Here is a 142326-nt window from a genome sequence, read left to right on the forward strand (position 1 = left end):
TTTGCATAGACTATTGTTGTGATGATCTATATGGACTATGGATGTGAATTTCTATTTTTATGGATATGAACTTCTATTCTATGTATGTGTAAATGTTATATAATTGTTTGATATATACCATCAGTAATGATATTTACAAAATTACGGTGAAATGCTGCCAAAATTTTTAATTTTCCAAAGTCATACGGTGTTTACCGGTTAAAAACGACGGTTACCGGTCGGTAAACATCGATTACCGGTCGGTAAACAACGGTTACCGGTTTTTTGAATTTGAATTGTCATTTCGAGCGGTTTCTAGCGGTTTTCGGCGATTTACCGCCGGTTTACCGATACCGCTAATTGGCGAAAATCGCTTTACCGTCGGTAAGGTGAACCCTGACCAGTGCGCGCCGGCCGGACCAGAGGAGCGCGAGTGCGCGACCCGACCAAAGATCGTGCGCTCGTGCAGCATGTGCTTCCTGGTAAATCTGCGGCGACGACGACGCACGCAGCAGAGCAGCGAGCCGGGCTCGCTCTGCTGCTGCAGCGTTCGTTGCACCGGACGGGCCCCTGTGTCAGCGGCAGGCGACTTGGAACGCGAGCTGTGCGGTGGAATTTGGTTCTCTGCCTGGACCATCGGGATACGCGAGGGAGCTATCCTCCGCAGCAGCAATAGGATTAGGTAGGACGGTTTCTACTCTACCATGAGTAGGGCCGAGGTAGCCGCTGACTTGGATACAGGAAACGGCCGGGAAGAAATTGGAAGGGTTCGAGCAACCCGCGGACGACATAGCTAGCCTTTTGTTTTCGGTGGTGTCCTCGAGCGAGCGAGAGAGAGAGAGAGCGCGCATGGGCAGTGTGCAGTGCACTGTACGACGTTGAACGGCCGGCCGGACGGCCAGCAGCTGATGAGCGCTGAACATGCATGGCAGGTTCGTTCGGTTCACGTGAGTAGATCAGTAGTACTAGTATGTAGCTAGGCGGGATGGCGCGCGCGTTTTTTCTTCAGCCGTTTCTTCCAGTGTTCACCAACATACATGTGCCAAAAAAAACACTAAAACTTTCGATTGAGAACGTAACGGGGCTGCATCGTTACGTACCTGGTACCTCTTCTCCAGATACTTTCCGGAGCTCGTACGTGGTGCTATGCTGCTGCACAACTGCATCTTCTTCCTGCTCGCCCGCACCGGCCGCGTGCGTCACCGTGCTGCTCGCTCGCCGCATCTCCGTAACTGAGAGCAGCAGCCACGCCCGCGGCGACGGCGACGGCGACGGCGAAGCCAGCTCACGCGACGCGGCTGCAGGGACGCCGTTGCAACAGCTAGATGGCCGCCCACGGCCAACCGTTCCGCCCGCCATCGGCAGCGGTAGGGACTGGGAGATCTACTGCTTAGCGTCGCCAAGCCCAATGCGAGGCGGACGCACAGACTGCTGCTGGCCGGCACAGGCGCTGCCGCGGACCAGGAGGAGTGAATGCGTGCGTGCCTCTGCGTTCGGCTTCGGACGGCAATGCCTTTCGCCAGGAGGAGGAGCAGCAGCAGCAGCAGCAGATTGGTTGGCCTTGGCCGATGCCTGCCTTCCTGCGCGCGGGCCATAAATCCCGGCCTCATCGGCTCCTCGGCCCATCACGTGCAGGTAGGTACAGGTACAGCCCCTCCTTGACGCGCACGATCTCTGGTCGGCGGCGGCCCGGCGACCCTCGTCGCTGGCGCCGACCGGCCGGCCGGCCGGCGCGGCGCGGGGGAGGTCCCGCTGCTGGTGCCAGCCAACAGGCAACAACGGCCGTGCTCTTCTTGCACGCAGCCGCTGCGCGGCATGCCGAGGCCTGGCGCCGGCGCATGCATGCAGCCGTTGTACGAAATACTGTGTTCGCTTGGCTGTGGCGGGTGCTGATTTGTTATGAGAGAACAGTACTGCTGACTGACTGATAGCTGGTGGCTGGTGCTGATTTAGTATGAGAGAACGATATTGTTGGATAGTTGGCCGATATTGTTGGATAGTTGGCCGACAAGCCAAACTAAGGCCCTGTTTGGTTGCGCGATGTAAAATTTTTGAAAAGACATCTTTTTATATTTGAAGTACTAAACATAGATTAATCACAAAAATAATTACAGAAATCGTCTGTAAATCGCGAGATGAATCTAATGAGCCTAATTAATCCGTCATTAGAGGTTGTTACTGTAGCATTACTGTAGCAATTTAGTGCCTGATTACAGCCTAATTAGGTTCATTAGATTCGTCTCGCCATTTACAGACAGCAGTCGCAATGCGTTTTTTATTTCGTCTAGATTTAAGTCTCCATGCAGGTGCCGGAAAAAAAAATTGGAATTTGGAATTTTGCAACTGAACACGGGCTAATACAGCGAATGCCTCGGCTCGCCACAGATTGCTCCCACAGAAAAAAGGCTGCACGTTCGATCTGCCATTCCGGAGCATCAAATGCTCTCTATTATGAAGAATGCGAACGTTCTGACCTCGTGAGGGTAGTACGTACAACAATGAATGGGCTGATGTTACAGACTTGGACGGTATTCGAGTAACCTCCTTTGATAACGATCAACGAGAAGGTGGTGCCTGATTTGGTCATCAGTGCTTTAGGCACTTTGTTACACACAAAGGGAGAATTTGTCTCATCTCTAAAGCTTATAAAGTTCATATAGATGATCCCTAAACATATAGGGAGATCTAAATGCAAGCCGAAAAGGACGTCTTCCGACCAATCGAAACCTTCGGAGCAGATAGTATGTGGACCACACCGGGCCACTCCAAGCCGTTTTCTGAAACCTGACACGCTAGCTTTCGCACATGAGCACACATCAGAATGTAGGGCCCCGTCCAAATGAACAGTGATGGAAGGGCCTAGTCCTCCTTCCATTCCATTGTCCACGCCTTGGATTCCAGTGAAAGAGAAGAAAAATAATAAAGCTCATACCTTTTCTGCATATTTATTTACTTATTATTACGTCCGTGCATGAAGCTGCTGTAACCTTTTAACCAGATTAGTGGCTTCACTGCAGCTTTGGGTAGATCACAAGAAGGTCGCCAATCATTAGCTGTGTAATGTAACCTTTTGTTTTCTCTGTTTTTGCAAAGAGTGTTGGACCCTACTCTACCTTTATATTCTTAATGATAATGAAAAACGTGCTCGATCGTGAAAAAAGAAACATTTGGAAGAAACCATGAAAGAACTTCTTTAGGGTCTATTTGTTTGAGCTGCATTGGAACTTTTCTGGAAAACTATTAGTGGCTTTTTATTCTAAAAAAAATCAATAATAGCTTTTAGGTGATGCTTTTAACTCTCAGAGCTCAAAAAGTTAGAAAAGTTCATAGAACTAAGTCAGTTTTTCTAAATTTTTTGCTTTCCCAAAACTGTATGTAGCTTTTCTAAGTTTTTCTAAATTTTTTGCTTTCCCAAAACTGTATGTAGCTTTTAGGTGATGTTTTTTCTAAGTTTGCTATTTGTTTTAGCTTGTAGCTTTTCACGCTGAAAAGCTGACTAGAAGCGGGAACAAATACAACCGTAGCCATCCTCACGGTAGCAGCCAAAGGACCTCTAGCTGACTTGGTTAGGGGAACCCAGCGGCACTCCTCAGGTTCTGGGTTCGACTCTTCATGGGAGCGAATTTCAGGTTGAGGTTAAAAAAATCCCCTCGCTTGCCTCATGTCCAAAGCACTGTGGAGCCCGGCCTAACTCACAAGGCGACGGGCCCCCGTGTACGGGTGGGGCAGGGGTTCGGGAATTTTCTTGGCCTGCTATGAGAAGATCATTCTACCTCTCAAAAAAATGTCGTGGGAGCGGTCTTACCCCCGCAGGTCAAGTTTTTTTTATCCTCACGGTAGCAACGGTAGCAGCCCAATCCTCTACTTGACTACTGCTGTAGCAGCAACCAAACCGGCACGTGAGCACAGGCTTTGCCATGCTTCCTAAGGGCATGTACAATGGTTTAAATAACTATTGTCTATTTGATACATACAGACAGCTTGTATAGTGAATCGTTTATTTAGCTGTCTGCAAGATATTTAATATATCCTTTGACACATAAATCATGATGATCTTTTACATAATTGGATCTTTGTAGCCATTGTGTAGGCATGAATCAGTTCACATAGTATACATGTTACCACAGTACACTTCGGTTCACACAATTAAAACATTAAATTTGAAATGGCCAGCACTTCGATTGACATTGGACATGAAATCAGTCCACACTTGACAGGAAATCAGTTCACATACAAGCACCTTTCATTATTTATACACACATACAAGCAGGAACAACAACATCTTGCAGTAGCCAGCTCTGGCACCTCTCATTAGGAACAGAAACAGCTTGCACCCGCCATCTCTGGCTCCTCTCAGTCTGCAATTATGTGGCAAAAAATCAAATATGGAATGGTATTGAAGTTCAAAGTTGCCATGCTACAAAGGTTCAGTGGTGACAGAATGATAGGCTCAGTGCTTTGAAGTATACCAAGTTAATAGCAAGTCAATTACTTTCTGAAAGAAACCTTTCGAAGTATACCAAGTTAATAGCAGGTCAATTACTTTCTGAAAGAAACCTTTAGAACTGATAATGATAGGTTTGCACATTACCCTACTGATCAACTTATAATTACATTAGCTGACTGAAAACTATGGCAACAGGTTCATAAACAACGGCTACAGGTTATATATATGCAGACTGAAAACTTTCAGGTTCCAGTAGACGGAAAACTTTAAGGTTCCAAAATGCTAGTGCAACAGGTCATATATATATATATATATATATATATATATATATATATATATATATATATATGCAGTTTCAATAATATAGATTGTCGGTACCCTGTAGCAGGGATACTCACTTCTACTGCAGCAAGACAGGACTCGTGTAGTCATCCATAACTACGCACTAAGAGGCGGAGCAGCCGGGCCCCAGGGGGTCAGGCTCTTACCTCACCGGGCCACCGGCCCTGGACCCGTTCCCCGCTCTGGGACGGGTCCGGTGACGCCACATGTCCCTGAGGAGGGGAAGCTCCGCGCCAACAACCGAGGGCTCGGACCCCGAGACCTCCCCGCGTCCGTCCGGATCTCCCACGCGCGTAGAACCAATATACCGCGGGGTCCGGGGGCGCCACATGTCCCGCAGGCGCAGGCGTGGGCGCGAGTCTTCCGCTGGAAGACTCGCCCACCCACCGCATTCAATGCGGGTGGTTGAGGCGTGCTCTGCCGCCGCAGCACGCGGGGCAGCTTTTGTCAGGCCTCACTGTAGACCGCATATTACCGAGGTACACAGTGCAGCCGCATGCGCCGCATCCACGCAGAGCCCGTCTGCCGCATTAAATGGATACGACGGTACGGCACCTTTTCATCATACCGCCTACGCCGCAAACTACACGGCCCGTTCAGCTACGCGGCAGGCGACGCCGCAAGCTACGCCCTGGCGCCGTTTCGACAAGACAGGGCATGGCTATGCCGGACGGAAGATTCCCACGAGCAGAGCAAGGAAATCCAGGAATGAGATCTCCATCGCCTGTAATGCCATAATGTCTGTACAGTATGTTATTTTATACTACATCGTTGGGCCCACCTGTAGGGGACTCAATGGCCATGTACGCGCCTCTCTTGAGATATAAAAGGGAGGCGCTCGCTGCACACTCTAGACTCTCGAAGGCCAAGGGAAGGCAGACCCGAGGCTCTCTGGTCTCTCTGGACTCCGAATAATCCAGTTCTCAACCTCTTGAGAGCACAAGCAATACAACACACAGTGGACGTAGGGTATTACGCTCCGGCGGCCCGAACCACTCTAAACTCTCTGTGTTCATCGTGTTCTTCCACCGAGATTGAGCTAATCCTAGCTAACCCCCGAGTACTCACCCTCTGGGTTTAGGCGGGTGCACTATGCCACCTGGCTGTAGGTTTGCACACCACGACATTTGGCGTATGAGGCAGAAACCCGGAGAGACGCTCCGGGCATTCATCTCGCTCTTCACCAAGGTACGGGGTACCATTTCTCGTATCTCTGACACATCTATCATTACTGCTTTCTGTCAGGGGGTACGTGTTGAGAAGATGCTAGAGAAACTGGCGACGCACGAGGTGGAAAGCGTTACCACGCTTTTCTCCCTGGCTGACAAGTGTGCCACGGCCGCTGAGGGCCGCGCATGGCACTCAGCCCCCCAAGACGGAGACACCAAGGCTGGTGGCTCCAGAGCTACTGTCTAGGGCGGTGGCAAGAAAAAGAAGAACAAGAACCGGGGTCGCGGGGAGCCACAAGCCGGCGGTCCAGTCGCTGTAGCAGCGGCACCAGCTGTTGCGGCAGCGGCTGGGGGCCAGAATGCGCATGGCAAGCGCCCGCGCCCGCAAGGTGGCAATGGAGGTTCATGCCCAGTTCATCCTACCGCTTGCCACAGCGCCGCTGACTGCCCCGAGATTCAGAAACTCGCGAAGCGGGTCAGTTGGCGGCGTGAGCAGGCCTCCAAGGACGGCTCACCCCTCCTCGCCAGCGGTCTGGCAAGGAGAAAGCCTCCGATAGTGAGACCGCTGCCGGGGAGAAGAAGCTGGGGTACCAATCCCCCGCTCGGGAGCTGAAGGGCGTTTACAGCCACGACAACTCCGACTCTGACAACGAGGAGCGCTGCAAGAAGTTGTATGTAATGTACGGCAGAAGCTGGGAGCTTGTCTCCCGACGGGACATGAAGACCCTTCGCCGAGAGGTCCTTTCGGCGAAGCCGGGGTCCCGAAGGCGGCGCCGCACCACAGGTGGAGGAACACCACCATCTCTTTCGGGCCATCTGACTGCCCGGAGGACATGGCCGGGGCTGGTGTACTACCTCTAGTCACCGCCCCTGTCATAGCCAACATCAGGCTCTATCACGTGCTGATTGACGGTGGGGCTGGCCTCAACGTCATCAGCTATGCAGCATTCAAGCAGCTGCAGATCCCAGAGTCCAAGCTGACTCCCACTGCTGGAGAATGTCATATTGCGACCAGCACGTTAGTGCCGGTCAAATAGGAGCCGGCACTAACGTGCCTGTACAGTACAAGGCGGGCACGTTAGTGCTGGCTAGAAACACCAGCCGGCACTAACGTGCCATCCCCCAACGGTCAGCACCGCTGCCACAACAGTCAAAAGACATGTTAGTGCCGGCTGGGAATTCTAGCCGGCACTAACTTGGTCAATTGCAAGTCAGTGCCGGCTGGTAACTCTAGCCGGCACTAAAAGTCCACACTTAGTGCCGGCTAAAGCCACCAGCCGGCACTAAATTGCCCCGTATATACCAGGCACTCCTTCTTCTCCAGCCCGACCATTTCATTTGGCCGAGCTCCTCCTCTCACTCATGGCGTGTTAGAGGGGAGGTGCTGCCCATTTCCCCCCAAATTTGTGAGGATTTCACCCATCCAAGTGCACCAAAGGTTAGTAGCTTCTTCCACTCTTCTTTCACGGTGTTTATTCTTTGTTTCATGCTTTCTAGATAAAGAAAATAGTGATTTTAAGGTTGAGGAAAAATGAGCATGATTTTCCTATTTGTTCATTAATTTGAGCGAAATAGAATCGATTTGTTACTTTTTAGAGAAGGTTTTCTAGATAGTTTGACTATGACACATTTAAAGTAATTTTTTTGAATTATTTCACGAGGACATGTGTATATGTTATTATGCAAAATTTTAAGGATTTTAAGGATGAGGGAAAATGAGCATAATTTATTAATTTGTTCATTAATTTGAGCAAGGTAGAATTGATTTGTTGCTTTTTAGAGAATGATTACTATATAGTTTGACTATCACACATTTAGAATGATTTTTTTGAATTATTTCATGGCGACATGTGTATATGTTATTGTGCCAATTTATTTTGCTATTTAGTTTAAATTTACTAGATAGGTGGCCTATGACACATTTACATTTTTTTTGAATTACTTCATAGTAACCTATTTTTAGGGATAATGAGCATGATTTTTTTTAATTTGTACAGATGGACCGGCAATGGATGCACGGAAGCCGGAGCACCTCGGCATGGATTCAGGGTTTAGATTCTTTTCTCAAGGCGGCAATGGCAAATAGGTCGCCAAAGGGTTTAATGTGTTGTCCATGCAGTGTTTGCGAAAATAAAAAGAAATTCCGAAAAAAAGATACTCTATGGAATCACGTGGCCTTGAATGGTTTCATGAGGAACTATAGCCTTTGGACTAAGCACGGCGAAGTTGGAGTTATGATGGAAGATAATGAAGAAGATGACGATGGTGATAACAATCTTCCAGATTGGGCATGGGTTCATGAAGCAGGTGGCTTTCAAGATGAACCAATGGACGAGGGTGAAGCAAATGTTGCACAAGAGGAGCCACCTGACGAGCTAGGTCAGGCGTTGCTTGATGCACAGAAAGACAGTGAAACTATGAAGGAGGCATTAAAGTTCGAGAAGATATTGGAGGATCAGAAAAGGCCGTTGTTCCCTAGTTGCAAACCGGAGCAGAAGAAGTTGGGTACCACGCTAGAGATGCTGAAATGGAAGGCAACTAATGGTGTCACCGATAAGGGATTTGGTGAGCTATTAAAGATTGTAAAGAGCATGCTTCCTGAGGGTAATGAACTGCCGTCAACAACATACGAAGCTAAAAAGATGGTTTGCCCTCTTGGATTGGACGTGCAGAAGATTCACGCATGTCCTAACGACTGCATCCTGTATCGCGGCGAATATGAGAACTTGGAAGCTTGTCCTGTTTGTAGCGCATTGCGGTATAAGATCAGGCGAGATGATCTAGGTGATGTTGATGGGCAGCCGGTACAGAAGAGAGTTCCCGCAAAGTTGGTGTGGTACTTCCCTATAATACCACGTCTGAAGCGCTTTTTCAAAAACAAGGATAACGCTAAGTTGATACGGTGGCACAAAGAAGACCGTAAGGAGGATCACATGATCAGACACCCAGCACATGGGTCCCAGTGGAGAAACCTTAACCGAGAGTATCCTCAATTTGACAACGACACAAGGAATATAAGATTTGCTCTAAGTGCGGATGGAATGAATCCGTACGGTGAGTTTGGCAGCGCTCATAGTACATGGCCCGTGACCCTATGTATGTTCAACCTTCCTCCTTGGTTGTGACTGAAGCGTAAGTTCATCATGATGCCGGTGCTTATAGAAGGGCCAAAAGAACCTGTCAACAATATTGATGTGTTCCTGCAACCCTTGATGGATGATCTCTTACTACTCTGGAAAGAAGAAGGTGTACATGTGTGGGATGAGTATAAACAGGAGTGTTTCAACCTCCGAGCTTTGCTTTTTGTATGCATCAATGATTGGCCTGCACATTCAAAACTTTCGGGACAGTTGAACATGGGATACATGGCCTGCACCCACTGTTATGATGAAACCGATAGCATTTATTTGAAACACTGTAAGAAGTGCGTATACATGGGCCATCACCAATTCCTTCCTATTGATCACCCCCTAAGAACCGAAGGGAAGCATTTCAAAGGAGAGCTCGAAACTCGTCCTAAGCCTCTGTTCCGTAATGGAAAGCGTGTGTTCTCGATGATCAAAGATGTGAAGGTAGTATTTGGAAAGGGTCCCGGTAGCCAACCTGTTCCGAAGGATGACCAGGGACATGTTCCAATGTGGAAGAAGAAGTCTATAATGTGGAACCTACCTTATTGGCAAGTCTTACAGGTTCGCAACGCAATTGATGTGATGCATCTGTCGAAAAATCTTTGCATCAACCTACTAGGCTTTCTGGGAATGTATGGTAAGTCAAAAGACACACTACTGGAAAAAGGCCCTTAGGCACCGGTTGAATAGGGCTTTAGGTACCGGTTTTTCCAACCGGTACCCCGCAACCGAGACCAAAGGCTCTTGGCTTTAGCACCGGGTAACACAACCGATACCAATGGCATTCATTTTTGTCAAAAATATGCATGCGGTGGTGGCTGGGATTCGAACTTGTGACTTCTTGCGTCACGTGCACCTTTCTTACCATCTCACCTACACATCACTTGTGATGGGAAGGGAGATATTTTCCTTTTGAAGTAACCCTTGGATGAGCCTTAGGTACCGGTTGGTGCCGGTACCTAAGGCTCATCCATAGGTACCGGTTGATGGTACCACCCGGTACTAATGTAAAAGTTACCACCCGGTACCTATGGTGAGCCTTAGGTAACGGTTGGTGTTACCAACCGGTACCTAAGGCTCATTCATAGATTCCATCAACCCCAAAAGTACCGGTATGAAGATGAACCGGTACCCTAGCATAGGTACTGGTTCATTTTCATACCGGTACTTTTAGAGTGGACCTTTGACTTGTTTTCTACTAGTGACACATTGGAAGCAAGGCGCGACATGTGGATGCTAGCTGGACGACAAAGCTTGCAACCCGAGAAGAGAGACAAAGGACGCCACTATTTAAAACCTGCCAGCTATAATCTGAGCAAAGAGGAGAAGGAAAGTATGTTCGATTGCTTGAACAGTATCAAGGTCCCGTCTGGGTACTCCTCAAATATACAGGGCATAATAAATGTGAAAGAGAAGAAAATCCATAACTTGAAGTCCCATGACTGCCACGTTCTGATGACACAATTACTTCCGGTTATACTGAGGGGTGTTCTACCGAAAAATGTGAGATTGACAGTTGTAAAGCTTTGTGCGTTCATGAATGAAATTTCACAGAAAACAATTAATCCAAATAATCTAATAAAACTGCAGAAAGACATTGTCGAATGTCTTGTCAGCTTCGAGATGGTCTTCCCACCTTCCTTCTTCAATATTATGACACACCTTCTAGTTCATATGGTGACAGAAATAACTATCATGGGTCCTGTTTTTCTACACAATATGTCCCCTTTCGAGAGGTTCATGGCAGTATTGAAGAAGTACGTGCGTAAACGTTCTCGCCCAGAAGGATTCATTGCTAAGGGCTATGGAACAGAGGAGATCATTGAGTTTTGCGTTGACTATCTTCCTGATCCCAATCCGATTGGACTCCCCGTGTCACACCATGAGGGGCGACTAAATGGAAAAGGCACACTAGGAAAGAAATGTAATGTGAACATCCCTTGTAGTGAATTCAGCCAAGCAAACTTCACGGTTCTTCAGAATTCATCCAAGGTGGCTCCATATATTGATGAGCACATGAATATTATACAGTCTGAAAATCCACAGAAGAATCTTGCTTGGATTACACGCCAACATATAAAAACTTTTGACGGCTGGTTCAGACGAAAATTATTGGGCAACAACACAGTTGATCAAGAACTTCAATGGCTGGCTAGGGGATCATCAATCACTGTCCAGCAATACCAAGGGTACGAAATCAATGGGTATACATTTTATACGAGAGCTCAAGACAAAAAAAGCACCAACCAAAATAGTGGTGTCCGTATGTGTATAGTAAACAGTAATGGAGAAAAGAACAACTACTATGGTGTCATAGAGGAGATATGTGAACTTGCATATGGACCCATAGTTGTCCCTTTATTTCGTTGCGAAAGGGTGGCTGGAGGAGGCATAACGAAGGACCGGTATGGGATGACCATAGTTGACTTTAAAAAGATTGGATATAAAGATGAACCATTCGTACTAGCCAAGGATGTGACACAAATGTTCTATGTGAAGGACATGTCGAGCAAACCGAAGAAGAAGTCGGATAACACGCCTGAAGCAGACAAGGCTGGAAATGAGCCGAAACGGCACATAGTTATCCCAGAAAAAGAAAAGTTGTTGGAGTTGAGGATATTTCGGACAATTCGGAAGATTATGACCAGATTGATGACCTTCCTCCATTCACAGTTGACGTTGACCCTAACATCCTCTTATCCAAAGAGGACACACCTTACTTACGCTGTGATCACACTCAAGGCACTTTCGTCAAAAGGAAGATTATCAATGTTCCAGTAGATAATAATAATGAGTAGTAGTTTTATATAAGTTATATATTGAATTCTCTCAATCAGTGATGTAATGTAACGCACCGCATCGTATTTATCTCAATTCTTGATACTATTTGTCCAATTATGACATAATATCATCTTCAGATAATATTATATTTTTGCATGGTATAAATATTATTTACATTCACTAATTTTGCATTACTAGAAGCATTGAAACATTAAATTACAAATAAATAATCAAGTAATATGCGAATTGATTACATCATTGTATAGGCTACTATTGAAAAGTTTTTTGAATATTTTTGCCTGGATCAAAATGAAATGTTTTCGATTTATTATGAATAACAGAAACATATACACATATAAATCCTATACACTACATATAATTGATAATGGTTGCATATTCGTTAATTTACTTCAATTACTATTATTATTGTGTAGATATAATTACTATAATTATTGTGCAGCTAAAAAATAAGATATAAATTTTTGTTATATTATTCTAATTATTAAGCTGAATAAATTTATGAATATTAAAAATTTAGTGTAATTGGGAACTGGCGTGGCCAATTTTCAATTCCCGCCAGATGGTACACGTTAGTGCCGGCTGGTAATCCTAGCCGGCACTAACGTGAGCATATTAGTGCCGGCTAAGATTACCAGCCGGCACTAACGTGTCCATCTGACGTCACGTGGGCACATTAGTGCCGGCTGGTAAGGCCAGCCGGCACTAACCGAGCCGTCCCCCAACAATTTACCCCCTTCGCCAAATTCAGATCGACGTCGTCCCCAACCCGCTGCCCCGACGTCGCCCAACCCGCCCCTGCTCGCTCGCCCGCGTGCGGCGCCGCCTTCTTCCCCGGCCGTGCGTGTGGGTCCTCGGCTGGCGCTCGACCATGGCCGCCCCTCGAGGTCGTCCCCAGCCCGCCGTCCCTCGAGGTCGTCCCCAGCCCGGCCGGCGCTCGACCGTGGCCGCCCCTCGAGGTCGTCCCCAACCCGCCGTCCCTCGAGGTCGTCCCCAGCCCGGCCGGCGCTCGACCATGGCCGCCCCTCGAGGTCGTCCCCAGCCCGCCGCCCCCACGCCTCGTCGTCCTCGCCCGCGCCCCCGCGCACCTCAGTATCATCGCCGTCCGGTCTGTGCAGCCGCCCCTCGAGGTCATCCCCCGCTGTCGTGACCACATCGTCCCTGCCCCCGCCGCCGCGCACCTCGTCATCCTCGCACACAGCCCGGCCGCCCGGCTGCCCCTGCCGCCTCGAGGTCCTCCCCTGCGCCGGGTATTTCTGTTTCAACAATCTAGCTGCAAGTGGAATCAAATAATATAATTATGAAGAGTAGAATCAAGGATTTTTTCTTCTTCTTTGTTGAGGCATAAATGTGAGATTTCTTTTTTCTTTTTTGAGGTTGTAGTTGCGCCTTGGCATGAACAATCTGAATTTGAAAACCAAACTACTTCTTTTCACAAATTTATTCTTTTCTCCCAGTATATGATACACTGCCTATTTTTCAGACCAACAAGTAGTACTTAACCTGATTTCAGCCAAAACTACCAACTGAAATCCAAATTTTCAGAAACAAACATGAATCCTATGGCAAGCAAAATTAGAGTTTATTATTATGTGACTTGCTCTCCTGGGACCTCTCCGGTGAGGTACTCCGGCACCTCTGAGCGGTCCAAGAGGCCTTCCGGCAGAAGAGGCTCCTGAATTTTCATGGCGAAGCACTTAAAAACTCCAAATAGAAGAGATCCCAGAAGTAAGTTTGGGTTCTAGAAGTTGTGCACTTAAAAACGCCAAATGGAGGTTGGGTTCAAATTACCCTTTTTGGCTTTCATGCATGTTCAGCACATGAGGAATGAACTTGTTTTTTGCTCATAATCATCTCCATTCCCCATGACTGTTAGGCTCCGGATTATTTTTCGATTTCTCTGTATGATTGCTATGATTGCCTTGGTATTTTGATTTCTAGATCTAAATAACCATGTGAGCATTTATGAATATAAACATGTGTACAATATTTTTGCAAATATGTACATTTTATTAGTATTAGAAAATACTTAATGTTTTTTATTGTTTCAGGTAGTGGAAATGGATCCTACGGACAACCAAGACGAGTTAATGCACGAGCTCATTCGTGGTAGTACTGGGCACATAGCTCCAGAGTTTGATGAGGACGAGAACGATGGCAGCCAATTTTTAAACTTGTATTATCATGGCGATGAGGAGCAAGATATTAGTGGGGAGGAAGAAGAAAATGTCGAGGAAGCCGAGGTATAAAAGTTTAGTGATTCTTTCAGTCATCAGAATAAATGTTTTGTCAATATATATGTTAGGAGCAAGATATTGTTTGTGACACATGCGGCCCAGCTGCGAACTATTTGTGTTATGTTGCTAGCTTTGTTGATGATTTCAGTCCTTGTATAAGCAGTCGTGCTCCAGCTAAAAATTCTTATGAATGTTTCAGTCAATAATTTTCGATCTGGAACCCTTGCTTGCGGGTTATGAAGGTTACGCATACCTGCCGCGACGTCCACTAGTTGCTAGCAACCCGCTTGATAAATTTGCAATTCTTTCAGGCATCAGGATCGACGAAGCATAAACGGAAACGTGGCTCCAAGAGGAAGATGGTAGGATGTATGACCATCACGGAGATCAACGAAGCAACCGGCGAGCCACTAGCCCCTGGTCAAATTAAGAAAACATTTGTAAATCAATTGGGATATCTTGTTAGGGAAAGCGTCCCCATAAAGTACAAGCTTTGGAAGAGAAATAAAGTCTCTGATCGACCTGAAGATATCGTGCCAGATTCAGAGAAAGATTTGTTATGAAAGAGGTGTCGTTGCACTTCAACTTTCCCCCAGGCAAAGCTGACAAAGTAAAGGGATGAGCATTTAAGAAGATGGCAATTCAGTTCGGCTCGTGCAAGAAAAAATTGGTGGCAAACTTTGTCAACAAAGGCCTCACACCAGATTTTGATAAAGTCTGGAAGAAGCAACGAGAGTGGTGGAATGAATTCGTGAATTACAAGGACAGCATGGCAGCCTCGATTCAAGGCAAAATGAATGCTAGCAAAAAGACAAACTTCCATATACTTGGTTCTGGAGGTTATAAGGTTGCTGTTCCGAAATGGGAAAAGATGGAAAATAATTTAATTGCAAAAGGAATCGTACCGCAGACCTTGAGTTGGCCCAAACGAGCAAGGTATTACTTCTATGCTCATGGAGGCACACTAGACCCCAACACTGGAATGTTTGTGACTAGCGACGTACTAAGAAAGGCTGCCCAAAGACTCGACGACGCAATGAAGCGTACGGAAGAAGGAACCTTCCAGCCCAACAGAGAGAATGACGAGCTGACTTACGCTCTTGGGAATGCAGAACACACTGGACGGACTCGAGGCGTGGGCGTAGTTCCATGGAAATATGGCTTTTCCGGAGATCTCGAAACCTACCGAAGCGGATGCAGAAGCAAGGCAGTAGTGGCGGAGAAGATCCTTAGCCTAGAAAACTGGATAATGTCACTTGAGGCAGCAGTTGGGCAACGCTCGGACCAACCAGCTGCCAATGTGGAGATCAGCCTCTCTTCTCAGCATCGTAGCAGTGTTGCTTCCATAGAGCACCCTAATTTGGGTGCTGACAGGCCGAGGGACCCCATTGACGACATCACCGTTAGGACCCAATGTGAGCTTCTGTTTCTTTATGGGAAAAAGCTCAAAGTTTGTGCTGAGGGTTATGCGGAAGTCCAAGAAGAAGACGGGACAATACATTGCCAGCCGATTCCTGAAGGATTCGCCAGAGTCTTTGTTGACCGAATTACTGAAGAACACTGGGAAGATTTGGACCTCCCGATCCCTATAGGTCCTGAAGAAACAGAACTACAACATGCCGTACACACATGAATCGCGTGGCCAAAGCGCGACATAAGATTGGTCCAAGCAGCCACAGATTCCGCTCGGTGCTCAAGGCAAAGAACACCAACGCCAGCTGACAGGAATCCTAGTGTTGGCTCACCTTCTCCACCGCCTGCACGGGACCCCAGCATGGATCCGCCATCACCAGCCACACAAAGCGAGCCAATTCCGATATCATCACCAGCCGCACAACAGAATCAAAGTCAGCGACAGAAGGCACACACGGTACCTTCGGTCCAGCCATCTCATAAGCAGCAAAGAAAGAAGAAAGCAAAGGCTCCAGAAGAGGAAGAGGCAGAAGAATCGTTTCAAACCTTCTTGCTGAAGCGCAAGCTACTGAGGGAGGCTGCGAATAAGAAGCCAGAAATAGATCCGGTTGCAAAGGCACACTTCATTAAACACTTCATTAAAGATCCCACGAAGGAGAAAGAAAGGGAGTCGGATTATGATCGGCGGATCAGAAAGTGCTACAGCAACCCCAAGAATCGGCGCATTAATGCAAAGACCGTTCCCCAGCTCGGAGAGCAGTCCAAACAATCGATCCCTCCGTTGATAGTGCCGCGTGAAGAATGCCCCGATGAATCAAGAGATCCGTTGACCATGGCTGGGATGACATTGCAAACTGATCTAACAAGGGCTCAATTGCTTTGGGAGGCCCTACAGAATGCCCGTGGCAAGAAAAATTTGTACTTGGTGAACCTTTGATAGGGCCAGAGTTGCTACCATTCCTACCAACGAGAATGGCCGAGTTACACAAATGGTATGCCGTGCAATCTAAAGCTAATGAATTAGAGATGTTCCCAGCTCGGATTACAGATTAGCATTTCTGGCGGGGGCAGATGATGTATATATCGAGTTTGCAGCGCTTTACGATTTATACCATCAAGATGCCCTTCACAAGTCCCTCGTGAGTATATGGTGCATGTAAGTATTGTCTCTCGTTTCATTATTTTAGCCTTGTGTGTTGACTGATTCCCGTTTTTCTTGTGTCCCGTAGGTCAAAAATTCAAATTTGCCGAAAGAAGAACTTCCATAACGTCGGGTTCTTCGACCCCGATATTATACACGAGAAATCGGTAGCGCAAAAGGCTGAAGAAATAGTCAATGTTATATTAAGGGGGTTGCGTAAGAATAGCATGTGTCCCTTCATTCTCTTGCCATACAACCATCAGTGAGTCGTTCTTTGTTAGCCTCTTTTTTCAATCCCTTCGTATTAATAATACGATTTGATAACTATTATAATCAACATTAATTGGTTATGCGTATGTATATGCACAATTTTCATTGGATATTGCTTTGTATTCGGATTGAGGAGCAAAAGGTCTTGGTGTACGACTCGTTAAGGCAAGATAAATCAAAGTACCAAGATCTCATCGAGGTGGTAAATACTGCATGGAGTCGCTACCTCCGCAAACACATAGGCTTGCCCATAGGTGAAATCGAGCCTCTTCGTTGGGTGACTGATTTTCCGGTATGAATATACTCTCGCTACTAATGTCATTCGCAATAAACATCAGAAAAATTCTATATCGTAACCCACATTTTTCCATAGTGTTGGAGACAGGAATAAGGAAACAACTTATGTGAATACTACGTATGCGAGTGGATCAACTCTTTTACAAGTGAAAAAGGACAAATGACAGTGGAGACATTCAATGTACGTGAGCATAATCACATCTGCTCATTATTTTAATTCATTATTTTTTATTCTCATGTTTTTATCGAAAAATGTGACAGCATTGGTGGATGAAAGAAGAACTCATTGAAATGGCTCGGATCAGGGCAATTCAAAAAGCTATATGCGGATTCCTGCTCGATGAAGTCATAAATCCTAAGGGCGAATTTCATGGCGATCTCCGTACAAGCGTCGCCAAAGAAGATCCGACGACGGGGAAGCTGATAAATTACTATAGTTGATGTGCTTAATAATTTGTAATATCTCAAGTACTTTTGAACTTCTAAGTGTTCCATACATGACGAATATATATATATATATATATAGTGTAATATGCTGTCCTAATGTTACTGTGCAATGCAAAGAGTACGACTATGTAGTCACATACAGTAGAAATACGCATAACCATACGTATAAAAACAAAAAAGAAAAGAAGCATGAAGAAGAAAAAACATTTAGTGCCGGCCAGTTATACCAACCGGCACTAACCTTGCTGCCAGGAGGCAGCGGGGTCGGGCATGTTAGTGCCGGCTGGTATTTCGGACCGGCACTAACATGCGCACGTTAGTGCCAGTCAGAGTAGCCGGCACTAACGACTGTCACGTTAGTGCCGGCCATTTAGTGCCGGCCACAGGGACAGGCACTAAGCCGTCCTGTGACCGGCACTGATGTGCCTTTCTCCAGCAGTGTCTCTCTCGCTCATTCTCTGGAGTGGGCCCACATCCGGTGTTCCCTCTAGGGAGCATCACTCTACCTGTCACGTTCGGGACCGAGGAGAACTTCCGCACAGAGAGCGTCCAGTTCAGCTACACGGCACGACACCTTTTCATCATACCGCCTACGCCGCAAGCTACACGGCCCGTTTAGCTACGCGGCAGGCGACACTGCAAGCTACGCCCTGGCGCCGTTTCGACAAGACAGGGCATGGCTATGTCGGACGGAAGATTCCCACGGGCAGAGCAAGGAAATTCAGGAATGAGATCTCCGTCGCCTGCAACGCCATAATGTCTGTACAGTATGTTATTTTATACTACATTGTTGGGCCACCTGTCGGGGACTCAACGGCCATGTATGCGCCTCCCTTGAGATATAAAAGGGAGGCGCTCGCTGCACACTCTAGACTCTCGAAGGTCAAGGGAAGGCAGACCCGAGGCTCTCTGGACTCCGAACAATCCCGTTCTCAACTTCTTGAGAGCACAAGCAATACAACACACAGTGGACGTAGGGTATTACGCTCCGGCGGCCCGAACCACTCTAAACCCTCTGTGTTCATCGTGTTCTTCCACCGAGAATGGGCTAATCCTAACTAACCTCCGAGTACACACCCTCTGGGTTTAGATGGGTGCACTACGCCATCCGGCTGTGAGTTTGACCACGACATAGATGCAGTCCAAAATGCTAGTGCAACAGGTCATATATATATATATATATATATATATATATATATATATATATATATATATATATATATATATATATATATATATATGCAGTTTCAATAGCATAGATGCAGCCATCAGGTTACCATCAGGTTAGCTAAAGACGTCATTTCAAAACTGAAACTGAACAGAAGCTGCCATGGTTGCCATGTCATTTCAAAACTGCAATATGAAACAAACGGTTAACTGACATCATTTTACTGAAAATTGCATCCTTGCTTCAATTATTTTTGGAATAGCTGCATGTCCCAACTCGAGTTTCTTCAATTGCAGTTTATACACATGAATGGATGCTACGCAATCACAATTCAAGAATCGGCAGCTCACCTCGAGTATTTTGTGGAAGAGGCGCATGTTGAGCTCGGGGTGCTGAAGACCTTGACCCTGACGACCTCCTCCGTCCTCAATTTCTCCATGATCTTCTCCAATCTCCACGCGGCGTGGCCGCGCGGAACACGTCCTCGACAGACCCCCCGCGGTGGGCGCGGCGGCGGGGGGACGCGGGCCCCTCCGTGGGGTGAAGCCGGCGCGCTGGAGCGGCGGAGGATGAGGAACATGGTGGAGCAGTCGGGGTGCAGCTCCGCTTGCCTCCTGCGCAGTCGTGGGCTTCCTGCCTCGCGCGGCCGTCATGGACTTCCGGCCCCGCCGCCGCCGCGGTCTTCCGCTCGCGCTCGACTCGGGGAGAGGTGGTGATGGATTTGGCGCGCAAAAATCCTCCACGCGCCCAAATTAGCGTGCGGTCGACCCTCGGCGACTTGCTGTACAACGGTGCTGCAGCGTCTATTCCCGCCTCGGAGCACGAGACGCGGTCGTCGTCTCGCGAGGCGACGACGCGTCCGTCGCCTGGCTGAGAGAAGGTCCTTTCTGCAAAAATGTCGGCTCGCAGACGCCCGTTGTACGTGCCCTAAAAAACCCAGAGTCGTCGGCCCGTATTTTTAACATTTTTATCAACCCTAATCATGCCCAAATAATACGTGCTGCTCCCAAGAAGCAGCGCGCAGGGCCCCTACCCCTACCCCTACGCCGGCGCCGAAAAGCCTGCCGGTCGTCCGAGGCCACGAAGTGCCCGCTGTGCAGTAGCCACGAGCCCCCATGTGTCTCCATTAACGCGAGCTCAGCTCGTCTCTGGTCTCCGCTGCTGGCCGGCCGCGGCACTGTCACGCCATGCATGCGCCCATGCCCAGTGATGGGTGGTGTAGGCACGCTGCTCGGCTCGCAACTGCGCGGCAGAGCTACAGCTACTACACGGCGCTGCACACTGTTCACTGTGCCACCGCCACAGTGATGATGGTGGTAGGAGCTACTACTGCGCTGCACCACTGCACCCCCCTCATTCCTTTTTCCCACTTCCGCTATAAACTCGCCCGGCCCCCAGCTAGGTAGCTCGTTGGCATTGCAGCTTCCTCTCCTCTTCTTTCTCCGGTGTAGCGTCGCGTTGCTCCCTCTTGCTTGCGCCGATGCTTCGATTCTTGATATAAATACGCGCGTCCAGACACCGGCCGTCCTCCGCTCTACAGTCTCAGCCACAGCAACCACCACCTGCCTCCCAGCGAAGCGACATCAAGGCATCAAGCAAGGCCATGGAGTACAGGGCGAGGCGGCGGCAGCACGTGCCGGCGTTCGGGGAGTGGAACTACCGCTGCTCGCCCTCCTCCCCGGACAAGGAGGCCCGCGGCGACGCCTGGGTCGTCCGCTACTCGCCGCGCAGGCCGCTGCCGCCGCCCGGGAAGGCCAGGAGGCCGGAGGAGATCAAGCGGCCGCGGTACTGCGGCGTCAGCGGCGGGAAGGGGAGCGTCGGGGCCGCGGCGGCGAGGGTGAGGGAGGAGCCCGCCGGGGGCGACGTGGTGGTGGTGGCGCGCCCGGCGCTGGCCAGGGCCTCACGCAGGGTGGTCCGGCCCGTGGACGAGGACCTGTACCAGGTGACGTCGCCGGAGTTCGTCGTTTCCACCCGCCGGCCGCGGCAGGTACGTGCTCGTACTCGTACTCAAGCAAGTACGCTACTCCTCTTTGCAACGAAGGATCTCTTTCGGTGTCTGGCTAACTGGATGTGGTCTGCGATCGTGTTGCCTGCCATGCTTGATGGTGCAGAAGAGAGCGGCGAGGAGCCTGTGGATGGGTTGCCTGGGCGGCCTCGGCTGCATCGCCTGAAGCGGACCGGACCGGACCGGCCGAGATCGATCAAGACTACCCTTGCAATACAACCTGGAGTTGTAGCAGTAGTGTTCCGTCGTGTGTGATTTTCTCTCTCAGATTCTTTGCCTTTTTCGTTTTTGGAAACTTTTGTGTTGCCTTGGTAGGTTAAGACTAGCTAGTCCGCCATATATTGGTGCTGGTGCTTGCTTCACGCTTATGAGCCTCCGACTCCGAGATCAATGCAAGGACCAGGATGTGTAAAAGTACTTTGGAATCAATCGAACATGCGTGCATGTGGTTTTTGTACGAGTGATGACTTGAATTTGCACTGCTATGCAGCAAGTTCGTTCTTGGTGAATTCCGTAGACGTGTGCAGAGCTCCGATGATTCGTTCGTGGGCGCGCGTCACCTTGCGCATCCGTGCCGGCGGCGCGTGCCACACAGTGACACAGTGGCCGATCGTCGATCGAGTGCGGTTGGCTGCACGCGTGCAGGGCTGCAGTTCTAGACGACAGTACTACTGCTACTGCGTTACATACCGTGTCAGCTCTATTAGCTAGTACACCCAACCAATTAAGTAACTAGCTCTATTAGCTAGTACAACCAACCAATTAAGCTGGCAGTGTTACATACCGTGTCAGCTGGGTCATGTGTCAAGTGATCGACCATGACACTAACAGGATGCGCCATCCGCGAGTGTGTGTGTGTGTGTCCTGCTGGTCCCCTGATGTTGGGTCGATTATTGTTCCACATCTCGACCGCACAGCAGGCAAGGCGTGGCATGGGCGCACGGCATGCAGTGTCAGTGTGATATGATGCATGGTCCATGACGCGGAGCAGAGGCATGCGCTAGTTTCCTAGCACGCACAATTTCCGAAAAAAGAATCTCGCATGCATGATGTACTAAATGAAGTCTATTTGCAAAACCTTTTTAGAAATAGGTGTAACTTTTCGCAACGAATCTAATAACGGTAATTAATCGATGATTTGCTATAGTGATGCTACAGTAACTATCCTTTAATCGCGCGGCTAAAGGCCTTATTAGATTCTTCAGAGTCACTAGCGTGGGACTTCTGAAGTTGGTTTTGTAAACAGGTTTTGTTTGACACCGTAATTAGTGGTCAAAAATTACTCTTCATAGCATGCACTAGCATGCCAAACAAGGCCTCTCAGCAGCCGGCAGCATTGGCACCTACCTTTCCTTCCTTCGGCTACTGTCCGAAGCTCCTTAGAGTAACGAGACCACGCAGCGACGCGCGCGGGTCCTCACTCTTTCCCTCTCTCGTGTTACACGCATGCAACAGCGGCTTGGCAGCTTGCATGGAGATGGCCGGAGATAGAGTGGTGCCGTGCCTGGCCGCTCGCCCACGCCCGGCCCAGACGCCCACCCCATGGTCCCGATCCCTGCACCCTTCGTTTTGCTCCGGTCCTCCGCGCCAGCCAGCGCGGCGGCCATGCAGCACGCAGGGCACGCAGCAGGCACGCCCACGGCGAGAGCCTCTCACGCACAAACGCCATTACAGCTACGAGACAAGCCACCCCGTCGTCAGCGAGAGGACGGTGAGCCCGAGCAAGACCTGCCGAGCCCTCAGCCCCCGCTGACGCACGCCACAGTCGCTAGCTGTGCCTGTGCTGTGCATGCATGCGCGGATCGGGGATGGCCTGGAGCAGCGCACCAGCACGCGGGGCCGGCGGGGCAGATTGGCAGGGCCGACCTCGCCACTGTGCCGCCGCACCTGTTCGCCTTGACGCGCGGCGAGACACCTTTCGCTGCTCGTCGATACGGCGACGCCGCCCATGCTATGACTCCATGACGACCGGCCGGCCGGCCGCGCCGCTGCGGCGTGCCATGGCGGGAGTAGGTACGTACGTGACCGCGCGTGCAGGAGCGTGCCGCGCCGCGCCACTGTGCCCTCGGCATGGCGAGGGCCTGCGTGCGCTCGTTGTGGCGCGCGATCGAGGCTGTGCCGTCGCGTCGGCACTGTTTGCGCCATTTATGATTCACAACTCTCACGAGCTTCCCTGTGTTAATAATTTTCATAATTTTATGATTTTGCTGTTTACTATTCATCAGAGGATAACACCATTTTGCCCCTAATCAAGCGTCAAATCGTAAAAGGTAGAGTTACAAAATTAAAAAGATGAGAGCAAAACAAAGATTACTATTGTCCGCATTCAGTCTTACCAAACATTGCATGCTAGGGTCCAACCGGTTTTTCATTTTAGCAATATCAAGAAGACACAACCGGTTTTTCTTCCACACGGAACAATGAGAGTTCTAAGAAATTTTTTTAAAAAAACTTTACGAGCTAAGTGAGTACAATGAAAAACGACATGCACGTATTCAGCTCAACCAAATAAATTGGCAGAGCAACTAAAACAATATGAGAATAAAACAAATACAAAAGCACACAAACTAATTAAAGAATCAGATTTACTCGGCATCAGCCGATTGAAATTTGGTTACTCGTCAATCGACCACGTGGTTCATTCGATCTGTAACGGACGTCGATCCCGTTTCTGTGTTTCTTTTGTTTTCGGGTCCATAATTAACACAGTACCTCGTGCCCGTTACTTGGTAGGTGCTGCATCATTTCCCCCATAAAATGATGACGAAAAGAAATGTCATGATGAGAAGAAAAGAATCCGACACAACAACTTGGTCCCCCTCTGCGACTCTCCTGCATATAGAAGCAGGAAGGTAGTTACGTCCAAGAACAGTATGGTAAGGGTAATGCGCCTCATGGAACTGGGCCATATGGTTTGGCTAACCCAGGACACTCTAAGAAAAAAACCCCAACCTATTAGCAATTCTTATTTAAAACCACGAGCCAATGAGCCATATGAAGCGTACAAAAAAAAACAGACAAGTCACAGAGATACCCATAAAATGAGTTTCTCATTAACCATCCAATAAAATTCATATATATAGATGAAGCAATCCATTCTAATGGTCTCCATAGAAAATGAGCCTAACGGAGCCCCTTTACTTGCATTGACTAAGGCTGTGTTTAGTTCACGAAATTTTTTGGGTTTTGGTGCTGTAGCACTTTCGTTGTTATTTGACAATTAATGTCCAATCATACACTATTAGGCTTAAAAGATTCGTCTCGTCATTTACAGTTGAACTATGTAATTAGTTATTTTTTCAACTGCATTTAATGCTCCATACATGTGTTCGTATATTCGATTTGACGGATACTGTCGGAAAATTTTTGGGAACTAAACAGGCCTAACTAACGTCGCAAGAGAAAGAAACCATCACGAACAAAGGAGAAGAGGTGGAAGAGCAACCAAGTTGTAGACTACTAGAGTGAGCACCAAACTGAATCCGCCGGGGCGGTGAGAACAAGAACTTTTCCCTAGCAATCGCTCCTATAGTTTAGCAAGCGCGTACGGATGGAGCTGCTGGTCATGCGTGGCCATGTCCACTGGTGCACGTATGGTGTCCACTAGCACTAGTGCACGTACGCAAGGCACCATCGTCATCTGCCGCGCGGCTCGGCCGGTCTCGTACTCTACTCTACACAGCCTTCCCCGTCTCGCCCGCGGCCGTGCTCGCTCGCCGGCCGGCGGCTTTGTTTACGGACCCATCCCTTTTTGCTCGAGTGCTCGTCAATTGCAGCAGCCAAGGCGATCAGGAGAAGCTGTTTCAGGTAGCAGCTAGAGGACAAGGCCCCCGTGCCGCCGTGCTTGCGCGCGTGGTCATTGGGCGTGAGCGAGTGCGTCCTGTAGCTAGCACTGGCAGATGCTAGCACTGCTACTGCTAGCCTCTCCGAGCCCGATGCACGGGCCCTGTTTGGTTTGCCCTAGCACAAGCAGTACAAAAATTTTGACTAATAATTAGAGGTACTAAATAAAGGTAATTTACAAAACTAACTCCACAACGCTGTACTACTTCGCGAGACGAACCTAATGAGGTCTTTGACCGCACGATTAGAAGATAGTTACTGTAGCATCACTGTAGCCAATCATCGATTAATTACTATCATTAGATTCGTCGTGAAAAATTACACCCATCTGTGAAAAGGTTTTGCAAATAAACTTCGTTTAGTACTCCATGCATTGAAGATTCTTTTCTCGGGAAATGTGTGGTATGCTTTGCTATTGAAAAACAAACACGGCCACGGACGCAGGGCAAGCAACGAGCGCCCCTGACAGTGGCAGGCAGGCCGCCGGCCGGTGTTGAATGCGCGCGAGGCAGATTGCTGGCAGCCGATGCCCACATTGCTGCCATTGCCAGGGCCATCAATCGGCTGGCTGGCTGGAGAGAGGGAGAGCGGTGGTCGTCGCCGATGAGGCGATGACCGGTGCCCCGTGCCCGCGACGCGACGCGAGCCGCGCCGCGCCGGCCGTGCGCTGCACTGTACGCGCGGCATGGCGACGCCTGCGGCTCGCATTCGCTGCGCGCAGGCCGGCCGGCCATCACCATCACGTCAGGCGGGCCTGCCTCTGGCTGTTGCGGCCGCAGCGCCGGGCCGGCCGGCCGGCCATTGATGCCCCCACGGTCGACGACGGCGAGCCGCCGAGCGAGGGGGAGAGAATGCGTTTATTGCCCTGGCGCCTGCCCTGCTCCATCTCGTCGCGATTAACCCGCTGCTGGCCCACCGCCCACCCACTGTAGCGGCGCGTGGCGTCCTTGCTCCAGCTGCCTTGGTGCCCGCCCTGCGACGCCTTTTCGTGTTTGTCCCTGCCGATTAGTGAGCGAGTAGCAGGAGTACACGCGCCCATTCCTCCTTCCTCTAACAGCAATTACTGGGGAGTCGTAGAGCACAGTAGGGTACTAGCGGGAGTTAATTGGCTGACTGGTCAGTGGACCACCGTCTATCGCTGCTCCCCATTTGCGTCCCTGACACGCGGGCTTCGGCCAACCGTTTTGCTCCTCGGGCCCTTCGCGCGCCCGGTGGCGGGCAGCGTCCCGATGCGCCCTGCCCGGGCCCCACCCGCGCGCCCGGTCAGTAAGACAGTCCCAACCCAGACTCTAGAGTCTAAACCTCTTATTTATTGTGTTTTGCTGATGTGGCAGTATATTTATGGAAGAGAGAGGGAGAGAAATCAAGACTCCAAGTCTTATTTAGACTCCAAGTCTTCACGTAAATCAAAAATGAATGTGAAAGAGACAAGTGAGCCATATAAACCAAAGTAGTAACACACTTTGCATTGGGAAATATAGTTTTTTGTGATGGAGTTTTTGAGGCTTAGACTCTAATAATAGAGTCTGAGTTGGGACTGCTTATGACCGCTCCTGCTCGTGACGACAAAGTCAACAGCAACCTGCTGCGTGTTTGACCCTTATTACTCTTTTTTTTTCGGCCAAAGATTTACACTACCACCACTGAAAAAAGGTTTACAGTACTACCATTCACCAGCACCAAATTTCAATTTTCCATTGGCAAAATCTCCACCTTTGATTTCAAACCCTTTTAAACCCTTTCTTCCTGGAGATGGCCACCATGCCACTCTAAAATGCAGGTGTCAAGTCAGCACAGGAGTCCAGTCCGAGAGCATCAAAAAGTTGTACTACAGGTATTTCCTCCTCTTTTGTTTCCTCAAAAAATTTCCTCCCCTTTTCATAGGATTTCGGATTAGTAGGATTTGTTTTCCTTGAAGTGCACTCCAAGCAATGAAGCAAGCCGCCTGATCGTAGCCTGGGTAGCTGCGCCGTAGGCATTCGTGACTCGTGAGCGAGGGATTCAAATCAGAGCCACGAGCGCAAGAGGGTTCGTCTGCACGCACGCATGCGTAGGAGAGCCGACGGCGCATTGTTTTGGGCCTGCTTGGTTGCAAACTTTTTCTAAAAGTCTCTATCATATCAAAAGAAATCTTGCTATTTTATAGTATTAAATAAAATCTATTTATAAATGTTTTTTCACAGCGGAGTGCTTTTTCACGAGACGAATCTAATAAACCTAATTAATTCATAAATTGCTACAGTGATATTACAGTAACCATTCACTAATCATGGATTAAGATACTTCTAAATACTAAAAAGTCCCTGAGACTTTTTTTTTAAATCCCTGTTCCAAAACACCCCTTAATCGATCTAGCTCGTCCAGTAATCAGCCCCCACTCATGCCCAAATCATACATGCCCACCGGCGCCGCCGCAAGGGCACCGGCAGGAAAGCCTGCGTCCGCGGCAGCGCCATTGCTCCTGCTGCTGCTACTGACCGACCTGCTGCTGCGCAGAGCCATGCCGGGGCGGCCCGCACCCACAGGCCCACAGGCTTCCATGAATTGCCCGCAGGAGGATAGGAGTGCCAAGGAAGCCCGAGGCCCCATGCCGCCTCCCTCATAAACGCGTCCCCGTCAAACCCGCGCCACTGTTGCCTTCCTCCTTGCCGGTCCGAGTGCGGCCGCGGCGGCCGGCCCCGCCAGGAGTACAGCGGAAGCCAGCCACCACTCCCTCATTCCTTTTTCCCACCCCATTCCTTCCGCTCCAAGCTCGATCGTCGTCTCCAGACCAGACCGGAGCAGCTTCTTCCTAGCTCGCCCGGTTCCTCATACTATAAGTACACGCGCATCCAGCCGCTGGCCTTCGCCCACCACCACCTTCGCAGCCATAGCTTCTCTGCTGTTCTGCTAGCTTACCATCAGCAGACACCCCAAGCTTTCATCTCGGCTTCTAGCTGCTTAGCCTCTCCTTTGCCTGCGGCGGCGTGTGCGTGTGCGTGTGCGTGTGAGAGAGACCGGCGAGGAGGCCATGGAGCACAAGGCCAGGCGGCGGCACGTGCCGGCGTTCGGGGAGTGGAACTACTACTCCTCCTCGTCCTCCCCGGAGGAGCCGCAGCTGCCGCACTCGGCGGCGGGGGACTCCGCCTGGTGGTACGCGGCGGCGGAGCCGGAGGCCTGCAGCGACGCGTGGTTCCGGTACTCGCCGCCCCCGCGCAGGCCGCCGGCGCCCAAGAAGGCGCGGAGGCCGGCGCCGGCGGATCAGCGTAAGCTGCCGGCGCGCTGCGACTACGGCGACGGCGCCAGGAACGGGGCCGTGAGCGCGCCGGCGGCGGAGGCCCGGGCGAGGGCGCCCCGCGCCGTGGCGGCGCCGGCCAAGGGCGCCGCCCGCAGGGTGGTCAGGCCCGTCGACGCCGACCTGTACCGGGTGCCGCCGCCGGACGACGCCGTCGTCTCCCGCCGGCCGAGACGGGTACGATCCAGAGCACACCGCGACTGCAGACAAAAGCTCATGTCTTTGTTCCGGAAAATCTTCTTCCTTGCAAACTACTCGTATGGTATGGGCTAGAATTCTCATGCTGTTTTTTGCTTTGCAGAAGAGGGCGGCGAGGAGCCTCTGGATGGGTTGCTTGGGCGGCTTCAACTGCGTCGCCTGAACCTGAAGAAGCACCAACGCCGCTGCGCCGGCTGAAAAGATGCAACACCCGGAGAGCCAAGCCGTTATGGAATCTGGAACGTCGGTCATGAACTAGTAGTAGTTGTAGTTGTAGCCGTGCTCTGTTCTTGTTTGCTTGCCATGCCATTGATCTTCGGATCGACTTCATTAGGATCTGTGGGCAACTTCATTAGGCGCTTGGTAGTCACTAGTGGTACTGCAACTCGGATGTACTACTCCCTCCTTCCCCGTTTATAAGGCATGGTGGAACATGACACGGTCTTCTAAACAACACTTTGACCATTTATTTATCATATATTATATCACTTTTGATTATAAATTTATAATCATTGTAAAATATATTTGATTATGAATCCAATCATATGAAATTTGCATTATAAAAATAAAAATTTAATAGTCAAATTATTGGTCAAAGATGATAAGGTTTGAATCTTGATATACGTGTATGCCTTATAAACAGGGAAGGAGGGAGTATAAGATAGAACCTTCTTCTTGCTTCTCATCATTCTCGAACCTCCACCTATTTTTTGTCGATTTGTTTCTTGGGTTGTTCATGTTTTCCCCATGTCGCCGTCCGCGCTTCCCGGATGTCGCTCTCCTCTCTGTCGTCCCTGTCAAGTCTTTGCTCTTCCGAGCCCTGCCCTGCCTCGCTTGAATGCAACGTGACACGGCGCCTGGTGCAGCACCTTTTAAGAACGACTGATTGATGCTTACCGCCTGTGACGTACTACGCGCTTTTGGATAAAAGCTTTCATGAACCATCGGTGTTCAGGTTTAGATGCATTTAAAATTCTAAAATTTTACAAGATTTTCCATTACATCAAATTTTTAAATATATGCATAAAATATTAAATGTAGCTAAATAAAATTTACGAGACAAATTTTTTGAGTCTAGTTAACTCATAGTGGGACAATAATTATCAAATACAAATAAAAATACTAAAATACTTTACACTCTAAACTTTTTGCATCGCCTTAGTTGAGAGAGTTGCCCGTACCGCGGCGTATAGCAAAAAGGAGAAACGGGTCTGCACGGAGGAGCAGGCCAAAGCGTCTCGTTTCGATCCATGTACTGGCTCGCAAACAGGGGTAGCATAGGCATAGCCGCATAGCAAGATCTCCATGGTCCATGCTCGATGCTCCCAGCACACGGCCCCAAAGCTGCGTCCTCCCATGGCGAGCCGGCCGGCTCACAGGCGCGGCGGTCCTTCATGGCAGAGCTGAGCTGAGCTCCCTGCTGGGTTTGTCGGAGGGGCGCAGCCGGGTACACATCGGTGGGGGGAAAAAGGGCCGTTAGAAAAGTAAGGGCAATTTTGGTGTGTGATGAGTCTACCCATTAAAGCACGGATCAAATTTTTTTAGATCCACCCCCATTTGTGCCCCCGCAGAGATGTATCTGACTCGTACACCCCAGTTTATCCACCCAGGATTCCAACGCCATTAAAATCAAAGGCTCTCATGTCTTCTCGGAAAGCGTCAACGCGATCCAACGGCTGATGTTATATGAATCCGCCAGCTTCAACGAGTACCGCTTCGCCCCACCCCCTGCCCCCGACCAGTATTCGAATCATGCTCCGCCCCTCTCCCCTTTCCTCTCCTCGAGTAAAAAAAACCACCGCACTCTCCTCTCCCCGCGGCTGCCGCCTCCTCTCCCCACCTCCCCCTCGCGCCCTCCGCATCCCTCTGCCGCCGCCACCTGCTGCTCCGTGGCATGGCCGACCTGGTCTGTCAGGACCGGTCGGGGCTCGCTACGCCGGGCAGGCTCATGGCGCCGAGTGGGCAGCGAGGGGCCCTGGTCGAGGCGACGCCAGATCCGGCGGGGGACGACCAGGTGCCACCCATCCCCCACAGGCAGAGAAGCTTGATCCGGCGGGGGGCGACGCCAGATCAGGCGGGGGGGGGGGGCGGCGCCAGATCCTCTTCCAATCCCTCCGACGCTGCCTCCTTGCACCCTCTTCCATAACATTCACCTTTTTTTCCTGAACGCTTATCTTGTACTGAACTTGTCTATTGTTCTTTACAATTTCATGATTTCCAATCACAGTCAATAGTGGTAATGTTTTGTGTGCAGATTTTGGCTGCAGTTATCAAGGCTGGTGCTGCTAGGGAGCATGGGATACTTGCTGAGATCCGTGATGCTGTGTTTTCATTCATGTGCAAAATAGAACCAAGAAAAGTTATGGACACTATGCTATCTTATTGATTAATAGTGCAGATATCTCGGTTGTTCAGTTAACTTTAGATCTATTTGTCTTTTTTGGAAAACAAAATAGGCATAAGTTACAATAATTGGCCAATTACATGATTCGAAAATTGCTGCTATATGCTATAACCTTTACATTGTTCCTAAAACATTTCACTGCTGTTTTTTTTTAGGAAATTGAAGTTGCCACATTTTCCTGTGCAGAGATAATCACTATTTCTCTCTTCGATCCTCTTATCAAGGAATGATGGTATGTCGGGGTAATTGGAAGAATCAACTTCAGAGGAAGCTTGCTACTGCCTAATCATTAGGTAAATTCTATCCTCAAAAAAAATCATTAGGTAAATTCTTTGAGCTAAATGGCTCCTGCAATGCAGTATATACAGATAATATATGTTGTCAATGCTTGTAACACCGTAAAAACTCACTAAATTAAATCCTGCGCTAAAACCGTTTTTCGTCGTTGAGCTCGACTCCTCCTTAAACCCCGAACCCTAATTCCCAGGGTTTCACCTGAACAACCCGACACCCGAATTCAATTCACGTCCCATCTTTTTCCCATCCAGCCCGACGCGTCGCGTCCGGCCGCCGCGAATCTCGCCCCCTCTTTTTCCCTCTCTCCTTTTTCCTCCCTCCCCTCCTGGCCGCGTGCCCCATCTCCCGTGGCCCGCACACGTGTGACGACGCCACGCGTGGCCGACCGCGGCCGCGGTCGCCGCTGGCGCGCACCGCCCCCCTCCTTTTCCTTCACCCTTTTCCTTCTTCCTCTTTTCTTTCTTTTCCTTTCTTCCTTCTCCTCTCTTCCTTTCTTCCCCGTCGCGCGCCTGAGCCACTCCCCGCCCCGGCCGCGCAGCTCGGCCGCGCCACCCCTCCCAGCCCCGGCCTGCCCGTGCGCACACGGTGCTCGGCGCGCTGAGCCGCTCGCCCACGCGCTTCACGCGCGCACGAACGCGCGCGCCACGCGACGCGCGCCACCCGCCGTGCCCCTCGCCGCTTGCGGGCTCGACGTCGGCTGCCCGGACCCGCCCGCGCACTGCTCCCACGTGCGTTCGCGCGCCGCCCGACGCTGCTGCCCTGTGCTCGCAACGCTGCCTATCGCGTCGCATCTCCTCGGCCCGCCCTCGCCGGTCGCGCCGCCGCATCCCGACACGAGCAAGCGGTCGGAGCGCCATTAAAGGCACCCCGCACCGCTCGCCGGCCGCCACCGCCGCGTCTCACCTACCCGCGCCGCTCCACCGCCTTAGCTCGGCTATAAAAGGGCCCCCGAGCTCCACAGCCATCCCCACGACCTCACCCGCCGGCCCTAGCCTCCCCTCCTAACCCGCAGCGCCGCCGCCGCAGCCATTCCCGCCCGCCGCCGCCGGCTCGCATCGCCCCGCCTCTGCGTGCCACCCCAGCCCGAGGTGAGGCCGGGATCCCCACCAGAGCACCTCCCTTCCCCTTCCCCCTTGTTCCCGGCCGACGCCTAGGCCCAGCGCGCCCGAATCGGGCCGCCGTCGGCGAGCCGGCGCCCCTCCCCTGTTCTGCATTGAGGGGAGGAAGGGGAAGGGCAATTTTGCCTTGAGCCCCCTTCCCTTCCCTCTATTTTCAAAAAAAAACCCCACTCCTTATAAAAAGGACCTTCCTGTTTTCCCTTTTTGTAAATAAGCCCTTCCACCAAACAAAATTAATCCCAATTAGGTCCCTGCCCTTTCCAAGAGTGACCCTAACATTATCAAATGTTACCACCAAGCCCTTGGCCCCTCAAAATAATTACAAATAAGCCCTGGTTCCAGTTTAACCCCTAACTCTCCCTATCACCTATTATTTCACGCACCAAACGAACTCTAATCGGCCCGAAATTTTACCACGCCTCTCATAACCAAATCTTGGCCATGCCATTAGGAAACCACTTGAAAATATTACTCTGTACCCCATATCTTATGTGTTCCCGATTCGAGCTCAACGATAGATCTTTGTTTCCTGTGTATTGATTGGGTGCTTGTTTGTGTGCGCTGTAGACCACGGAGTGAACGAAGGAGAGCCCGCCAACGAGCAGTACTATGAGCAGGAGAACGAGGACCCGTTCTGCGACCCCGAGCCCGAAGGACAGGACATCCCAGAAGGCTTTGAAGACAGCAAGTTCAATCCCATCCTTTGATGCATGTTTCTGTCCTAGTTTTTATAAACTCAACCCAATGGCCTGCTTTATAAAATTGCATATGTTTTGCTTGCATGGAAACACGGTTGGATAGCCACCCCTTGATTTGTGATAACCATTCCTTGACCACCTGGATTAATGTCTGATTTTGCTCGGACGTTAATCGATATTAGAACGCTTAGGACTTTACTCATAATACGATTTATTTTTATAAAGAAAATGTGTGCGTGTGGGATGGGATAAATGTGGTGTTTTTGTAAAGAAAGTTTAGATGGGATGGATGGCATTTCTACGGATTTGTCATTTGGTGTGCTCGTGCCAATGTGGCAAGGCAAAGAAGGGAGATATCCATCTTGTCGTGTCTAAGGACCGAGTTGGTGTGTCATCTCACCTAACTCCATTATCGTGCAAACCACTCGACCGTTGAATGGGCAACGACGTAGCATAAATCCCACTAGTTGGTGTGATAGCCATCAGGAGGGCTGAGAGCAACGGGTGACCAAGGAGAAGGGATATGCTCAGTGTGACTTATACCCCGGTTATACCTCAGAGTTAGGTCGATGACCCCTTGGTGAATCCCGTGATGGCTAGTCAGGCTTAGCTAAGGTGGGTAATGGCTATGTTGGGATCTACACTGACACGACGGTCTTCGAGTTGTGGTATCCTACTTGTGGGTAAAGTTGCACACCTCTGCAGAGTTAAAAGCTATTCGAATAGTCATGCCCACGGTATTGGGCGAGTTACAGTGTGGTCACATAACTAGTGTTTCATTGGGATGGGCTGGTGTGAGTTGTCTTGGAATTGTGTCCGGCAGTTGTGCCGTGTGCTACGACGGACGGGGAGTCCGGTAGCAGTTGCGGAACGCCCAAGGTACTACAACAGAGAGTACGAGCACCATGGTACCCTCCGCTGCAGGGTGATCCTTGTCATCGCCAGAAGTGAACGCTACCCCGACATCCAGCCTTGGCGAGTGACCGCTACAGGGTTTAGGCACCAAGACACCTATCCCTTGGCAGTCAGGAAGGCACTTCGTTACCTGTGCCGAATCTTTGAAGAGCACCTAACCCCCACACCAATGAGGTTCCTTCCGCCGGCCATCAGAACCCCAGTTTGGGAAGCACGCATGAGAAGCCTGGAACGGCGCCGCCATGAAGAGGACCCTCTGTACCAAGTGGCTAACTACCTAGCCGCTTTGGATCAGCTCTTCGATGAACAAGCCCACCTGCTGAGGGAGCAGACCCATCGTGTCGAGCAAGCTGAGCTCGCGGTGAGGCTCCAACAGGTCCGAGCAGCCCAAGCCGAGGCAAGAGCCGCAGCTGCGATCAACAGTGAAGCAGTTGCCCAGGAGAGCCTCAGACAAGCTCGAGACCGGCGCATGCAAGAATGGACCAGGAGTGGAACCCCAGTTCCGGCCATCGGAGAAGACCATGTTCTACTCGGGACACCCGTCATAGGATGGGGAACGCTCTTTGGAAGCCCTCAAGCCCCACCCGAGAACCCTGGAAGGTTTACCACCGCCACCACAAGAGAAGCCATTACACAGCCCTTGGAGGACGGGAACCCGGAGGATGGCGAGCCGTTTGTTCCCCCGGAAGCACGTACCGCCCCAGAAGAAGACTCGCCCCGCGAGTAGAATGTCCGACCCTACCCTATTGTTGTACCCTTCTAGCCCGTTCGGTTTAAGTTGTATCCCTAAGTTTGAACTTGTACCCGGACGTGTAGTACGCGTTCTAGTCGTGTCCCCGTGTTGTACCCTACCTCGCTTTAGTAAAAGTTGCTTGTTTGCCATGTTGTGTGTTTGTTGTTGTGTGCTTTTCGGCGAAAGGTTGATTCTACCTTGTTGCACGTATTAAACAACTTAAACATCACCTAATCTTAGTCCCAACCCGCTTGTTCTACAGATGGTTTCCCGAAGCGTTACCAGGGCCTCCCGCGTCCGGGACCCTGCAGCCGCAGATGCAGGAGTACGTCCTAACGGGCAAAACCATCCTCAGGAAGAACAAGAAGTGAGTCAGGGCAGAGGAGAAAATCATGATGCACAGCTGCCACCACCACCACCACCCTTCACGGACCTGGCACAAATAATCCATAACCAGACTCTCATACTAGAGACACTGGCCAATGCTCTAGTGAACAGGCAGCCACGAGAGCAGACCTTTAATGACAAGCTGACAGCTTTTCTGAGGGCCAAGCCACCCACTTTTGCCGGATCCAGCAACCCCTTGGATGCAGATGATTGGCTCTGCGTGATCCAGAGGAAGCTCGAGCCGTTTGGGTGCCAGGATCGAGATAAAGTCCTTCTGGTAGCACATCAACTCACCGGGACTGCCTTAGCATGGTGGGAAAATTACTGCGCTGCTGCCAGAGATGCCTCCACCATCACCTGGAATGAATTCGTGAGGGAATTCCGCCGTTATCACATCCCCTCGGCCACCATGAAGCGCAAGGCAGATGAATTCCGTGCATTTCAGCAGGGGAGTATGTCGGTGGAAGAGTATACCCACCAGTTTATGGAGCAGGCTCGCTATGCACCAGAAGAAGTGAACGACGACGAGAAAAAGCAGGATATGTTCAAAAAGGGACTAAACCCAGAACTCAGGACCCTGCTCACCCCTCAGATCTATCCTGATTTCAACACCTTGTTGAACAAGGCAATCCTCACAGAGAAGGCCAAGATTGATGAAAGAAAGGATAACAAGCGCAAGTTCTTGGAGAGCAAGTCACGCCAGCAGGACTGTTTCCAGAAGCCCAGAAGCTTCAGCTACAACGCACCAAGGTCCCAAGCCCCTATGCAGTACAGAACTCAGTCTCAAGGGACAGGACCACGGGCCCCTAACACCCAGCTCAGAAACCAGAACACCATGAGGGCCCTGCAGAGTAATGCAAGCCAGGTCACCACCAACAACGGCAATGTGAGGGCCTGCTTCAACTGTCGAGAGACTGGACATTTTATCGCCGACTGTCCCTATACCAAGAACAAGCCGGCTACTTCAGCCTTCTCCAACACAGTGAACGGACCCAAGCCAGTGCTGACCGGTGCCAACCGAGTGCCCCTCCGCGGCAACAGCAGCAACAACAACAACCAGCAGAGGCAATCCCAACAGTCTTTTGGACGAGCCCGCGTCAACCACATCGACGCGCAGGAAGCTCAAGGAGCTCAGGGCGTAGTACTCGGTGAGTACCTAGTCAGCTCAACTCTTGCAACAGTACTGTTTGATTCTGGAGCATCACACTCATTCATATCCTCGAGTTTTGTGGAGAAACATAAAATACCTACAGTACTACTAAAAACACCCCTATTAACCCGGACACCCGGAGGAGATATCAGGTGTCAACTGGGTTGTCTACGGGTAAGGATTAATTTAAGTGGGGTAGAGTTTCTAGCAGACCTAGTAGTACTTAAGTCAGAAGGGATAGATGTGATCCTCGGAATGGACTGGCTAAGCAAACACAATGGCCTCATAGGTTGTACGGACAAGGTAGTGCATCTAACAAACCCAGAGGGAGTCTGAGTGACCTGTCACACCCGGGAATGTGGAGCAAACCCGATGGTATTCAGTATGGAAACCAAGACCTTGGAAGAAGTCCCAGTAGTGAATGAGTACCCCGATGTCTTTCCCGAAGAACTTCCCGGTATGCCACCAGATAGGGACGTAGAATTTGTCATTGATCTTGTTCCTGGGACCGCCCCCATAGCCAAGAGACCTTATAGGATGGCAGCCTCCGAGTTGGCGGAGTTAAAGAAACAACTAGATGAGTTACAACGGATTGGCTTCATCAGGCCAAGTTTGTCGCCTTGGGGAGCCCCGGTTCTATTTGTCAAAAAGAAGGATGGAAGTATGAGGTTGTGCGTTGACTACCGGGCACTGAACGAAGTCACTTTCAAGAACAAGTACCCCCTCCCCAGGATCGATGATCTCTTTGACCAGTTAAAAGGAGCCAAGTACTTTTCCAAGATTGACCTGAGGTCCGGATATTTTCAGCTCAAGATCAGGGAGAGCGACATCCCGAAGACAGCTTTTGTCACCCGGTATGGGCAGTTTGAGTTTATGGTGTTGTCTTTTGGACTGACAAATGCACCTGCCAATTTCATGAACCTCATGAACAAAGTGTTTATGGACGAGTTAGATAAGTTTGTCGTAGTCTTCATTGACGACATACTTAATTACTCGAAGAGTATTTAGGAGCACGAGCAACACCTGAGGGTAGTTTTGGAGAAACTGAGAGTGCATAGGATATACGCCAAGTTCAGCAAATGTGAGTTCTGGCTTGAGAAAGTAGCCTTCCTTGGTCATATTTTGACTGCAGAAGGAGTAGCCGTGGACCCCGAAAAGGTCGAAGCAGTATCCAACTGGCAGCAACCAACCAATGTCAGTGAGATCAGGAGTTTCTTCGGATTAGCTGGGTACTATCGGAGATTCATTGAGGGGTTTTCCAAGATAGCCCGGCCCATGACAGAGCTACTCAAGAAGGAGAAGAAATTCACCTGGACGGAGTCGTGTGAAAAGAGTTTTCCAGGAATTGAAGCGAAGATTGACAACTGCCCCAGTGCTGACCCTACCGGATATTCATCGGGATTTTGTCATCTACTGTGATGCGTCCCGACAAGAATTGAGTTGTGTACTGATGCAAGACGGGAAAGTCGTTGCGTATGCTTCCCGCCAGCTTAGGTCTCATGAGCAGAACTATCCGACCCATGACTTGGAACTTGCAGCCGTAGTGCACGCTCTTAAAATTTGGAGGCATTATTTGATTGGAAATAAGTGCGAAATCTATACCGACCATAAGAGCCTGAAGTACATCTTTACCCAGCCAGATCTGAACCTAAGGCAGAGAAGATGGCTGGAATTGGTTAAGGATTATAACTTGGAAATCCACTACCACCCGGGGAAAGCAAACGTAGTAGCCGATGCCCTAAGTCGGAAATCCTATGGACCCAAGGATGATCATCTGCGAGAGGAAATGGCACGATTAAACGTGCACATTGTCCCTCGAGGCTCCAGCCAAGTACTGAACGTTCAATCCACTCTAGAAGAAAGAATCAGGAAAGCCCAAAGATCGGACAAGGGACTGATGGAAATCCGGAGGCAGATCGGAGAAAATAAGGCCCCAGACTTTAGAGTGGATAATAGGGGAACGTTATGGTATAAAGATAGAATTTGTGTGCCCCAGAAAGGAGATTTCAAGCAAATAATCATGGATGAAGCCCACAACTCAGCCTACTCCATTCACCCAGGATCCACCAAAATGTATATGGACTTAAAACAGAAATATTGGTGGAATGGGATGAAGGCAGATATTGCACGATTTGTCGCCCATTGCGATACTTGCCAGAGAATCAAAGCTGAACACCAGAGGCCGGCAGGATTGTTGCAATCCCTACCCATCCCGGTTTGGAAATGGGATGAAATAGGAATGGATTTTGTGGTAGGTTTGCCCAGAACCCAGAAAGGACATGATTCCATATGGGTAATAGTGGACCGACTCACTAAAGCGGCTCACTTCATACCCGTACGGACCAACTACGGCGGAGAGAAGCTAGCCAAGCTCTATGTGGAAAATATAGTGAAGTTGCATGGTGTGCCGAGTCGAATTGTTTCAGATAGAGGGACCCAGTTCACCTCTAGATTTTGGAAGAGTTTGCATAAAGCCATGGGCACCAAGCTAGACTTTAGCTCCGCTTATCACCTCCAGACAGATGGCCAGACCGAAAGGGTGAACCTGATCATGGAAGATATGTTGAGAGCATGTGTCCTCACTTATGGCAAATTTTGGGAGCAGAGTCTACCCTATGCCGAGTTCTCATACAACAACGGATACCAAGCAAGCTTGGGCATGTCACCGTTCGAAGCTCTCTATGGAAGGAAGTGCAGAACACCGCTGATGTGGTCAGAAGTTGGAGAGCGTGCCCTAGTCGGGCCCGCACTCATAAAAGAAGCAGAAGAAAGAGTTGCCGAGATTAGAGAAAAGCTGAAAGCAGCCCAGTCCAGACAGAAGAGCTACGCGGACAAGAAAAGATGGGAAGTTTGCTTCAACCCGGGGGACTTTGTGTATCTCAAGGTATCACCCATTCGAGGAACCCGAAGATTTCAGGTGCAAGAAAAATTGGCCCCTCGGTACATTGGACCATACCGAGTTCTGAAGAAAGTCGGAGCAGTAGCATACCGTTTGGAGCTACCAGAAGAAATGTCAGATATACATCCAGTATTCCATGTCTCGCAGCTAAGAAGATGTTTGAGGGTACCCGAGGCAGAACACGTGCCAGTGGAAACAATAGATCTGCAGCCAGACCTGCGATACCAGGAAGTACCGGTCAAAATTCTAGACACTGTCACCAGGAGGACCAGAAACTCCGAAGTACGGATATGCAGAGTCCAGTGGAGCAGGCACGGAGTAGAAGAAGAGACGTGGGAACGCGAAGACGCTCTAAAGAAGGAATTTCCCCATCTCTTTAGGAACCAGCCGAATCTCGAGGACGAGATTCATTTTAAGTGGGGGCAGGTTTGTAACACCCTAAAAACTCACTAAATTAAATCCTGCGCTAAAACCGTTTTTCGTCGTTGAGCTCTACTCCTCCTTAAACCCCGAACCCTAATTCCCAGGGTTTCTCCTGAACAACCCGACACCCGAATTCAATTCACGTCCCATCTTTTTCCCATCCAGCGCGACGCGTCGCGTCCGGCCGCCGCAAATCTCGCCCCCTCTTGTTCCCTCTCCTTTTTCCTCCCTCCCCTCCTGGCCGCGTGCCCCATCTCCCGTGGCCCACACACGCGTGACGACGCCACGCGTGGCCGACCGCGGCCGCGGTCGCCGCTGGCGCGCACCGCCCCCCTCCTTTTCCTTTCCCTCTTTCCCTTTTCCCCATTTTCTTTTTCTTCATTTCTTTTTCCTATTTTTCCTTTTTCCTTCACCCTTTTTCCTTTTTCCTCTTTTCTTTCTTTTCCTTTCTTCCTTCTCCTCTCTTCCTTTCTTCCCCGTCGCGCGCCTGAGCCGCTCCCCGCCTCGGCCGCGCAGCTCGGCCGCGCCACCCCTCCCAGCCCCGGCCTGCCCGTGCACACACGGCGCTCGGCGCGCTGAGCCGCTCGCCCACGCGCTTCACGCGTGCACGAACGCGCGCCACGCGACGCGCGCCACCCGCCGTGCCCCTCGCCGCTTGCGGGCTCGACGTCGGCTGCCCGGACCCGCCCGCGCACTGCTCCCACGTGCGTTCGCGCGCCGCCCGCCGCTGCTGCCCTGTGCTCGCACCACTGCCGCTCGCGTCGCATCTCCTCGGCCCGCCCTCGCCGGCCGCGCCGCCGCATCTCGACACGACCAAGCGGTCGGAGCGCCATTAAAGGCACCCCGGACTGCTCGCCGGCCGCCACCGCCGCGTCTCACCTACCCGCACCGCTCCACCGCCTTAGCTCGGCTATAAAAGGGCCCCCGAGCTCCACAACCATCCCCACGACCTCACCCGCCGGCCCTAGCCTCCCCTCCTAACCCGCAGCGCCGTCGCCGCAGCCATTCCCGCCCGCCGCCGCCGGCTCGCATCGCCCCGCCTCTGCGCGCCACCCCAGCCCGAGGTGAGGCCGGGATCCCCACCAGAGCACCTCCCTTCCCCTTCCCCCTTGTTCCCGGCCGCCGCCTAGGCCCAGCGCGCCCGAATCGGGCCGCCGCCGGCGAGCCGGCGCCCCTCCCCTGTTCTGCATCGAGGGGAGGAAGGGGAAAGGCAATTTTGCCTGGAGCCCCCTTCCCTTCCCTCTATTTTTTTTTATAAAAAACCCCCACTCCTTATAAAAAGGACCTTCCTGTTTTCCCTTTTTGTAAATAAGCCCTTCCACCAAACAAAATTAATCCCAATTTGGTCCCTGCCCTTTCCAAGAGTGACCCTAACATTATCAAATGTTACCACCAAGCCCTTGGCCCCTCAAAATAATTACAAATAAGCCCTGGTTCCAGTTTAACCCCTAACTCTCCCTATCACCTATTATTTCATGCACCAAACGAACTCTAATCGGCCCGAAATTTTACCACGCCTCTCATAACCAAATCTTGGCCATGCCATTAGGAAACCACTCGAAAATATTACTCCGTACCACATATCTTATGTGTTCCTGATTCGAGCTCAACGATAGATCTTTGTTTCCTGTGTATTGATTGGGTGCTTGTTTGTGTGCGCTGTAGACCACGGAGTGAACGAAGGAGAGCCCGCCAACGAGCAGTACTGTGAGCAGGAGAATGAGGACCCATTCCGCGACCCCGAGCCCGAAGGACAGGACATCCCAGAAGGCTTTGAAGACAGCAAGTTCAATCCCATCCTTTGATGCATGTTTCTGTCCTAGTTTTTATAAACTCAACCCAATGGCCTGCTTTATAAAATTGCATATGTTTTGCTTGCATGGAAACACGGTTGGATAGCCACCCCTTGATTTGTGATAACCATTCCTTGACCACCTGGATTAATGTCTGATTTTGCTCGGACGTTAATCGATATTAGAACGCTTAGGACTTTACTCATGATACGATTTATTTTTATAAAGAAAATGTGTGCGTGTGGGATGGGATAAATGTGGTGTTTTTGTAAAGAAAGTTTAGACGGGATGGATGACATTTCTACGGATTTGCCATTTGGTGTGCTCGTGCCAATGTGGCAAGGCAAAGAAGGGAGATATCCATCTTGTCGTGTCTAAGGACCGAGTTGGTGTGTCATCTCACCTAACTCCATTATCGTGCAAACCACTCGACCGTTGAATGGGCAACGGCGTAGCATAAATCCCACTAGTTGGTGTGATAGCCATCAGGAGGGCTGAGAGCAACGGGTGACCAAGGAGAAGGGATATGCTCAGTGTGACTTATACCCCGGTTATACCTCAGAGTTAGGTCGATGACCCCTTGGTGAATCCTGTGATGGCTAGTCAGGCTTAGCTAAGGTGGGTAATGGCTATGTTGGGATCTACACCGACACGACGGTGTTCGAGTTGTGGTATCCTACTTGTGGGTAAAGTTGCACACCTCTGCAGAGTTAAAAGCTATTTGAATAGCCGTGCCCACGGTATTGGGCGAGTTATGGTGTGGTCACATAACTAGTGTTTCATTGGGATGGGCTGGTGTGAGTTGTCTTGGAATTGTGTCCGGCAGTTGTGCCATGTGCTACGACGGACGGGGAGTCCGGTAGCAGTTCAAAACTTAAACTCTGTGTTACTCCAAACAAAAACTGGTTTCTGAAATATTTTCTGCTAAATAAACCCCTGCGTAAAATTTAGCTTTCTGCAAATGAAACTGTAACCTTACCCTTGATTTACCTATGCATGTTATTCTGATATAACCCCCTCCATGGGTGTGGTTGGACTTGCTGAGTACGTTTGTACTCACCCCACTCTTACTTTTTACAGAGGAAGACCCAGACTTCGTACCAGACGACACTGAGTAGGGTTATCGTTCTACACCCAACCTTGCCTGTGGAACCGGCCCTGTCCGAAATGTTTTCGCTGACGCAGTACTCTGAGCCCGAGCTAGACCCCATGTGGGTTGCGGTCTGGTGTTATGTTGTAGCTTGGTTACTTGTTATCATTATCTATATCGAGTGTCCTCCAAGGTTTGTACGGTTATGAACCATCTGATGTAATAAATGTGGCATCAGCCTCCTGGGACTGGTGTTTTGTATCACATTTAAGTTCTCTCGTTTGAGGGGACGCTTCAATGCCAACACGTGACCTAAATTTATTCAGTACTATGCTATCTCATGGAAGTAAAAGGTGAAACTAATTTTCATTTTCCTATAAATTCAGAGTGCCAACAGCTTTTGAGATTGTTTTTGGTTGCCAAGCCAATGTATATATACCCTTTTTGGTTGTTTAAAATGATACCCGTAGCATTAGCACGGGAAAAAAGTATGCAGGGGTTCAATGGAAAATGGGGATGGATCAGATTTTTTTTCTTGATGCCACCTATTTAAATATATGCCTCTGATATGATTTAATAAAAAAGACATGGCCTAATCATTGATGCTCATGTAACTCCAATGCTCTTTTGTAGGACATGAGTTTGCTTCCAACAGCTGAAACGTCCAGAAATAATGAAATTGGGCCAAGAAAGAGCCACATAATCCAGATATGTCTACATTTCTTTTTCTTGAATCTCAAATATTTCATTTTATTCTTGACTATGGAAACATATATTGCATTTTGGTTGTTTTGATGTGCATGGACAAATTAGAGCCCGTAGCGTTAGCACGGGCCACCTTACTAGTTACTAGTAATGGCTGTATCTCTTTTTCATGATGCAGCTCTTTTTCATGATTGTTGGAACGAAACCCTATCAAAACTAGCCTTTGACTCTTGATCCATCTAGTATAATACAGTATTTGTAACAGCAAATTAAAATTAATAGTACAGTCTTGCGATGATGCATTATTGCGCCACCTTATTTTGGCCCAGTGGGTCTTGTATAATGTTCTAGGCATACGTATTATGATTTGAGTACGACTGCAAGACCTCCTCGTGGTCCTCCATCTCGTCCTCGTCCTATCATCCTTGGTGCCATGTCATGATCCAATTGGTAAATGCTAACTCGGAGAAAAATTACCGTCAAGTCACTTGGTTGGTAACCAAGCTAAGGATCAGATGAATTTGAGCTAGGTGCGGTGTTGGTAACAACTACTTTTTCCGTTTCAAATTGTAAATCGTTTAGGCAAATCTAGATGCATAATTTTTGCTATGTATCTAGACATAATGTTCATCTAGATGCATATAAAAAATAAGCATATAGATTTGCTAAAACGACCTAAAATTTGGAACGGAGGGAGTAGAAGCTTTTGAAGTTTATGATAGACAAGAGACATGAATTTGCTGAGGTGTGGTGCCTCTAATGTGGCCGTGTGGATGTGGATTATGTAATCTCCAATGTGGCTACTACTCAATGTCAGGTAATATCATTGCAAGGAATAAGGAAATGACATAGCACGACGCACGGAGTCGAGCGTTGCGAGGAACCTTGCGTGACGGATCATTTCATTTAGAGCAAGTATTATGACTTATGAGGTGCAGTAGGCGGGCTAAATGGAATACCATATTATATTTGTGGTGAGTCGGGCTAAATGGAATACCATATTATATTTGTGGTGAGTTGGAGGGAAGAGAGAAGAGAAGTGGGCTGCAAGAGTCTGTTGTGACTAGGGTTGAAAATGGCCGGAAAAATCCCATCCCGACAGGCACTGTTTCCCGCCTAAACCAAGCGTAAATTGTTCATCGGAAAAATGAAAAAAAAAACCCGATAAAACTGGTGGGAACAGGAGAGAAATCGATTGAGGGTGTTTTTCGACCATATTTTCTGTTTTTGTTTTCACCCGAGAAAATTCACGAGGAAATTCTCATATTCATAGATCTCAATCTCCATTTGAGACCATAGCAGACTTCCTCGGCTCGGCCCAATCTCCAATTCACCAGGCCCCTGTTGGTGCCCTAAGACCCCAACCAGCCAACCCTAATGTGACCTATCCCTCACGAGCACTGGCGGAGCCAGGTGTAGGTAAAAGCGGGCTACTGCCCCCTGGCCATGCAAAATTTCCATTCGATAAATAGTAAATTTGACACTCTTTATTATTTTAGCACCTCAATTATCAAATGTTGCCCCCCTAATTCTTTGTTGTGGCTCCGCCACTCACGAGGCCTCACCCCTTAGGCCTTCTCCAGTGGCCGATTCTTTCTCTGATATGGCAACGGGCGATGCAACCACTGCACAATCAATCACAAATCGAGGCATGGTGAGAGAAGAATAATCGATGCCTTTTTTGGGTTCGATTCCTGGGCGGTCTTGCTGAATAAAAAACTTCATAAAGTCTCTGTGCTCTCTCAGTTGCCTGGAAAACAAGAAAGAAGGAAATCATTTTCAATTTGTTGTGGGCCCTATTGGTAAGGATTGTATTAAGGGTGTGTTTAGTTGACTTTGTATTTTGTATTTTTGCATTTTTAGAAGAGAATCTTCAATATTTGAAGTATTAAATGTAAACCAATCACAAAACTAATTACAGATCTTATCTGTAAAGTACGAGACGAATCTAATGAGTCTATTAATTCATCATTAGAGTTTATTTACTGTAGCATTATTGTATCAATTTAGTGTCTAATCACGTTCTAATTAGGCTCATTAGATTCGTCTCGCGATTTACAGTCTATTTGTGTAATGCGATTTATTTTTTTGACTATATTTAGTATATCATGCAAGTGATTTACAAAAAATTTGCATTTTGTGTTTTGAAATCTAAAGCAGGCCTAATTCAATCAATGGAGAGAGAGAACAGATGCTTACGTGGTCCGTGTTTTCTAGGTGCAACGCACCCACGACTAGAGAAGGCCTCACCCCCTCAGCTCCTCACGGCCGCCGCATCATGGTCTCACCCAAATCCCAACCCTAGCCGCCGCCGCACCAAAACCCTTCTCCTCCTGGTGTCAACCGTCGATGATGCCCCGCCCCGCCGTACGACCGTCCCCAGTCCCTACGCGGCCGCGCCCAGGCCCCTCCGCCGCCAGCACGCCACCACCACCAGGCAGGCACCGTGCTTGCGGGCAGGGCGGCATGGTCCGCGACGCAGTGCACACGGCGCAAGCACCTCAGCCGATCGCGACGTGGCGCTCGCACGGCGAGTGGCAAGTCCACGACATGAAGCTCTCGTCCTATGGTTCAGCAGATGCTTTTGCTTCTTCGCCCTCAAAACGTCACCTTATACCCGAGTCACCACTCTAGCGCCAGTGCTGGAGAGTGGAAGTGGAGGCATTTGGCTACTGCTCTGTTGTGCTTGTGATCTGTTGAATGTTGGCTACTGGCTGCTGCTGTCGTGCTGCCCCATGTGGCATATAGTTTCTTTATTTCGAACTTGTGGTGCATGAACTGCTTGACTGTTAACTTGTTGATGTGTGATATTTGCATGGCTGTAACTATTTTGTGGAGCTATATATTTCAAGTGGTTACGTACATGTGTTGATGTTACCGATCGTAATTGATATTTTTTCGATCATAATCGACATGCCAATCGATATGTTCCGTTTCTGATATTCCGTAATATTGGATTTATTTTTCCGTCCGCCTTTCCCGTTCCCGCTCTCGTTTCTGGTAAAAGAAAAAAAACAGGAGTAGGAACAGTTAGGAGGTTTTCCTGACTGTTTTCATCTCTAGTTGTAACACGGACTGCAATAAATTTGGTGAAAGAATGAGAAAAGAAAGATGAATCAAATATCAATGATGCATTCCATGTATACAGCCAACTATTATATAGGCTGACTATTAGATTAACTTAAGATGATTTAACAACTTATAGCCCACAACTGGCTAAATTATCAATCTTGCTCTTACTTATCTATCTAGCGTTGAGTATCAGCTATGAGCCCCTGGTTTTTGTGGACCCAGGGTGGCCGGCCTAGAGTTGAAAACGGACGGAAAACACTTCTCCCATCCTCGTTACCATTTTTTTTTATTAAAAACAGAAGTGGGAGCCAGATAGCTGGGAGCGGGGCGGGAAACGGGATATATAGGTTCACGGAAATGGGCAAATGCGGATATAAGTATGACGAAAACGGGACGGGAACCGGAATTTCAACCGGAACATGTACATGATAACATATAAACACATACACATAAAAGGCGACAGTCAGCAGTCACGAAATCACGAGCTTCAATGCAACTATGCAAGCAATACACAAGTGCAAAATAGCACAGTAACAGACCAATAGCATTGCAGCAAGCCAGCAACGAGCAAAGATGAATAGTGACACTTTAAAACCAAATGAAACAAGTCCACACGGGCACAAGTCCACATGGGGCATAGGCAGTGACGGTCTGCGCGGAGCGCGGTGCCCGTGCGGCATGCGGCCGGCCAGGCGGGCACGCGCACGCCAGGCTCAGGCGCGGGGCGGTGCAGGAGCGCGGCCGTGCACGCGCGTCGAGTGGTCGAGGCCGGCCAGCCTCCGGCGAGGAGCATTTGGACCGACGGGCCGAGAGGTTGAGGGGCTCATCAATTTGGCATATTCCGTATTTGTTGAAAACAGGATTATTTCGGTTGAAAACGGGATAAATGTGGGTGGGAAATACCCTCTTCCGCTTTCCGTCCCGTCCCCAAGTGCATCCGTCCCGTTTCTCATTCTGTTTCTGGATTTTTCCATCCCGTTTTCGTATAGCTGAAATTGTGGGGGAATATAGAAAAACGGACGGACAAAAACATGATTTTTTTTCTATCCGTTTTCAACCTATTGGAGGAACACGGAAGGGATATGGGGGCGAAGCCCCTTTGCTGCTGGGGTCGTCGAGAACCCTATATTTACATCCTGTTTAGTTCCAAAAATTTTTCCTATAATATCTATCACATCGAATCTTCGTATACATATATGGAGTATTAAATACAGTTGAAAAAATAATTAATTACGCAGTTCAACTGTAAATAACGAGATGAATCTTTTAAACCTAATTACTCCCTCCTTCCGCGTTTATAAGGCACGGTGGAACATGACACGGTCTTCCAAACGATACTTTGACCAATTATTTGTTATATATTATATCACTTATGATTATAAATTTATAATCATTGTAAACTATATTTGATCACGAATCCAATCATATAAAATTTACATTGTAAAAATTAAAAATTAATAGTTAAATTATTGGTCAAAGATATAAATGTTTGAATCTTGATATGTGTGTGTGCCTTATAAACGAGGAAGGAGGGAGTAGTCCATAATAGAACATTAATTGTCAAATAACAATAAAAATACTACAGTACCCAAACCCAAAAATTTTCAGGAACTAACACACAGCCTTAACGGAGGCAACTGAGGCGGTTTTGTGTTCTGGCTCCTTTTTCTTGCTTGCCTAGTAGTAGAATGCTAGATTAACTAAGACCGATGTATGGCACGCATATTTCCACTAACATGAAAAAAGAAGAAGCAGTAACTCCATTCGCCTCCTATAGCAGTAACATGAAAAAAAATCCCCCACCTATATATAGCTGGTCATGCACCGTCCGACCCGATCGGAAAAAGCACGATCCAATTAATATATGGGCTGGATCAGGTCAAAAATTATCAAACCGATGCAAAATTCGGATCGGGTACAGACCAAATTTTTATCCAAAATCCCATCCAAAATTCGTAAGAAACTTAAGTTTGATCCAACCCCACTTGACCATATGGCTCCGACTTGATAAAGGGTGTGTTTATATCACTTTGTATTTTATGTTTTTGGAAGGGAATCTGAAGTATTAAATATAAACTAATCACAAAACTAATTACAGATCTCGTCTGTAAACTACGAGACGAATCTAATGAGCCTAATTAATTTATCATTAGAGCATATTTGCTGTAGCATTACTGTAGTAATTTAGTGTCTAATCACGTCATAATTAGGCTCATTAGATTCGTCTCGCGATTTACAATCTATTTGTATAATGCGATTTATTTTTTGACTATATTTAGTTCATCGTGTAAGTGATTTATAAAAATTTTGTATTTTACGTTTTGAGATATAAACAAGACAAAAACTTACGATTTGCCACAAACTAATCAGCACCGGCGGCCCGGGAATCAGGTAGCAGCGGTCGTACCATGTGTGGAAGAGAAAGACGACTGCCGACTGGCTCCCCGGCCGCTCCCTTCCCATACTTCCAGCGGGCAGCTCCTGACACGCGCTCTGTGCGTGGTGGACTCCGGAGCGAGCTAGCCAGCCCGGTCAACTGCTTGCTGCAATGCTGCCGCCGTGTTGGGTTGCAAGTAGCGCTGCTTGCGCTACAATAGAATTTTACCCGCGTGAAGTATTAAACGAAGTTTATTTGAATTTTTTTTTATATATGGGTGTAATTTTTTGCGACGAACCTAATGACGGTAATTAATCCGTAATTGGCTACAGTGATGCTACAATAACTATCCTCTAATCGTGCAGTCAAATGCCTCATTAAATTCGTCTCGCGAAGTAGCGCAGGGATTGTGAAATTAATTTCATAAGATATCTTTATTTAGTACCTCTAATTATTGATCAAAATTTACTAAAGTAGCTTACGCTGCACAAACCAAACACTGACTGCATTTGCCGCAATATTTCTCAACGGTTCACATGCGCACTTCCACTTCCACTTCCACACTGTCAAAATCCTGGAAACCGTGGTGACCAAGGTCAAGCCCATCTCCCCAGTCCTCACACTGTGACACCCCCGCCGCGTACACGGACGCAGTTTCTTTCTTTTTTCTAATAAAGTCGTCTTGGGGAAATAACCCGAAGGCATGCATGCACCCGGGGCCCGGCCTCAGTGCCTCACCGTACCCACCACGCTGTAACTCTCTGCGAGCGTCAGCCACAGCCAGTACTGTGCCTGTGTGTGGACGACCACGGTGGCCGGCGGCCGTGCATGAATCGCCGCCCCGTCCACTTCTCCACGACGACGACGACGGGGGACGACGCCAAGCTCGCATTTACACCGCCCTGCCGTCCCCCACACCCTCCACCTGGCTCACCACAGTGCGCGCTACGAACCAGCAGTAGTAGCAGTAGCTTCTACTGCTGCGCCGCATGCAGAGGCCGCCCGGCGGCCTGCTTGAGGAGGTAGCTAGCGACCAACCTCCTCTTTGATCGGTGGCCAGGGACCATTAGCCAATTCGCCCATTCCCTGCAGCCGCCACGCGCCTTGGATACCTCGTTTCCTTCTCTAGCCAGCAAGCACACACACCTCCGGCTATAAGTACACCCAGCAAAACGGCCGCCTCCGTCCACCGTCGCTAGTTAGGCTTTCACACTCCCTGACCGACGACCATAGCTTAGCTTATTGTGCTCCACTTCCAGTCTCTGCTCCACTCTTCTCTCGCTCATCCTGTTATCTGCGCGGCGTCCCCGGCCGGATCGATGGAGGTAGGCTGCGAGAGTGATCGACCTGTAGAATTCGATTTGCGGCTGCGTGCTCTAGTGATCCGCACGCACGAGCTTTAACGATGGCTTTCGACACGCGTGCGTGCAGGACAGGGCGAGGCGGCGGCGCGTGCCGGCGTTCGGGGAGTGGAACTACTACTACTACAGCGGCGAGCTGCTGGCCACGCCGCCGCCGCCGCCCGCCGCCGAGTGGTGCGCCGCGGCGGGGCTGGAGGCCAGCAGCGACGTCTGGTTCAAGTACTCGCCGCCGCCGCGGAGGCCGCCGCCGCCGCCCAGCGGCAGGAGGAAGAAGGCCCGGAGGCCGGCGGCGACGGAGGAGATGGACGGCAGGTCCTACGGCGGCAAAGGGGGGCTTCAGCATCGTCGTGCGGCGACGCCCGCCAGCGCGAGGACGTCGTCGTCCGACACCGCGGCGCGCTCGCTGGCCGGCAAGGGTAAGGCCGGCGCCGGCGCCGGCGCCGCCAGGGCGCGGGTGGTGCGGCCCGTCGACGCGGACCTGTACCAGGTGCCCCCGCCGGAGTTCCTCCCCGGCGACGACGAACCAAGAAGAAGGGTACGTGTAGTGCATGCGTATTACTTATTATCACTATCACTGACACAGTGACACAACATGGTTACCAAGTGATATTTATGAACTATAAGGATCTAATAATTCTGTTTCCTTCATTAATGCCGCGTGCATGCTTGCAGCAAGAGGCCAAGAGGAAGAAGAAGAAGAAGGCGTCGAGGAAGAGGAGCATGTGGGCGGGTTGCTTCGGCTTCAATTGCATCCCGGCTGAATAAAAAAAAAAGAGTTGCTTGCTGTGCTCATATATATATAAAAAAATGGGTGGCTCACTGTATCTAGTTTAAGGTTGTTCAGATGTCTTTATATACTTGTACTGGAGAGTGGAGTACTGTGCAATGCCAATGTGGCCCCGCTCCTCGTAAATTTGTTTTGACCAAGCTCCATTGCAATTCGGCGTCCCATACAGAAAATCCAGCTGCCAAACTCGGCTCTGTGCCTCTGTCCGGGCCGGTCTCTGCAGGTCTGGAACCGGGCGAGCTTTCTCCGAGAGTAGTCGGTCTCACTTAAAAGTGCTCAGTCAGATCCGCCGTTTGCAAAACAACAGTAGTGGTTTTTTGAAGTTTCACACTAGCTAGTAGCCTACAATTTTCTTATCTTAGCGAGTAGCGAGTAGTATTGAAGTCAGTTATACATGTCCTGTCACATGACTTCTTTAATTTGGAACGTGTTTTCTTTAGTATAAAAAAGAAAAGATACCGTGGTTTTCTGGAACCTGTAACCTGTAGATTAAAAGATCCACATTGACATGTCATGTCTTTTCCTATCCCACGCTGGGTCGTCCATGGTGAGAGGCAGGAAAATGTTAAATTTGGATTAGAGTAGGCGTCCACCGATCCGACACTAAAGGCCTTGTTTGGCATTCCTCAAAACTAGCGCGCACATTTCCTCGAAAAAAAAATCTCGCATGCATGAAGTACTAAATGAAGTCTATTTGTAAAACCTTTTTAGGGATGGGTGTACTAATAACGATAATTAATCGATGATTGGCTACAGTGGTGCTACAGTAGCCATTTTCTAATCGCGCGGTCAAAGACCTTATTAGATTCTTCAGGGTCACTAGCACGGGGTTCTAGAGTTGGTTTTGCAAACTGACTTTATTTGAAATCGTAATTAGCGGTCAAAATATCACTATTCATTAGCACACTAAAATCATAGCGGTCAAAATCGATGATTTGTTCACTGGGTGGTCTAAACTTGAGGGCCCAAAACACAATTTACTATTATTGACAGGGGTTACTTCTCTTTGTTGGGAAATCGTGGTTCAAGAGGAATGATCCTATGTTTAACAAATGTGTACTAAAAATATTTTTGTAGTTTCTATAGAGGGTACTAAAAATATTTTTGTAGGTTCTATTGCGAGGGACACACTGGCTTGGTTTTGGGCTGTGTAAATTGGAGCGCACTGATAAAAAAAAGGAGGAGATTGTTAAAGCGTGTCAATGTCTGGAGTCTAGAGCCACAGAATTCTTCGCATCTCATAAATGGACCTTTATTCTTCGTAGTCTTGAACCATCATTAGTAAATTTAGACCATATTTGTAGTAATTGTGTAATGTCCTAATGTGAAGGGTCTGAAGCCAAAATTTTATGTCCATTATCTAAAAAAAAGATGTGCTGATTCTTCTATGCCCTACTCTTAAGAGAGCAATCACATGGTAAGAGTTAACTGATGTATTTGTGAATTTGTTTTAGCCACTGCATGCGTTTCTATAATGCAGCAGGTAAATTAGCAATACAGCTCATATAAACAAAAATTTACATAAATATGCATTTCTTCATTTTTTTGAAAAATGATTAGGATCTTTTTTTGCGAAAAAAATGATTAGGATCTGATAAAGAGGCCAGTGCCGGCCAGCGCAGGCTCGCAGACGAGCACACAGTCAGGGTCCATGCCCATGAGTGCATGTGATCATCCATCGGGTCGGGTCAAATGGGATCTGTTGTTTTTTGTCCTTCGGCTCGAGCTCAGCCCAACCCGGCCACTGGGCTAGAATTTTTCGTGTCGGGTCGTGTCCAGGCCGAGTTAGGTAAACCCCAATTTTTGTGTATAAGTTTCAGATCGGACCAGATTGGATCGATTTTTTATAGCGGGTCAAAAGTTTCAGCCCAAGCCCGGACCCATACGTTGGTGGTCGGGTCATGTTCATTGCGCCGGGCCGCCATGATCACCGGCTCCCCGCACGTGAGCAACGACAGCGAGGGCCTTCTTCCCCATCCCCTCCCCTGCCTCTGGCCCACTGCCAGTGCCAGGCCCCACCGAGAGAGATCCGACGGTAAAGGCAACGGAAACCACGTCCACCCGTTCCGCTGCCACCACCGCCCCGATCGCCTCGCCGCTCCCCCTCGCTCCTTGCTTCCACTCTACTCCGCCCTCCTCGCGCCGCGCTCCGAGGCCACCGCCTTCTCTCTCTCTCTCTCTCTCTCTCTCTCTCTCTCTCTCTCTCTCTCTCTCTCCTGAAATCAGCCTCCCGCAGCGAGAAGCGGGCGACCACCGCCTCGACGGACTGCGGCCGAGGAGGACCGATGGCGTCGCTCCGGCCGCTCGACTCCTCGCTCGCCGTGGCGGCCTCCGCGAGGCCGCGCCGAGGGCTCGCCCCGCCGGTGCCCGTAGGCGGGGCCGGGGGCGCGTCCTCCGTGCGGCGCCGCAGCGGGGTGGCTGCCCCGGGGAGGCGCGGCTTCTCGTGCCGCGCTGGACCCCCCGCGTCGGCTGCCGAGAGGTGAAGCCCCTGTTACATCTTCCTTTTGATCTGCTCTGTTTTGCTTTCGTGAGGCCTCGTACGGGACATTGCAACGTGAGGCCTGTGAACATTACTTCTGTTTGCATTTCTAGTTGTCAGGTACGCCACGAGTTGAACTGTGAGGATGCCTATTTTCATCACCATCTCGTCACAGCAAAGTCTAAATGGTAAACTTGTACTATATACGACTGTACGAGCGATACTGCTACAAGAGCAGTGTATGATAGTAACAAACCATGAAATGTTCATCGTGAGTGCTCAAAACGGGCCTGATCCTTACCCAACATTGAGTTATCACGCACTCATCATCATGATTTACGTTGTAAGAGGCAAATTGATTATTAGTGTTGTCAAACTGTAGGGCTGTCAGCTGTGGCAGCGTGGCTCGAAATGACACGTCATGACATGTGCTGCACTTGTAGTTATGTATGAACTTGGAGCATGCAAACTGTCGAGTATTGTCTTTTGGAACTTATTAAATTGCTTTAACTAGCTTATTTTCATCAGGACAAATGCATCTATGGTAGCAGGCTGTGGTAACTTGCAAGCAAGTAGGCAACACTACTTGATTAACAAACTAACTATGTGTTGCATATATATTGTTACCTATTAAATAAATTGATTCTTTGAAGCAAATATTCATCATATTTGGTTTCGGAGATTTAATAGTTGCCCATCATCACCAGTCACTTTTCATTATAGTTTTGTTTGATTTCAGGAACTACTACTCAAATTTGAAAAGTCTCAATACAATTCATAAAAATGATAATAACTTTTTAACAATTTTGAAAAAGAAAAAAGACAGCACCCGTTCAAATTTTGGATATAGTAGAAATGTTAGATTACTATTATATGTAAATAGGGAAATACTACAAACAGAACAACACTGAAATTTTCTATAAAATTTCAGAGAATCTATGCAAAAGAGTTTTTGAAGATTCATAACTTAATAAAACACCATAAGATAAACTATCTACCTGGAATTTAGGTGGTCTAATGAAAAAATTATTAGTTTTTTATTTTATCCACTGGTTATTCCATTTTTAATTAATATATTAAATTGTTATTATGGCAGTTGCCGAATTATTACTTTGGGTGAATTCAAAGCAATATTGGTACCTCTGTTTAGCTCATCCAATTATAATATTGCCAGAATAATTACTTATGTGTACTCATTTGGTTTGATAAGAAATTTGGTTATTCAATTCAAAACTGATTCATGCACTTTTCAATTTGTTGTATTTCAACTAAGATAAATGAAATTCCAAATCTAGCTTTACAGTGTGATTTATAGTATCCTTATGCATTGATATTATGCCAAGCAGGTCATTCTTTGTGAGCTTATTATTATCACAGTTACTTCCTTTTGCAATACTTATCTTTATTTTCTGGCTTGTGATCATTACACAGTCAACGTTGTCGTAGTTTATTGCAAATTGTTCTGTTGCACCTGTGCAATGCAACTCCCAGATCTGTGCATCCTCATTTCCAGTAGAGTTTAGTGTCTATACTGACTATTTTTATTCTACAGAAAAAAGGAGAAAAAACGAATAAAGCCTGTGCAACTCCGGGTTTGTCTAGATCACCAGGTTAAGTTTGGTGAGCATGTTGGCATTATTGGTTCGACAAAAGAGCTTGGCTCATGGAAGAGTCAGGTTGAGATGGAGTGGACACCAGATGGCTGGGTATGTCAGCTTGACCTCCCTGGGGAAACACTTTTGGAGTTCAAGTTTGTTATATTTTCGAAGGAAGGGAAGGAAAAAATATGGGAGGATGGTGACAACCGTGCTGTGGATCTGCCAAAAGATGGTGCATTTGATATAATTTGTCACTGGAATATGACAAAAGAGACTTTGGCTCTTTTAGGAACGTCAGAGGTTAAATTGTTTGGTGGAGCTGATGAGGATATAGGCAAAGATGCTTCAGTATCTGGAAATATTGCTCTAGAAGAGATGGGAAATATTTCAGTGGCTGAGGATGGCTATCTAACACCAGAACTTGAGTCAAGCAAACTTGGTGGGCTATGGCAAGGTAATGATACAGTCTTCATGCGGTCAAATGAGCATGGGAATAAGGAGAGTGAAAGGAAGTGGGACACGACTGGGCTTGGCGCAGTACCACTAAAATTAGTGGAGGGTGATAAAATGTCAAGGAATTGGTGGCGAAAGGTTTGTTGGTCCCTTTTTTTTTCTAGTCAAATAGATAAAGTATTCCATGTGGCTTTGTTCTTTTGGTCTTAACAGTTCACAGCTTCCCTTTTGGTGGTAATTTGAAAACAACTGGAAACATTTCTTGTTAAGCTGTTATCTTGAAATAAAGTACCTAGGTATTTTTTTTAAAGAGTCTTAAAGTTAGTGTTCTCCAATTATGGTTGTTCTATCCGCTATACTGAAATTTCTAGCTATGTTAGACCTGTAGATTCTGATTTTATCTGTAGAGCATGCAAATGCTATAACTGTTTTTATGTCACACCAAGGACAAGTAGTGCTGTGCTTTGCTTCTCATACTGTGTGTTGGGTGATCTGGGCCCCTAATGCTTTATTAGCTTGATCGGGCCCTCACAAATTTGATAATCTCCCAGTTTGATGACCTTTACCTGTCATTTATTTATCAAATATAATGAACTAGAGGTATGAACATGCAGTACTTATGTGTAATAACAGTAATTGTCCTGTGTGGCCAGGAAATAACTTTTTGTTAGCTAGTCCTTTGAGTAAAGAATACTTTGGTTTGTTCAAAGGAAAAATTGCAGTGACCTGACATGAAACAGTAAGCACCACCAATTTCTACCATTGCTACAGCTACCCATCAATTGTTTCTCCCATTGCAATTGTTCCCAATGCGGTGATATTGTGGTGCATCTAGAGTCCAGACAGATGAGTGGTAGAGAAAAAGATGGGTGGATAGGGAAAAACATGATAATATTTTTAAAAAATGAGGCTTAACATGTCAGTCTCCTCTGTTTTGGATATTTTAATTTTTGTTGCTTTGGGGTAACAAAAATGATTAAGGACATTGCAACTCATGCTTTCCGAACTTGTAAAGCTTCCAATCGGGGTTAATTTAAAGCTGAATGAACTTAGTTTCCTAAGTGATATGAAGTCCAGCATTATGAAACTTTTGGCAAATCTGGGGTAAAGCGCAACCTTGATCTACTGACCTTCTGTGTTGATTCGTTTGTGCAATGTTTCTGCAGTTGGAGCTTGTTCGTGGGCTTGTGTCCGAATCTGTTGATGATCAGAGTCGTTTGGAGGCACTTACATACTCTGCTATTTACCTAAAGGTTTTCCCGCTTGCACCTTACTGTGCGTTAATCAATATTAGGTGCCACAGAAATCTAATGTTCCTTGAGCTTGTAGTCTTTAGACAAGAATATTGGCGACAAGGTTTTGCTAACATTCTAAATTTGTTCTCTCGATTATAGTGGATTTATACAGGTCAGATACCATGCTTTGAAGATGGTGGTCACCATCGACCCAATAAACATGCTGAAATATCCAGGGAAATTTTTCGTGTAATTGAAAGGACATACTATGGGAAAAACACATCAGCTCAGGTTAACTGCCCCTTTCCTCACAGTTATCACTACATTTGCATCGCCCTTCAAAGATTTGCTTTACTACTGACATCATCGCATCATTAGCTAATGGACTGATCCAGTTTCATTCTTGTAAATGTGAAATGATAAACTAGGAATCTGGTGTTTATGGTTGATTAAATCGTAGGATATGTTGCTTAAAAAGGATATATATTATTCAATTTAGGAATACTGATCATTGTCATATTTCGATGCATATTAATGCAGGATTTGCTTGTGATACGCAAGATTCATCCTTGTTTACCTTCATTTAAGTCAGAATTTACTGCCTCTGTTCCTCTAACACGAATTCGTGATATTGCTCATCGAAATGACATCCCACATGATCTCAAGGTGATGACCACATTCCACAATTTGCACTAGTTTCACCGTTACACTATTTGCAGCTCAATGATCTTCTATTGTGAACAGCAAGAAATCAAGCATACTATACAAAACAAGCTCCACCGGAACGCTGGCCCTGAGGATCTTATTGCTACCGAAGCCATGCTTGCTAGGATTACTAAGACTCCTGGAGAATACAGTGAAGCTTTTGTCGAACAATTCAAGATATTTTATAGCGAACTAAAAGATTTCTTTAATGCTGGCAGGTTATTTAATTTTTAATTTCCCCACATTTACTATTCTTTTTCTTCATAATTCTAAGTCCCCTGTTCGCTATAATAAACTATTGAAGCTGCCAATCTTACAAACTTACTAATCCGAGTTTCAATCCATAACTACTTATCAACAGGAGTAGACATGCAATGGTAATGGTGATAATAGAATAAACATTTGCACCAAAAGAATAAGGTCATGGAGCAGATTTGTGTTATCTTAGAATAGCTTGCACAACTACCTAAAATTCTGGTACTAAGAGTGGTTTGTGCAGAAAGCTAGCAAAGTTGAATCTAGAATAATACTCCCACCATCCATTAATGTAAGTCACATTTTGTCTAGGGGAAAGTCACACTTTACAAGTTTTGACCAACAATTAGTGAAATTGTATGCATGTTTAGGGTATAAAAATTTGTACACAAGTATATATACCAATGTAATTTTATGATGTTGCTGATTTGTAGCAATTGGGAATATATTTTAAGAGAAAATTAAGGGTCAAACTTTACTTTGGAAGACTTTGCCCCCCCTACCAAACTCAAACAGAGATAATTTTGTCAATAAGATTGAAAGGAGCTCCTCTGCTGCATCAATACTATTTACTCTAGTGGTCTAATGCATTTTTCAGTACTCACGGGACATAGTAACTTGTGCGTTGTAGCCTACTGGAGCAAGTGCAGTCTATCAAGGAATCTTTGAGCGAGTCTGCCTTGGAAGCTCTCGCATCCTTTGTGAAAACCAAAAAGGTGAGCTTCTCTAAAATCAGACTGCCTATCTCCCTGATACAGATAAGTAAAGGAAGTCATGAGATTTTTTTTCCTGCTTTGGGCTAGATGGCTTTGCTATTTGTGTTGTTGTGCGTCTATGGTTTGGCAACTTCATAGAAAGGATAGCCTCATCTTCACTAGTGTACTTAAAGTCCTGTTAGTCTTTATGCCTTTGCTGGGTATGATGCCATGTCATTGTTTATCAGCCATGGGTGTACAACCGCACCACCTAGGTCCAAGTCCCCTTAAACATGGATTTATTGCCAATTTTTTCTCAATATCTAAACCACCTAGTTCCTCATAGATATTGTTTTTTTAATAATTTAACAGTTGCTACTACTTATCTTAAGAGCTTATTTTGAACCAGTTCATCGAGTAGATGGACCCACTGCTCACCAGTATAATGTCTAATTCATATGTTTATCTGTGATTCTGTTGAGTATCTCAGAATTTGGACCAATGGGAAGATGCAAAAGATTTGGATAAAAATGGTGGCATTCAAGTTTTGCTCAAGACCTTGCAATCATTATCTTCTCTAAGATCATTTCTAATGAAGGGTCTTGAAAGTGGCCTTAGAAACGATGCACCAGATGCTGCTATCGCGATGCGACAAAAGGTTATTTTTTAAACACAACTGATGAAGTATGAGTTCGAATTGGGTCCTTGTATTTCAATTATATTAACTGGTGAAGTTTTGCAGTGGCGTCTTTGTGAGATTGGGCTTGAGGATTATTCATTTGTATTGTTAAGCAGGTAATGACATAGTTGACATTACATTTATTCTTTTTAGTTATGGTGCTTTCTTAGTACCTAGGTTATGCTTGGAGGTAAATGCGATTTTTATTTTCATTGCTCTTGTACCATAACAGATACATCAATGCTCTTGAAGCCTTAGGGGGATCAGCTTCACTTGCACAGGGTCTGGATAGAGATGCAAATACAAGTATATGGGGCGACGCCCTTGAGGCCCTTGCCATTGGCATCAATCAAGTTAGCTTTTCATGTTGGAAACCAGAGGAGTGTACTGCTATAGGGAATGAGCTTCTTTCTTGGAAGCAGATAGGTCTATCTGAAACTGAAGGTGCATTTTTCTCCTTAAACACCTGATGAAACCATGATTCATGAATGTGCACTCCCACTTCTGTGTTGTGGACTACCCTGCAACTGTTCTTGTCATGTGTGCAGGCAGTGAGGATGGAAAGTATATTTGGGCACTAAGACTCAAAGCCACTCTTGATAGAACAAGAAGACTAACAGAAGAATACTCTGAAGCACTTCTTTCTATATTCCCTGAAAAAGTCGAGGCGAGTCTATTGAATCTAAAGTAGACAGGCCCTCTTATCATTAAGTCAAATCATATGTTGTTTCGCTCTCCGCCTATTGCTTGAGTGGGATAAAACTGCATCACTTTTGCCGATACTTCTCTGGCAGACTGCTTGATGAGAATGTTATCAATCATCATCACCAGTAATTTAGGTTAACTTAGAGTACCATATTGCAACTTTATAGAAAAGTAATTTACTAAAACGTGCATAAATATTTGAAAGAATAGGTTTTACATTATTGTAGTTAAACATTTTATAACATCAGCGGTTATTCTATGTGCTGTTTACTTATTTATTAGCATGAATTGCTTTGCTCCAAGTTTCTGTGTGCTTGAGTTCGGAAGGTAGTAGAGATCTGTGATTTGTTTGGATACCAAGTTAGAAAAATTTAGGGTGTAGTTAGAAAAGAACAACAATCACAGTGAGCAAAGCATATTTGTGTGAAAAAAGATACATGGGGCTGAGGAAGGCATCCAAAGAGGAAGTGAAAATAGGTATAGAGTGTTAGATTTTGATGGAGAGAATAATTCCCTGTATTCCTCCAACCCTAGATGAGTGGGTATATATAGAACCTATACATGGGCCTCTAGGTGGGCCTCTATACACATGGGCTCAATATACTCCAACACCCCCCCGCAGTCTGAACTACCGGCGCAGCGGTGTTCAAGACTGGACAACAAGAAAGCTAACACCCCCCCGCAGTCTGAACAACCGACGCAGCGGTGTTCAAGACTGGACAAGAAGAGAGTACAAGTAGTGCACAAAAGGGCGAATACCCCCCCCAGCCACAACTAGCCACCGGCTACGTTGAGGCTGGATCGAAACTCCAAGAAGGTCGACGAGAGCAGCCCCTTGGTGAAGATGTCAGCAAACTGGGAGGTAGTAGGGACATGGAGTACCCGAACATCGCCGATGGCGACTCAGTCGCGCATGAAGTGTAGGTCGATCTCCACGTGCTTCGTCCGCTGATGCTGGACGGGGTTGGTGGAGAGATACACGGCGCTGACGTTGTCGCAGTAGACGAGCGTGCTCTTGGCGAGCGGGCTGTGGAGCTCCGCCAAGAGCTGTCGTAGCCAGGACGCCTCCGCCACGCCGTTAGCGACAGCCCGGTACTCCGCCTCGGCACTGGAGCGGGAGACAACCAGCTGCCGCTTGGACGACCAGGAGACCAGGTTGCCGCCCAGGAAGACGGCGTAGCCGGAGGTGGAGCGACGAGTGTCCGGGCAGCCAGCCCAGTCAGCGTCTGTGTAGACCACCAGCTCAGCAGAGGACGAGCGGTGAAGTACCAGGCCGAGGTCCACAGTGCCACGGACGTACCGGAGGAGACGCTTCAGCGCAGCAAGGTGTGACTCCTGGGGATCATGCATATGGAGACAGACCTGCTGAACAGCGTAGGTGAGATCCGGCCTGGTGAAGGTGAGGTACTGCAAAGCGCCGGCCAGACTCCGGTAGGCAGTAGGATCATCCACCGGATCACCCAGATCAGCAGCCAGCTTCGCTTGAGTGTTGACTGGAGTGGAGCAGGGCTTGCAATTAGTCATCCCAGCCCGCTCCAGAATATCGAGGGCGTACTGCCGCTGGTGATGGAGAAGACTAGACGGGCGAGGCTCAACGGTGATGCCCAAGAAGTGGTGGAGCTGACCGAGATCCTTCATAGCGAACTCCTGCAGCAGAGAGGAGATGACACTGAAGTAACTACTGACTGGAAACTGTGAGCACAATGTCGTCGACATATAGCAGCAGATAGGCAATCTTATCCCCACGGCGGTAGATGAAGAGAGACGTGTCAGACTTGGCCTCGGTGAACCCCAGTGTCATCATGAACGTGGCGAACCGAGAGTACCAAGCCCGAGGAGCCTGCTTCAACCCATAGAGAGACTTGTTGAGCCGGCAGATCAGATCCGGACGACTCGAGTCCACAAATCCCGCAGGCTGAGAGCAGTAAACAGTCTCTGACAAGGTGCCGTGAAGAAACACATTCTTCACGTCCAGCTGGTGCACAGGCCAAGTGCGCGAGAGCGCAAGCGAGTACCGTGCGCACCGTAGCGGGCTTTACGACCGGGCTGAAGGTCTCATCATAGTCCACATCAGGCCGCTGAGTGAACCCCCGCAGAACCCAGCGAGCCTTGTAGCGCTCCAGTGTGCCGTCAGCCCGACGCTTATGCGTCCAGATCCACTTGCCAGTCACCACATTGCAACCAGACGGACGCGGCACGAGGTCCCACGTCTGGTTGGTTAGAAGAGCCGCGTACTCCTCTTCCATCGCGCGACGCCAGTGAGGATCCGCCAAGGCGTCGCGGACAGAGGAGGGTACCGGAGAGACCCGCGGCTCTCCCTCGGTGGCGGAGAGAGTCGCGGCCTGGGACGCCATCCTCCGAGTCACCATGGGATGGATATGCCGAGGATCCCGATGGATGACCGGCGGGTGGTACACCTCCGGCTCGGCTCGAGAGGGAGCCGGAGGAGGCCGCGGCTCTCCCTCGGTGGCGGAGAGAGTCGCGGCCTGGGACGCCATCCGCTGAGTCACCATGTGATGGATATGCCGAGGATCCCGATGGATGACCAGCGGGTGGTACACCTCCGGCTCCCTCTCAAGCCGAGCCGGAGGAGGCGGCGGCGGCGACGGCTCCGGTGTCGGCGTCGCAGGAGCCTCCGGAGCAGGAGGCGGCGCCGGTACACCTGCACCGGCTCAGCGTACCGCTGTGGCGCCGGGTTCGGCGCCGAGCGACGCCGGTACAGCTGCACCGGCTGAGCGTACCGCCCAAGTGCAGGGGAAGCCACCGGGGCCGCGCGTACACTTGCAGGAAAAGGACAGACAGGGAATGGTGGCTGAACCACCGGGTCAGTCGGAAACAGAGACGCTAGCTCGGGATCAGAAGAAGGAGTGGAGGAGGTGGAGTATGGGAAATCCGACTCGTCGAAGACGACGTGTCGGGAGATCAGAACGCGGCGAGAGGTGAGGTCAAAGCATCGGTACCCCTTGTGGTCAGGGGAGTACCCAAGGAACACACGAGTCGAGCGGGGCGCCAGCTTGTGAGAAGCGGTGGCGGAGGTGTTAGGGTAACACGCACACCCGAAGACCCGAAGGTGGTCGTAGCGAGGAGGGGTACCGAAAAGAGCGTGGTGTGGTGTGGGAGCAGGAGAAGCAGTGGACGGAAGGCGGTTGAGCAGGTAGGGGGCGGTGTGGAGGCTCTCAGCCCAGAAGCGCGGGGGAGAGAAGCCTGGATCAGAAGGGTGCGCACGACGTCGTTTGTCGTGCGAATCATCCGCTCAGCCTTGCCGTTCTGAGGAGAGGTATACGGACAAGACATACGCAGCTGAACACCCCGAGACAGGAAGAAAGACCGGGAGGTGGAGTTATCAAACTCCCGCCCGTTGTTACACTGGACGGCCTTAACGGTGGGGCCGAACTGAGTGGACACCCAGGCAAAGAAGCGGAGGAGGGTGGGGAAGGTCTCAGACTTGGCGCGCAAAGGGAAAGTCCAAGAATAATGAGAAAAAATCATCAACAATGACCAGATAATATCTATAGCCAGACATGCTGAGTACAGGAGATGTCCACAGGTCACAGTGAATGAGATCAAAAGCTTGCGCAGCATGCGAAGAAGAAAAAGAAAACGGGAGTCTAACATGACGACCTAACTGGCACGCATGACAGAGGTGCTCAGCAGGAGCCCTAGTACATGGAACATTGGTACTACGGCGGAGCTGAGCCAAAACGTCGCGGCCGGGGTGACCAAGCCGGCGGTGCCAGGTAGTGGAAGAAGGCGTCACGGCAAAAGCAGAAGACGAAGCCGAAGGTGAGGCAGCGGAAGCAGGAAGCCGAAGAGTGTAAAGGGGCCCAGGCTGTCACATCGGAGGAGCGGACGCCGGGAAGCCGAATCCTTCACAGTAAGACCAGAGGAGTCAAATTCGATAGAACAAGAGTTGTCAGCAGTAAACTGGCGAATAGAAAGAAGGTTGTGAACCATTTGAGGAGTAACAAGAACATTAGAAAGACGAGGAGCAGAACCCACGGCGGTGACAGGATGGCAAGATCCATCACCAACCATGATAGAAGAAGGATAAGTGGGGTGTGGGGGTCGGACAGAAGATAGGATACCAGCATCGGGAGTGGTGTGGAACGAGGCACCCGAGTCGGCGATCCACTCGGTGCTGGTCGGCGGCGTCAGTCCCATGGTGCTGAAGGACTGCGCCAGAGCGGCCTGGTCCCACCCCCCAGGCCAGGTCGGCTGCTGGCTGGGCTGAGCGGGCGGGGTCCAGGACGGCGCGAAGAGTGGAGCAGCGCCAGTGAACATGGCCGCTGGCTGGAGCTGAGGACGAGGCCCCCCTCCGGGACCCTGGAACGGCCACATCGAGATGCGCCCTGACCATGGATTGCTGAAGGATGGCCAGGGCGTACCTCCAGCGGCAGGGGCAGGAGCGGGAGCCAGAGCCGGAGCCGGAGTCGGCGCGCCCCGACGGCCCCCACCGGTACCGGTGCTCCCAGAAGCAGGGCCACCAGTGCCACCACCACCCCGTCGCCGGCGACGTCCACGCCCTCCTCCGGTCTGCCCGGCGGGAGCAGCACCAAGGAGGGAGGTGGCAGGAGCAGCGGAGGAGGCCGGTGGAGTAGCAACGAGCGCGACGGTGGTGGGCGAGGGCGATCCGGGTGCGAGACCCCTGGTGATCTCCTCGAGGGCGAGGTCGTCCCGGACTTGCAGGAAAGTGGGGAAAGGCCTCTGGCGGGCGATCCAGCCCTTCAGGTGGTCGTAGGTGCTGCTCAGTCCCCGTAGGACATTGAGCACCAAGACCCGATCGGACACCGGATCCCCGAGGTGTGAAGAGCATCGGCCATGCTCTTCATCCGCCGGCAGTACTCACCGACGGAGAGGTCCCCCTGCACGAAGGTGCGGAAGGTGGCGTCGAGCTGGAGGGCGCGGTACTTGGCGTTGCCGAGGAACTGCCCCTCGAGCGCCATCCAAGCCTGCCGCACGGTGCCGCCGTGGGTCCTGACGAGGTCCTGCAGATCTAGGGAGATGGTCCCGAAGATCCAGGACAGGGCGACGATGTCGAGGCGCAGCCACGTCACGTCCCGCACCTCGATCGGCGAGTCGACGAGGACGTGGTCGTCGAGGGCGTAGCGGCAGAGGGTGAGGAGGACCTGGTCCCGCCAGCGGCCGTAGGAGGAGGACGCGGGATCGAGGAGGACGGAGACCAGGGCCCTGATGTTCTGGACGCCGGCGGCCTGGAGGTGGAGCTAGGCGACCATGGGGTCGGTCGGGTCGTACCGGGCTCCAGATCCAGCAGGCGGGGCACGGCGGGAGGAGGAGCTGCCGGGCTCGGGGTCGACGGGCAACTGGCCGGAGGAGATGCGGAGAAAGCGCTCTGCCTCGGCGACCCGGAGGGCGAGGGCGTCGGCCGTGGCACGCTCGTGCTCCCACGCGAGGGCAGCCACGCGGACCCGCTCCTGGGCCGTCGAGGCCTCCAACTTGGCGGCGAGGAGGGCCGCGGCGAGAGCGGCGTCGGTCTGTTGTCCTCGGAGTGCCTCGGCGGCGAGCGGCGCATCCGCAGGGGGCATCCCGAGCTCGGGCCACGTGGGAGTTGCGACGGCGGTCTGCTTGCCCGCGGCTACCGCAGCGCGATGTGCCTCAGCGGCGGCGGCGGCGGCAGCTGCAGGGTCGCTGGTCGGTGCCTGCTGCAGGGGACCTCCTGGCCCCGCGCCTGCAGCGGCAGTAGCAGCAGCAGGCTACTGCAGGGGCTGCAGGTCGCCCACAGCGGCTGCGCCCGCAGCACCCGCGGCCCCTGCGGCCCCCGCGGCGTCCTGCGCTGGTGGGATGACGGCCAGCGCGGCGGCCGGCGCGCGCCAGGCCGGAGAGCCCCAGGCGGCGGCGCCGGCGCCAGATCCGGTGCCCCCCGCGTTCGCGCCCCCCGCGCCAGTAGCAGAGGCGGCGGCGGCAGCGGCGGATGCAGGGGTCAGGGCGGCGGCGGACGCAGGGGTCAGGACGGCGGCGGTGGGGCGCCATGCGTCCGCAGAAGCAGGGGAGGAGGGAAGTGGGGGGAAGGAGGAAGGGGAGGAGAGGGACGGCGCCGGGAGGGGCGGCGCCGGCGGCCGGCCATGGCGCCGGCGGCGGCTGCTGCAGCGCCCAGAACAGGGGCGGCGGCTGCAGGGGAGAAGAGAGAGAGAAGAGAGAGCGAAACCCTAGGCTAATGATATCACGATGGAGAGAATAATTCCCTGTATTCCTCCAACCCTAGATGGGTGGGTATATGTAGAATCTATACATGGGCCTCTAGGTGGGCTTCTATACACATGGGCTCAATATACTCCAACAGATTTATTGTTGCTTAACTGAAAGAGAATTTTTTCCCACTTATCATAGAGGAATACCAAAGTAGTGACTGGTTCCGTGGCTTAGCCCCCAACCAGGCCAGCACATACAAGCCCATGGTGTTTGGATGCTTGTATAGGCTTCCTAGTCAGGCTTGGGTTATACATTTTTGGCCTGCAAGCCTGGCGCCTGTAGAACGCAGAAAATGGCCGTAGCGATGCTTGGCATCGTGCACGCGCCAACTCAAGGTTCGATACCTCTCACCTCCATCGCATTCGCATCCTCCTCTGCCTTTCTCCTGGCACCGCTATTCTTCAACTCCACTCCTCTCGTTCCTCTGCCATCTGCATCTCCATTGACGAGCACTCCTGCAATATATCCAGGAGCCGTGTCTGCACAGTGCATCATGCTCCCTCTATTCTTTGGCTGTTGACAAGGCATGCTGCCTCCACGAGTCTGACCTCCGCTGTTAGCAGGGACCAGCAGCACCTTCCTTGCTGACTCCAGCTCCTGTGCCGGCGAGGGGTACGTGCTCTGCAGCAGCTGCAACTGTATGTGCTCCGCGCCTGTGCCTGCTGCAACAGGAATGGTTTTGTCCCATGCCGCCGTGTCTCAACTACTCGCAGCTGGATGCCTAACTGTCTCCTAAAGCTCCCAATCTGATAACTACTATTAGCTTTCTTCCCAATTTGTTAACCAACGCCTCTAGTGTTGGCTGCTATAGACAGCGGTTGGTTTCCTTGCTTCATTGGCTAGTCTTTCTGCAGATCTCATGTGTTGACTGTTGAGAAATGTGAGTTGGTGATTCTTTGATAAAACATTGGATTTCTATGCAAACTTTGTATTTGCAAATTGCAAAAGCCTGATGCTAGCATTAAGAGATTGTAAAACTAGATCTTGCAGGTTCACTGCTGTTAGTGCAATCGATTTATGTCAATTTTCTGCTATGTTAGCTTCTGTATTGATCTCCTAGTAGAGCCTTCCAACTCATAGAGTATGCGATTCATGCAAACTGCTGTAACTATTCACTTGATGCGGACTTGGAATCTTTTTATGCAAATTGAAGCTTAAGTTTGCATAATTTCTGCCATGTTCATTTTTTAGCCGAAAATATTTTTTTTCTCGAACACGGAGGAGAGCTGCGTATCAGTGTATTAATAGAAGAGAAGGAGTCTTACATAGACCCAAACACACACCCTCACTAAACCTGCAAGAATTTAATCACCTATGCTTGTCAAGAAAGACCTGACCACAAAATTAGCCGAAAATTTCAAACCTACAACCTGCCACAAGTGACAAGGGGTTACTCAACCTCCAGTCAGGGAAAGGTTACCACATCATTGTTGCTTTAGAGCACATGCTTAGCTTACGCAGGTAAACCAGACACTGCTAGCTTGCATTGCACAAGGCAGGCTTTGGACTGGTTTAGATCTTAACCAGGCTACACCTAGTCTGGCTGGGCATCCAATCTTTTATATCTAAGTCAAGCTTCACTTAGTCCAGGCATCCAATCACACCCTAAGAAAATAAACTAACCAAATCTAAGAGAACATGGACTCATATCATAGCTTAACAAACCTTTATATGCATTTATAACTTTCAGTACACGGGGTTTAGATTTCCTGACTTTGCAAATTTGCATTTGTTAACAAATTTGGACTTCACAACAAAACCAGACTCTTTGGCCAATGCATCACTGTCTTACTGGTGTAGATGTTTTGTTCACCAGAATATGAGCAAACATATTTTCCATTTATTATTTCCTACTTAAATTTTCTTGTGAATTGTGATGTTGCTAAATTTTGATAGTGCTCTGTGACTGTCTGCTTATGTAGGTTCTTGGGAAAGCCCTTGGAATACCAGAGAACAGTGTAAGAACATACACTGAGGCTGAAATTCGTGCTGGGTAATTTCTTTTTGGAACAACAGTACTGTGCTCGTACATATAGTTTGGACGATACTGATATTTAGATTAAAAATCAATCTAATTGATGTGAACCTAACTATTTATATATGTTTCAGTATTATTTTTCAGGTCTCCAAACTTTGCACTGTGCTTTTGAAAGCTACTCGAGCAGTACTTGGATCATCTGTTTGGGATGTTCTTGTTCCTGGAGTGGCCCATGGAGCTCTGATACAGGTATCTTCAATTATATGTTGCAGTAGGTCAAGCATATTATCATTCATGTTAAGTGTCATTGAAAACTGGAGCATAGCTCACACAGATTTATGTCATATCAGACTATATGCTTTTAGCATGATTTCAGTTCAGATTATGAGTTGCACATGACTTTGTTCCATGCAGAAGTCTGGCCTACCCTTGAATCTTTGAAACCAGCCCAACCCATCTTAGCTTGTCATATTACAGTTGAAAATTCATGTGTTTATTGCAATTTTTTTTATGGCATTAGTTCTTTTATTCAGGTTGAAAGAATAGTTCCTGGATCATTGCCGCCGTCCATCAAAGAACCTGTCGTGCTAGTTGTAAATAAAGCTGATGGAGATGAAGAGGTACCTTTAAACAATTATTAAATGGTTAGTTGATCTTGTCTGGACAAATAACTGATATAGCCAAAGTTTGGCTCGTCGTTTGACAGGTCAAAGCTGCTGGGAATAACATAGTGGGTGTTATTCTTCTACAAGAATTACCTCACCTATCCCATCTTGGTGTTAGAGCTCGTCAAGTTAGTACTAAAAGACTCATTTTCTTTTCCTCGCGGTTCAAGTTTTTAACAAATGTAACTGCTGATATTTTTCCAGGAGAAAGTTGCATTCGTAACTTGTGAAGACGATGACACAATTGCAAACATGAGGTTACTTGAGGGAAAATATGTCAGGTTATATTCTATTTTGCTAGCATTTTATTTGTTCTAATCTGGAATGTGTTACTTGTCCTGAAAAAATTATACTTTGCTAATGACAATATTTTAAGTTATCTGAATAACAAAATTGTAATTCAAATTTGAATTACGGGGTGTGTGTTAAAATCAGCAGCTCCATAGTTGAAGTGATATGTAAAGCTATACCACCTGTACTGAATTAGTAGCTAGAATGAGAAAGCAACTGAATAAATCAAGCAACAATTGGCAGGCGAACAACCAATAGGGCAGACTTGCATATTGAGATCCACTAGTGACGATTATAGACTCATGGTGGTGTCTGTTTAGCGCAGCAAGCCGACCAAGAAGCAAAAGACAGCAAGTTTGCATGAGCTCCTGCTATAGTTAAGGATTCAGAGGGCCATACCTATATGAGATCGATGGGTTGATTGCGGGGGGGGGGGGTTGTTGACCATGTCTCTTCCTGTCAACCAACCCATGTATGTCACAGCAGGCTGAAGGCACAATCTAGCAGGTGTGGCAGCAACCAATGGCAGTGATCTTGCTGCTATGTGTAGGAGAGAATAATGACTTGTATTCCTCCAAACCCTAGAAGGGTGGGATATATAGTTCCTATACATCGGTCTCTAGATGGGCCTCTATACATGGGCTCACATATACACCAACACCCCACCGCAGTCTGAACTACCGGCGCAGCGGTGTTCAAGACTGGACAACAAGAAAGCGAACACCCCCCTGCAGTCTGAACAACCGGCGCAGCGGTGTTCAAGACTGGACAAGAAGAAAGTACAAAGGGCAAATACCCCCCGCAGCCACAACTAGCCACCTGCTACGTTGAGGCTGGAGTGAAACTCCGAGAAGATCGAGGAGGGTAGTCCCTTGGTGAAGATGTCGGCAAACTGGAAGGTGGTCGGAACATGGAGTACCCGAACATCGCCGATGGCGACCCTGTCGCGCACGAAGTGCAAGTCGATCTCCACATGCTTCGTCCGCTGATGTTGAACGGGGTTGGTGGAGAGATACACGGCGCTGACGTTGTCGCAGTAGACGAGCGTGCTCTTGGGAGCGGGCTATGGAGCTCCGCCAAGAGCTGTCGTAGCCAGGACGCCTCCGCTACGCCGTTAGCGACAGCCCGGTACTCCGCCTCGGCACTGGAGCGGGAGACAACTGGCTGCCGCTTGGACGACCAGGAGACCAGGTTGCCGCCTAGGAAGACAGCGTAGCCGGAAGTGGAGCGGCGAGTGTCCGGACAACCAGCCCAGTCAGCATCGGTGTCGACAACCAGCTCAGCAGAGGATGAGCGGTGAACCACCAGGCCGAGGTCCACAGTGCCACGGACGTAGCGGAGGAGACGCTTCAGCGCAGCAAGGTGTGACTCCCGGGGATCATGCATATGGAGACAGACCTGCTGAACACCGTAGGTGAGGTCCGGCCTGGTGAAGGTGAGGTACTGCAAAGCACCGGCCAGACTCCGGTAGGCAGTAGGATCAGCCACAGGAGCACCCAGATCAGCAGACAGTTTCGCCTGAGTGTCGACAGGAGTGGAGCAGGGCTTGCAATCGGTCATCCCAGCCCGCTCCAGAATGTCGAGTGCGTACTACCGCTGGTGAAGGAGAAGGACAGACGGGCGATGCTCAACCGTGACACCCAAGAAGTGGTGGAGCTGACCAAGATCCTTCATAGCAAACTCCTGCTGCAGAGAGGAGATGACACGCTGAAGCAACTGCTGACTGGAGGCTGTGAGCACAATGTTATCGACATAGAGCAGCAGGTAGGTAGTCTCATCCACACGGCGGTAGATGAAGAGAGACGTGTCAGACTTGGCCTCGGTGAACCCCAATGTCAGCAAGAACGTGGCGAACTGAGAGTACCAAGTCCGAGGAGCCTGCTTCAGACCATATAGAGACTTGTTGAGCTTCAGACCATGTTCGGACGACTGGAGTCCACAAATCCCGCTGGCTGGGAGCAGTAGACAGTCTCTGACAGAGTGCCATGAAGAAACGCATTCTTCACATCCAGCTGGTGCACAGGCCAAGAACGAGAGAGCACAAGCGAGAGGATCGTGCGCACCGTAGCGGGCTTCACCACCGGACTGAAGGTTTCATCATAGTCCACACCAGTCCGCTGGGTGAAACCCCGGAGAACCCAGCGAGCCTTGTATCGCTCCAGTGTGCCGTCAGCCCGACGCTTATGCATCCAGATCCACTTGCCTGTGACCACATTGCAACCAGACGGACGCGGCACGAGATCCCACGTCTGGTTAGCAAGAAGAGCCGCGTACTCCTCTTCCATCGTGCGACGCCAGTGAGGATCCGCCAAGGCGTCGCGGACAGAGGAGGGTACTGGAGAGACCCGCGGCTCCCCCTCGGTAGCGGAGAGAGTCGCGGCTTGAGACGCCATCCGCCGAGTCACCATGGGATGGATATGTCGAGGATCCCGATGGACGACTAGCGGGTGGTACACCGCCGGCTCGACTCGATAGCGAGTCGGCGGAGGCGGCGGCGGCTATGGCTCCGGTGTAGGCGTCGCAGGAGTCTCCGGAGCCGGAGGCGGTGCCGGTGTCGGTGCCGACCGACACCGGTACACCTGCACCGGCTGAGCGTACCGCGGTGGCGCCGGTGTCGGCACCGAACGACGTTGATACACCTGTACCGGCTGAGCGTACCGCGCAGGTGCAGGAGGAGGCACCGGGGCCGCGCGTGGCACAGCCGCACAGCAGGAGACCCCGGGGCCGCGCCCGGCACGACAGGTCCTGGGGCCGCGCGTGGCGCGACAATGGGCACCGGGGCTTCGCGTGGCGCAGCAGGGATCACCGGAAGCGGTGCCGGTGTGCCGGGAAAACTTGCAGGGAAAGGACAGACAGGTAAAGGTGGCTGAACCACCGGGTCAGTCGGAAACAGGGACCGGGGTCAGGAGAAGGTGTGGAGGAGGTGGAGTAGGGGAAATCCGACTCGTCAAACACGACGTGTCAGGAGATCAGGACGCGGCGAGAGGTGAGGTCAAAGTATCGGTACCCCTTGTGGTCAGAGGAGTAACCAAGAAACACACAACGAGTCGAGCGGGACGCCAGCTTGTGAGGAGCAGTGGCGGAGATGTTAGGGTAACACGCACACCCGAAGACCCGAAGGAGGTCGTAGCGAGGAGGGGTACCGAAGAGAGCGTGGTGTGGAGTGGGAGCAGGAGAAGCAGTGGACGGAAGGCGGTTAAGCAAGTAGGTGGCGGTGTGGAGGCTCTCGGCCCAGAAGCGCGGGGGCAGAGAGGCCTGGATCAGAAGGGTGCGTACGACGTCGTTCGTCGTGCGAATCATCCGCTCAGCCTTGCCGTTCTGAGGAGAAGTATACGGATAAGACATACGCAGCTGAACACTCCGAAAGAGGAAGAAAGAACGGGAGGTGGAGTTGTCGAACTCACGCCCGTTGTCACACTGGACGGCCTTAATGGTGAGGCCGAACTGAGTGGACACCCAGGCAAAGTAGTGGAGGAGGGTGGGGAAGGTCTCAAACTTGGCGCGCAAAGAAAAAGTCCAAGAGTAGTGTGAGAAATCATCGACCACCACCAGATAATATTTGTAGCCAGAGACCGAGAACAGGAGAGGTCCACAAGTCACAGTGAACAAGGAGAGGAAGAAAAAAGAAGACGAACATGACGACCAAGCTGGCACGCATGGCAGAGATGCTCAGCAGGAGCCCTAGTACCAGGAACATCGGTACTACGGCTGAGCTGAGCCAGAACGTCGCGGCCGGGGTGACCAAGACGGCGGTGCCAGGTGGTAGAAGACGGCGTCGCGGCAAAGGCGGCAGACGAAGAAGAAGGCGAGAGTGGTGCAGCGGAAGACGGATGGCGAAGGGTGCAAAGGGGTCCCGTGCTGTCACACCGGAGGAGCGGACGCCGGGAGGCCGAATCCTTTACAGTGAGGCCAGAAGAGTCAAACTCGATGGAACAAGAGTTGTCAGCAGTAAACTGACGAATAGAAAGAAGGTTATGAACCATCCGAGGAGCAACAAGGACATTGGGAAGACGAAAAGAACCAGAAGCAGAACCCACGACAGTGACAGGAAGGCAAAGACCCATCACCAACCCTGATGGAAGAAGGACAAGAGGGGTGTGGGGGTCGGACAGAAGAGAGGATACCGGCATCAGGGATGGTGTGGAAGAAGGCACCCGAGTCGGCGATCCAATCGGTGCTGACCGGCGGCGTCAGCCCCATGGTGCCGAAGGATGGCGCGAACAGGGGAGCAGCACCGGTGAACATGGCCGCCGGCTGGGGCTAAGGACGAGGCCCCCCCTGACCCTGAAGCGGCCACATCGGGATGCGGCCTGACCATGGGGCGCTGAAGGATGGTCAGGGCGTACCTCCAGGGGCAGGAGTGGGAGCCGGAGTCGGGGTCGGAGTGCCCCGACGGCCTTCACCAATACCACCCGGAGCCGGAGTAGTGCCGTCAGCACCACCACCACGTCCGCCCCGACGACGACGCCCGCGGCCTCCCTCACCGCCGGTCTGGCTGGTGAGAGGAGCACCAAGCAGGGGGCCGGTCCGGGAACCAGATCCAGAGGGCGGAGCCTGGTGGGAGGACAGAGAACCGTGGCCGGTGAAGGGGACGGCGGGCTGGACAAGGGAGTAGTGCTCCGCCTTGGCGACCCGGAGAGCGAGGGTGTCGGCCGCGGAGCGCTCGTCCCAAGCGAGGGCAGCCGCACGGACGCGCTCCTGAGCCGCCGAAGCCTCGGACTTGGCGGCGAGAAGGGCCGCGGCGAGAGCAGCATCGGCCGTAGCAGGCGCGGGCATGTGCACGGGCGCCGGCGCCGCGGCTAGCAGGGGCGCGGTAGCAGGGGCGGCGCCGGGGGCAGCGATCCGGCGGCAGCAGCGGCGGCGCCCTAGGGCAGCCACGCGCACGCGGATCCAGCGGCAGAGGCGGAGGTGGCGCCGTGGGGCGGCCACGCGCGGCCAGGAGGGGCGTCGCGGCGACGTTCGACGCCGGCTGCAGCAAGACGCCGCCGGCCACGCAAGGCGCAAGTACGCGCCAAGGGGCGTCGGCAGGGGCGGCCGGAGCCCCGAAGGCTGCGGCAGAGGAGGCGGCGGTGGCCCCCAGCGCTGCTCTCACGGCGGCTGCTGCACCCGCAGTGCTCGGCACAGGGGCGGCGGGAGATCGGCCCCAGGTGGCCGGAACAGGGGAGGGGCGCGTGGGCAGGCGCCAGGTGCGCCGGGAGGGGATTGGCCCGCGGCGGCGCCAGAGGAGGCGGCGGCACCCGCGGCAGAGGCGGCCACAGCGCCCGCGGCCGGCGCGTGCTCGATGACGGCTAGCGCGGCTGCCGGGGCGCGCCAGGGAGGCAGGGCAGCGGCGGCCGGAGCCCCGAAAGCTGCGACAGAGGAGGCGGCGGTGCCCCCCAGCGCTGCTCCCGCGGCGGCTGCTGCACCCGCAGTGCTCGGCGCAGGGGCGGCGGGAGATCGGCCCCAGGCGGCCGGAACAGGGGACGTGCGCGCGGCCAGGCAGGGGACGGGATCTGCCCCGGCGACGCCCGACGCCGGCTGCAGCAAGGCGTCGCCGGCCGCGCAAGGCGCAGGCGCGCGCCAAGGGGCGGCAGGGCAGCGGCCAGCAGCAGGGGAGAGAGGAGGGAAGGAGGAAAGGGAAGGGAAGGAGGAGGGGGCCGGCAGCCGGCCGGCCATGGAGGAGGCGGCGGCGGGGAAGAGAGAAGCTAGGCTGATACCATGTAGGAGAGAATAATGGCTTGTATTCCTCCAAACTCTAGAAAGGTGGGATATATAGTTCCTATACATGGGCCTCTAGACATGGGCTCACATATACACCAACACTATGGATGATACAAACAGCTGCAATGGTGGTGAGTGGCATTCCAGGAGCAGCACTAATGCAGCAGCCATGGCTGCCTCCACTCGGATGGCTGTGGTGCGCGGTTGTTTACTTCCTCTTATGCATAAGCCTCGCCATCTGTCGCGCTTGTAGCCTGCGTGCCACCGCGCCTAGAGCCACACTGCTGCCTCTGCTGACGCTCAGCAGTCTCTCTTGTGCATCTCCATGGGGATGGTGTGCATGTGGAGGAGGATGCCCCCCATATTCTTAAAGGTGTTGATGGTGCTACTTGCTATCTCCTTGGCATTAGCCTTTATCAAGGCCAATGGTTCAGCAGCAGAAGCCATGGGATCAGATTGAAACTAGGGCAAACTGATACCATATGTTATGATCACTGATCTAGATGGCACTGGACCCAAGCAAACATGACCTCACCAGGTAGTAGCCACATCATAAGGGCTGTTTGTTTGGTTGGGTCGTTATTTGTTGTCATAGGTGCGAATATAACTGATGTCTTGCCATGTGGGTGTGTGTGTTGTATGCTCTGTATTCTTCTTAATGCAATGATACGCACCTCTACTTTGTATAAAAAAAACAAAACAAAACAAGGGCAGGGATAGGAGAAAAGGGACTGGGGGTAATAAATTGATGTTCTTGCTTTTCTTTGATTTTTTTTCTTCGAACTTGCAGGAGAGTTGTGTATTATTGCATTAATAGAAGAAGAGACAACACCCACACGCACCCCTCTGAACAACGGATTATATTCGCGCCTGTTAGAATTAAAAGATCGTCCAGACCTAGTAACCCTAGTTACCCAGGTTAGGGGCTGTGGTGAAAGAGCCCCTTAACACCTGCCATACTCCAGAGCTAAGATTCCTCACCAGCAAGAGAAAGGGCTGTGGATAGCCCTTTGCTTTTATTTGATTGATCCATCTTCTCTCTTTATATAGAGAGGCTTCATCAATCTAGTAAGATCATGAATGATCCAATGTTTGCTGTAGTGCCTCTTAGGTATGTGTGCTAGGCAAACATTGTGCTTTGTGAAACAGAGGTAGTAATTGCCGATGAAGTTCTCCTAATAAGGACTAGTGACTCCGATAGCCATCTTTAGAACGAAACATGTAACCAAATACTTCTCATACATGTTTTTGTCAACAAACAACAACAACAACGTAACTTTTTTCCCCAAGCAAGTTAGGGTAGGCAAGAGATGAAACCCAAAAGAAACAAAGGTCACAGTTCAGGTACATTGATAGCTAGTTTCCAAGCGCTCCTATCTAAAGCTATCTCTTTAGAGATGTTTTTGTCAAAATTGGCTCAAAAAATTATTAAATCCCATTGGGAACTGGCTAATTTGGCTCCGTTCGGTTGGCTGAGTTCGGCTGGCTGAATGGCTGGGCTGGCTGCTGAAATAGTACCGGCTGGCACCGGACTGTTGCTGCTGGATTATTGGAACCAGTGACTGGCTGGTTGCATGCAGGCGGCAGGCAGGCAGCGACCATTCCCGGCGGTCGGCGCCGAACGGCTGGGTTGAGGCTGGGCTGATCAGCCCAGTCCAGCGAGCCGAACGGGCTCTTTATCAGTGCTTCTAAACCCTTGTGAGGTGTTAGTATTACAATAAAAAAAAGCTGGTTGCCTATTTGAATCAACTCATTGCCTACTTGGATGAGGATCACTGTTCTAAGAAAGGTCTCATTTAATTTAATTTTAAATTTTGAGGTCCTTGTGGTAGCAAGAAGATTGGGATCAAAAGTTAGTGAATTACTTATTTATTATTTCCTAGGACTTGTGATTTGGGAGGAAAACATAGCATCTGACCCAACACGTACCCACCTAGATCTCATTTTCATATTTTGCCAACCCTTGCTAAGGGCTTGTTTGTTTGAGCTTATGGATAGCTTTTCAGTGTGAAAAGCCGGAAGCTCAAACAAACAGCAGACTTCTCACGCAGCTTCCCAAAAGCCAAAAGCTCTGAAAAGCTAATTTTATATGGAAAGCTGAAAAGTTCAGTTTTCTGAGCTTTTGAGCCCACAAACAAAGTTAAAAGCATCATCTAAAAGCTATTATTGGCTTTTTAGAAACAAAAAACCAGCATCAGCTTTTCAGAAAAGCTCCAAAAGCTGCAGCTCAAACAAACAGGCCCTAAGATGCCCTTGTGCTCTTTGATTCCATTTTTCCTATTGATAGTCCTATTTGGATGGTATAAGTTAGTGTTTTTTTTGTGAAATTAAGGAATTGTTGGAAGTAGAATTGGTTCTTACATACTGAATTAGTAGTAAACCTTATTGTTAGTATTTAGGCACCACACGATAGTGAAGTATTATGCAACTGCTAATTATGCCCCTGGTAGTTGAATATTGTTGGTGAGTTTGGTTGCCCTTTTTTTTGTGGACGTGGACAGAAACTCACATGTGTTTACTACAGGTTGGGAGCATCATCCACTAGTGTTGATCTATCAGTAGTTTCAAATGAAGATGGGAGTGCTGCCATATCTTCAGACCCATCCAGTGGAGGAAATTTATTTGCGCGAGAGCTACCAGAAGAATTCTCCCCATCACTGGCTACAGACAAGTCATTGGATGTGTCTATGGTTAATTGCCCCCCTCCTTAAATCGTTGAACTGAATATCATGCCGATTACATGTTACGCTGCATGCTTTAATCTTGCTCATACTTTTTTTTCCTTTTCAGCCAAAGAGTTATACTTCAGGTGTGAATGTTATGTCTGGTGTGCTTGAGCTTTCAGAGGCATCAATTGAATCATCTGGTGCAAAAGCTGCTGCATGTGGAACTCTTTCAGTTCTGGCCTCAGTGTCAAATAAAGGTACATATTGCTGGGGAATGATTCATCAATGTATGTCAAATAGATATCTCTAATGAGTTTAAGGAGAAGTCATCATGCAATCTCACGAAGCAGGATATTTTGTTAAGGAATTAGATTTCTTAAATTTGACAAGTGTGAATTAAAATTCAGTCAATTTGCTTAGATGGTTGAAATATATACATCAGTAGGGGTTTCCCCTACTGTTTCTGTTTAAAATAAAGATATAATAAGTATATTTCTGCATATCAAAAAAGAAAAAGTATTGAACAGGAAATAGTAAGATAACTTTAATTCCGCAGTTCCATAATCAATGTTTGTCATCATTTTATTTCTGTATTGCCATTGCTAGTACAGGAAAATCAGTTCACATTTGCTGTTTGGTAGAATCTAGTTTACACCCATGGTATTATCAAAACAAGTAAATCTAGCTGATAACACTGTGTTGTTCCTTTTATGAAAATAGAATAGCCTAGTGTTTATCAAAGGTGACCGAGATTAAGCATACATTTAATCGGTAGGCAGTAGTATTAGAGTATATTTGGTAGTTGTAGATATACGTATCGTAGACTGTCATATGTATCCCGGGGAGCCTTGCCCCCCAAGTCTTGTACTCTTATATATACCGGCCGAGGCCTCAATGCAATACAATCCATTATACATCAATCATATTATCCTACATGGTATCACGAGATTAGGGTTTGAGATCCTAGGCTAAACCTTCCGCTGCCGCCACCCACGCCCCTGCCTTCCTCGCATCGCCGGTCGTCCTCCACGGCGCGCCTTCTGCACGCCTCCTCGACGGCCTCCCAGCGCGCTCCCGGGGAGGTCGCCCATGACCTCCGCCGGGGGCAGCGCCCTCCTCGTCTGTGCGGTCGATCGAATCGACCCACCGCCGTTGTAGAAGGTCGTCCAGCAGCAACAGATCGTGAAGAATTCACCCGTTGTCGTCGTACGCTGGCCTCCCTCCTCCCTTGGCGGGATCCACCGCTGGCGGTCCGGCTCCGCCGCCCTTGCTTCCTCCGGCGAATCCGCGCCAGCCTCTTCCGGTCGCGGGCGGACCGTCGCGCCAGACTCTACCGCGCCGGCCTCCGCCCTCGACCGCCTTCGCCGCCGGCAGGATCCACCGTCCACCCCCGTCCATCCCCACGGCTGGAGGGATCCGCCGCGGCCCTTGGCGGATCTGGATCCGCACCGATTTCTTCCACCATCTGTGGATCCGCTCCGCCCCGACCATCTACCCCGCCGCCTCAAGCTGCCTCCGATCTGCCAGGCCTTGGCCCGGCGGCGGCCGCGGCCGGCCACGCGCCTCCACCTCGACCCCGCCTTCGCCTCATGGCGAGCGGCTCTGCACTCCCTTCGCGCGGCTCCTCCCTGGCGGGGATCCGCCGGCCCCTCCGTCGTCTCGGCCGCCAGTTCCGCCCCTCTATTCTCTCCCTCGCCCCTCTGGCTCTTTTCTCTCGTGCGCTATGGTGCCGTGGTGAGGAAAGAGATAAGAGGGTGAGGGGAGTCCGGTGCTGCGAACACCCGGAGGTTCTACACGAGAAATTGCTGCTCGTGGGTTTTGGTTAATTTCTCTGCTCTTTTACTCGATCACTGATCGAGATTGAGTCGCCCACCGCCTGTCGACCTCACGCCTCTACTTCAACATCGGCATCGACTTCACCGGCTTCTTCCTCGACTACGACTATGTGGCATGGCAAGATGGACGGCACCCTAGGGGACGCCCGTCTGCACCGCCCACCTCGCCGCTTCGTTCGCGTGTCGTCCTCCGCCGGCTCGTCGTCGCCTCCATTGATCGGGGCGCCTTTGCCAACTTCGCCCACCGTCGTCTCGCCTCACGCTACTCGGTCTGATCAGCCGATGTGCGTGATCCACCCGGCTCCCGTGACGTCCGTCCTTATCGAGCGCGCTCCTTCACCGAGTACGAAGGGCTGCCCCTGCATCGCCTCTTCGGGCAGTAGTGGTGTCACCCCGTGGTCTTCTCCGCTGTTGCTTCCTCACTGCCGCCGGCCACGTCAACGACCTCATCGTTGACTCGTCGCTGCGCACTTCGCGCATGGTCTTCATCATGCTGTACGAGTTCTTCGCCATCTCCTTCGAGCAGCGCCGCCGCGCCATCCGGATCATTCGGCCTTGTGCTGGACAGTTTGGATTCCCCTCCTCGCTTTGTCTAGCACAACCACGTCGCCAGTGTCGCCATCTCATCCCCGACTACTTCGTCTACTCCAGCAACAGCAGGCGTTGGCATCTTCTACCTCGCCTTCTTCTGCGCCTGCGACCGCCATGGAGGCCTTCTCTGCTGTTCCCCCCGGCGACGGCATCTGGTTGTGCATCCTCCCTTGCACGTCCGGTATTGGCAACACCGGTGCGTGCCTATCGTCCCCGGCACATTCCTGAGCCTGGCAAACCCGGGCATGTGTCGTCCGATGGCCTGACTGCATCGACTTTGGCATCGCTCCCTCTACGACTGCCTCGACGCGTCGCCATCTTCGTCTTCGGCGTCTTCTCCATTACGCCACCACTATGGCGCCTCCTCGTGCGCCCGCGGCTTCATGTGCGGCTACCTCGTCTTCGGCAACCTCGACAGTTCTACTTCGACTACGGCTATCCTATGCACGGCATCTTCGACCATGGCTCCTCGCCCTCCTGCTCGGATACCTCGACATCGGCACAAAGGGCTACCATCCGTATGAGTTACTCGCCGGTTTTCTCTCCAGTCGCAGCATCCGCACCACACCGACATTATGACTGCGGGGGGATGTTAGTCCGTTGGCTTCTGCTTTCGGCTTCTTCTTCAGTCTCACCGTCTGCGGTGCTCCCACTGTGACTGCGGGGGAGTATTAGAGTATATTTGGTAGTTGTAGATATACGGTGAGCCTTGCCCCCCAAGTCTTGTACTCTTATATATACCGGCCGAGACTTCAATGCAATACAATCCATTATACACCAATCATATTATCCTACAAGTAGGCTCGTAGTAACAATGTAGAACGTGGTAGTAGCGTTTTATGTGCTAGAGTGACAATACCTGTTACCATCTGCCTTATCACAACATTTATGGTTCTGTAGACATTGTATGTTATGTACTTGAAGAAAAAGCTTATAGGGGTACAACAAAAGTGCTTTCTCCAAGTTCAAGGTCTTATCTTCCACTTTTCTATTATCTTATGTTGCTTTTCATTGATTGTTCGGCAGTTTACAATGATCAAGGAATTCCAGCAGCATTCAGAGTTCCTGCAGGTGCAGTGATTCCATTTGGATCCATGGAGGATTCCCTCAAGAAAAGTGGATCACTGGAATCCTACACAAAGCTTCTAGAGAGGATCGAAGTCGCTCAAATTGAAAATGGTGAACTTGATAGCCTATCCTCAGAGCTTCAAGCAATGGTTTCCCTTCTTTCTCCATCCAAAGAAATCATTGAATCTTTGAAAAATATATTCGATCAGAATGTTAGACTAATTGTCAGATCTACTGCTAATGTGGAGGATTTGGCTGGTATGTCAGCTGCTGGGCTATATGAATCAATTCCTAATGTCAGCCTCTCTGACCCAAGTTCCTTTGGAGCTGCGGTTGGACAGGTTTGGGCATCATTATACACAAGGAGAGCAGTCCTTAGCCGCCGAGCGGCTGGTGTCCCTCAGAAAGATGCGAAGATGGCCATTCTTGTTCAAGAAATGTTGCAGCCAGATCTCTCCTTTGTGCTTCACACTGTTAGCCCATCGGATCATGATCCCAAGTTGGTCGAGGCTGAGGTTGCCCCTGGACTGGGAGAAACCCTTGCTTCTGGAACCCGTGGCACTCCATGGAGACTCTCGTGTGACAAATTTGATGGCATAGTCACAACTCTAGCTTTCGCAAACTTCAGCGAGGAGATGGTGGTGCTCAACTCTGGTCCTGCTGATGGAGAAGTGGTTCGCCTTACGGTAGATTACAGCAAGAAGCCATTATCAGTTGATGCTACCTTTAGGGGGCAGTTTGGCCAGCGACTCGCTGCAATTGGGCAGTATCTGGAGCAGAAGTTCGGGAGTGCCCAAGATGTGGAAGGCTGTCTGGTTGGCAGAGATATCTTTATAGTGCAGAGCAGGCCACAGCCATAGTAAATAAAGTTTTGCTAAGATGAGTGTGATTATACTTGGTTAGGTGAATAAAATGGGTTCTGTAGCACACAGCAGTTATTCGAGTCCTTTTAAACACCTTGCCTGAAGTTAAAATAATGAGTTGGCCAGGTCCAGCCACTCTCTTGATCAATTTTTGTGAACAACAAACTTGAGTAATGTGACGACGTATAGTGACCTCTTTTGGATGTAAATAATCAGAATCTACGGGACGTGAAATGTAATAATCTAGCTAGGGATGAGAATATATCCATCATTATCGTAGTCACAAAATTTTGAATCTAAAATTTAATTTTCAGAAGTACAGTATTGGCTAAGACTTACATATATTATCGATGCCATTGTTTATAAACGGAAATGCTATATACTATATGTAGCGACGTTAATTAATGCGGCAGAGAAGCACCGGCATGTACAACAGTTAGACAACAAACAACGGCTGTACATATATGTAAGTTCACATAAGTAAAATGAGCTGATGTGGTCATCATTAAATAAGAAAAGAGTACGTTGTTGTTTATTATTTCGTTTACTGCTTTGGCCTGTACTTCCATGCAAAACACACCAATTAGAGTATGTATTAAATGTCACACAGATACCTAAACAGATAACTTATTATAGAGATGTCTATTTAGTTATCTATGTGTGTCAAATAGATAGCAGCTGTCTAAATTGTTGTACATGTTCTAAATTTTACATGGGCTCTGTGATGTTTGTACTAGGCATTACAGTGAGCATTTTCGATTGGAAAAAGTCCAATTTACTCCCTTCAAGTATAGCCAAAGTTTATATGAACCCGTTCAATTTACCCCTTAAACTATGCAATTTAGTCCATTTTACCCTTATACACAATTTGTCTTTTTTGTTTCTCAATATACAAGTTGAATTTTAATTTCAAATTTTGTTATAATTTTTTCATCTTTATTTTTCATATAATTTTGTACTTCAATGATTAATTTATTATTAAATATCTTGATCTATCAAAATAATGATAAAAAATTATGATGTATTTTTCTAAGATGTTTTATGATGTGTACCATCATCTTGTAAAATTTTAACTTAAAACTCCACCTATGCATGGAGAAATGATAAAGAGAAATTGTATTAGGGATAATTTGAACCAAAGGGCATAGTTTGGGGTGTAAAATAAACCAACTGATAATTTTTTGGGTTATCTAAACTTTGGCTATAGTTCAAAGGAGTAATTTAGACTTTTTTCTTCTGACTTTCCGTTGATGCTACTGCAGTGCTGGCACCATGGCACGCGTCCAAGAAATTAAACTGTATCGAACGCCTGATATATATATATATATATATATATATATATATATATATATATATATATATATATATATATATATATAGCATTTCCGTTGTTACAACCTATGTGGAACTCATGGCTGATGTATAGTCGAGTGGTGTTAGTCTTTTTTTTAAAAAAAAAAGAAATCTTTGGACGCTTGCCCTGCGCTGGGCACAATTTTTTTTTCACCCTACCGATATGAAGTTGTCCAAGAAGAAGAGATAGGGGATGATCGCTACACCACCACTAGTTCACTACCTTCACTTCAAACTACTAGTTTGCCCTTTTTTCGCACTTCATTTACGTCATTACTCTGGTTTACTTTGAAATGGTTGCGTCACTTCATTACCTACAGTGAAATGTTGGTGCACTCCATGTCATTCCAAATATAGGTTTATAATAATTCCAATGCATTTACTTGTAAAGATGAGAAAAAGGTCGCTGCACCGAGGTGATCTTACTCAACGATTCTTTCGGGAGCCAAAAACAAAGCTAATTTCTTCAAGACCACAAAAATTATAACATCTCCTTTTAGTGCCGTAAAATTTTAAAAATCCCTTTAGTGCCATAAAAATTTTGATTCATCCCTTCGGTGCTATATCCATCAATAAAGTATAAAGTGTTAACTAAGGTCGGAAAACATCATTTTGTCCATGGCTCCACTTGTCATTACCCAGCTAGCGCTGTCGCTCACACCACGCACACCCCCGCGCATGCTGAGAAACACCGCGATCCACAAGCGTGGTTGCCGTTGGGCATGTGCGTGCGAACTCATATTTCCTAGCCATGTTGGAGTCGGGTGCGCCGGATCTCCATCTGTGCTTCCTCGTCGACACGGCATTGGCACACTAGCGTTGTTCGAGGCCAAGTCGCGGGCGGCCCACGCGGAATCTTCGTGCTCTCTGCCGTGTGGAGACCCCCCCCCCCCCCCACCCCCATTTCTTTTTGAAAAGTGAGTGCTTCTTTCTTTGGGTCGGCAGGTTCACCCCCTCTGAGCCGCTTAGGGCGTCCGCAATGATTAGTTATTATCTAGTTAGATCTGATGTGGCAACAAAAAAGTACGAGAGAGTAGTCACTAGTGACGAGCAAATAGCTAATCTATTTCACGTAGCTCAAAAATATATGAGAGAAGCGTGTGAGTCCAATAGTATTAAATAGTCTTTTCTTTTCTCTCTTACCTTCATATCAGCTAACCAAATAGTTAGTACTAACTATTACCATTGTGGACGCTCTTAGACTCCGTTTGGTACAGGAGCGACGAGGGACGGCGTCCCGTCCCGTGTTTGCTTCGCGAGCGTAGGAATGGAGGGATTCCTCCAAGCGAATATTGCTCTAGATTCGGGATGAGCTCGCTCAGCAAAAAAAAACACTGGAAGAGTTCGCTCCCGTTCCATGACGTCTCTTCCCGATCTTGTGCTCCCTTCGGCGCGGTCCTTTCTCAACTCGATGATTTACTCCCCTGCGACGACTGCCTGCCCAGAGCACGGCCGATTTGAGCGGCGGAGGACTAATTTGAGTGGCGATGCGATGAATCCGTTGTTGGAATTGATCTCCACTAGTTGCCCCAATGGACAACTGGTCCCTTGACCTCGCGCCCTGATCGGGGGCCCAGCCCAAGACGAGGCTGGTGGGCCCCCGTCGCGCAGCCTATAAAGAGGAGGTGGGGACTAACTGCTCGAGACACGAGGTTCGTCTGCCGCCACTATTCCCCACCTCAAAACCCTAACCCGATCAGAGAGGGGGGCTGCAGCGGCGGGAAGCGCCACCACGCCATCACCGGAGCGCCGTCACCACCACGTCGTCTCTGCGCGTCGCTGCCCTAGCGCAGATCCTCACTGACGTACCCGCAGTGGCTCCTGGAGAAAGAAAGTAACCTTCCAATCTACACCTAGTCGATCCTAATTCCATCAATGGTATCAAAGCCAATCTAGAGTGTAGATTGAGATTGGGAAAGATCCGGACTCGGATCGAAAGAAACAGAAAGACCTTGATTTTGGATCGAGGAACACATCAAAGAAAAGACCACTGATCTCGGATCGGGAAAGTTAAAAGGAAACGATTTCGAATGAACTCAAAGAACTGAGAGAATTGAAAAACACAAAGGAATCGCCAAATCCTAACCACAGAGAACAAAAAGAAAGGTGGTGGCGCTCACCTGGATGTCGCCGGCCACTGCCTCCGCGAGGGCTCCAGCTCAAGCACTACCGCACGGCCGCTCGACGGCGGCGCGCTCACCCACAGGCGAACGCGCGCGCCGGCGAGAGACACAGCGGCGGCGCAGACGCCTTTCCACTGGCAGCCACGGGCGCCCGCTGCCACCGCTGCTCCGCACGGTTTGGCGCTGAGAAAGCAGGGGATAGAATCAAAGAGAAAGAATGAATACATCGATCTTGGATCGAAAACGACGTCAAACCCTAAACCCTAGAGCAAAGGGCGGCGGATACTCACCGTCCGCCGCCAACACCGCCGGCCATCGCCGCGCGGAAAAGTCCTGCGCCGCCGCTCGCCGGGGCGCGGCCCAGAGGGGCTCCGCCGCTCACCGTCCGGGACGCCGGAGGTACGAGCGCGCGCGGGCTCGGGGCACCGCCGCCAAGCCACTCGACGACGGCGCGCTCCCGCCCACGCCTCCTCCGCGGTCGCCATGGCCGTCGTCTCCGTGGCCGCCGCTGTTTTGCGTGGAGACAGAAAGGGGAGAGTGAAAATGTTCTAGGGTTTCGGGGGGCGGGCGCCGGCCGGGTTTTGATCCCGCGAGGGACGCGGCCGGCCGTCGGATCAGATCCGACGGCCAGGAGCGGTCGCCGCCGGTCGGGCCACATTCGGCCCAAGAGTGAGCCGAGCGCGGGCTGATTTTCCGGCCCAGGCCCACACTGCGGCCTGGGCGCGGGGGAGGCGCGCGCCGAGCGGGCCGCGGGCCAGTTTTCGCTTTTGGGCCGCCTCCACAGTGGTGATTTTCAATGTTTTTTTCCTATTTTTCAGAAGCATTTTCATAGTATTTTGAATGAATTACTTTATAGTTTGATCTCTATTCAATTTCTGCACCAACTGTATATTGTTTAGAGATAAAATTTCACAGTATTGCTTCTTAGCATGGTTAAAGAGTTTAATTTGAGTAAGTTTTGTACAGTTTTATCTCTATTCAATTTTGAACCAACGAGATAAATTGTATAGAGAGAAAATGAGTACAAAGTACAATTAAAGAGTACAAAGTATTGTGACTATAAAGAAAAGATTTTCCGCTGCTACAATGATGCTATCTTTCAATTAAGTTGGAACCAACGAGAAGATTTAATTGGAAGAATAGTCAAAAAGTCTTAAATGATTTGTCTGTGGGTAAAAGATAGAAAAGCTTCCGCTGTTTAAAGTAAAAGTTGAGTTTTGGCATTATTCTGCCATTTGAAGTCTCAAAGTTGAGCATTACTGGAATCACAAAGCTATTTCTCATGGAAGAGAAATTTAAAGTTAATTATGGTTTGTTATTTTCTGACCAACGTTGATGATAACATTATTATAATTTTTTCATGAATCATACCTTGAAGTTTAAGGTCTCTGGTAAATGTTGCATCAAAGTGACCATTTCAGAGAATAGCTAAAGAACTGCTCTAAAACTAGAGAAATGTATTTTCTAGTTTGCGCTGCAATAAAGTTGATTACCCTCTAATTAAATTCGAACCAACGGGAGAATTCAATTTTGAGAAGCAGATATATGGTTTTAAAGTTTATTGAGTTTTCCATACATTAATTCTTTTCTGCCCAATGGTGATTTAGAATTAATGTAAAAGATTATTCTATTTCTGCCCAATGGTGATATAGAATAGAACTTAAAGTATTGATTATTGACTTTTGAGACAAAGAGTTCTATGTTGTCCTTGAAGGACGAAAGACAATGAACTGGGTACTTGTGACTCAGAAAGAAAGAAGGTCATTACATAAGAGAATATATTCTCTGTAAAGAACGGCTTGACAGGAAAAGTACTCAGGATATTTATCCAAGAAGAGTAGATAAAGCAATAGGAGTTCATTTTAAGAAATGTCTCTTATGTACTCTCTATCAAAAAGAATTCATTTTCAGTTCATTCAAAGTTGTGATAAGTCAATACATGTTTTAATTTTACCAACGTCGGATTAAGCATGTGTGTTATGGAATATTCAGATTTATTTCTGAATTTGATATGAACCGATCCTGACATTTTTGTTTGGAAAATTATGAAATAACCCGCATGACGGGATAAAGTTGGCATAGTGCTAATCCTGCATGGCGGGAGAAAGTTGTGATGACTCATGTACTGGTTCATCCCACATTGGGAGAAAAGTTTGGAGTAGCTTTGCTATTCTACAATTGATCGGGCACTTCTATTGTGTCACAGAGATTAAGCACTCATTGAGTTTAATGAAGGATGGAAAGTTACATATGAACCTCAAGGTAAGAAAGTTTTGCGAGCGTGACTTGCTAAAGTACTGGTAATAGACTCTATTGAGTTCGTGAAGTGAAATGAGGAAAAAGTATTGTCATATCGAATAAATGACTCTATTGAGTTATCAAAATAAAGTGAATAAAAGGTACTCCCACACGAATTAAGAAAATACTTTGTTCTGCATAACATAATCATGTGGATGAAGTAATAAAAGTTTTCTCATTCACAAAGTTGTGAATAGTTTTCAAAATTGAGGCAGAAAAGTTCAAGCCACATTTCGAGGGGGAGAAATATGAGACAGTTAAGAAAGGTACTCCCCTGTAATGTGCATTGAAAGTAAGAGATGATCTATTAAAGAATGAATGTGACCGTCAGGGGGAGTACAACGGTCACTATAGTGATACTCCTATATAAAGAAATGGCTAAATTCCGGCATTCATGCTGGACGACCCTCCAAGATAGTAAGATGGCGCTTACAGAGCATATGTATAAAGTTTTTAACAGATAGAACCCAAACAAAGAGATTTATTGATACGCCATCTTTACAAAAGATGGCAAAATCTGGGGGAGCATGGTATGTAGAGATCTAAGACTTGAAGAGAAGTGGGAATGCGTGTCCACTTCGATGATTAGAGAACAACAAATTTCTCATACGTGCTGATGTTGTATACAACACATGTTGTTAGCTCTTAAAGAAAATAAATAAAGTAAAGAAGGATCTTGTTATGCAGGATCTCATTAGTCTATTGCCATTTGGCAAAAAAAAAAAGGAACAACAACAACCCTATATAAAGTAAAGAAAAGAAATGGAGGTTGATTCCACCTCATTTGAAGAAGTCACGAGAATTCTATGGGCTAAGTCCATGAAAAAAAAATAATTCCTAAAAGAGTCATCACAGTAGGTTGTAATGAACCTACGAAGAGAAATGTGACTCTAGAGGGAATGGTGAAAGATATAACGCAAGACTTGTGACAAAAGTTTCACACAAAGAGAAGAAATGTTTACATGACACTACTTGACGTTTTGTCATGGAAAGAAAGAATATATGAGATACCACAAGAAGAAACCCATTTAAAGCCTTGAGATGGTGGTATCTAAAGTTCATAGAAATAGTAAGAAAATTTGGGTTTAAAGAGATTGAGGAGGACAATAGTTTTTAAGGAAAGTTTTAAAGAAAGTTAAAGAATGTAAAATTTTATAACACCCTACCCACTAGTGGTGGTGTTAATATGCTATTTCAGATAAAGAATTCTTGTCATCAAGTTTTTTATCTCGGTGGTTGGTTTTCGTTCTAAGAATTGAAACTCATCGAGATAAAAAGAAAGGGGTATTATAGTTGCAACAAAAGCATACTTAGAAAAGATTCTAAAGAGATAAAGTATGCATATGAGTAAACCAACGCCTGTTCCTATCGTCAAGGGTAATAGTTTTGAGAACCTTATTGTTCCAGGAACCAATGTGAAACAGAAATAGTCCCATATGCTTCAGCTGTTGGAAGTTTTACAAGCGCGCAAGTAAAGAACTTACCCTGACATAGTTTGTGTATCCAGGTTATTTTGGCAAAAGTACAATCCAGAGATAGATCACTGGAATTGAAATTGATAATATCGGCCTCATGCTAAGAAAGAAATAACTAGAGATCTCAAAGGGTTGTGAGTACAAAAGTAGAGCTTGTGAAATATATAGCGAAATCCACAATTGTCGCTAACTTTCACACTTAGAGTTTTTGTGTGGAAAATCTCCAAAATCAAACAATTAACATCAATGTGATGCAAAGACATGGTATAGCATGATACGAGGCCGAGGGACAGGCAAAATGGTTAAGGGAACCTGAACCCGGAGTTTGATAATGGTTGACAATAGCGATAACCATTTAAGTAGTTTGCTCCTATGACAACGAGTCAAGTGTGGTGCCAAACACATTGACACAAAGTTATACGTTGTAAAGGAGAAAGTCCGGAATTATATTGAAATGCATTGAGTAAAAGAATGACAGACATGTGTTTGTGGATCCGCTTATTAAAGGCTTGCCGCCCAGTGTGTACAGAGAACACACAATCGATATGGGTTTATGGTATAGCCTATATTTTCCGGACAATAAAGGGCCCCAAAGTTAAAGTATCTATTTCAGAATAGAGACATGTATTGTAGCTGTTGAATCTATCGGCAACCGACCGTGACGATGAAACTGCTCTATACATTAATTTGTGATGAAATATGAAAAGAAGTAAAAGATATGAAGATGAAAGTATAAGAGGATATCAAAGGGGAGAATGTTGGAATTGATCTCCACCAGTTGCCCCAACGGACAGCTGGTCCCTTGACCTCGCGTCCTGATCGGGGGCCCGCCCAAGACGAGGCTGGTGGGCCCCCGTCGCGCAGCCTATAAAGAGGAGGTGGAGACTAACTGCTCAAGACACGAGGTTCGTCTGCCGCCACTATTCCCCACCTCAAAACCATAACCCGATCAGAGAGGGGGGCTGCAGCGGCGGGAAGCGCCACCACGCCATCACCGGAGCGCCGTCACCACCACATCGTCTCTGCGCGTCGCTGCCCTAGCGCAGATCCTCACTGACGTACCCGCGGTGGCTCTTGGAGAAAAGAAAATAACCTTCCGATCTACACCTAGTCTCGATCCTAATTCCATCATCCGTGTGACGAATTGGGCAGCAGCGGGCGCGCAGAGGCATGGTTGCGATGTTCAGCGAGTGCGCCATGTGTAGAGGCCTCGCCGGCGGCGGGCAGTGGCGTGGCGCAGCCAGCGCGAGCCCACACTGGCAGCTCGCAGGTGAGCACGAGGAGCCTCTTGAAGGCGTCGCCGGGGAGGATGGGTGCACAAACACAATGCGCTGTGGCGGCTGCTGCTGGCAATCGGGGCCCACAGCGTATACAGGACCAGGGACTGCTCTTGCGGACGGAGGAACGTCACAGCAACGTAGGTGGCGCCGAGGTTGAACCATTGGCCGCTGCCGCCGCTCACCATTGGATTCGACTTGTTGGATCTAGTATTTGGCCAATAAAGGAAGGAGTTCACTGGAGCCAAGGAATAAGTAATCTGCTGACGAGTGAATCTAATCACGCCAGCGGGCGATGGCGTCGCATGGCGAGGGCGCTGAGCCGGTGCCGACGGCGGGCAGTGGCGATGTGGGCATGGAGCAGGGGAGGGGAGAAAGAAGGCCGGCGTATGACATGTGGTCCTACAAAACGGGGGCTAACAGAACAGGTAGTGAGTTAAAGCTCATTCTTCCAACCAAATAGAAAATGGAGCCATTTCATCCTTAATCTGCTGGCCGCTGCTAGCCTTAATCACCGTGTTCGGCAGACTGGAGCTGGAATAGTGTGAGAGAAAAATACTATTACCTAGTTGGTGGCTGAAGCTGGAGGGATGTGAGAGAAATTTACTGTAGCGCTGGAGGCACCAGCCTCCAGCCGAACACGGTAAATGCCTAATAGCAGGCTAGCAGATTTTGAGACGGATTAGCATGTCGCTAATGGTGTGCGTAGGTCACGACTAAAAACTAGAGAGCGAGAAGAGTCGAGTCGTATGCCGAGATACAATGAGACAATCCAGACTTTGATATAAATGAAAATACTAAACGAGGCACTAGGACTCTCGCTGCTCGCCATCGCTACGTTCGATAAATCCTGTATGTCTCCTACGTGGTACAGACATTCCTAGGAGGGGCCCTACGGTCTCGGAGGCTCGGAGTGGCCGCCGTTGAAAATGGGACGGGAAAATCCCTTCCCGACCGGCTCCGTTTATCGTTTAAACCGACCGTAAACTGTTTCCGCGAAAAAATGGGAAAATGAGAAAACAAAACGGGAAAACGGGCGGGAACGGGAACGGGAACGGTTGGGGTGTTTTCCCGACCGTTTTCACCGTTCCCGTTTTCAGCCGGGAAAATTCCCTCGGGAATTCCCGTATTTGTCGTAGTCGGATGTGTTACCTGTGTTGGAAACGTGAATTATTGTTTGCATGTGTTCCAACGTGAATTGTGAATTCGTGATTCACTTTACCTGTGTTTCTTAGTTATACGAGTCTTGTTTCCATGTTATTTATGTATAGTTGTAATTATTTTATCGAGTTAAATGTTTGAAGTGGTTGTATGTATTTTCCCGTTTTGAGTTATCGATTTCCGATCGTAATCGGCATGCTCCCGACCGATTGATTCCGTTCCCGATATCTCGTAATACCGATTTTGTTTTCCCGTCCGATTTTCTCGTTCTCGTTTCTGTTCCCGACCAAAAAATACAGTTGCGGAACGGTTGAGGGATTTTCCCGACGATTCCCGACCGTTTTCATCCCTACGCCCCTCCCGCCCCCCCTCCCCCAGAGCCGGGCCTGGTCGTTGCAATGGCATGCGGCCGCCCCTCTCGCCCCCTCCCCCAGGGCCGGCCCTGGCCATTGCAATCGCACGTGGGAGGAGGAGGCGGAGGCGGGAAGCGCCGTGGGACGACCGACAAAGGAGTTTAGCGTGGCAGAGTGGGAAGGGGGGGACCTACAACTGTTCGGTTACGCATTACGCATGAGATGGTTGTGGGCTTGTGGCTGAAGAGAACCGATGACAGTAGGCCATGGTCGCAGCTGCCGGACAGGGGGGGAAATGTTGTACAGGCCATGTTCCAAGCCTCCATCTCTATTGATCTCGGTGATGGGGCTAGTTCCTTCTTTTGGACGAATCGCTGGATTCAAGGCAAATCGATCCGGGACCTTGCCCTTTGCCTTTTTAATGCAGTTGGTTCATGGACCCAGCGAACTAGAACCGTTGCACAGGGGCTGCAGGGTGATCGGTGGGTAAAGGACATTTCAGGAGCACTAACCGTGCAGGTAATCTTTGATTACTCCCTCCATTCAGTTTTGATAGATATATTTTCATATGACACAATGACCAAGGGCACTACAAGTGTGCTTATCAATCTAATAAATGTTACAGACTTTTTTGTTGGTCCTCCAATGTTTTAACTAGGAACTCCTTGTAACTAGTGCTATTTATTGCCAATACCCATGCTAATAGTAAATATAGCTATCATTTTTGAACATTTAAGTTTTTGAAATATAATTATCAAAAGTGAATAGAGGGAGTACTTGCTAGTCTGGGACATAACCAGGACAATCACCCTTCGAGCAGGGATGCCTGATCGCCTGCTTTGGAAATGGACGAGTGACCAAAATTTCTCCACAGCTTCAGCAGACAAAGCTTTCTTCATTGGGCAGTCCTCGATCCTGGGGGCGAAAATTCTCAGCAAGACAAGAGCACCGGGCAAGTGCAAATTCTTTGGATGGCTTGTTCTGCATGATCGCTGCTGGACTTCTGCGAGGAGGCGACGACATAATCTGCAAACAGATGACAGCTGCGCTCTGTGCTGCCAGGAGTCTGAGACAATAACACATCTTCTGGTTGGCTGTTCGCTTGCAAGGGAAATTTGGCACGCTGTGCTACTTCGTCTGCACTGGCAGCAACTTGCCCCAGGCAGCAACATTTTCTGCCTCGCCGATTGGTGGTCATCGGCCCGGAAGCTCATCCCCAAAATTGACCGGAGAAGCTTCGATTCCATGGTAATTCTCATCTCGTGGATACTTTGGAATGAGCGCAACAGGCGCTGTGTTTAGATCCCTGGAAAAGGCGGAAGAAAAAGTCACATCGGAACTGTAGTATACTGGAGCACTTTTCGTTTGTTTGTGGTAAATATTGTTCTACCATGACCTAACTAGCCTCAAAAGATTCGTCTCGCAACGTAAATCAAAACTATGCAATTAGTTTTTTTTATTTACCTACATTTAGTACTCCATGCATGAGTCATTTGCTATATTTAATGTTTCGATGTGATGGAAAGTTTGGAGTTTTTGTGGGATCTAGGCTGTGTTTAGATGGGGAAAAGGTGGGAGAAAAAGTCACATCGGTCAATGTAGCACATTGTAGCATTTTTCGTTTATTTGTGCTAAATATTGTCCTACCATGACCTAACTAGACTCAAAAGATTCGTCTCGCAATACATCAAAACTATGTAATTAGTTTTTTTATTTAACTACATTTAATACTTCATGCATGAGTCATTTGTTATATTTAATATTTCGATGTGATAGGAGATATGATGAAAAGTTTGGAAAATTTGTGGGATCTAAACACACCGCCAGGAGGGTTTTTGATCATCAGGTCAGAACTAGTCGCCAGCTACTAGACTTTATTGCTGACGAAGCGGTGCAATGGGTTCAGCTGGCTACTCGCAGGTCGAGAAGCTTGCTTTGGCTTTGGGTCGGCACACTGGTCGCACGTTTGTAAATGTCATTCAGGCTTTCGAGTGCAAATTTTTTTCGTTAGAATCTTACTGATTTAAAGTACTAAATAAAATCTATTTATAAAAATTTTTACACAGATGTGTTGTAAATCGCGAGACGAATCTAATAATGCTAATTAATTCATGATTAATCAATAATTAGCGGATGATTACTGTAGCATCACTGTTGCAAATCATGGATTAAGTAGGCTCATTAAATTCGTCTCGCGATTTACAGCCCATCTATGCAAAAAATTTTATAAATAGACTTCATTTAGTACTCCATACATGTGTCGAAACATTCGATGTGATAATTTTTTTTGTGTTTATGGATTTATGGGATGGAAACTAAACAGGCCTGCTAGTTTGCTCTGTTTGTTTGGTTGGGTGCTCCGACACCCGAACTCTTGTTTTTAAATTTTTTCTTTTTAATGAAATACATGTTTAGTCACGTTTTCTAAAAAATATTGCTGAAAGAAGGATTCAAATCAAATACGTGATCAGGCGTATTCTTCTTAATGAAATACTCCCTCCATACCCACAATTCTTGACGTTTAGGACATGATTGTGGTAACCAAGAAATCATTAATTAGGGGTTAGTTTTCCATATCTGCCCCTAATAAATATGATTGCGGTTGCTCTCTGTACGAGAAAGTAAACCAAGCCCAACTGGCTAGTGAGCGTGAGCGGAGGAATGAGAGTGGCGAGCTGAGTTCAAATTCTGGCAGCTGCAAAGTTTTTTTTGCTGCTGGCGCGATTAACGAAGAAATTAAGGAAGGGAGCCGAACAGACTCCAGGGGCAAACACGTCCACGGACGGGGTATCACGGCCACAACGTCAAGTTTTGCGAAAACGAATACCACACCCAGGACGTCAGGTATTTTGGGTATGGAGGGAGTATGTGCTATCAAAGCAACGGTCAACAGGACCGAGCGTAGAGAGAGGGAGAGACTTGTCAACCGTCCAATCCAGCCGGGTCCCGCGTGCGTGGCTGCCGCAGACGGCAGGCAGGCTCGGCCCCCCACGTCCCTGATGAGCCCCGAAGTGTACGCGAGGGACCTGGCCGGCCGGGCCGACCCATCACCCGGCGCGACTCCCCAATCGCCATCCCGTCCGGCGTCCGGCCGCCCACCCACACACCGGTCCAAGTCCATGCGACCATGCCCCCATCCGGCGCGGCCGCGCGGCGAGAACCAAAGCCGCGCACGGCAGCCACGGGCCCCGCCGGAAAGCGGCACGGGTAGGGGACGAGCCGAGTCGCGCGCGTCCCCGCCTCCCCGGTGGGAGCCACGGCCGCGGCAGAGGCAGTGTGGGCGAGTGGGGAGGCGCGCCATTAACTCCGGACGCAAGCAGAGAGAGAGGGACAGTGAGGAACGGAAGCCGAGGCGGCCCCGGCGCGGCAGGCTGGTTGGCTCACGTGACGCCGGGGGCGCACGCGGCCGCGCGTCGAACGAGGAGAGCGGGCGGCGCAGCCGCAGCAACCGGTTGGGTGTGCCTGCTGGGGTGGGGAACCGGGAACGCAGGCCAACCAGGCGTCGACGACGCCCGGCCAACGGGGCCGGGCCGTCTCGTTTCCCGTCCCGTGGCTCGCGGCTTTTTTTGTGGACTCCCCGCGTACACCTGCCGGTACTGGTCAGGGTCCGGCACGTTAGAAATAAATGGCGACCCAACACGGCGACGCCTCGGCCTCTCTTCCGCGACGTCTTTGTTTTGGTCATGTGCACACCCCGTCTGAAATTTGGTTTATACTAGTGGTTCAATGGTTTGGTTCCTTTTTTTCCCAAGTAGTACTCCACACGCACACAACTATGCATGCAACGGCAGTGATTTTTCCACGTTTCACAAGGTTCTAAAAATCTATGTACTACATGTTTCTACAAAAAGAGATTGTGAAATGTATCTACAAGAACTTGTGGAAAGAACTACGTATATGGGTAGACTATGACCCTGTTTGGTTTGGGGGACTTTTGCATAAGTCTCTTGGACTTTTGGGACTAAACAACCAAACGGGAGAGATTTTTTGGGGCTAAAAGTCTGTTGGGGACTAAATCTTGAGAAGTCCCTCGAGAAGTGCTTTTGGGACTTATTCCACCCTGCCCCTAGTCCACGCACGATTCCCAGTGCAGCCCGACCCGCCCCCCCCCCCTCGCGCCGCAAGGCCCCGTGACCCTCCTACTACCCGTGACCCCCCCTCCCGCCCCCCTCTCCTAGTCCGCGCCGCCGGCGCAAGGGCCGCCGCTGGCGACCACGCTCCACCCGCTCGTGCCCGCCGCGCCCGCAGATCCACGCAGGTCCAGCGGCGGCGGCAGCGCTCCGAGCTCGGGCCAGTGGCCATGGCGCCCCGCGGAGCTCCCTTCCCCTCCCTCGCCAGCGCTCCCTTCCCCTCCATGGCGCTCTGAGCTCGGCCGGCTCCCTCCCCTCCCTCGTTCCGGCGCTGTTCCGGTCGACCTCGAGTGGATCTGCGGCGGCGGAGCTCGGCCGGCCTCCTTCTCGAGCTCGGAGGCCATGGCGGCGGCGGCCATGGCGGGCCTCGAGCTCTGGCCGTGGAGGGAGGCGTGCCATGGCCTCCGAGCCGAGGCGAGCCGTGCACCCGCGCAAGGGCCACCGGCAACGCCGGCCACGCAATCCCATCGCTGGCGACCCTGCTCCACCTGCGCCCGCAGATCCACCCGCAACCGCCCACCCGCTGCCCGCGCATCCCACCTCGACCGCGCATCCCACATCGCCCGCGCCCACAGATCCCGGCGCCGCGAGCCGTGCGTCCGCCATGGCTGCAGTCCCCGTGGCCTCTCGGGCCTTCTCCGCCGTGGCCTGCGCGCCGCGCGCGCCGGCGGCCTTAGCCTCGGTGCTTCTCCACCGCGTCGCGAGCGGCCTCCGCGTCCGGCCTCCCCATTTCCTCCTGTCGCGTCAGATGGACGCGGGCTTGGCCGCCACCATCATGCGGAGATGCGCGGGTGGCGCCGCCCGCCGGCAAGTGGGCGGCCGGGCTTGTCCCCATGGCATGGCTGATCGCCGCCACTATTGTGAAGCATGGGTGCGACGGGGGCCGCCATTGTGTTCGATGAAATGCCTCACCCGGTGGACGGCTTGTGTTTGGTGAGGTCTAGGAGGAGGGGTGGAGCTGGACCCATGCATGCAGGAGTAATTTGGTCTTTTCTGCACCTCATTAGGACTTTTTGTATCTCAAACCAAACAGGAAGGGGCTTTTAGTTTTAGCCCAGAAATTAAAATTAGCTCATGGACTTTTGAGAACCAAACAGGCCTACGTTACCAAGATATGATGCTTATTATCTCTTTTGGCACATACTAAGGCTCTCCGTACATTTTGCATTCTCCATCTATTACTAGACTATCGTAAGCGAAAGAATACAACAGTCCGAAACAGAACAGTAAATTTATACCTACCTACGCAAAGGCGGATAAGGTTATCGAAACCGAAAATTAATTGCAGACTTATCTAATCCCATGAGGGACTTATCTTCTTGGCAATAAACAAATAGAGCATGCCACTTTCTTTTTGGCAAAAAAAATGCTCAACTTCATTATGTCTTCTGTTGATTTTAAATTCTTTATCTCCTACCAGGCTATTGTAATACAAAGGAAAAACAAAGAATTTCAAATGAGACAAAAAGATTTATACTTAGCTATGAAAGGGCTAATAAGGCTATCGAAACCAAAAATCGATTTAGGCGTATGTAGTCGTAGAAGAGACTTATTTTGTTGACAATAAACAAATAAAGCACACTGATTCTTTGGTATTTGTAAACACATTTTGCATTCTCTATCTCTTCCAATGATATTCTAGAAAAAAACATACAAAGATATTTAAATGGATAATAATTTTGTACTTATCTACGCAAAGGCAAATACACCTATTGAAACTGAAAATTAACTTCAGACTTATCTAATCGTAAGAGAGACTTATCTTATCGATAACAAACAAATAAACACGCCATTCTTGTTGTAGAAACATAAGGCTCATCATTGGTATGTTCCTATACATTATTATTAGGTTATTGTATGAGAAAACATACAAAGGTACTGAAACGGAACAATAATTTCATTCCTATGTATGTGTCGCTGCGGGAAATGGGCGACTACAAAACTACTCGATTGCTCATTTGTTGTGCGCTTGATTGGATATGGTCTAACACGCAAAGACTCGAGGATTTAGACTAGTTCGGGCCTGAAATGCCTTACGTTCAGTATGGGGGTTGGTGTTCTTGCTCTATTACTCTCGAGCCCGGGTGTTCAACGTTTAGAGGGGAGCTTACAAGCTGGTCAAGAAGCGCTGGATCTCTGGGAGTCCAACCCTTTCCTACGTGGGGGCTTTCACTTTTATAGTTCAAGGTGGGGCCCATTATAGATATCTAGTGTTATGTCATCGCACCGTCGGGGTGCGATTCGTCCTTTTCAGTCGTCGGGGCCCACTCGGTCGGTCGGGAGTGGGCAGGCTTGATCCTGGCGATATTCTGGGCAAGGGATGATCCTGGCGATCTTCTTGGGCAACGCGTCCTCCCGGTGTTGTCACATCCTGGCTCAGTCGGGGCGGCGTGATCACTCGGGTGGTCGTTCGGGGTCGCTTCCGGTCTTGTCCGCCAAAGCCTACGTCCCTTGTCCGAGGGGCCGTCTTACGTAGCTCCTGTCACCGGACGGCGCGCCCGGTGAGAGGTGTCTTACCGAGGTCTGGCCGGGGGCGTCCGGTCACGCTCTAATGAGACGGTGCGCAGAGGCAACCATCATTACAGCGGGAGGAGGGCAGCGTATGTGGACGGCCCCTCCCGTTGTGTCGCAGGGCCCGTGCGAGCGGTGCTGTCCCCTTGTCAGGAAGTCCAGCTGCATAAGCCCTTACCGCAAGATAAGAGGAGCTGGCGTTCCGGAGCCTTCACGAGGCCTATCTTGGCCGGCACGTCTGTAGGAGGCGTGGCGTTCTTGGAGCGCACATCCCGGGTCATCGACATGGCTCTGACCCGGGGCGCTAGGTCGGGGGGCCGCCACGTGTCCCGGGAGGTCGGTCTCTCGAACTCGTCGGCTTAGCAGCGAAGGCTGCTCCCCGCAACGGTTAGCGGGCCGTCCCGTTCTTGGCCCAGTAGGATTACCGGGCCTCCCTTCACACGAGTCGGGCATGTCAGGATCCCGGGTTTACTAGCCGATCAAGATTACCGAAACCAAACATTTATTTCAAACTTGCCTCATCATAGCAGAGACTTATCTTCTCGACAATAAACAAAGAAAACACGCTAATTATGAGCCAATATTAACGAGACCCAAGGAGCAACAAAATCATCCAATTAGAACACACTGTCTCGTGGGTCCAACTCATTATGGTCAATGGTGGGCCCGGGTAGTCAGTGACACTCTAGTTTTTCCTCTTTTCATCCAATTAGAATACACTATCTCGTGGGTCCAATTCATTGTGGTCAGTGGTGGGCCCGGGTAGTCAGTGACACTAGTTTTTCCCTTTGTAGGAAAAAATTAGAACAACAAACAGAAGATAAAAGAACTTGACTAGGAGACCAGGACCATTTCCGGTTTCCCTATAAGTAACCCCCACAGGTCCTTCCTCTGCCCCACTCTGCTGTGCTCCCAAGGAGAAAGCAACACTACAGTGAAGCAGAGCTAAATCTTCTCCACCGAGCAATGGCGGAAGTGGCGACCAACGGCTCGGAGGTGCTCGCCGCTCCGGCGGCCGTGCCGGCGCCGGCGGTGTTCACCGGCCTGAAGGTGCAGGTGACGGTGCCGGCAGGGCGCGCCGAGGAGGCGGTGGCCTTCTACAAGGCCGCCTTCGCCGCGGAGGAGGTGTCCCGCTCCACTCACCCCAAGCGCAAGGGCGACGGCGAGGAGGCGGCGCTGCTCTGCGCCGAGCTGAAGGTCGGGGCGGCAACCCTGCTCGTCTGTGACCAGGCCGGCGACGACGTCCCCGCCGTGTAAGCACCGGAAACCCTCCCTAAACCCTTTTTGTTCCTATGTTTTGTGTTCCTTTTTTGTTCTTGGGTTGTAAAACATGGTAGATGCACTGCTGTTTCGACTTTTGTCAAATGTTTTGTGTTAAAGTTCATAGATCTGTAAACATCTGCTCCATTTTTTACGGGAGAGACATAGTTTATGGAGTACTTGTGTTGGTGAGAAGCAGTTGGACCTTTTTTTCAGTTTTTTTAGATCCAGTTAGTTTTAACGAACTGTCATTCCTTTTTTTTGAACATGTAGAACTACTATTTTCCAATGGTTTATGTCAATCAGTACCCATTCCTGTTTACCCACATGTGATTCCATTGTATTTATTAATGTTAGATCTGAAGGTGTGGAACACCACGAAAATAGAAGCCTACCTTTTCTTTTGTTTTCTTGTGCTACTTTGTTTGTCTGCAGATCATCTGTACTTTTGTCTACTTTGGAAACTGCAAAGGCACACAGGAAATGAATTTGCTACTGTGTGTTTACTCAGATATTGACATTTTTTCTAGGGAATAATAGATCCACTCATTGCAGTGGCATCTCTTCAAAAAAAAGAAGCTTTTGTCACCTTTCATCTCTTATTTTTTTGAGAAAATGATGAAAATGTTTTTTTATCTCTGATAAATAGTATTCTGGAGTACCATGTTTTGCTATTTAGGGCGCGTTTAGTTTCCAAACCAAATTTTTTTTTGTCAAATTAACGTTTGACCAGATGTCGGGAGGACTTTTAGAACACTAATTAAAAAACTAATTTCAGAACTCACTTGGAAACCGCGAGTTGAGGCTTTGACCGCATCATTAGCACAAATGGGTTACTGTAGTACTTGTGGCTAATCATGCACTAATTAGGCTCAAAAGATTCATCTTGCTGTGTACATCCAAACTGTGCAATTAGTTTTGTTGTTTAACTATATTTAGTATTCCATGCACTTGTTCCTATTCCATACACGTGTCCAAAGGGAGAGGCATAAATTTGAAAAATTTTGAGAACTTAGGGCGCCCTTAATAGTATTTACTTGTAGTACCTTGCAAATAACTGGACATCAAAGCTCTGCTACACGCTCACACTTGGTAACTATGGTCTTGTTTAGTTCTTTACATGTAAACACAAAAAAGCCGTAAACGCATTAAAGTGAAAAGGAATCTTGCTAATTTGAAGTACTAAATAAAGTCTATTTATAAAACTTTTTGCATGGTTGGGTTGTAAATCTCGAGACGACGAATCTAATGAACCTACTTAATCCATAATTTGCAACAGTGATGCTACAGTACCATCTGCTAATTATTGATTAAACATGGATTAATTAGCATCATTAGATTCGTCTCGCGATTTACAATCCATCTATGTAAAAAATTTTGCAAATAGACTTCATTTATTACTTTGACCAAGATTCCTTTGCAAATTTTTTTTTGCAAAATGAACTAAACAGACCCTATCTGTTCTTTTATTGCAGGGGCAAGGAGGGCGCCGCCTCTAGCGGCCTCGTGCTGCGCCTGGAGACTGACGACGGGAACGCTGCCGCGGCGCAGGCGGCGGCAGCCGGCGGCGCGCTGCAGGGGGAGGTCACAGAGGACGGCTGCGGGCTGGGCGCAACCCTCGTCGACCCCTTCGGCGTCACCTGGGTCCTCGCCTCCACCTCTGCCAAGAAGTGCGCCTAGATCGTCGGTCCTGGGCACCGCCGCCGGGATGATGCGCTCCTGAAGCACTTCATCAAGATCGGTGGTGATGGTCGCCGTCGCCGTCGCTAAAACGCGTCTTCAAGGATGATATCATGCGATATGGAGAATAATCTGTGGACTGTGGACTGTGAATCTGTGATGGTAGTAGTGTTGTTACTTTGTTAGTCAGTGTAGTAGTGGTCGGTGGATGCTCTGATCGTCGTTAAATTTCAGCATGGTTTAAGTATGGGTCCTGGCGTCTGGACATTGATGTGGAACTTGGAACATTGATGGGTTAATGGTGTTATTGTAGGTAATTGGGCAGTTCATCGTTGTTTCTGATGGTGTTTCATGTGAGGTTGCCGTGAATGGTGTTATGTTTCATGTGGTTGCGTTTGGGAAGAGAGGTTTGAGGACGAGATCCATGGTGACAGGCCTCCTTTCGTGTTCGTTTGTGCGGTTGAGATTGCGTCCAGCCACAGGCGATCTCTACCTGTGCTCGGTTGACCATACAGATCAATCGTCGAAGACAAATAGCCACAAATAGCCTGCAACGTGCCTCTGTTTGATGCTGCAGAAATATCTATTCAGGCAGTGAACTGCAGTTGCCGGTTTGGCTTCCATTGCTACAAAAGGATTCAATGATTAGCCAATGTTTGGCACAGATTCGGATCCCACATCCGCCACCAGGTCTGATATGGTATTCCGAACATGAACTTTCAGAAACATTAGTACTATCTCCGGACATTGTTTGCAACGATTTTCCAAGTTAAATATTTGGAGGCACAGTTCCCATGGAATCGAATCGAATTGTTTCCTGTGAAACTTGTCGAAATTTGTTTGTGTTGCAAGCATGAGCTCATTAGGGCATCTCCAACGCTTGTCCTTTTACCGTCTATTTGATGGCCAATTAGCAAAAATCCCCTCAGTTAGACAAACCGCCGGTCGCCCTGGGCACGAAAAACCGAGAACCGAGGACTGAACCGAAAAAACCGAGAACCGGAGCCGAACCGAACCGAAATCGAGAATTTCAGTTCCATTTCGGTTCCTGGTTCTCAGGAACCGAAAATACTCGGTTCGGTTTCGGTTCCAAAATCGGTTAACCGAAGAACCGAGCACATCACACATTCAGCCCATAAACCTATTAGATGGCCCAAGGCCCAAACACAACCCTACCTCCACTACTCACCAGCCCACCACCGCCCCACTAGCCCCCAACAGCCCCCATTCCCCCAACCCCACCCCCACGGCCGGCGCCTGCCAGGCGCCGCCGCGCAGGGCCCTCCCCGCCCTCCCCGACCTCCACCGAGGCCCCTTCTCGGCTTCCGCCACGTCCCCTCTCCACCCCGGGCCTCCACCTCGCCGGCTCGCCCTCCCCGGCCACTGCCGCTGCCCGCCTGCCCCTCCTCGTCCCCGGCCTGCAGCCTCCGCCTCACCCTCCCCGGCCGTCGTCGTGGCACCTCCCGGCCCCGGCCTCCGCCTCGTCCTCCCCGCCCGCCGCTGCGGCACCTTCCCGGGGTGCAGTCTCCACTGCGGCGGCGGTCCCCTCGGTGGCTGCAGGAGCCGCCTCTTCTTTCTTCTCCTCGACGGCTGCCGGAGCCTCTTCCTTCTTCTCGCCGGCCAGCGCTTCAGCAGCGGCGGCGACGACGACCGGATCCCGCCTCGCCCTCCCCGCCCGCCGCCGCGGCACCTCCCTGACCACCGCCGCGGTCCCTTCCCGGCCGCGGGCCCGCCCTCCCCAGCGGCCTCCAGCGGAGCATGCGGCCAGCCGGCGCGCGGGTCGCGACGGCGTTGCGCCTTCCCGGCAGGCCAGGCGCACGACGGCCGGGTAGCCGGGGTCCTCGCCCATCGACAGTCCAGGCGGCGGTGGTGGCGCGCCCGTCCCCTGCAGGTAGGGATGAAAGTGGGAACGGGAAAATCCCGTACCGACCGACACCGTATCCCGATTTTCCCGATCGAATGCCGTATTTTCGGGAAAAAACGAAATCAGGAAAAAATTCGGAAAAATTCGGCGAAATCGGGATCGAAATCGGTTGGAGACTTTTCCCGACCGAATTAGCGGATCCCGTTTTTAACTCGGTATTTTCCCGCGGTATTCCCGAATTAAAACAGCCCACAATAGTCAAAGCCATCGCACCTCACGGTCACGGCCCAAGGCCCATTCGCGCGCCCACCCTCCACCAAACCCTAACCTCCCGAGTCCCACCCTCCCAAGCTCCCTCATCCCTCCTGGCTCTCTCCCAGCCGCACGCCCCCATCCCCATCGGCCATCGCCCAGCCGCACGCCCCCATCCCCATCGCGCCTCCCCACCTCGCGCAGTCGCGCGCCTGCGCCGCACGCCCGCCCGACACCCAGCCGCGGCGCCGCCCGCCCCCATCGCGCCCTCTACCTGCCGCCGGAGCAGAGGAGCCAGCTCGTCACCTCGGCCAAGGGCGGCGCCGGCTGGGGCTCCCGTTCCCGCTGCCGCGCCCCTGCTCCTGCGGCCGGCAAATGTGCTTGGTGGCGGGGCCCCTGCTCCTGCGGCCGGCGGACCTGCTCTGCAGTCGGTCGTCGGCGCCCCCTTCCCCTCTCTGACTCTCCCTCTCAGATCCACTCCCTCTGTACCTCACGGATTCACTATCTCCCTCCGTACCGTGTCCGTGTGCTATGTGCTTGTTGCAGGAGGACGATGTTGTGGACACTGGACAGCGATGAAGAGATGGAGGGGCCCATGTAAATGTTTTTCTCTACAACGTGTACGATGTTGATTCTTCAATAGAGAAGCGATACTGTATCTTGTGTAATGAATTAATGTTGTAACCTGTGATGCCCCTGTGATGCGAACTATATCGTGGTATTAGTGCATTTACTTATCTTTCGATTATGATACTATTTGCCAGTGTATTATGTACAGTTGCAACCGTTGTATCGAGTTGAACATTTGAAGTGGTTGCATGATTTGTTATACCCGCTTTTGAGTACCGGTTCCCGACCGTTATCGACATGCTTCCGATCGAATTGTACCGATTTCGATATCCCGCATAACCGATTTCGTTTTCCCGACCGAGCTTTCCCGTACCCGTTTTCGTTTCCGAATTAAAATATGAAAACGAAATTGGTTAGAGTATTTTTCCGACCGATCCCGACCGCTTTCATCCCTACTTGCAGGGAAGCCGCCGACGGCGAGCGGCGGTGCGCGTTCGTGGGTCCTCAACAAAGTCCGGTTCCATCAATTTTAACCGAAACCGAACCGAACCCGAAATTTCTCGGTTCCTAGTCTTGAAAAGAACCAAACGGTTTCTGTTTTTGAGAAACCGAACTTCTTCGAGAACCGAAGAACCGAATGCCCAGGCCTAGTCCGACGGCACCTTCGTCTCCGTAGCAGTCGACGGCATCCGCTCGCTCTCCAAGAATGAGGAGACGGCAGCCCACGCGTTGGAGCTCCAGTCCCAAGTCACCGTCGATTCAGATGGATCCGCTGCTCCCGCTCGATTTTTGGCGCGCCTTTGCCCGGGAATCGACTCCCGCGCGCGCCACTCCGCGAATCAGACCAAGATAAATTCGTTCCCAGCCTTCGCCTCCGACGCAAGCAGCAGCAGTCGCGCTCAGCAGCAGGCCGCCGCAAGCAGCAGCAGGCCGCCATGCCGCGGAAAGAGGAAACGACGCGCACGGCACGGAAGGTGCTGGATGCGCCGGCGGCGCGGGAGCGGAAGGCAGGTACGGCGGCGCTGGGTCGCAGAGGCACATCGCCGGCGGATTCCATCCCCGTTGATGCGTCGCCGCCATTCCAGCCAACACCGGTGGCCAGTTCGCCGCTGCCCCACGGTCCGTCGGTGGCTGGTTCCCCGCCGCCCCAGCCAGCACCGGCGGCCGTTTTGCCGCCGTCCCAGCGAGCACCGGTGGCCAGTTCACCGCCGGCCCTCGGTCCACCGGTGGCTTCTTCTCCGCCGCCCCGACCTCCACTGGTAGCCCATTCCACGCCGGCCACCATCATGGTTCGCCGCCGTCAAGCTTCGCTGCCGCCTCATCAACTGAACATCAATGGATGCATTCGGATGCATCGAATTGGTAATGTCTCTGAAAATCAATTGTAGTGTGAATTCTCTGGAAATCAATTGTTACTTTGTAGTGTTCATTATGTGGAAATCGAGTCATACTTGAATTGTTCATTCACTGTAAATTAGATAACTAATCCCTGCTTGGTCTGTTGAATGATAGCATCTGTTCATTTGGAAAAATCTGAGAATGATAGCATCTGCAATTACAGTAAAACTGATCCATGCACTCGATTGATAGCATCTATTCATTTGGAAAATTTTACCTCTGTTCATTTGCAAATGTGCAATCAGTTAGTATATTGCAAATAGTTTAGACTTTTCTATATATGCAGGGATACTGATTCAGTTCCACCTGGAGGTTTCACGAGCATGTTGCAAAACCAATCTGACCAATTACCTTCAAATTTTCACTTTGTTGGTGCAAGCTGCAACCAAGCTATATTTAACCGGTCACCATCAGTGCCTGCAACTGGTCCTCCCATGTCCCATCCAAATGCCAATGTCAATGCTGACAATGGAGGAGCTGCTAGGACCGATAAACGTATAATTTGGTCGGTTGATGAAGACTCGAGACTGGTGAGTTAAGTACAAGTTAGTATTGTTGAAGCATTATTTGTTCTCAATTCAATATGTTTTACTATAATTGCAGATGAGTGCATGGTTGAAATGTTCCCTGGACCCGGTACAAGGAAATGACAGGAGGAAGGAGCAGTATTGGAATGATGTAATTGATACTTACAACCTTACAACCCCAAGTGTTAGGAGGAGAACTCTAAAGCAAGCAAAGGATAGATGGCACAAGATAAACAAGCTCTCTGATCTTTTCCACAATGCTTATCTGAAAGCTCAGAGGATATATACAAGCAGTTTTAATGAAGAAAAGTGGATTGCTGAAGCCCAAAGGTTCTATGAGGCTGACAACTCTGAGTTGAAGTTAGGCCGTTTCACGTTAATGGATGTATGGTATCTTATTAGAAATGAGCCAAAGTGGAAAACCTATAATGATGGGCTAAAAGATGCACGTAAAAGGAAAACATCACACCAAGCTGCTGATGAAGTAAGCGATGAAGCAGAGGACATGGACAGAGATGATAATCCAAGACCACCTGGCCAGAAAGCAACAAAAAAGGCACTCTTCGAATCAAAGGGGAAGGTTGCAGAGGCAAACCTAGCTGATGACGAAGAAATGCAATTCCTCAAAGAAGCACAAGCCAATCGAATGAAGGTCTTGGAAATGCAGCAAAAGCTATCAGCAGAGAGGTTGGAATCATCAAGACTCTCATCTTGCAGCAAAGGAACACAAAGAGGCCAAGAATCTAGACGTAAAAGCTAAGATGATGGATACTTACAACTGTCTCTTGGTAAAAGATGTACGGTTAATGACCGATGAAGAAAAAGCTGATCATGTGTCGATGCTAAAGCATTTGAAGAAGACACTTTATCCTGAACTTAGCTGAGGTGAGGTTAATGCATTTGTAGATATTTTATACTGACCATGGGTGCTGCTTCTCAATTTTAATTCATGAGTTGGCTTTTTTGAGCAGGAGACTGGATGGCCATTTTGGAGCTGCTCACTGGACTGCAAATTGGAGTTGGCGTGGAGTTCAGCTATGCTGCATTAGTCTGAATGTTAGCAAGTAGACTTTTTGGGCTTTTTTTGCTACAGACTGGATGCCATGAATGAAAGTCATAAAATTTGTCATTTTTGGGATTTTTTTGGGCTTTTTTTGCTACAGACTTTATCTCTGTTATGTTCTGAATGTGAATGTGAACCAGCAATGTGAATGTGAATGTGAATGGGTCCTTTTTCTGAATGTGAATGTGAAAGGGTGCTTTTATTCTGAACGTCAATGTGAATGGGTGCTTTTTTCTGAATGTAGTGTGAACCTGCAATGTGAATGTGAAAGGCTGCAGCCTGTTGATCTCCTCACACTGCATATATATAATTGTTGGCCTGTGCAGTCGCAGGAGGTTGTCATGAGCATCTGTAGCCATGTCATCAGCATCTGTAGCCATGTCATCAGCATCTGAAGAAAGTTACCAAGGTACTGCTAATGCCCATCTTTCACATCTAAAGAATTATTTTTTAAAACTCTCTGTGTCTCATCTTTGTTGGTGATCTTTGACTTCTCTGTGTCACATCTGAAGACATTGGAGACGTGGGAGAATATGATGAATTCAGTGAAGACAAGTCAGGTATTTTCTGCACTGTTGACTGCTTGAATATATTGTGTTCTTTTTTTTGCTGTTCTTCCATGACTTGCTCTGTCCATGAAAACCTATTCTAAATCTAGCATATTCATGGCAACCTGTTCTGTCCATGTATTTCAGTTTTGTAAGTCTTCCAAAAAAAATCAATTTAGTAGTCTGAGTGTCTGAAACTGAAACCATTTTCCTTCTTGTATGTCAGTTCAGTGATGCTTTGGTGAGTAGCTTTCTGATGCTTCCATGCGCATAGCATTGCTGGAATGATCCTGCTGCTCTCTTTTTCTTTTTTTTCTTCCTGTTACACTGAGAAAGACAAATTGTTTTCAAAACAACAAGAATCGAAAAGGAAGGATGTCGAGTGCGCTTTTGGTTTATTGCAAGCTCGTTTTGATATTGTCCGTCGGCCAGCACAACTTTGGCAGCGGAATAATGTTGTCAACATATTGCAAACTTGTGTTATTCTTCACAACATGATAGTTGAAGATGAGGAGTTAGTCAGATTTTCAGTGGATTTGAATCAAAGTAGTAGCGCATCAATTGCTCTACCGCCAGAAGTAAGTACCTCATCTAATCCGAACCTTGACTTCGCAGATGTACTTCGAAGAAATGCACATATTCGTGCTCGAACAACACATGTTCAACTCCGGAATGATTTAGTCGAGCACATATGGGAGCGCTATGGAAAGAAAAAAAATGGATCACTTTATTTATATATGTAATGGGTGAATTATCTATACTTGGTCTCTTTATCATTGTATGGACGGTTGCAATATTTAAATCATTGGTATCTTGAATTATCTTATATACTATGATGCAATATTTTTTAACGTGGTCAAATATTGAGAGTTCAAATGCTTTCTTATTCATATGGTACATAGGCACACAATAGTCTACACTATTCATGGTTGATCATGGGCTACATTCCAAGCATTAAATAGCCAAATAGACAGCAGCTGTATGTGGGTTGGAAAAACTGTCTATTAAGCTGTCTGTGTTGTTAATTCTCAAAACTTGCAGACGGTAGATGTCTGTGGGTTGGAGATGCCCTTAAGACAATCGGCCACAAGTGGCTTCTCCAGATGCTTGCATAAGGTAGGGCATCAGACGACAGGGAAACTGTCAAATTGCCACGAACATGTAGAGCCGACTCCATGGGGGCAGACTGAACTCATGAACAGGAAAGTAGAAGTGCTGCGTACTGAATAGTAGTAGATACTAGTAGAGATAGTACTTGTTGGAATTACAATTCCAACCCTCTCTCCCCTCTCCTTATCTCATATATATAGCTATTAGAGCAAGTATTATAGCAGACTGTAAATAAGCTGAATGATGAGGTGGAGGAGAGAGGAGAGGAGTGAGATAAGCTTACAGCCTGCTTTGATACAAGAACCACATATGTGCCATACATTAATGATAAATAGACTAACCACTTTACAAGTAGGCTGATAGGTAGGCTGCAAATATTCTTACAGCCAGCAGTGAGCTAAATTATTATCCTTGCTCTTACATGGGCTAAGCCTGTTCACACACCTACTGTAAATGCTGTTACCCATTCTGGCCCTTCAAGCTGCGGGTTCGCCTTCTGGCCTGTTCACTCACTAGTGGCCCAGCAGCAGATATAGCAGTGTCCGTCCCCCCACACCCCACCCCCCCCCCACACACACACCCGAACAATGCGATTTCCCCCTCTCAATTTTCTTGCTGTTTTTGTAGGACTAAGGGCTTATTTGGCATGGCTCCATCTCTGCCTGGAGCAGCTCTGGTCTAAAACTCCAGTTGGAGCTAGCTCTGGGTGGAGTTGGAGCTGGCTGAAAGGTGTGTTTGGCATGGATGGTGCCCTCAGCTCCAGAAAAGGGGTTCTGATGGTGCATTGTCTTTTTTGTCCTCAGTTTGTTTGAATGTGTCAACAATGAAGGAAATGACCACAACAAATTTTGCCGTACATACAAAAAATATCTCCAACCAAATATTCCATTAAATAGAATACAAATATATAAGAGATCCAAAAATAAAATGTCTCCAACCAAATATGCCGCACACAAATATTCCTAATAACATGTTAATAATAATAAAATTTATTACACTAATTCCATGCAATTGCAACGGATGTAGCCATACTGTCACGGAATGTGTCCATAGTCACGAAGCTTGGTTCATCAGTATCTGCATCGGAGGCATGCTGAGACACAGCCCATTTGTTATATCTTTCAGGGATAGTAGGCACAAAGTTTGGATCTCGATCAAAATTAGCAAAATCATCATCATCACTTGCATGTTCACGTATGAAATTATGAAGAACCATGGTAGCAGCAACGATCTTTTTTTGTGTGTTAGCATTGAAAAGCGAGGAATCTTATATAGGATCTGCCATTTCATCTTCAATACTCCAAATGAGCGCTCAATAACGTTACGAACAGATGAATGTATCCGGTTGAACTTCTCTTTTGGAGTATTTGGTTCCGTACCTCGATGCCACTCAGGTAAGTGATACCTCTCACCCTTGTAGGGAGCTAGGTAACCTGGATGGTTAGGATAGCCGGCATCAACAACATAATACTTGCCTACATGTAACAACATCATAAGAATTTCATATAAGATTACGAGCATCGATTTGATTTAAGAAAGAATTGTACCTTGAGGAGGATGTGGGAAGACTTCCGCATCAGCTTCCAACGCATGGTATAAGACACTCAGTATCATGCAAAGCACCCGACTCATTGCTAGCCAATTCTAATTTTTAAACTTGTCATTGTATTTCCTCCTCAACCAATTGAACCTTATCTCATTAGTAGGCAAGGTCATAAACATCTCCCGTTGCTCCTTCACAAACAATTCAGATGCAATGTAATGTTCATTGCTCCCAAAGTTGGCACCACAAGCAATCACAAGTTCCATCACTTGGTCAATCGAAAATTTTCCCACTCTCTTTGAAACATATTCATTAGCTGAGCTAGCCATACTTGTAACTGCTTCTTGAATGAGGATTGCATTTTCTGTCTTATGTTTCTTTTCTTTGCCTTTTCCTTTCATAGGCTTTGCTAATCTCTTGCCACTAGCAGGGGAAGGAGAAATAATATTTTCTTCATCTTGTCCATCAACACTGAATGCATTGAACACATTATCTGTTGGCCCAAAGTTGGATGTCTTCTTGTGTGTCACCATCAACAGGAGGTGCTGCGACATTAGGACAGAGAGGTGACCAATGGTCGGTACCAATATTAGTGATGCCTGCGAAACACCTTGCCAATTCATCTTCATTTTGAAGGGGTTACTTCCTGAACTTCCCACATCTAGGTATATCCTAAAATTGGCAAAGACAAGCACAAATTAGAACAAAGAAGAACAAAAAAAGTAAAAATAGTACCAAGATACACTTACAGTTCTAGCTTTCTTCCACCATTCATCATCCATAGCAAACGTCCTCTTTACAGGGTCCCAACCTGTTCCAATCTCCATCAGAAGCTTTTTCCATGCCTTATAATCTTCTTTTAACTTGTCCCACTTGTTCTTCAGCTGACTCTTGCTAATGTCAAGACCTGTCCTATCTTTGAACCCTTTCTCAACCTCAGCATAACCAAGTGCATTCATGTGGTATGTGCTTGGTCGATTTCCCCTCTCAACTTGTTCGGCAAACAATTTACACACAATCTGGGTGTTCTCATTGTTCCAATCAATTTCCGGCATCTATACCAACTAACATATACAATTTACTACAATTTTACTACAAGCTATTTTGATGCACAGAATAAGAAAAAGGCAGAGAGGGAAAGAACGTACCTTGTCTGCTTCCTGGAGGGTGGCCGCTGGTCCACGCAGGTCGGAGGCAGCTCCGGCGGCGTCGTGGAGGGCGGGTCTTGCTCCACAGCGACAGGAGGCGGCGAGGGTGACAGCGTTCCCCGGATTGAATCCACTGTAGGCGGATCTAGGGTTAGGGGGCCATGGAAATTGATGTGGAGAAGAAGGGGAACAAGGGCTGGAGAGGGCGCCGGAGGGGAAGGCGAGGAGGAGGAGGCCTACCGGCGGCGGCGCGACCCGTCTCCTCTAGCGACACCGTCGGGGCGACCTCGCCTGTGGAGGAGCGGAGGGAGGCCCGAGCAGAGGGAGGCGCGCCTCTGGAAGAAGGGGAATGCGACCTGGAGAGGGCGCCGGAGGGGAAGGCGAGGAGGAGGAGGGCCACCGGCGCGCCCTGTCGCTGCAGGTCAGGAGGAGCGGAGGCGCTCCTGGCTGCGCTCGGGTGGAAGCGGGTGGGGGATGGGAAAAGAAAAAATGAACCGGTATTGTGTAACGAGTGGCAAAAGTGGGTAATTACCTTTCAACTCCACGTCCAGGTTCAAAACGAGAAGGTCTGGAGCTGCGGAAGAGGTGCTCCAAAACTCTAGGCCCATTTGCACTACAGCTCCAGAGTTTTGGCTGCTCCATAAAGTTTTGGAGTTGGGGTGTTTGACTGCAAAATTGGTTGGAGTTGGTGGAATTGAGCTTTGGAGCCCTACCAAACATGCCCTAAGACGATGGAATATTAGTCCGCTCACGTCACAGAAGCCGTTCGTGAGTCGCTGCAGGTGGGCCCATGCTGCTACAACTCTTTTTCCACCTTGCGATATTTACCGCGGGCGTTGCCGGAGTTCGGGGAAGGGCTTTTCTACGATCCTTCTACTCACAGTCGCACCTGCGACCAGCAGCAGCCCGGTTAGACGTCGATCCGAGTTGCACTGCTAGCTCGGTAAAACACTTCCCCTGTGTTTCTCTCCATCGATCGAGAGGCTGTAGGCCTATAGCCACAGCCACGAATTGGAGGCCTGGGCGCAAAACGCCTAGTGGGCTTCAAATTTTTAAAATATAGTACCGATTCAAGCATACCTTCACTTGGTTATACAACTTCTAATAAAGCTAATTATTTAGACTTTTAAATAATACACAAATTTTGTCACAGGTAGTCAGCTGGGTTTATTGGGCCATTTGGGCCAAGATACTGTAGTGTGGCGCGGTACTGTAGCGCTGCCAGTACTTTAGGTTTGTTGGTTGGATAAGTTACTTAGGGGTTAAACAAGTCTCTTTATATAAAAAGAAGAGATGTATCAATCGAGGTATGCAATGAAGAAAGAACAAACAACCCAAATCACCCAATACTCTAGTACGACGCTATAGTACCGCGATGCACTACAGTACTTTGGCCCAAATGGCCCAATAAGCTCAGCTGACTACCCGTGACAAATTCAGATTAAAACCAAGATAAGAGAAAAAAAGATTACTGGAGGAGCAAGCGGCCATACACCGTGTGGCGCTAGTGGTGTGCCGTACTGCCTTGTGCGGCTAGCCGGCTTGCAATTGATGGGAGTAGCTAGCATCTACTGCAAGTGCAACTTACATTGATGGGCTGCACTGCATGATATGAACATCTGGGGTGCGTTTGGATCCGAAGCTAGAATTTTAACTTAGAGTATGCCAATCAATAATACTTCAATATATAGTTAGGTACATGATCATAAATTTGGAATAAAATTATATATAAGTATGATACAAGGAACAATTTGGTAAATAATTATAAATTTTGCTAAGCATTACAGTACATGATATTAAAGTAATTAAAAGAAGAATAATAATTTATTTAAATTTAATATCTTACAACACAGCATGGCGCGAGGCTTTTTTTTATATAATGGCGCGAGGCCAAAGTTCTGGTGAAGAAGCTTAAAGAAAGACATCGACTGTGAAAGAAAAGTATCAGAAGAGCTGAGGTGTCGAGTTCGTGAAGTGATCATGCAGATAGAACAATGGATTTGCAATGCTTCGAAGCATGAAGCATTCATACTCCGAAACGGGAAGAGGAGGGCTGCGTTGACACCAGATTTTGGTAAATCTGATGTTCTCTAAATTATGAAGCAATCGGCTATTTGTGTCAATATGAAAGCCGATAGTTAATAGCAGTTGTTAACGGAGCCGGGAGTATGCAAGTATGTAAAGTTCACACGTGGAGGCAAGGGGAGAAAGCTAATAGAGCTTGCATGCACATCTCGTGAAGAATCTTCGCTATTCCAATGTCATTAGCATTCTGGCCGGATTATATTATTTCTAATAGTGAAGGCGGGAGGCATAAAGAATGGAATCTGCACTTCTATGTCGGTCCATGTCCCAATTGGCTCCAGCTAGATGATTATGTAATTAGTCACACGTGAAGGAAAAAGATGGGAATGATTTAGCACCTGGACAGATATTTTATTGTTATTGATGGAAGATGTGATGCCAATGAACCCATGGAATAAGGAAAGATGAATGCAGGAGCAGCACATGCGTGGCAAGGTAATCGCAATGGTTAAAACCTCCTCCCCTGCGCTCCTCTCTCCGCGTTCGACGGGAAAAACGGAATGCGTGTGAGCTCCCACACTCCCCACGAGCTCCGGCGTTTTTACAGAAAAGCCCTTCAATGTTCTTAAAATCACAACAAAACCCAGCTCATCCTGACGGTACAGTACTTAGATTCATTTATTTTCCATATAAACCCCCAAACTAATGTTTATTTCGATGAGAAGAAGAGAAAAATCGATAGTCCTGCTATCTTTACAAAAAAACACCCGCGAGCCATTTTTCATTTGGCCCCTCCCGCACAGCGGAACCCTAACCCCCTCCTCTCCTCCTGGCTCCCCGCTCCTGCCCGCCGCCGCTTCCCTTCCTCTCCTCCCCGGCTCCCCGCTACCGCGCTCTTCCTCCTCCGCCGGAGCTGCGCCCCCCCACTCTCGACACCCCTCCTCTGCCGCGGCACAGGGCCTCCTCCGCCGCACAGCCGGGCCACGAGCCACGGGCCTGCGCGCTCGGCCCTTCCTCCACAGCGCCGCCTCCGCCGTGCGCTCGGCAGCCCCTCCTCCGCCGCGCTGGCGAGGTCAGGCGCATGGCCGGGCGGCGCACGAGCAAGCGTGGCCGCGGGGCTGCCGGCGTGCGTGCGAGGTAGCGGGAGCCGCTCCTACTCTCTGTCGCCGCGCTCGCTCCGCTGGATCCAGATCTGCCCACTCCTGCTCTCCTCCTGGCCACGGGCTGGCCCCGGCGGCGGCTGCCGTCCGGACGCACAGCACCGACATGGCGAGGCTGGCCGCGCTGCGCGAGCGCACAGACAGCTCGAACAGGCGGCGCTTGTCCCCCTTCGCAACCAGGAGGCGGTGCAGCCCCGCCGCGGGCACGCGGAGCGGTAGGGGCTTGCCCACTCCGTCGTGCACCACTCCGACGAGCTCCTGCCCTCCTCTTCCTCTGACGACGAGGGTGACGGCGCCTGTGAGACCGAGGTCACGGTCACCTTCATGGAAACAAGTGGCTCCCTCCTCCAATCCTACGACAACGAGGGCGAGTGCAAAGATGAGGTTGAGGAGGAGGACGACGACGATGCTGCCATCTTGCAAGTTCTTTTGGGATTCACTCAGATCAATCCAAACCAATCCGAGCTGAATCGCTCTGCAGCCGCTTCCTGCTGATTGTGCCCAAGGAGTAAGGAGGAGCTGGAGCCATTGGAGTTGATCCTGTTCCTGCTGGAGTAGCGCACTGGTTCTACAAGGACAACTCCGTCGAGCACAAGCCCAACATCAAGTCCCTCTCCTTCAACTTGGAGGACTTCACCTCCCTCTGTAAGTCTGCTTCTGCTCGAGGCCCATCGGAGACTATGGTTTGATTGATCGCTGACGCCTTTGTTCTTGCGTTGTTGTGGTGGATTGGATTGGTTGTCCGTGCACTGTTCAAGAGCTCCCTTGCTCTCAGGCCCTACATCATGCACCTGGATGACATCTACAAGGGCTTCAACAACTACGAGTTTCGCATCCCTGTATCCAGCGCCATCACTAGATGAAACCTATGAGTGGGTAATTTAATGATATTTTATTGCCCCAATCTATTACATTTTAGGAGTTTCCTGAATATGATTTGAGAAATAGAAGTGGGAATGTAGGTTGCACAGTGACATTTTCTTTTCTTTATCAAACATTGGATTTGAGTATGCCCTACGCTATTCTGTCAGTTATAGTCGGCCCGATCATATAATAAAGTAAAAATCATGACTATTGATGAGCTGTAATAAAGTTTCCCTGCTTATAAAATTTCAGACTGGTCCGGTCTAGAATAAAGCAGTCACATGTACATAATTGAAGCTTTGCCTTGTTGGGATTTTTATTGTTTTTCAAGGTTAATTCACCTTTGTCGTAACAGTGCTTGCTTGTTAAGGGATAGAAGCTGGGGCCAGCTGATAATTAACTTTTGACCCTTTTAGAGATGTTTGGTAATGGTAATTGACAATTGAATTTGACTGGGACCTGGAAGTTTTTTTAGTCATGCTGTCATGCATTTAGGCATTCCTTTTCCCCTGTGCTGTCAATACTGTTTACCTTTTCTGGAACTGCTAAGTGATGGTACCTTAAATAGGTGAAAGTTTGCAACCACTAAGGAATTCTATGAATCCTTTATTTATTTTCCTTGATGAGTTCTAAAACACTTCTGATTGTGCTGCTTGGTCTCTGGGCTTAAAGAGAGTCAGAAGTTACAGCCTGATTATATTTGCTACTGTCTCCATATCGCATTCGTGTTTTGCTTTCCAATGTTGATATAATTATGTCTTGATTTCTTATTTGAAGTTTGCAGCTTCTATTTTAACATTTCAATACTTGTCCTTTTTGTTCTGCAGCTATGTTCCTCTCTACAATTTCAGCTACATATATACTTGATGGCTTCTCCTAAAGGTTCCGTAGACAGATAAGTTTGTTCCTTCCAATTTTCTCTTAATCTGAATTACTTCGATTATTTGTTCTCAGATGTAGCCAATTCATGTGCAGTTTCAGTTTCGTTGACAAGACAGAGAAGTGTTATAATCAAAACATGTCTCCTGCTATTCCAAAGGATAAATGGAGGAAAGGATCTCAGGTTACCTGTTTCTCTGCTTTCTTATTCTTTTATATATTTTAATATCTGCTGAGGGGCTGTATTTTGAGTCCGTCTACCCACTCATTTCAGTGGGTAGTACTAATCAGAAAGCAATTCATAATATGATCTTATTTTGTTTCTATTTTATAGTGGTATTTTATTTCTGTCCATACAACTATTTAGGACGTGGAGGCAATAATTCATTGTGCAGAGTGGCTCTCACTGGAGACCAAAGAATCAGGTAGCCCCTTCACTCTTGGGTATCTTGTTCAGGAATAATTCAAGAAATTTATTCTAAGATATCTGCACTCAGAAGCCTAGGATTTAATTCTCAAACTCCAATGGCAACACTATTATTTTCTCTGCACTATCTGTAATGGTGTGTTTCTTTACTGGTTTCCTGAACGCCTGAACCATGATGTTGTATTTTGTTTTTCTTGTGCTATATTACAATCTAATGCTAATTTTGGTGCATGTAAAGATGTGGCTGGTAATTCTGCAACCAAGATAGAAAAATGTCACAACTAAGAGGTTGGTCTCACTAATACAGAGTTACTTTTTTTCAATTGCATGATAAATAACTAGCCTCATATCGACATAACAATTCAACTATCTAGGTCTCTCTCACATAATAAGAAAATCGCCAGGAAGCTGCTCCTTGATGAAGGCACTGGATATGAAGATGATGGCTGCACAAATGACTACTAAGCCTAGGTATCACCTGGCTTTACTTAAAACATTAATGGAACAGGTCAATGAAATAGACTGGTTATCGGTTACTTCACTCTAATCATACTAAAGCTTTCAGCCTATATCTGTTATGAGATAAAAGTAGACAGATTGAACCACCCTTGGCTGTACTGGATCAAATTGTGGTATCCTTTTCTAAAGTAGGAAACTTTATATCATCTAATTTTGTGATTGCAATGGATCTTATGACTGTTAATTGTTACATATTTGAAGAGAGTCTTAACTCCAACACCAGTGTGGAATTATAAAATATCTGAGATGTTCAGCATATCATTGCTGCCTTGGCATATTTCCTCTTCAAGTATGTGTTGAAATGTTATTTTATTTCAATTGACTAAATGAGTCAACAATTGATGAGCTACATTGGAATAGTTATTTACTTTCTTCAAGTAAAGTGCAATTATTTCTCTTTTCAACATAAAACAGTTATATGCTGAAGTGCAAACACTAGAATTGGAGGATCATAAGCTGGGCCCTTCCTGATTTGTTATCTGAACTTATGAAGATTTTCGTGACCTATATAGCAACTTCATTGTGATGTCACTGTAACATTCTTAGCTATACTTCCTACACATATGTCAAACAATCTCATTAACCCCTAAACAATCTTGATTCAATTTTGTTTTTGAATTCTTGAGCAGAGTAGAGTATGGATCTTTCGGAAAGGCATCGTCAAGTGTGATGTGTTTGTTCCTTTAACCTATGTTCTTTGGAGAGATAAACATCGGGCAGTGGGTTTGTCAAGCATTACGAACTGAACTTGCCTCTGTTCTGGACAAGCAGCTATGATGCTTGCTCCCTCTGCTTGTAACTTGAACACGAGTTTCTTTCAGCAACATTCGATTTAAATATTAAACAAATGCATATAGTTAATATGTTGATAATATGCTTGCCACAACTTATGTTAATATGTTGATGATGTGCTTCCTACTGGATGTGGTGTTTTCATATTGAATTCATCTTATACCCTGCATACTGTTTAATATATTTTATTGTCTTATTATGGTTATTTGCATTTGACTGTTCAAACAGTAGGGCGCGCATCGCGCACCGAATGTTCTAGTTAGAATAAAGAAAGCAAGGTTGCCGCATGAGAAGAAGGCCAAGCTAATCAGCATGCAGATTTTCCTGTTCGTGGTTGGATCGGAAAAGCTTCATTAGCATGGATTTTACGTAAGGGAAATTAGAATCCGTGTATCTTAATATTAGTTTGTTTAGATATTTCTTCTTTAGCAAGTTTGATGTGCCGTGAACGGCAAGTTAGTCTAGGCTATAAATATGTACTACTTTACACTGTAAAAGGTTTACCAGGTCGATCAACAAAACATATTTATCATTTTCAATACCTTTACCTTTTTGCCCTAGGAGTAGGAGTAATGTAGATTTTCGATGAGTTCTTCAACAGCTGGTCCTCGATCTCCAGTTCGCCGCAAGTTACCGTCACAGGATATCCCAGATTTCAACTTCTAAGTGCATTGTTGTCGTAGAATCTGGTTCTTATCGACCAGTTATCGAGTACCTTCGATTTTCGACCAATGACGCATCTCTTCTGCCTCGATCCATAGTATTCACCGGTTATCAATTCTTATCATATCTCGTAAGGCTGCATCAATATGATCTCTTGCTAGATGTGGTAGAATCACACTTACCCTAGCCTTGATTAAGTTTGCATCGGCTAATTTTCCTTTAATCTATGGTCTCGTTGTCTAGATTGCTTTGATTAGTTTTCATTCTATTAAAATAGATGATATATTATTTAATGGCATGTAGCACCTTAATCTTGGTTATCTATCCTATGCCGTTGGAATCAAGTCCTATTGTGGGTAGATCAGTCGACTGCCGGGGTCTAAATTTATCTCTTACTAGTAGTATTTCTGGATTGCAACTTCCGAGCCATCATTGTCGTTTTATCTAGGAAATACTTGTGGTAATGTTAGTTGGAACTTTGTTGGTTTATGGTTATATTCACAGGGAGTCAAGAGATCAACAGTGCTCTGTTCCCTATCAGCTTTCTAGCCGATAACTTTTGGGCTATATTGTCTTGAATCGTATAGATCTAGATTGAATAACCGATGAACTGCTCATGTACGTCAGGATGCTGGAATGAGCCTCATGGCCGATTACTTATTTAATGATGAGTTATTTTTGCTACTGACGTTAGAGTTACATTGACATGGCCGGCTGATTGTCTTAGACATCAAAAAGATCATCTTCACCTTGTTTGTTGAGTGGTCAAATTGAATGGCACACCACGCCAGCCGATCTTTGTTCTGTACGTCAGAGCAAAATAGATCTCCCCGGTCCTAGTGTACGTGGAGTGCAGAGATCCAACCGGTGGGATTTTTTGCATCAACTCATTCTCATCTTGTTGTCAAGGGTTGGAAGCCCTGGAAACACTACTACGAAAATTGTTGTAGGCCAAATAAAGACATATTTTAGGGGTGGATATCGCACCACCCCTACTTTTCGCAGCTAAAAATACTGTTTGCAGGAGCGGGTAATGTGCCCGCCCTTAGAAATCTATTTCTAAGAGTGGGTCGTACCCTCACCCACCCCTAAAATTTAGTTTTCAAGGTGTAAGGATCGATGGACCAAGAGGGGGGGGGGGTGAATTGGGCCTTTTTCAAATTTCTAAGATAGATAAAACAACCTTAACCTATGCAATACTAGTAAGGCTCAATTCAACAACCGGCTAAACAAAGCAAGCTACACAAGCTAAGAAAGATATGAAACTAAGCAAGGTAGAGCTAAGCTATGATCTCTAAGGTCAAGCACATGAAAGATTGCATGAAAGTAAGTGCTTGAAAAGAGAGAGTACAAGAGACAACCGGATTTTTTCCCGTGGTGTCGATGTGTTGGCACACACCCCTAATCCACGTTGTGACACTCACTAAGAGTCTTGTCACCTCCCATGTCACCGAGACTTGGGCGCTCACTAAGAGTTTCCGTTCACCATCCCGGCGTGGTGGAGCTCAAGCCACGTACAATCTTCTTCTCCGGGCTCCCACAATCCTTGGCAAGCTCCGCGAGAAACACCTCGATCACCAAGATCGCCTAGGTGATGCCAATCACCAAGAGTAACAAGCTAGGGCCTTCACTTGAGCAAGAACCGATCACCAAGAACGGATGCACACAAGCTTCTCTCTACTCAAGTCCTTAATCTTGCTTCTTGATTGATTGGATGAACAAGTATGTGAAAAATGAAGCTCAAGGTGGCTCTTGACTATAGTATGAGTGTTTGGATGTTGCCTGGTGTCAAGAGTGGCAAAATGACCCATTGGAGGGGTATATATAGGCAGCTCACACGAATAGAGCCGTTGGAGAAAAGCTGCCAGAAAACTGCGTAGCGCCGATTAATCCGACATACCTCCAATAGTCATCGTCGGTTTAACCGATGAATGTAAACTGCCCCTTCTGAAAACTAGCTGTTACAACTTGGGCAGATTAACCGACGTATCATCGGTTTAACCGGTGAGTGTAGTTGTCCACTGATCAACTGAAAAACCAAGTCTCTGGACAACTGCACCGACATTAACTCAAAACCATCGTCGGTTTAACCGGTGAGTACAACTTCAGAAATCCATGGAAAAACCATCTCACTGGTCAATTGCACCGACGTCTCATTTCAAATAGCGTCGGTTTAACCGGTGTATAGAACTTGAATTACCCTGGAAAAACCAACTCTGGACTAATGCACCGACGTTAAATTCAAACACGTCGGTTTAACCGGTGTATTGACTTGTCCAGACTCTGCTGACTTCATTTAACCGACGTATATAAAAGGGAGAGCGTCGGTTAAACCGGTGTTAACGACTTTTTCTGATTTTGCCTTTTCTGATTTGAGTCTTGAATGAAATCCAAATATTCTTGAGATATAAGTTGAAAGCCACTTATTTGAACTTCTAGGAACCTGAGTGACCATAGTGTGCATCCATTTTTGATTGACCATGTCCATGCTCAAGTTTCTTGGCCTTAACCCCTCTTAATAGTGCGATCACTACAAAACTATAAAACCTATACTAACCTAAGTGTCCTTCTCAACCTTGTGACACTTAGGACTAGAAAGATCCTTAGTCTTGACATATATATGAGTTGAATACCTGAGATCGCCTTTTTGAATAATGAAATTAAGGGGCCTCTTTTGACATATGACCAAATGAGCGATAATGATCTATTAAGCTGCACAAACTCATTAGTCACAATAATGGTTGTCATTAATCACCGAAACATACCTTGAGGGTCTAGATGCTTACAATCTCCCCCTTTTTGGTGATTGATGACAACACAAACATAAATAACGAGAGAGCGAGAAAGATAAAACAAGAATAAACTCAAGCAAACTCGAAAAAGGACCAAAGAGCTCAACGGCTCAAACGAAATCCATAGATATGTCTCAAACCACAGCATACTCAAGCGACAAATGTACATATCCATGAACTAACACCAAATGTGATACAAAGCATCAAGGTCCTGATAACTACGAGCTCTCTCTAACTCTACCCTCCCCCTGACTCTGACTCTCTCCCCCTTTGGCATTAAAGTACCACAAAGGCGAGCTACTGATCCGGCTGTCGTGGCACGGCAAGGAAGCGGTCCGGGTCGTCATCGTCGTCGTCGTCGTCAGACGGTGAACCCACGGTGACAGACGGGAGCTGCTGGTCAGTACTGCTTGCTGGATCTGAACTGACTGGGGTGTAGCTATGGTAGAGGCTCTCGTGCTAGCACTGCCTAGGAGAGGATTCGTAGAAGTCGTAACCGGGTCAGCAGAAGAAGTGTCAACGTCTGAAGTCGTGACTGCTGATGCTGCCGGCTGCGTCGACTGTGGAAGCAGGGACTCCTCTCGTGCTCCCCCTGAAAGTAGTGTCTGTGGAATGACGGGGAGAGCGACTGTCGACGGTGAGTCCTGGAAGAGTGTGGTCGCTGGCAGTGGCGAGAAAAGCGGACGACCGGCAGACCCAAGAAGTGCTGACATCGAGAACGTGGTCTCCGGTGTCGTCGAGAGAGCAAGAGCTGCAGTAGTAACTAGAGGAGGGGCTGGTGTGGCTGCAAGCTAAGGTGCTACAACACCCTGAAGTCCTGGCTGCTGCGGGGCGAGTCCGGTGTGAGAGTAAAGCTGTGAGATCATCCCGAACATCGCCATCATGCCTTGCTGCATCTGCTGGAACTGAGCGTCTGTCCTCTGAGAGACTCTATCAATAAGCCCGACAAAATGCTCCTCGGTTGCAGCCCGCTCTCGGGCAGCCTCCCTCTGTATAGCAGCAAGCTGAGCCTCATGGGCTCTCCTGGCCTCCTCCTGTGCAAGCCGGTCCTCTCTCTGCTGAGTCACGAGCTGCTGTAGAAGTGTGGTGAGCTCGGACGGCTGAGACACCTGGGACTCAGAAACTGTAGTAGCAGCGGCTGACTCTGGGGCTGGCTCTCTGGACCCCCCTGCCTCGTGGTCGTGACTAGCTAGGGCTGCTGCAGGGAAGTACTCGACGTCCTCAGAGGAGTCTGACTCAAGCTTAGACCAGTGTATCTCATCATCTCCTCCGGGAAGCTGGGCCTCGGTTGCTAGCAGTGCCTCATCCTCCTGTGCCACTCGGGCCTGTGCCTCTGGTGACAACTGTGCCATGGCAGCTCTCTCGGCCTGTCTGCCTCTCCTCCGGTCCTGGGGTGCTGTCGGATGGTAAACTGGGAACCGGGGAGCCTCGTCCTGACGGTAGACGGCACTGACGGGTGACTCAGCTGGCACGATCATCGAACAAATGTAGCTGATCCAGTGTGCATAGGGGAACTGCCTCACGACCCCCATCCCGTCAGTGATCACATCCTCGATCTCAGCCAGTATAAAGTCAACAATATCGAATGGCTCGTGAGTAAGGATGTGAAGAAGTAACAGCTGCTGCAAACCAGTAAACCCCTCTGGGTAGCCACTCCTCGGTAGCAAGGTCCTCCGGAGGGCCATGTGAACTGCGTATGCCTCCGGGGTCAGCAAGCTGGGCACTCTGGCATACGACGCTGGAAACGGCTGGCGGAAGCACTGAGAGATCGCCTCGTGAGAAGGTGCAATCCCGCCAATCATAGCTCTGCGCGGTGGATCTGCGTCTCCGTATACCATCTCGTGCAGGGAGACGTCAACCAAGTCAACTCCAAGTATCCCTGCGATAGTCACCCTGGACAGTCCAAAGACCTGGCCTCCAAAAACGAAGTGTACTGCCCTGCGCTCTGGAGCTATCCAAGCTGTGGCATAGAACACTCTGACCCAGTCCTCGATAAATCTGTTCTGCTCTATCTGGAGTAACCTGGGCAGGCCTCTGAAGTGAGCGAAGTACTCTCTGACGTCTGCTCCCCCTGCGGCTGTCCTCAGTGACACCCAGTCAAGCACTTTGTGCGGGAAGATCCTGTGGCCCCGCCTCTGGTAGGTCTCGTAGAAACTGGCCTGTAGGAGCGTCCAGAACCTACGGTCGACCCGGCTGTCACGGGTTACGGGGAACCAGTCCTCCTCCTGAACACTCCACCTGAGCCTCTCGACCTTCGCCGCATTGGCCTTGGTCAAGTTCTGGAGCAGTACACCTGGCTCCAGACGCACAACAGTGTCCATACGGAACACTGCGCGCTCGGCCTCTAGGGCCTCGGCTCTACGAGCTGCTGCTACGGACCTGCGAGGCTCCTGTGGCTGGTGACCTCCTCGCGTCCTCGGTCCAGTGCGACGCTCGGTCGCCGGAGAAGACTCTCCTGCTGGGGACGTCTGCCGAGTGCGGCCAGAACGTCGTAGAGTCGGTGACTCCTGTGTGCCCTGCCCCTGCGACTGCTCAGACTGCTCTGCCTCTGAATCTGCCTCTGACTCTGTAGCTGTATCTGAACGATCTGACTCTGCTGCTGCTGCCTCAGTCGTGGCTCTGGTAGCCCTGGCACCTCTAACTCGGCCCATACCTCGGCCTTTGCCCCTGCCCCTGGCTGGCGGATCCCTGATCGCGAACGGGCGAGCACGGCCTGACGCCTGCTCCTCGGCGGCCTTGGCCACCATCTCGGCCCTCTCGGCCTCTCTCTCTGCACGAGTCCGCTTGCGAGCGGGATTCTCGACAACGACTTGCTTCCCCTTCCACTTCTCGCAACCCATCTCTACTGGCGAAGGCAAGAACGTGGCGCGCGAGTGGTGCGAAAAGCGGCGCGGGCAAACCCTCGAATAGTTTGCGTGCGTGAAGCGGCGGTGGCTGCGGCGTGAGAAAGCGAAGGCGGCGCGGCTGCGTGGGCTGCTCGATGTGTGGGAGCTGCGGCTCTGAGCGCATGGGGGTGGCGCGGAGACACACGGTGGCGCGTGGCGGTGGAGGCGCGCGTGGGCGGCGCAGGTGGGCGGCGCACGCAGGCGGCGCTGGATGTGCTGCGGTGAGGGCGCGCGGCGGCGAGGAAGACGTGCGGCGGCGGCTTGGGCCGGCGGCAAGTGGAGTGGGCGACGGCGGCGGCGTGGAACGGGCGGCTGCGGTGGCGTGGATGAGCGGCGGCGTGAGCTAGGGCGAACGGGTGCGCGGCGGCGTGAAGGGAAAACAGAGAAGGAGACTGAGTACGCGGGTGAGAGAGATATATGACAGGTGGGCCCGCGTTTTTCCTTAACGCCGGTTAAACCAATGACTAGGTTTAGAACGCCGGTCGATTGCATCGGTTTAGTTCACCCGAGACTCCTGCAGAAATCCATCTGAACGCCGGTTGATCCGATGATATGCAATTTGAACTCGCCGGTTGATTGCTGCTAACATCGGTTGATTGACAGGTCTGATCTGTGTTACGTTCACCAGTTGATCCGATGCTGTCACTTTTGTATACGCCAGTTGAACGCCTGAAACTGGAGCTGACACACAACTTAGTAACGCTGGTTAAACCGATGGGTATAGATCCGTTGAGCGTCGGTTTAACCGGTGAAGCCAAAAACCCCTCACTCAGCTCACTCTTCTATGCTAAGTCAAATAAACTTATAAAATTCAAATAAACTCAAGTTAATGGACTTGCATAGGCGACTTTACCCCTCAAAACAAATAGGATATCTCACTAGCTTAAATAATTTTCTTTTCAAACACAAGGAAAAGCCGCAAGAGAGACAAAGCGCCAAATAAAATGTATGAGCCTTGTCATAGGAATATTGAAGATAGAGAGCTTCAAACTCATTATGACATGACTCACTAGGCAATAACACACCTAACACTTTGCTCTTTTCACTTTTCATGAATTAAGATCTTGTATATGAAACAAGTCTTATTTTCATCAAGTGATCTCCTTTGTGACCCTTACGCATGCAATGATAATGCAAGCTACAACCACATGCGAAAGTAAGATAAACATGAGGTGCACATCTATATGACAAATAATGCATAGCAAGAATTTAAATTCTACTTGTCAAGTTTGAACCCACGGGAAGCTTCTTCATGATGAGCCTTTTTACAAGCCTAGAGGAAAACAAGTGGACCACCACCTCTAGCTAAACCCTTGCTCATCACTATCTTACCATGGTTAGGACAAGTGTCCTATATGTATGCATTTTTCTATATGACATGGCAACTTACATGACGTTTGCCGCATCTAACACATTAAGCTCATTCCTTAGCCTAACAAAGGTACTCTCGTCCTAAAGGTTTTGTGAAAATATCCGCCAATTGCTCCTCGGATCTCACACCTTGAAGGGAAATGTCCCCCTTGGCTTCGTGATCACGGCAAGAAGTGATGGCGAATATCAATGTGCTTCGTGCGAGAGTGTTGAACCGGATTTTTGGCAATTTTTACCGCACTTTCATTGTCACAAAGGAGTGGGATCCTATCTAGTTTCACACCAAAGTCCAAAAGGGTTTGCTTCATATATAGAATTTGGGCACAACATGCACCAGCCGCTATATATTCCGCTTCCGCGGTGGACAAAGCCACGGAATTTTGCTTCTTACTCGACCAAGAAACTAGAGAACGCCCAAGCAAGTGGCAACCCCCGGAGGTACTCTTGCGATCCACACGGCTTCCGGCAAAATCCGAATCCGAGTATCCCAAGAGATCTATGCTAGCGCCTTTAGGGGTACCACAAGCCTATGCTAGGGGTGTGCTTGAGATACCGAAGGATCCTATTCACAGCCGAGAGGTGTGATTCCTTTGGGTTTGCTTGAAAGCGGGCACACAAGCACACACTAAACATTATATCGGGCCTAGATGCGGTAAGGTAAAGCAAAGACCCTATCATAGAACGATAGAGGGATTGATCAACTAGGTTTACCGTCCACATCCAAGTCGAGATGCCCATTGGTAGCCATGGGTGTCTTGATTGGCTTGCACTCATCCATCTTGAACTTCTTCAAGATATCTTTAGTATACTTTTCTTGATGGATGAATGTCCCTTCCTTCATTTGTTTCACTTGAAAACCAAGGAAGAAGGTCAATTCGCCAATCATGGACATCTCGAAATCCCTAGACATCATGGTAGCAAACTCATGGCTTAGTAAATCATTAGTTGAGCCAAAGATAATATCGTCAACATAAATTTGACAAATGAAAAGATCCCCGTTGACGTCTTTTGTGAACAAAGTGGTGTCCACCCTTCCCGATCTTGAAGCCTTGCATGATTAGGAAGTCACGAAGCCACTCATACCAAGCCCTTGGAGCTTGTTTGAGTCCATAGAGTGCCTTGTGCAACCTATAAACATGATTAGGATTCCTCGGATCTTCAAACCCGGGAGGTTGCTTAACATAAACAAGTTCGTTAATAACGCCATTTAAGAATGCACTTTTCACATCCATTTGGTACAACTTAATGTTATGATGTGAAGAGTAAGCAAGAAGGATGCGGATAGCTTCAAGTCTTGCGACCGGAGCAAAAGTTTCACCAAAATCCAAACCTTCGACTTGAGAAAACCCTTTTGCCACAAGTCTTGCTTTGTTGCGTATCACCACCCCATGTTCATCTTGCTTGTTTCGAAAGACCCACTTGGTGCCGATGATGTTCTTGTCTTTCGGAGGAGCTTCGAGGATCCAAACTTTATTGCGGGTGAAGTTGTTCAATTCTTCTTGCATGGCCATCACCCAATCCGAGTCCTCAAGCGCTTCCTTTATGCTATTGGGTTCAATACAAGAAACAAACGAGTAATATTCACAAAATGAAGCATGCTTGGAGCGAGTTCTTACTCCCTTGGAAGGACTACCAATGATTTGACCAATTGGATGATCCTTGGAGATGCGACCATGCTTCACTAGCGGTGCTTGCGTGGATGCTTGTTGGGGTGGATCGTGGGTGACTTGTGCTTGTGGTGGAACACTTTGCTCTTCTTGTTCTTGGACTTGGGGTGTTGGCGTTGGCACATCTTCTTGAGGTTGTGTATCATCTTTGTCTTGATCTTCATCCACTTGGGGTGCCATGGAGGTGCTTGGTGTAGATGAGGAAGGTCCCCCCCTTGATCATTGCCTTCATGCACCTCTTCCGGCTTGATATCCCCAATGGACATTTTCTTCAAAGCTTCGATATCCCCAATGGACATTTTCTTCAAAGCTTCTCAATCTCCTCATCACCTACATTTTCATAGCCAACAACCTCCTCTTGGGAGCCATTAGATTCATCAAACTCCACATCACATGTTTCTTCAACTAACCCGGAGGTTTGATTGAATACTCTATATGCTTTGGAGTTTGATGCATAACCAAGAAAGAAACCCTCATCACATCTACTCTCAAACTTACCGAGCCTTTTCTTCTTATAGATGAAGCATTTGCAACCAAAGACTCGAAAGTAGGATATATTTGGTTTCCTCCCGGTGATGAGCTCATATGGAGTTTTCTTGAGGAGTCGGTGAGGATACACTCGGTTGGATGCATGACACGCCGTGTTGATTGCTTCCGCCCAAAACTTCTCGGACGTGCCATAATCATCCAACATTGCTCTTGCTAGGGTGATGAGTGTCTTGTTCTTTCTTTATACAACTCCATTTTGTTGAGGCGTGTAGGTGGCGGAGAACTCATGCTTGATGCCCTCTTCATCGCACCATTCTTCAATCTTCATATTCTTGAACTCGGTGCCGTTGTCACTCCGGATCTTCACTATTGGGGAGTTGTACTCCCTTTGAGCTCTTCTTGCAAAAGTCTTGAAGATTTCCGGAGTTTCACTCTTATCGCCTAGAAACATGACCCAAGTGTAACGTGAAAAATCATCAACGATTACTAGGCAATAGAGGTTACCACCAATGCTCTTGTATGTAGTTGGACCAAAGAGATCCATGTGTAGTAGCTCGAGCGGCTTGGAGGTAGACAACATCGTCTTGATGGGATGATGTGTTGCAACTTGCTTCCCGGCTTGACATGCTTTGCATAATTTATTCTTGTCAAAGGTAACGTCCTTCAAGCCGGTGATCAACCCTCTCTTGTGGGCTTTCTTGAGGTTGCTCATGCCGATATGAGCAATTCTTCTATGACAAAGCCACCCAAGAGAAGACTTGGTGAAGAGGCATGTCATGGTGCTTGTTTGCTTTGAAGAGAAATCCACCAAGTAAATGTTGCCATGCCTAAACCCCGTGAATACCAACGACTTGTCTTTTTCATGAGTTACTACAACACCATTCTTGTCAAAGGTACACGTTAGTCCAAGATCACAGAATTGAGCAATAGAAATAAGATAAAAACTAAGAGATTTTACAAACAAGACATTAGAAATAGTTAAATCTTTAGAAATAGCTATTCTACCCAAACCTAAGACTTTCCCCCTTGAGTTATCACCATAGGTGACATGATCATGATCACCGGGGTCTTCAAGAGAGGTGAACATGCTATCATTGCCGGTCATGTGTTGAGAGCAACCGCTATCAAGTACCCAATGTTTTCCACCGGCTTTGTAGTTCACCTACACACATGAGATTTCACTTTTGAGTTTTAGGAACCCAAACAAGCTTTGGGCCTTGCACATGTGTGACAAGAGCTTTTGGGACCCAAAGTTGCTTGGGGAGCTTCTTCTTTGACTCCTTAGTGAGTTTGCCAATGAATTTGGCCTTCACCTTGCCCTTCACTTTACTCAAGAGAAAATGGTTATTTTGAAACATTGATGAGTAATTCTTGGGTAAATTAGGAAGAGGACGTGATGGTAAAGTGCACTCTCTAGTGTGATGCCCCGTGACTTGGCAATGTTGGCAATATGAACCAACTTCCTTGATGAAGCTAATCTTGATCTCCGGAGAAAGAGTAGTAGCTATGTTTGGCTCCGGAAATGAACTAAGACCTCTCTTGCCATAGTCACGGGTATTGTTGAAGAGAATCTCCTTGTGGATGTATTCTCCTCTTGAGAGCTTCTCCACACTACTCTTGAGGCTTGCCACTTGATCCATCAATTCCTTTTCCCTAGAAGGTGCAAGCTCGGGCAAAGCATTATTAGCATTTGAATTAATGAGTAGGTCATCACATGAAGTAGAAGCATTGACCTTCTCAATAGTTTCATGAGCAAAGTTCTCAAGACTTGGGTTAATTGCTTCATAGGCAAATTCAAATTCTTGATACTTGTGAGCCAACTCCCTATGCTCTCATTTAAGCTTTTTGTGGATCTCTTCAACTTGCTTAGCAAGTACAAGTGACTCATTGTGCTTTTTGAGCAAGTCATTGTACTTGCCAAGCAAATCGGAGTGGGTAAGCTCTAACTTGGCACGAGTGCTCTCAAGAACCTTGACTTTGCCCTTTTCCCTCTTGATGACGGATGTATACTCATTAATGAGGTTAGCAAACTCATTAGGGTCAAACTCATCATCACTATCATCTTTACTCTCACATACCTTAGAGTTACTTTTGGCCATGAGGCACATTGGAGGCGGAGGTAGTGGTGGTTCTTCATTTGTGAGGGCGATGGTGACGATATCTTCTTCATCACTTGAATCTTCGCTTGATGAGACATCGGTCACCCACTCTTGTTTTTCCACCAAGAAGTTTCTCTTGGTGTGCCCTTTCTTCTTTGGGAAGAGCTTGGTCTTCTTGTCATGGCTCTTCTTCTTCCCAACCTTCTTGTTCTTGTTCTTCTTCTCATCCTCTTCATCATCGCTTGAATCATGGCGATGTTTGCCTTTGTTGTCCTTCTTTCTCTTGTCCGGCTTGGGGCAATCGGGAGAGATGTGGCCTTTTTCTCCACAATTGTAGCATATTTTGTACTTGACATCTTCCCTAGGCCGGAACATCCTTCTTTTGGGGTCAAAGTTGTAACCCTTCTTGTTTATCTTGTCGCTCAAGCGTGTGAACTTTCTCATCATGAGAGCAAGTTCCCCATCTTCTTCATCATCGGATGAGCTCTCATGATGATCTTCTTCTTCATTGCTTGAGGCTAGATTCTTGCTTGACCATCTTGAGCTTGCGGTGCTTGTTGGCCTTGGTTTTGACAGCAATTGACTTGCTTGTTGTTGGCTCTTCGGACATACCAAGGATACCCATTTCATGAGCGCGAATTTCGCCCACAAGCTCTCCCACTTCCATTGCATCAAGATTCTGCTTTTGAAGCATAGCATTAATAATGTTATACTTGGGCTTCGGAAGGAGCATGAGAATTTTGCGGTTGATGGAGCCATTGTCAATTTTAGAAACTTCAAGAGCATTAATGTCCTTGACAATGACATACAAGCGAGAATACATATCATTGCAATTTTCATGAGCAAGCATCTTAAAAGAATCATACTTTGCTCTAAACAAGTGATATTTTTGTTCACGGACTTTTGTGGAGCCTTCATGAATTTCAATTAGCTCTTTCCATATATCACTTGCTAAGTCCATGCCATTTACTCTAGCAAAGACTTCCTCACTAATGGCTTCGAAAATTGCATTTCTAGCCTTAGCATTCCACTTTAGTTGTTCGGTGGTGGGAGTTCCGGTGAACCCGGTCTTAGTTGCCAACCACACTTCGGGGGCAATCGCATCAAGGTATGCGGCCATGCGAACTTTCCAATAAGTAAAGTTCTTGCCCTCGAAGTGAGGAGGCGAACCACCCATCTTGGCCATAGCTCTAGGCGGTGAAGCCTAATGATCCAAATGAGCAACGAGGCTCTGATACCAATTATAAGGATCGATGGACCAAGAGGGGGGGGTGAATTGGGCCTTTTTCAAATTTCTAAGATAGATAAAATAACCTTAACCTATGCAATGCTAGTAAGGCTCAATTCACCAACCGGCTAAACAAAGCAAGCTACACAAGGTAACAAAGATATGAAACTAAGCAAGGTAGAGCTAAGCTATGATCTCTAAGGTCAAGCACATGAAAGATTGCATGAAAGTAAGTGCTTGAAAAGAGAGAGAGTACAAGAGACAACCGGATTTTTTCCCGTGGTGTCGATGTGTTGGCACACACCCCTAATCCACATTGTGACACTCACTAAGAGTCTTGTCACCTCCCATGTCACCGAGACTTGGGCGCTCACTAAGAGTCTCCGTTCACCATCCCGGCGTGGTGGAGCTCAAGCCACGTACAATCTTCTTCTCCGGGCTCCCACAATCCTTGGCAAGCTCCGCGAGAAACACCTCGATCACCAAGATCGCCTAGGTGATGCCAATCACCAAGAGTAGCAAGCTAGGGCCTTCACTTGAGCAAGAACCGATCACCAAGAACGGATGCACACAAGCTTCTCTCTACTCAAGTCCTTAATCTTGCTTCTTGATTGATTGGATGAACAAGTATGTGAAAAATGAAGCTCAAGGTGGCTCTTGACTATAATATGAGTGTTTGGATGTTGCCTGGTGTCAAGAGTGGCAAAATGACCCATTGGAGGGGTATATATAGGCAGCTCACACGAATAGAGCCGTTGGAGAAAAGCTGCCAGAAAACTGCGTAGCGCCGATTAATCCGACATACCTCCAATAGTCATCGTCGGTTTAACCGATGAATGTAAACTGCCCCTTCTGAAAACTAGCTAGTTACAACTTGGGCAGATTAACCGACGTATCATCGGTTTAACCAGGTGAGTGTAGTTGTCCACTGATCAACTGAAAAACCAAGTCTCTGGACAACTGCACCGACATTAACTCAAAACCATCGTCGGTTTAACCGGTGAGTACAACTTCAGAAATCCATGGAAAAACCATCTCACTGGTCAATTGCACCGACGTCTCATTTCAAATAGCGTCGGTTTAACCGGTGTATAGAACTTGAATTACCCTGGAAAAACCAACTCTGGACTAATGCACCGACGTTAAATTCAAACACGTCGGTTTAACCGGTGTATTGACTTGTCCAGACTCTGCTGACTTCATTTAACCGACGTATATAAAAGGGAGAGCGTCGGTTAAACCAGGTGTTAACGACTTTTTCTGATTTTGCCTTTTCTGATTTGAGTCTTGAATGAAATCCAAATATTCTTGAGATATAAGTTGAAAGCCACTTATTTGAACTTCTAGGAACCTGAGTGACCATAGTGTGCATCCATTTTTGATTGACCATGTCCATGCTCAAGTTTACTTGACCTTAACCCCTCTTAATAGTGCGATCACTACAAAACTATAAAACCTATACTAACCTAAGTGTCCTTCTCAACCTTGTGACACTTAGGACTAGAAAGATCCTTAGTCTTGACATATATATGAGTTGAATACCGAGATCGCCTTTTTGAATAATGAAATTAAGGGGCCTCTTTTGACATATGACCAAATGAGCGATAATGATCTATTAAGCTGCACAAACTCATTAGTCACAATAATGGTTGTCATTAATCACCGAAACATACCTTGAGAGCCTAGATGCTTACACAAGGTGGGTCATGCCGTGGCCCATCCCTATGACCTACAAATTGAATAAATAAATAAATAAAATCATCATAGCCGCCGCAACCCCACGCCGGTGGCTACTCCTCCCTGTGCCAGCAGCAGCCGTTGCACTAAGTGTTGCAGCCCCTCGTCACCGCCGTGCACCGCGGCCTCTAACCGTCGCCCTACGCCACCGTGGCCCTGTACCGCTGCAGCCCTGCGCCACCACCTCGCCTTGCCATAGTCCCGCGCCACCCCGCTCCGCCAGCGCCTCCTCGCGCCGCTGCTGTCGCGCAGCGCTGCGGCCCCGAAAGAGATGATGAAGAGATAGAGAGAGGTGGGAAGCAGATGGGGTGAAGTAGAGAGAGAGAGATGGGGGTGAAGGAAGAGATAAGAAAGAGAGAGAGAGAGAGATAGATGAAGCGGCAGGCCGAAGGACACGAGGTGGGTCTGGCGATCCTCGCTCACTTGCTCCAGCCAATGGAATTGCAGTTTTGCCTACAAATGATGTTTTTATTCTGAAATTTTGTTCACGAAAATATTTAGGAAAACATATAAAAAAGTGAAAATTTTGCCATAAGCTAATTGCAACATGTAGAAGTCAATAAAATATCAAAACCATATTTTAGTGGATGCAATAGTTAAGGGTCTAAAATTATACTATATAACTGACTCACTCTACTATCTCATACAACTCAAGGCTCACTTTATGATTTTCACACTCATTATATACACTGAAATATGCTTTTAGTATTTTTTTTCTAGTTGTATAGATTGCAATAGGTTTATGGTACAAATTTTACTTTTTATATATTTTTCTATTTTTTGAATTAAATAATTTTGGAATAAATTTTAAATTGTTTGTAGGGGCGGGCGAGGAGGTGACCCGTCCCTAAAATTGCATTTTCAAGGCAAGTAGGTTGTTATAGTAATCCTGCTCCATTTGTAGCAATGGATCACATTTTGATCCATCTCTGGAAAAAAATTGTGGCATTCCTACAAATCGATTTTGTAGTAGTGAAAGTTGGAAGACCAGCTCAACTTCTGTTGCTGACTTCTTGTGTGGCTTTGGCGAGCCTTTTTTTTATTTTCAATACTTAAATATGTAACTAGCTAACACTACTACAAAAAATAATTTACCACGACCTTTTTTAAACACCTTCGAGGTGGGCAGAAATTTCAACTGCCTCGGTTAATTTTTATTAGCTGAGGTGGTTTAAGAAAATGCCTCACAAAACCGATTAACCGAGACGGTTATTTTTATTAGCTGTGGCGGTTTAAAAAACACCTCGCAAAACCGATTAACTGAGGTGTGACCCTTAAAATGCCCGCTTCAGTTAATTGATTAAGGTGGTTGTTCTAAAACAAACATCTTGATTAGTGGTTGTTCTAAATCAAACATTTTGGTTAATTAATTAAACGATGCGGGCATGCTATAAGGCCCACCTTGACAAATACCGAGGTCCAAACAGGCCCAATAGGCCCATTAGCAGGTTTCCATGTATAGCTGACTTAGGATTTCTCTCCACTCTATCATCCATCACTCTCCGCTCTCTCGCTCGCTCACTCTCTCTCTCTCTCACTCTCTTTCTCTCTCCCATCCCATCTATCTCCCACGCAGGCCACACCCTCTTATCCCGCCGCCATTGCCCTTCCTTGAGGCGTCAGGGGCCGGCAAGCGGCGGCGGCTGTGGCGAGCGAGTGGCAGTGGCGTGCGAGCGGTGGCGGCCCTTCCGACGAGCGCAAGCAACCGACGAAGCAACTAGCCCGTCGATGGACTTGGTGGGACTGTGGGTGGGCTCAGCGGGGTCATAGACGGGCTTTTCTTTTTTGTTTATTTTTTATTTGATTTACTGAGACAAACATCCATCTGTCTCGAAAAATGTCACATTTACTGCAAGCTTTGCTATAAGGTGGTTAGGGTTGCCCGCCTTGGTAAATCGTTTCTAACCGCATCCATTAAATTTATTGTAGTAGTGTAATAAAGGTTACTAATGTGTAACTCAACACAATTAACCCATGAGTGCAAGAATAGTTAAAATCGGAGCAATACCTAAAAGTTTATGAGCTTTATAAAATTTTAGGGATTAAAATGCAAACTTTGCATTTAAAATGAAATTAATATGAAAAAAGGAATTATGAAATTTACTATGCCAGGAAATCTTTTATGAAAAAATATACAAATTCGAAATTTGAAGAATCATTTCTATGGAGAACTTTTTTAATTTTTGGGATTAAAGGTTGATGTAGACCGGACGGAGAGTAATGGAAATTATCTCGGACTAAGAGCATCTCCAAGAAATTAGGTAAATTTGGTTGGCCAAGTATAAAAAAATAAAAAAGAGAAAAAATCATCATCCAACAGACTCTCCACTCGCTACTCGCATAGCCATACCACGCCCTACACTCCGCAGAAAAACCGATCCCACTCCGCTCGGTATCTCTGCATCCCGCCCTCTCCTGCCCTCCCTTTCCCACACCTGGAGCCCCACTCGACCACCGAGTATGGGTGGGCATTTGGGTAACTTGAAAATTTTGGGTCGGGTTTTTCGGGTTTTTAAAATTTCGGGTTTCGAGAATTGTTTCCCGAAATTCAAACCCGACATTTCGGGTATCCGATAATTCAGGTTCGGGTTCGGGTAAGCCCGAACTACCCGATTTTCAGTAGATCCAAAGCTGGAAGATTTTCAAAATAAGAAATGGCGAACCCAAATTTCCAATGAATTAACCAAAGATGTAATGAACAAGCACACAAGAAAGCCAACAAAGCATACATCGGAGCAGAGTATTGGCATTAAAAAAGACTTGCAGACTTGTTGCTGTTCTTCACGAAATCACGAGTACATACATCGAGTACTACTTTATCACCAGCGAGCGACCACCAAGGGGAGGACACGCCGCGCGAATTAACCGGCGCCGGGAGCGCGAGCGACAGAGGGGCGCGGAGCCCGAGCAGGGATCCGGCAATGGTGGGCTCAGCTCCAGATCCGGGGGGCGGGAGGCGGCCATGGATGGGATCTCGGGGGAGGGGAAAGGTGCAGGGCAGCCAGCCGCTGGAGACGAGACGAGGCGAGGAGAGCAGAAGGGCTGCGGTGTCGCTTGACGAGGGGATGAGATGCGCCGGCCGGTGGCCGCCGTCACGGCCTCATGGGCAGGGGCGCAGGACAGTTGGGGGCTGGGTTTTTTTTTGATAATACGCTTCTGTATTACTTAGGTAAGGAAAACATACGGGTACATGTAGGAATACAGAAACGTATGTAAAGGATACAAAGACAGCTGATTGAACCTAACTATGGAAAAGACTCTAAACAAACAAGAAATTACACAGAAGTCCCTAGATCCTTCCCGAGCCTATAGGAAACATCTCCTCGCCGCCGGCCGTCGCCACCGGAGAAGAAGATGCTCCACCCCATGAACTGGAGAAGTCCCTTTGCAAACAGGCGTTGAATGGAGTCGCAGTAGAGAAGAAGGCCATCGGCTGTCGAACATCGATTGGGGACGCGCCCCAACTCCTCCAGTCCCCAGATCTGGGCTCGTTGTCGACGACCACCGTCGCCGAGGAAGAATCGAACCAGATCCGGCCACCCATCCTCCACCAAACCCTCAGCAAGTCTTGAATCCACCGACGAGCAAAAGGCCAGCGGACTCACCTGTCGATGAGCCGCTCGCCGCAAACTCCTGTAAGAAACTCGCCGACCTCGCCGCCGACGCCGGAGTAAAGCGCCACCGGGGCGAGGGAGAGGCCGCGAGAACTTATTCCCCAATGCTGCCGCCATCGCCTCGCCGACGTCACCCAGAAAGACTAGCCAAAGTGAAGCTCCCCCCGGCAAACCCCAAGAGCAGTAGCCTCACCGAGGGAAGCAACGACGCCATCGCCGTCGGAGAGGCCCTGTAGGAACATTATTCGCCGGGGTGGCATCACCACCATCGCCGGATCCGAAGCTTCGCCGTCAAGGACAACAGCGAGAAAAAACTAGGCCTAAATTACTAGTAGCCTACCCTATACACAACCGGCGATCGAATCCCCCGGCTCCCCTCCCTCTCCGGCACCGACACGGTCGCCGGAGAGGTAGGGAGCCGACGAGATCGACCTCGGAGACGAACGCCTCTCTTTTCCCTCCGCTCTCTACTGTACCACTGAGAAGAGAGTGGAAGGGGAAAGAAGCCTCTGAGTAGGGGAATTTCTGCGTTTGGGGGCTGGGGTTGGTGTGCGTGCGTTGGGGTGGAGGATTGGGGTTAGGGATGGCAACGGGTACAAACCCGTCGGATATCACTAACCCAAACCCGCACCCGCCAGGATAAAATCGTACCCGTTAAAAAACCCATACCCGTCGCGGGTATGATTTCATGCCCGTACCCGTACCCGTGCGGGTTTTTTTGTACCTGCGGGTTTCCCGTACCCGATAGAAGAAGCAACAAAATTTAATAGAAAACATAAACAAATATACAATGCATTATAGCCAAATGAGTCTATGAATAGATAATCATCGATGGAAATGGAAGTACATGAGCCTAAGTCCCTCTTAGCATGTGATTGGACCTTATTTTGATACAAGACCTTGTGACATTAGTATTTTAGGTTATATGTTGTCGGGTTTATTGTACCCACAGGTTTGTGGGTTTGGGTACTTGAAGAACAAACCCGCACCCGCAAACCCGACGGGTACGAAGTTTATCCCATTAAAAAACCCGCGGGTATAGAATTTAGTCTATGTCCGCACCCTAATGGAGTAAAAACCCATCGGGTTTCAGGTACCCGTTGCCATCCCTAATTGGGGTGCTAGGGTTAGTGGCTGATAGATGGTGGTGTGCTGGGCTTGGTAGATGGTGGGCTGAGCTGACCCAAAATATTTAGGTTAGATTGTTGTTCGGGTTTTTCGGGTACTGTAGTTTGATACGAATTATCCATAATAATTTCGGATACTGTGACTTGCAACCCGAAATTATGTTCGGGCTTTTCGGGCTCTAGTTTTTCGGGTTCGGGTAATATGCCCAGTCAGGCCCCGAGCCGCCGCTTCGGCTTCCTACCGGCGCCCTCGCACCGCAGCTCCGAGGTCCTGCGCCGCCGTCGCGCCATCGCGCCGCCGCTCCGGCACCCTCGCGCTGCCCCCGCGCCCTCGTGCCGCAGCTTCGGTGCCCCTGCGTCGCCGCCGCGCCCTCGTGCCGCAGCTCTGGTGCCCTGCGCCGCCGTTCCTCCCGCGGTGCCACGCTCAGCGTCGAGCTCCGCCCGCGGTGTCACACTCAGCGTCGAGCTCCGTCCGTGGTGCCGTGCCGGGTGTCGATCTCCGTCCGCCCGCGTCGTCGTGCCTGAGTCCTACGTCGTCGACGTCCCCGGCGGAAACACCGAGGATAACAACCCCGTCGTGCTCGAGGCTCACTCGCTGGGACACAAGGAGGCACTGGTGGTGCACCGTAGCGCCCCTAGTGGTGGATCTGGAGGGGAGCAATGGCGGGGTGCCATGGAGAGCAGGCTGTTGGTGCGGTGGGCTGGTCTGCTCAGTGGGGATGAGAAGCAGAGGAGGGGAGCAGAGGAAGAGGGAGACGCTACTAAATGGCTAGACTCTAGCTCTCCTGCCTTTTGAAAAGCTAAATGGCTAGATAAATAGTAGCTAAATAGAAATTTAGCTAGTCTTTTGGAGATGATATAAGAAGTGGTTAAATAACAGGCTGGGGCGGAAGGCGTAAGGCGTTCGCCCGCACAGGACCCCTAATTTTTTGGGCTTCAAAATTTTTCCGCCTCCCACGATCAAACTTATTAATATAACTAGCAAGGTGTCCCGCGCAAATAGCGTGAGTAGCTATTTTTTTCATTTAACATTTAAGTTTTTTACTTCAAAATAATTTGTCCAAATATTCTTGATTTCATTGTTATTGTTTTGTTCAAATAGCACGGACCATGGTGTCGCAATTTTTTATCTTCATATTTTTGGTGGAAGATGAATTCTTAGTAAAAGTAATACATTATGGAGAAATATATTTTTTATGCTTACTAAAAGTATTGTAATTTTGGCCTTATAATGTGAATTCCTATTAGAGAGTTTTAGGTACGGTGATAGCTATTCTTAAGGTTAGAAGTATAAATGTGTTAGTAGTTTTGTGTAGTGTGTATAGAATAAAAGCTTGTGAATGTAGTCCGGCCTCACTCAACCAAATTATTATATCTAGCTAGGGTGCCTATATTTGACTTCTCTATTCAATCTAGTATTAGTGGTGGCAGATGCATTCATCGCCCTTGTAGTCATAGCAACATTGGGTCTTCAATTTTGGTGTCCAGAGACATACTTTGCTGAAGGATGTGTTTGCCATGGCTTCATCCATGGTGCCTCTTCCCGCGATAGCCACCGATGTAGGTGACGACATCATAGAAGTTGAGGGTTTCATCGTTGCAAGCTCCTTCTTATGTAACAATGTGATCGTGATAATAGATAGATCACATTGGTTTATGCCTATATTTTTTTCTTTTGTTTCCATACCAATGAAGAGTTCCTTCTATCATATTCATCGTGAATTTTAATTCCCATATAGAATCTGAGTCATAGTAGTCCATATACAACTACAATAAATCTAATCTTTTTCTTTCTTTTATATTTTTATATATTATTCTATACATATGTCGGTTGTAACTTGCATATATTCTTGCCAACAATATATATTTTTCCCTAGTTTCCACCTATTATATCTGAGCATTTTTCAAGTCAGGCCCAAAATGTATGCAACTAAATTCGGTCCAAACTTCGCATCTAGTTCCATCCTGTGGCCAACTTTCGAACCGAGCTCGAGCTTTCCACTATTTTTTGGTTCAAAAATAATTAAATTATAATATCGGGCCATGCTTTCATGAGGCTGATTCTCAAATTTATTTTCCTCTGACAATCATGACCCTGCAATGGTGTGGCAAGGCAATACCGAATAAGTTCAAGCAGGGTCTAAAATGCTTGTGTTTACCACCTTTTAATTGATAATTTCTTATTCCACAACATTAAAATGGTAGTTAAAAATTTTATACTAAGTACTCTCTCTGTTTTTATTCGTATTATGTTTGTCCTAAATCAAACTTGGCAAACTTTGACCAAATTTATAGCAAGAAATTTGTTTTATTGAATCCACCATAAAGTATAGGTTGATGGTGTATATGTTAGATAATATAGTAGTTGCTATATTTTTCTATAAATTTGGTCAAAGTTAGTTCAATTTGACTTAGGACAAGCCTAATATGATATGCAAATAAAAATGGAGGGAGTAGATAGATAAGGGCATCGAGCTGTTTTATTATTTACATGGACTCTTTAAGTTATTGTAGACTAATAAAATTCAACTTCATATATTCTTTTCTTTTTCTAGATTAATATTTTAGTCTTTGGAAAATTGGATCCATAAAAAATTGATTGTAGATTTTTAACATCAAAATGTTACTCATTATTTGCATCTACCATTCCATGTTAACTTCAAGAAAAGAGAAAAGCTCACACACTTACCTAATCACAAGCCCTATAAGCATTTCATCCAGGCTTTCCGAGCTCCGGCACTGTGTACAACTTCGTCTACCGACTTTCGCACCATAGTTGACCTCGGTCTGCTCCTGGACCCCACTTTTACCATATCTGTGCTCACCTTCTGCTCCTTGGTCTTGTGCCATGCAACTTTCTTACCACCTGTCATAGTGGCCCCTCGACGATGCTAATGGATTTGTGCTCCTCGTCATGCTCTGTGCATTCCTGCGCTATGAGGCCGACAGTGGGCGTGGCCATGACGGAGTGCTCACGATTGTCAACATGGCGATATAGCTTCGCGTGCCAACTCATGCACCTTGCATCCGTGGCTGCGTGTGCAGAACTGCAGGGATGGTGAGGATAGCTTCTTCATGGGCTCATGACTGCTGAGGATCGAGATGGACTGCGGCTGATGCAAGATGTGCTTGTCTTGGTGCTTTGCTCCATGTGTTTTGACCTGGGATGCGTGTAGGTATTTGAGTTGGATGAGTGCCCGAGTTGAAACAACAAAGCAATCTTTCTCATCAATTCTAGTGTTTTCCTTATCCGATTGATAAGACAATTTCTTATTTTTTTTGTCGAACGTGGACTCTCTAGGTTAGCCTAGACTAAAATTAGCTTCTTATTTCTTATTTTGGGAAAGACTCTTTAGTCATGTCCTAATTTCTTTATTTTTTAAATCTGAAATTAGCTATTTACTAATTATATTTGATATGGACTCTTGAGTATTTTGAACCGTCGGATGTTCATAAAATCCAACGGTGTAAATCCTTCTCTTTTTTAGATTAACGTGAAAATTTCTAGACCCTCTCGGCGAACGTGGTGGCTTCTTTTAACACTCCTTTAATAATATAATAGATAATTACTAATTAGGTCATGTTCCCTCCATTTCATGAAAAGTGCAATTTTAATTTTTTTTCAGATAGATTAGTGGTGCCGCGAAAGGATTTTGATGCCCTCATTTATTTGTCAAGTGTGATTAGTTTTGACATGCTAATTAAATCTGACCACTTAATTGGACATGCAGTTGAGATCTAATCTCTAGGCTTGCACTCATTGTGGGATATTTTTTTCAAACGTAGAATTGCACTTCTCATGTGATGGATGGAGTATGTTGTTACGTTGGACGCACGCTCTTGACCAAAAGGCCGACCGCCTACTAGCATGCTAAGTTGCCGTCCGACCGCCTACTAGCTTGCCCCTCAAGTCGTGCCCGTTACCGACCTAAATATTGAAGATTTTACTTTAAGAAATGCGATAACAATAAAGCTATTTATTAAATATGTACTATTCTTGACTTGCTTGGTTCCTATGTAATATATTATATTATATTTAACATTTAATTGTTCCATTTCACAAGTCTAGTGGATCTCGCTTTAGAATTTTGCACGAGGCTCTGGTTTATGCCTGCACCACCCTATTAAATAATTCCATGAAATATTAGGGTACAAATTGTAAAAAATACGTGGACTAAGGTGGAAGTGATTTGGGCCACTAATCGCTTGATGATAGCTGAAAATAGCCGCTAGCTTGTCATGATCGGAGATGAAGAACGTTTCTTCAGATAAAGGATATCCGGCTTCATCTCCGCGACAGCCCCAGCCGCCCCCAGCCGCCCTCCCTCTCCTCCAATCCTTTGCACGCATCACACCGCCCCCAGCCTGGACTCCGCGACGGCCGCCGCCGCTCCCGGCCTGCGCCCGCGACAGCCGCAGCGGTGCCGCCCGCCCCTGTCGGCGCCGCCCCCGGCAGGCGCCGCCCGCCGCGGTCGCGGCCGGCTCCGCCCCCCGTGCCGGCCCCACCGGCGCCGCCAGCCGCGGCCGCGCCACCTCCGGCCCCCGCCCGCCCCCGGCCGGGCGCCCCCCTCGGCCGTTGCCGCCTCCGGGCCCCCGCGCCCCTGGCACAGCGGCCGCGCCGGCCATCGCTGTCCGGGCTGTCCCAGCCTGATGGGCCGCCAGAGCCTGATGGGCCAGTCGGGCCGCTGTGCCGGCCCGACCCTATAAAATGGCCTTAGTGTCGGGCTTGGGCCGCCAGTTCGGCACGATGGCCCGACGGACCCGGCACTATCAGGCCCGATGGTCTAATAGTGTCGGGCCATTTTCGGGCCAGGCCACATCGGGCTAGGGTCGGGTGGCCCATTTTGAAATCTATAGTGGTGTTTGCCTGTTTGTGGCGAGCGGGAGCGAGCGACAAGAGGAGGAGAGGTGGCGTGGTATGGAGTAGGGCTCGACCTCCCATTTATGGAGAAATGGAGGGAGGGAAGGTGCCAGTGAGCATGGGGAAGGGGTGTGGCGGCGGTGGAGGTCCGGTAGTAGTGGTAAGTGATGACCGATGCGAGTGGGGAAGATGGTGGTGGTGCAAGAGGAAGCGAGCTGGCGGGTGCGATGGCGCATTAATAATATAATTATATAAAGTGGAGGGATGTTCATGACTCATACTCATATGCGGCGGCGAGCTTGAGCTTTGCACATGACAGAGGAAGGGGAGGGAGGTATAACCGGAGGTACGGAGAAATCTAAGGAGTGGGCCTCATGAGGAAGTGACTTTGGGAGAGTGGATGGTGGCGGGATGTTGGTAGGCTGGTTAGTGGGCTCGGCCTTGGTAAA

General features: G+C 48.7%; 7 protein-coding genes and 1 long non-coding RNA gene across 29 annotated transcripts; 7 read left to right on the forward strand and 1 right to left on the reverse strand.

Moving 5' to 3' along the window:
- Positions 1 to 4026: 4026 nt before the first annotated feature.
- Positions 4027 to 19740, reverse strand: LOC120665849. Its single transcript, XM_039945532.1, has 2 exons — positions 19188 to 19740; positions 4027 to 4337 (listed from the first exon to the last, which is right to left on the reverse strand). The coding sequence occupies exons 1-2, from the start codon at positions 19488 to 19490 to the stop codon at positions 4230 to 4232; spliced, it is 411 nt and encodes a 136-aa protein (XP_039801466.1). The 5' UTR covers positions 19491 to 19740; the 3' UTR covers positions 4027 to 4229.
- A 377-nt stretch (positions 19741 to 20117) lies between these two features.
- On the forward strand, positions 20118 to 21299 carry LOC120668136. Its single transcript, XM_039948061.1, has 2 exons — positions 20118 to 20824; positions 20949 to 21299. The coding sequence occupies exons 1-2, from the start codon at positions 20441 to 20443 to the stop codon at positions 21006 to 21008; spliced, it is 444 nt and encodes a 147-aa protein (XP_039803995.1). The 5' UTR covers positions 20118 to 20440; the 3' UTR covers positions 21009 to 21299.
- Positions 21300 to 27145: 5846 nt separating this feature from the next.
- Positions 27146 to 28530, forward strand: LOC120665850. Its single transcript, XM_039945534.1, has 2 exons — positions 27146 to 28136; positions 28261 to 28530. Exons 1-2 carry the CDS (start codon positions 27696 to 27698, stop codon positions 28318 to 28320), a joined length of 501 nt encoding a protein of 166 aa, XP_039801468.1. The 5' UTR covers positions 27146 to 27695; the 3' UTR covers positions 28321 to 28530.
- A 20146-nt stretch (positions 28531 to 48676) lies between these two features.
- On the forward strand, positions 48677 to 50539 carry LOC120668137. Its single transcript, XM_039948062.1, has 3 exons — positions 48677 to 49543; positions 49650 to 50114; positions 50252 to 50539. The coding sequence occupies exons 1-3, from the start codon at positions 49538 to 49540 to the stop codon at positions 50342 to 50344; spliced, it is 564 nt and encodes a 187-aa protein (XP_039803996.1). The 5' UTR covers positions 48677 to 49537; the 3' UTR covers positions 50345 to 50539.
- Positions 50540 to 52511: 1972 nt separating this feature from the next.
- Positions 52512 to 81353, forward strand: LOC120665851 (phosphoglucan, water dikinase, chloroplastic-like). The gene is made up of 19 exons (XM_039945535.1): positions 52512 to 52845; positions 54398 to 55034; positions 56063 to 56149; positions 56291 to 56422; positions 56672 to 56797; positions 56876 to 57054; positions 57723 to 57807; positions 58277 to 58444; positions 58529 to 58581; positions 58698 to 58909; positions 59014 to 59132; positions 67300 to 67370; positions 67487 to 67604; positions 67889 to 67975; positions 68062 to 68148; positions 68225 to 68301; positions 76536 to 76701; positions 76802 to 76934; positions 80130 to 81353. Exons 1-19 carry the CDS (start codon positions 52652 to 52654, stop codon positions 81029 to 81031), a joined length of 3633 nt encoding a protein of 1210 aa, XP_039801469.1. The 5' UTR covers positions 52512 to 52651; the 3' UTR covers positions 81032 to 81353.
- Positions 81354 to 98580: 17227 nt separating this feature from the next.
- LOC120665852 (uncharacterized protein At5g48480-like) lies at positions 98581 to 100994 on the forward strand. The gene is made up of 2 exons (XM_039945536.1): positions 98581 to 98968; positions 100451 to 100994. Exons 1-2 carry the CDS (start codon positions 98682 to 98684, stop codon positions 100653 to 100655), a joined length of 492 nt encoding a protein of 163 aa, XP_039801470.1. The 5' UTR covers positions 98581 to 98681; the 3' UTR covers positions 100656 to 100994.
- A 3003-nt stretch (positions 100995 to 103997) lies between these two features.
- LOC120665853 lies at positions 103998 to 106534 on the forward strand. The gene is made up of 4 exons (XM_039945537.1): positions 103998 to 104703; positions 105026 to 105269; positions 105343 to 106151; positions 106238 to 106534. Exons 1-3 carry the CDS (start codon positions 104681 to 104683, stop codon positions 106024 to 106026), a joined length of 951 nt encoding a protein of 316 aa, XP_039801471.1. The 5' UTR covers positions 103998 to 104680; the 3' UTR covers positions 106027 to 106151; positions 106238 to 106534.
- A 7019-nt stretch (positions 106535 to 113553) lies between these two features.
- On the forward strand, positions 113554 to 117887 carry LOC120665854. Of its 22 annotated transcripts, XR_005671394.1 has the most exons (10): positions 113554 to 114508; positions 114622 to 114739; positions 115555 to 115790; positions 115941 to 116031; positions 116272 to 116321; positions 116408 to 116504; positions 116599 to 116665; positions 116776 to 116841; positions 116967 to 117085; positions 117182 to 117435. It is a non-coding gene; the product is annotated as an uncharacterized LOC120665854 (long non-coding RNA). The 22 variants fall into 22 exon arrangements; XR_005671391.1 differs by having other exon boundaries at positions 116599 to 116841; XR_005671393.1 differs by lacking the exons at positions 116599 to 116665; positions 116776 to 116841.
- The last annotated feature ends 24439 nt before the right edge of the window (positions 117888 to 142326 follow it).

This window comes from Panicum virgatum, chromosome 3N (assembly GCF_016808335.1).
Source record: "Panicum virgatum strain AP13 chromosome 3N, P.virgatum_v5, whole genome shotgun sequence".
NCBI lineage: Eukaryota > Viridiplantae > Streptophyta > Magnoliopsida > Poales > Poaceae > Panicum > Panicum virgatum.

Excerpts from the sequence above, each read along its gene's own strand:
- LOC120668137 (XM_039948062.1), top strand. Across the intron at positions 50,115-50,251 it reads ACGACGAACCAAGAAGAAGG|CAAGAGGCCAAGAGGAAGAA; the intron begins GTACGTGTAGTG and ends GCATGCTTGCAG.
- LOC120665851 (XM_039945535.1), top strand. The coding sequence starts at position 52,652 with ATGGCGTCGCTCCGGCCGCTCGACTCCTCGCTCGCCGTGGCGGCCTCC. Across the intron at positions 58,910-59,013 it reads AGGTCTATCTGAAACTGAAG|GCAGTGAGGATGGAAAGTAT; the intron begins GTGCATTTTTCT and ends TCATGTGTGCAG. Across the intron at positions 67,976-68,061 it reads AAGCTGATGGAGATGAAGAG|GTCAAAGCTGCTGGGAATAA; the intron begins GTACCTTTAAAC and ends GTCGTTTGACAG.
- LOC120665850 (XM_039945534.1), top strand. The coding sequence starts at position 27,696 with ATGGAGCACAAGGCCAGGCGGCGGCACGTGCCGGCGTTCGGGGAGTGG. Across the intron at positions 28,137-28,260 it reads TCTCCCGCCGGCCGAGACGG|AAGAGGGCGGCGAGGAGCCT; the intron begins GTACGATCCAGA and ends TTTGCTTTGCAG.
- LOC120668136 (XM_039948061.1), top strand. The coding sequence starts at position 20,441 with ATGGAGTACAGGGCGAGGCGGCGGCAGCACGTGCCGGCGTTCGGGGAG. Across the intron at positions 20,825-20,948 it reads CCACCCGCCGGCCGCGGCAG|AAGAGAGCGGCGAGGAGCCT; the intron begins GTACGTGCTCGT and ends TTGATGGTGCAG.
- LOC120665849 (XM_039945532.1), bottom strand. The coding sequence starts at position 19,490 with ATGACGGCCGCGCGAGGCAGGAAGCCCACGACTGCGCAGGAGGCAAGC. Across the intron at positions 4,338-19,187 it reads TCTTCCACAAAATACTCGAG|ACTGAGAGGAGCCAGAGATG; the intron begins GTGAGCTGCCGA and ends ACATAATTGCAG.
- LOC120665852 (XM_039945536.1), top strand. The coding sequence starts at position 98,682 with ATGGCGGAAGTGGCGACCAACGGCTCGGAGGTGCTCGCCGCTCCGGCG. Across the intron at positions 98,969-100,450 it reads GGCGACGACGTCCCCGCCGT|GGGCAAGGAGGGCGCCGCCT; the intron begins GTAAGCACCGGA and ends CTTTTATTGCAG.
- LOC120665853 (XM_039945537.1), top strand. The coding sequence starts at position 104,681 with ATGCATTCGGATGCATCGAATTG. Across the intron at positions 104,704-105,025 it reads CATTCGGATGCATCGAATTG|GGATACTGATTCAGTTCCAC; the intron begins GTAATGTCTCTG and ends CTATATATGCAG. Across the intron at positions 105,270-105,342 it reads TTGATGAAGACTCGAGACTG|ATGAGTGCATGGTTGAAATG; the intron begins GTGAGTTAAGTA and ends CTATAATTGCAG.